Consider the following 115,333-nt stretch of genomic DNA (forward strand, 5'->3'; position numbering starts at 1 on the left):
TTTACCCCTTAAGAAAAAGCAGCAATGTTTTTATGGAGCACCAGAAACAAGCTCAATAAAAAGAAGGGTGGTTGTGTGTTGAGGTTGATGTACACAAGGTTTCTTTTTTGATAGGTTAAAAAGACGTTTCCTAATCGTTCAATACAACATATAGCAATTGTTTGGATTGATTTCCATTAACGAAAAAATGCATAGCAATTTTATACCATTTTAAATTAACCCTCTATAATTTGAAAAGGTGCTACGTACGAACGTATAAAAACCATGTAAGATTTAAAAAGCGCGGGAAATGTATTTATGTATATTCAAACGTGGCATTAATGGACGTAAAGCGATCTATAGAAAAAAAAACATAATGGTAACGTTGGACGTGCCCAACAGGAAGTATGAAAAAGTGCCAAATACCAATCCATTTCAATTCCGTAACAAGTGGGGAGGCAGCTTTATTGTTAACAAAAAGAAAACTAATGTAACGATAAACTTACCTACATATATGCACACGTTCTGCTTTTTACAAAGTATTTTAACTAACTTACTGAAATTGTAAAATTTTTCATTGCTTTATAATATAATCTTTTTTTTTAGAAAAAGGAATACAGAAGATGAGACCGGACATTATTCCAGGGGCCAAATAGTAAACACCATAGGAACAACTCCCTCCTGGCCGCAGCATGCCAGCATCAATTTTCAGGCTTTTCCCTGGAATATATAGGAATTCTTTTTTCAACGGCTTAGCGTACTACATTGGTTTGGTGGAATCAGCTATGGTTGGATAAAGATAACAATTGCACTCCAAATCCCAACCTGCACATGTCTCACACCGCATGTTTGATTTGTTTGTACAATTAATTCCAGGGGATTCTAATCTCTGCAAAAGAAATTCCATTGTTTTTCTTTTATCAATTCTCATGTTAACAATAATCCGTTTATAAAAGTGAAATGGCACATAAGAGAAAGTTGCTCTTTGTTATCCTTTCTCATTCTGGTATGTTTTAAAATACTCTATTTATGTCAAATATGCATCCAAGATGCTTATATTGCTCTGGAATTTAATTGTGCCACATTTTAAACCACAAGAGGTTGAAGTTTCCACACAAATTTCAGGGGGATAACATTGTGCGTTCCAAACTAGGCCGTAGAATTAGATTAGATCACAAGATCCTTTTAGAATCTTTCACCTATTTATCTCATCTTATCCCATCCATCTCCAATGTTAAATGCAAAAGGAGCAAAGATATGGCCATATCACACCGGGTCAATAATAACCACATCATCATCTATTAACAGCATCGACAAGTGTTGGCTAAGTTCCAAGAATACGAGCTGAGCCTGAGCTGACGTAATTTTTCACATCGGAACAGCCGGGCGATACTTAAATCCAGTGATGACACAATCGAGACAAAAGTTGCATCAGAAATTAGAGAAAAATTCTTTGAACAACTCAAGAAAAGTAGGAAACGGTAAAGCATGGAGGTCGCCTCATGCTGGCATTATCTTGCTGCGTCCCCACTAAAAAAGAAGTCCCCTCTCAGTTAACACGATGACCACACTTGTGCTAGTTAGTTGGCACAGGCCAGCCTGCTGCTAAACTTTGCAGGTTATACCAAACAAAATTGGTTGTAAAACAAAATGTCGTCAGATACCCATTTTGGCCGCAAATCAATCCAGATGAACAAAATCTCAGAACAATACTGGATTTTTTTTTAAGAAGGGGTTGGGATAGCCAGAAGGAACTAGCCATCTAATAAAATTAAGAAAGAATGAACCACCCATTTTCAACCATACATTTAATCCAAGTGGGATGTGAGAAGTTCAGGAGTCGAACCTAGGCTGCAACATTAACCACTGAACGCTTTTGTCAACCGAGTTGAAATCACATCTATCACTAGTGGAATTTAACATTTTGTTTTACTAAAAGTGCTACATTAAGCCTCAGGGCTGAGTCATATCTTTTTCAATTTCTAAGTCGAAACATGAACAAAACTATTGTGAAACCATTCATGCTTTTCCAAACTAGCTCCCTCTCGCCTTATCTCGAAGGCAGGGCTAAGCGAGTAGATGGCCACACAAGAAACCATCAGATAAACCAGGAATTCGTTTCATCACCCATGTGACTGCTCATTGTACCCATCTTTGTGGGTGCGATTTAGGTTAGTTCAGCCAAGGCAAGAACTAATTCAGATATACAGAAGAAAGAAAGAGAGAGAGAGAGAGGAGACGGTGACAGACAGGAAAGAGAGAATATTTGGTGCATATATGTAGTATACTCTTGTTGACCTAGCAAAGCATGCTCCTTTCATTTCCTTTCCTTTGCCTTGGCGATTGATAGGATTGTGCTGTATTGTTTTGTTTTCTCTTTTGGAGAGGGGATAAGAAATGGAGGCATCAAACAGGGAGCGGACGAGGCAGTGGTGCCAACTCACCCCGTCACCCCATCCGAACGCATGCGATGCCATGCGATGCGAGCAAAATACCACCAAACTCGCACTTTGCTTTCCTCGCCCCCTGTCTCCTACCCATCGTATAAATTAAACCGTACTGGACTGTCCATTTCTACTGTTTTTTCTTCTCAGCTCGTTTCGTCTCCTTCTCTTTGATGATTTTCTTTTTCACTTTTGCAAATTGTTCGTGATAAGTGTAAAGTGTGGCGAAAATAGTAGGAGTAGGTGCCAACCACAGGTTGCTGCCAACTAAATATCCCCCAGAGTTTTGAGCCTGCAAGACCTGACGAGAACTTTCAGGCTGTGGAAAGCAGGGCTCTCATTTCCTTGCGTATAAGTTGGGAACTCGGAGCTTTCGTTGACAGGGAGACCAATCCGTTTCCTGCTTGTGCCTGAAGCCCGGAAGAGCAGAGCAGAGCTGAGCTTCCCGTGCGGTGTCACTCTCTTCAGAATTAGCAGGAAAAATTGCTGCTCCTGCAACAGCACAGGCAAATTTAATCCAGAACGCATTTATCTCGGAAAGGAAGAAGAGATCTAAGTGTACAAATTTTGACATTTATTTTACCCGTGGTACATGTACAGCGCATGGATTTTTCTTGTGTGCACAGAGCGGTAAGCATCTGGTCAAAACTTGCTGGTTGCTTGCCTTGATTTGCCGCAGTCTGGAAATTAATAACTACCAGGAGTTGAGCTGTTCCAAGAGGCCTAGGTGTTGGTTGGTTGGCCTTGTCAATGTGTGCTCCTACCATGACCACATTCTCCATGGCTCACCCCTGTCTATCTAGTCCAGATTTATGCTCCAGCAGGCACATGACATTATCACTAGGAAATTGTTTGCCTTTTTCTTAGAATAGATATCTTGAATTTACGTTTAAAAGGAAGATATTGGGTACTTACTGATATATCCATATATCGTACATAGGTAGATAAAAGGAATGCACTCTCTTTTTAAAGAGCCCACACTAATTTATTGTATCCTATTACTATATCCGTATATTATACGGATTTTAAAGTAACATCCCTAAGTGACTATAATTTAAAAACAAAAAACTGTACAAAATTGATAATTACACTTATATACAAATGCTAAAAGAATAATTGGGCTTTGTTATAATATAGTTAAAGTTAGTAAAGTGGAACTTACTACCAAACAAACAACTTATGTATGTGTATACAATTTGCAATTGTAAATATGTCAAAAGAATTAAAACATATATCTACATATGGTGGATAGTTATTACATTTTTAGACTATCATCACCTTATCTGCTAAATGGTTTTCAAGCAGATTAATGATCTTCTGTCGTCATTTTCAATGCCTATGATACCTTAATTAAAAAAGTTAGTTGTAAGCCACATAAATGTTTTTCCCAAGTAATCATTAGTTTTACAAACTTTAAAACATATTTAGAGGGTGATTGTTTGGCTTTTCATGGATAAAGTCGCGGCATTGATAAAGTCAAACGGCATATTTGCTAATAAAAAATAATTTGTGAATAAAATTTTTATATACGTATTTTTAACAATCTAAAAATCAAGGCCGTAAAATAAACTTCGATGAGCAAACCCAAAGTCAACTTCAAATTTAATGTTAAAAATTCAAATTTTCACTTATGAGTATAAGTAGAAGAGAAAAGATAGGGGTGCTAATCGTTTGTACATTCATATGGGCTAGCTTACTAGTTATTTTATACAGAGAGGTTGAAAAGAAGACACCACATTTATTCTTAGCTGTGGATATTAGGAATGTAAATAAATAGTCATATATAGGATTATTACATCTATTTGTATTTCTTATATACTTCTCTAATTGAGAATTCTATATATGTACATGGTTATATTAATACATGGACATCCCTCATATTGGATATGACGGGTTCCACAATCCTATTTTACATGGTATCAGACGCTCGGGATCTCCATCGGCCTCCATCATTCGCCCTCTAACCCTAGCACCACCACCTCTCCATGACCACCATGTTCGTGCTCCTCTAAATATTTCTTGACCTCACCTGTGTAGAGTATCCCTCACGTGTGTCCACCTCTAGTCGGTGATCATGCTGTTGACAGCCTCTGCTCAGTCCTCCACTTCGGTGGCCACCTCTAGTTCGATGGCCTCCTCTACCACCAAAGCAATCTTGTCAATCTCTTTGTGATGGTTTCTCTTGAAACCCAGTTGCCAATCACCCTCTAACTGAAGAATTTCAATTTCAACATCCATGTATGCGAAATTTGGTCTCCTTGCCCACTAGATCCCGCATGTGCGCAAACCGATTGCTGCATGTAGCATTGGCTTTTTGGCTCTATCGCCAATAACATCCTTGACCTCACCATGGAACTAGATCATACTGATTTCATATTGTAATGGTGTGGATTGATCGATGTAGCTATATACAACACCCAATTACATATATGGAAATAGAATATAAGAGTTGCATAAAAATTTAAATATCTTTGATCTACTATTGCATATAAAACATTATTATATCTTAGGAAACATAATCCAAGAGTTGTACAGTAAATCCAACTAAAAGTCTAGCTCCATGAAAAATTGTGCGGAAATCACTACTTAAATAACAACTAATAAATTATATGTTGTGCCTACAGTATTATCAGTAAAAACCTAGAAAATAAAACAAATTATAGATAGCATAACTTAATATTTCTTCTGCATTCTTGATCTCATAGTGTTTTCATTGCACCATCAAAACTGACGGAGAACATTGAGATAGGATAAAGGGGTTTGAAAAAACACAATTAACTATGAGAGACAACACCTTGAACCAATTATCGAAATGTTAAGCAATCAATGTAGCATTGATCATCATCTTCAATCTAATAGGGAGCAAATCTGAAAATGTTGTACGAGAAGGCTGAATTGATGACCCAATGGTGCAATTATTCTTGCCAAGTAAAATTTGGATCACCTAAAATCAGAAATTCAATCTAGGGAAGATAAAATAGAATGAACCTGGTGCGTAAACTATACTGGCAACATATCTAATTGGCCTTACACCAAAGAGGTAGAGCTAACATTGTCACCAAAGAAGTGTTATGATATACTTATTTCACAATCACCCAAGGTCCTAGGTTTAAATCTCCATAGGAGCATGGATTTCAGATTGGGTATTTAAGAAGCTAAGTGCTCTACTTGGACTAAGTTTTAAAATTCTCGAAATAAAAAAAAATGACTGCATATATCCGAGTGGATATAGAAGCTGGGTAAAAATAAACTTCTCTAAAAAAACTTATTTCACATGGCTACACAATAGGTTCTCTATGGCCATGGGAAGAACTTAGAAAGAAAACCAAACAAGCTGCCCTTCAAAGATCAAGTCCCACCCTCTCATGTCATTAACGAGGACACTATAGGAGAGTTGGGTCAGCAAGACCGGTCGTGGAATTCTAGGTTGTTTTTGGAGTTGCCTGACATAGAAGAAATATTTTGACCTTTTGGTATATTTTTTAACTAAAATATTTTGGATATATCTTTATAATTTATTACCCATAACTCATTTGTAGGTTGAGAGTAGAGTTTCATGGAATTTAAATTCCTTGCCCTATCCCCACCCCACTCTCAGAAGAAAATAAATTATATGACTCCATGGATATAATAATATTATTTAATTTATTTTAGTGATTAACCATATTAGGAATCACTTTTATGTTCTCTTATGTACACGTCATCTCTTACTATCCCCTGGTCTTGCATTCAAGCTCTGTCACTAATATTTTTTATGCTCTCACCTTATGCACATATGACTCAGGAAAACTCAAGTTGCAACTTAAGCCTCGTCTTTTTGCTTCTATTTATGCTTACGAGCCAAATTTTAAATTTTTAACCTTAAATTTAGAATATATTTTGAGATTTTTTATTAAAGTTTATTTTCTAGTCTTGGCTTTTAGATTGTTAAAAACACGTATATAAAATTTATATTCACAAATTATTTATCATTTATAAATATGTTGTTTGATTTTTTCCCTAAATAAGCCAAACAATCAACCTCTAATTTTCGGATGTTAATTAACACTTTGCCGATTGTCGTGACTGCTGGTAAGTAACAACGATTATTACTATTGGATCCTCGTGGCCATCGGTCAAAGCTCGGTACCTTGACATCGAAGCACTTCTTCTTGTGATTTCCATGATGAGGGTCAAAGGGGTGTGTGTTACCATCAACACGTTCCACCTTACCGTCTGAACTCTCTGATCTATAGGCTCAGGAAAGTGAGGTATGGAAAAAAAAGGAACCGAGCATGCTCAGTGAAAATGAAAACGGATATCCAAAACTTTCACTGAATATATATGATGCCAAGTTTAGGGGACTTTTAATATTTTATCACTCTTCACCACATCCACTTAACCCCTCTCATAGCTACAGTGAGAAGGTAGTGGCAAAAGATTTGGCACTCACTAGGTAAAAGTGACAAATAGTTAAATTTCCCTAAGTTTAGAAGCATCTCTCCAAAAAGAAATTTACACAATTTACAAAAGGAAAAGAGGGGAAGTATAGAGAAAGAAAAACTTTGCTCTCCATGTGGGACCCACGCCAAGTATGCCCCAAGATGAGACGGTGCTGATTCATTAGACAGTAGTAGTAATTAGATACTAGTATTAGATGGATATACTATCTCGGCCAGATTAGGTCTCCATCCCATCACATATCAGTTTGCGTGGTTTTGGCTTTGCTTTGCTTGCTTCCTCCACGGCGAGAGCCACAGCGACGCAACGAGTAAATTGTTATCTTGTCATAGTTAAAACATGTTTTTGCGAAGTTTTAGCTTCGCTGCAATATTATTTTCAAACTACTATAACATATTAAAATACTATTTTCGTTCATTTGATAAAAAATATTTTTTTGTTTTTATTTCCTGATGAGTTTACTAAAATACCTCCAAGAGTATAGGTAATAAGCTAGTTCAAATCATTAATGGTGTGGTGATTAGAGAAATATTTATAAAAACAAAAAATAATAAAGCATATATAATATTAAATAAGGTGGTGAGTTAAGCCATATATTTAGCACAAACTAAAATACATATAAAAAATAAAATAAAATTATATGCACCAATGCACACTCAAGCATAATTCTAAGGGCTCCAATAACATTTAAGTAGTTAACTTAATTAATATTTTAACAAAGCACCTGTAATTATAAAGTTCAAGTTAGGGTTCCTCCATATTTAAATTTGAAAGATGAATCGAGTTTTTTTTAAGTCAACGGCCTGGGAGCTTAAATGTCATTTCACCATAAGAAAATAGTGTCAAATTATTTTTTAAATAAATAAGGCAAATGACATTTAAGCGTGTCACACTAGTTTGATAATAATGTTTAGCGTGCTAAAACAAGAAGTTGTATTATAGTGAAACCATTTTTGAGAGCGGTAGAATAGCCATTTTCTCTTGTACCCCCTCACGTCCCTGTGTTCTCGACTTCTCGTCGCGTCCGCTCCGTGTGACCAACGCAGCTTTGCCTCCCCTTTCTGTTGCTGTTGCCTCTACTCTCGATTTTTTATTTTTAAATATTTTTAATAAATAATTGTATTACTAAATTCTAGATAATATTTTTACCATATGAACCTTTTAGCCATATTTTTACCATATAAACCTTGCAGCTGTGTGGAACAAAAGTTTAGATAGTGAAAACATTTATATATGGGATTTAGTAATAAGTTTATTTATTAAAATTTTAAAAAAATATTATATGTTCTCCCTATCTCGCCTCAGTCCTTTGGATCTAATTAGTCCGGCCAGGCAAGGTGAGGTATATCCCAAGGTGCTCCACATCAACACCACCACCCCCGCATCAAATGCACCCCTCGCTTGTACATCACCTACATGCTTCTATTAGGTGTGCCACCATGTGGGTCTAACGGATGAACGTTCATATGCCTGTTAACCCACACGAATAGATCTGTAAAAAAAGTTTTATATATGCATATATACTTTTTAAAGAAAATTTTATATAAAGTTTCATCTTTATGCTAGAAATTTTATGTATAGAAAATTTATAGATATAAAAAAATTATTATCTAGTAAAAAATATCTTCACGAAAAATATCATCTTAAAAAGATACATCTACAAATATTATAAAGTTCGATATATAAAATTTGTGTGTAAAGTCTGACATAGAAAGTTTATATATGTAAGGTTTGTATATGCTCCCTCCAATCAAAAACATTCATTATTTAGAAAAAGTTTTGGTCAAACTTCTAAAATTCTGACAAGTAATTTTGTGTTAAAATAAATTTATAAAATCTAATAAGTTTATGTATTATGATAGTATTTGTCAATGAAAATCTATGTGTATTATTTGTCTTGTATTTAAACTAAGCATTTAAGAAATTATTAATAGTCAAGATTATATAAGTTTGATCAAATCTTGGTAATATTTTTTACTGGTCGAAATATATAGTGTCCGCTCTGGTTAACAGGCACGCGAATGTTCGCTTCGCCCGTTAGCCTTTTCGTGTGCCACCTGCTTGATTGCAGTTCTTTTTTGCGTGTGTTGAGTCATTGTCTCCACGTGATGTTAATTTGAGCCGAAACAAACTAGTAATCCTACATCACAGGGCAGGTTAAAAAACACATACCGATAGTCTTTTAGACGAGACACGTTGATTTAGAGACTATATTCAATAGTTAACGTGCATGATTATTTCGCTGAAATTAATCATAAGTAAACGACTTATTAATGATTAAAATATAATTTATATGTAAAACTTTTATATATTTACCTATTATACAGTGTTCTTACCGATTTAAAGGCAATTGTTGAAAAATAAGCTGGGATGAACCATCAACCCAAATTAACAACAAATTTAAGTTTTAAAATTTAAATTTTAGTTTATAATCATAGGTATAAGTAAAAAGATGTGACGAATGTAACCAAAGATAGCCATTAGTACATAAAAATTATTGTTTATTCTTTTTTCCGTCGTAATCAACCAAATTTTCATTTACAAGGCTAACAGCCTAACAGTCATTGTTTTGCTGGCGTTAATCATGTGAACAATGTTTTTCTTCTATCAGCAAATATTCTTAATTAGCAACACTAGAAGCTCGCCATTAATAGTCATTGTGCATGCCCTAAAGCGTAAAGCAAAAAAAAAGTATGGAGCTTAGCCGTATTTCCATGTGTGCTGTGCGTTCTGTGGTGGTGGTTAGGTCCGGGAGGTCGATCTCGCTCTCACCAGTGAGTCGGATGCCACCACCCGTTATTATTAGCAGCAGGAAGCAGTAGAGAATTACGAGTACCAGTGGACTGGATGAAATGGAAACGAGGCTGCCCCTGAATTAGCTCGAGAATTAAAAAAACGGGAGGGACGTGGATGTGGCCGTCGTGACCAATGGCGACCGACCATGAAAATGAATCATGATGATGAACAGGGCTGAAGGATCGGGAGCACGGTGGGCCCCGCCGCCTCCTCGACCCTCCTGGCAACTGGCAAGTAGAGTAGTAGTAGTGTAGTACTGGTGCTGATCGATGATGCTTTTACTTTCGGTTTGTCCCATGAGCGGCCAGCCCATGACAGTCGGCAACCCGTCCGCAGGTGACGACGGCGACACGAGCGCCTCGACATCTCCTCCCGCCGGCGAGCTAGCGAAATGCAACCTCGTTTTTTGGGATGAAACTTGAAAATGCGAGTCCTAGCGAGATGTATCTTCAGAAAATTCGGTGGCACAAACCGATCGGTTTCAGTTTGGCGAAGTTTGTAGATTTGAACAGAATTGTGGTGTCCTGATAGGTTTAAGCATGCTGACGAGCATACATTGACTCACTAATTCAACTAAACATTTTTTTCTTTTGTTTTTTTTTCAGGGAGGTCTCGTGTGTGTTTGCCGCCGGCGGCGGAGACCGCCGCCGTCGAACTGGCTCTGCTCGGCGCCGTGCTGCGCCGGGGGGCTTAATGCGGCGATGCTTCCAGCCCGTCTTGTGGCTGGGACGGTGCGTGGAAAACGGTGAGGTGTCATCGGCTGAGTCACGCTATACAACAAGTGGGTTGACGTAATGTAGATGCGGATACTTGTATGAAATGGAGCAACTTGCTAGAGCACAAGATTGTTATGGTCCCTCCTATTCCTCCTCTTTTTTAGTTTTTCTTTACCCCCCTTGTAGCCACCAGATACGAGCAACGGGGTCAGAAACCGAAGCACATGCTTTCGACATAAAAACGCGAGTTTTTTACGCTAAATTGTGAGCCTTTACCCTGGAAATGGCTCAAGGTGGGCAGGGTGTAGTATCTTCTGAGCTGGGGGGTTTGGGAAGGGCTCGATCCAGTGATTTACACAGGCTGGGTATCTTCACAATTGGCAATCAGTGGTCCTGTGGTAGAGATCTGATCGATGTCCTCACCTCAAGGGCAACCAGGCCAATTCAACGAAAGAATATCAGGATCTCTCGTATTCCCATGTGCAAACACTTTTGGCTCTTTCACCTGCAGTAAATGCTGAGGTTAGCGACCTGAGGCAGTATTCGGTTACAGTGGGTTTAATGTTTGGCAGAACCAGAAATGGGTTGGAAATGCTGGCGTTTGGCTGCATGTCGATGAGGCTGATAGCTCTCTGTAAAAGAAAGATAGCGTACCAGTGAGAGTGGTGGGATTCGAGGTTGAATTTTCGCTCTGGAGAATCCATCCACGGCAAACAAGCACTTGTAGCCACTGATGTGGCGGTGTTCACTGTTTGGATGTCAAAAAGAAAGAGGAAAGAGGCATTACAGCGTGAAATGAGTATCAGTTGTGCATTTTCTTATATTCATTCATGCATGGCAACAGAAATGATCGGTGATTTGCAATGGTGGCACAAAATGAAGGCAATGCGAAGACTTTTTCCAGCATTAAGTGCGTCCCCATGAACTACCGTGTATGCAGGCCCCACTTATCAGTGGTGCTTACTAGAGTCAGTTTCAAACTTTAAATATCCAAATAGTAACAAAAGTTGAGTGCATAGTTTAGCAAACAAGTAAACTCACTTCAGCAGATATGTGAAATTTCGTTCTTGATATTCCTCGATGGAAATTTCTTCCTCCTTGGAATATCTACTAGTGAAAAAAGGTAAACTTAAACAAGAATGCCTTCAAATTTCGAGATTTAGTCCTGAAAGCTAATAAATGGTGATAACAGATCACAAAGATAAAACAATAGAGTAGCATACCTCCAAGGATATTCACTTTCACAGAACCGAGAAACTCCACTCATTGCGGTGAAGGCATCAATATGAACAGTTTTTTCCTTCATCAAAGAATCTGGTAAAAGAGGAAAGCAAAGATCAACCAATGGTATGCGCCATGCCCATCAATAAAGATACTACAGCCAACATACCCCATAATCGCTAAAACAGTAAGACCACTGAGAGGAGATACTTCTAGCAATTCAATTTGTTATGGTGCTTGCTTATCAGCCAGGCACTTGCACCGAAAACAAATAACCAATTAACCATATGTTCTACTTCTACATACAGTTCTTGTTTACAGAAGAGAAATGTCATACGTATTCCACATAGCTGGTATAGAGCTCACCTGCTTCATGTAGAGCCTTTAGAGCATATCCACCAGGATAATTATTGTAAGATGCCATGAAGGTTACAGAAGAGTATCCTAGACTATATATAATTGTATGTGAGTTTTCAGCAGTAGCATACATTATGCTACTTGACAAATACTAACATATTAATATTTTATAATATCCAAGGTGAAATTATTCTACCTGGCAAGAAAGCCACCAATCATGAGAACATAAAGTAACTTCCACCCAGCTTTCTTTCTGTTATTATATCTGAAAATGACATACAAACATATATTCACCAGTCAAAATGACAGCCAAGAAAGACACAGGAAATGGCATTCAGTATGAAGAGTATGAAATAAAAGGAGCTCCAAGAGAGTGAAAATTTCCTAGCTTGAATTGGTAAATTGATAAAATAGTAGGGGCTAGATAAGACAGCAGATTGGTTGTGCTCACACTCTGCTTGCTGCTAGTGAAGCAGATACATTAAGCATGGGGATTGAAGCAATAATGAAACGGAGCTCCTGAAACATAAAAGCATCATTCATCATGTACAAAAGAAATGGCAAAAATATAAGGATGGAACTAATATCAAGAGATGATGAGATAACCTTATGCGGAAGTTTTGAATAAAGTATAACAAACAAGAAGACTGGAAGTATGTACTTCACTATCCTTCTGTCAAGTGAAGCACCGACCTGTTATTGAAAAGGTTTTATGAGATACATTTCATATTTACAATAAAAATCAACCATTAGAAAAGGTGCATCGTAAAAATGTCATCAGTTGACTAAATCGAATATGGCATAATTTAGAGTTTTAGAAATATAGTCCATGTAGAGGTGCAAGCAAATCAAGTATTACTAGTTAAACATAATCTTTCATGCATAGTAAGTACATGACCAAAAGGCATGGAATAAGTTACATACTTGTTCAAGCAAAAGGTAAATACATGTTTTACCCAAGCACGTAAGTAGCAATATTTTTTGTATAGAAATTTCTTTATCTCACCACAGAAAGAGGATATGCTACAAGCATGGATCGTGGAAGTGCTGAGGTGAAGTACCAATGGATGGGATGTGTCTTAAGTTTATAGTAGTCATGGAGAACAGGATAAAAGCTTCACATAAGTTTCAGGTAATGCTGAGATTCCATCATATAAAAACAAGAAGAGGATAAGACTTTGTTAAAAGTGTATACTATGTTTCATTCTTTAGTGTATTCCTCTGTGGATAATAAGATTAAGAGGATGGTTCGATGGATATGAAAATGTCCTCATGAAGTAATTTAATGAAAGAGAAAGCATATGTATATATTTGGTAGGGGAAAAGAAATGAGTTCTGCTGAAGAGGAAAAAAGGGTGTTTCATTGTGCATTGAAATTTGAAAGTATTAACTCAAATTATTAACAAAAGAAAGAAAGTGCAGTTTGGCACATGCACACAAATGAAAAAAGGATACACCCCACTCTGAACTCCTGTTCAGAACCGAATTAAACCACAAAACCTCAAATTCAGGCCACAGGATTCGCCGCCACATTATAGAGTCAACCAGTACAGTGAAGCCTAAGCAAATTATTCATGGTGAGACAAATGTTTCTGCAGATTTGCATGGGTTTGAGTTAGACTATTGGAGAAAGTTCAAGGAATACAAAGCAACATACCAATGCATATAATGGCAGTGCTTACGCAACATTTGACTGCTTCCAATAGAGAAATAGACCTGCTCTGTCACAGCATAGTTAAATTGTACCTCAGCCCCAAATTTCCCAGATAATCAAATAAAAGAATACATACAAAGTCCAAACACAAACAGCAAATTGGCGTATAACAGTATAAGCGATGTACCAGCTTAGAGATTAGCCACACCCCAATAAAAACAACATTTAGAGATAATTAGCCACATTCCCCTCATGGCCATACCTTAAATAATTTTCTTGTACTTGAAACAAGTTTCACTAATTCACTACAGAGACAAAAATGATAAAGCATGAAACCTCAAGATCTGGATTGAACCTTGAAGAGACTATGATTTTATGACCAAAGTTACTTTATACTTTATATTGAATTCAACAAAGGCAAGAACCAAACTTGCCAAGTAGTAGAGAGTATTGACAATTAGTATTTGTACATAGCCTATGAGATTGAGTTAGTTGTGCATAGTCTACAAATAAGGTGTAACATAAACTTTGGACCCTTCCTAAAAGATCTACACTACAAAAGAGAGCATATACAACTGTCAAGAGAAATTTAAGTTTCGCAAGTGAAACTCACCAGCAAAAGTGCAAGCCCTATTGTACCAAGCAGCAGAATCATGTCACACCTAAAAATAACTGCTGCAACAATCTGCAAGTAAAATGGAGAATTACTTCAGCAACAATGCTAGGGAACCAAATTACAATCTTTACTGGTCTGCAAATAAAAAAAAATTGAGAATCATTTCTAGTAAATCAAGAAGAAACTAAACTAAACAAAGAGGTTAAGAACTTGGAATTAGATCACGGTTTTTATTGAAATTTGCAACGGGAAAATGTCATGTCCAAAACACAGATTCTTTAATGTTATTATTTAGATTTATGTGTGCAATGCTGGAACTCAAATTTGGAAGGCAAGAATATATTCAACTGAATTTGGAATCTAATTCTTGTTTTCTGTGATCTATACAAAAATGTGAAAGCAACAGCATGCAAACAAAATAGATGAAGGTAAAGTGAAGTTTTTTTCCTTCAAAAAAGGCATACCAGAGCCTGTAATGTGCGTAAGTAGTTTCCCTTGAACCAGAAGTAGTATGTCAAGTTAACTGCAAGACAGAAAGCATCAATGAGTTGCATGATCATTACAAAAACCCCACATAAGATTAATGCTACTGCCAATATTTTCATAAAAATGATGAACACTCAGACAGACTTGTGTCTTTTTTACAATATGCTCACCGAAAGCTAAAGCTAATATATTTGGAAGGGGGCGAGTTGAATAGAACAACAAGTGAAACTGGGTAGCAGTTAGCATCACATAGAATGCTTCAGCATGATGACCAAACTTGTTTTTTACCTGCATACCAGAAGTGAGCCAAGCAAAACATTAGATGTCCAAGGACAGAATAACGGACTCATGCTCACAGAACAATTCAATACAAATTATTGGAAAATTGTTACCCGAGATGGGCATGCAACAATTTGGGATAAACATATAGGCCAAAGGCACACCTTGATGATATAAACAGCAGCTAAAAGTTTGTCGGTGAGATGATAGAACAAAATCTATGTTCTATCCAGTTTGCTTAAACTTTTTCTGTGGATTATAAATGGCACAGAGGTACAGTTTGTAAGGTACATCTGTATATGCCCAAATCAAACCAAAAAAAAAGATTCAAACAAGACTAGCATACTGCAGCCGGTATGCTATAGTCAAGAGGACCATGCATATTAGGCCCTTGGCAAATTCATGGACTAAAAACCCACTGCATCATTAAAAATCACCCAAAATTTGACAAGCAAGATTCATTTTTTTTAAAATTTAATGGACGAACACGGTCAATAGAAAGATATGTAGATAAAAGGATTGAGCTCATGCTCATTTTCAGGGGAATCACAACATTTTTAGAAAACTAGTACTTATGAGAAACAATGTATACTTGCAATAAACTCATTTGTCGACATATAGTGAGAAGTGAAAAAGGATACCTGAACTCGGATAAGTCTCAAAGTTATCAGGGTAATACTACCCAACATCATTCGAACTAAAAAGGAAAAAGATAAGAACATCAATATGGCAACAAAAAAATATACAACATGCATTAAAATATTTATAGTTTATTTATAGCACCTGCTAGAAGACCATAAACCTTTGGAATATGAAATAAATGCATTATGAAGACTGCAGGTGATGATATAACAGATACGACCAATGCTCCTGAAGAAAATATGTTGGATGTTAATAATCTGCATCATGCCCAGACTACAAACTCTGAAATCTGAAGGGACAATCAGACTGCATATAGACACTAACAAACATATTTAGTACACTATACACTGCACTTGCCATTTTATTACACTTGAACCAAGCAATGGTTATTTTAAGGAAAACTTGTATCAGAGTGCACCATTAAGGCTTCAAGCCAACAGAATTACCTATAAATGACCGAGGGACAACACCAGGAAATTCTAAATGATCATACTGCAGCAAAGGAGAAAAAAATAAGCATCAAACATGTTATATTGAAGTACATTAGCATAAACTGTTACCTTCTCAATGTGATAGTTGTGGTACAGAATATCATGCATGGCCTAGAGAATACATGAGTAAAGTGTTAGCCGAAAAGCTGGAGCAGCATGAAAGTAGAAGCACAAGCACACACCATGGAATGGGTGAAAGAATATTTACAAATTAAATGGGAAAAGCCAAGAATCTAGTAAAAGAATAGATACCAAGGAAAGGAAAGATAAATGAGCAGTAGAGAATGAAAAAAATTCTCAAAGCAAAATTCATTCAAATTAATTTCCATGAGGTGCCAAAGGGGAGTTAACAAACATAAAGCCTTAGCTTTTAGAGAAGATGAAACTCATAATTATCATGCAAATTTCCTTTTTTCTCACATTGTATATTGCATAGGTGACACTGAAAGTTGAGCAATTTCAGCTTCTCAAGGCTCATGGTATACGAAAGATATTTATATGCAGTATAAACTTCTCCCTCCGCTTCACAATGTAAGACTTTCTAGCGTTGTCTAGATTCATATGGATGCTAATGGATATAGACATATATATAAATTATATATATTCATCAATTGATGAATTTTGACAAGGTTAGAAAATCTTATAATATGAAACAGAGATAGTAGCAAATAAAGAAAGGATGCATCTTGGATCTCTATTGCATAGATACCCGTATTCATCAAAATTCAGCACGGATTCTGCTCATCTGCAGGAAATGTAAATAATTTCGCATAAGCTAGTCATTTTTAATTCATACTATCCTCCAATTCACAAGTGCACACCAACTAGCGACCAATTTCAACCAAACCGAACACTAGCAAATTTTCAGAGAGCGTCCTGAATCCCGTGTCTAGTAACTGAACAACAACAGAGATGGATAGCAAAGAGCCAAAGACACACTATTAAGCAAAAACCCGCAAAAGCCTATTGAATTTGAGCACCGCAGGGACAACTGACCCAGAACACTACGCTAAAGCACACTACACAACGCGATTACAGTGCAATCCAGCCATTCATATGCTCAAGTCAATGGAGAGGGAGACGAAACCGGAACCTGCACGTTGAAGCTCTCCTCCACCTTTGTGTAGGGCACCATGACGGCGTAGAACGCGGCAATCGATCCGAGCAGCAGGTCCCACCCTGCAAGCGAGTAACGCATCAGATCCCCACAAAGCCTTCCACCGAGTGAGCGCAGAACCCTTATGCCCAGAGGCATCGCGAGCCAGAGAAAAGCTCGGGATGGAGCGAGACCACTCACCGTACTCCCTCAGCAGCCTCGCCGCCGGCGAAGGCCGCGGCGGCGCCATCTCGGTGGCCGGCGAGTGGGTTCGCGCGTGTGACGAGCCGACGAGAGAGTCGCTTCGCAACTCCGCGGCCTGGTCGAGCCGGCGACGCGAGCCAGTCCGGTTGGTTGACGCGTCCAGGTAAATGGGCCGGCCTACCTTAGCCTTTTTAGGTGGATCTATAAGTGTAGATGGGCCAGACCATGATGGACTAGGCCGTCATAGTTAGGCCGTAAGGCCCAAATACTCCCTCCGATTTTCTATCTTTAATCTTTGGATTTACGTTTGATTATTCGTATTATTCAAAATTTTTGATTATAAAATGAGTTATGGTTAAGATTTGTTGGTGCTCTTACCTCTATACAAGCGTAAGATGGAGAACTTGAAAGGGGTAAGGGGAGTTTCAATTAATCGTCTTGCACTGCTAAGTACGCATCTCAACTGAAAACACACGAGAGAGGGTGTTCTTAATTACTAGCGGCCTGCCTGAAATGTGTTTCTTCCAGCAGCAGATGGATGCAGTAGTGTCAGTCTGACAGTCACCAGATAGACACAACATGTGAAGAAGGGGGAGTTTTGTCCCCGGGAGCTCATGCTCGCTCGCTTGTTTAAGCGCTGTGGAGGTGCAGTTTCACAATCATTAGCGGCTGCAAGCATGATGAGCGAGTACAAGTGGAAGGGACGACCGGCAGGCAGGCTGCATACCCCCTCTCCTTTCTGATTCGTCAGGCCGGGCGTTCGTACTACAGTACCACTGCAACAGTATATGTATATGGCCGACAGACAGCAAGGTGCATGGCCTCGCTTTCGGTGCCCTTGCATGCATTGCAGCAGCCATTTCCAAGGCTTTTTAAAGCAGGAGCATGATCCATGCCTCTCTGCCCAGACTAGCAGCAGCACTAGTTTTTAGTGTTGATTACTTCGTCAGATATACGAGCTTGTGTCTCCATGAAATAGATGCAACTTGATGAGCTGATTGATTGCTTCGGAAATACTAACATGCAGGTGAGAGTTCTAGCTAGCTTTCCTAACATTTTACATCGATCCCTGCCGCCTTGATAGGACCATCGATCAGCCTCTCCATGCAACATGGCAGCAGGACACAAAGTAACCATCACCCATATGTATGCGTGCGTCAGAAGGAGGTGAAGGCGCAGCTGCCGGTGTGGTCGCCGGCGGCGGAGTTGGCGTCGTCGCTGCAGGGGGTGTGGGTGTGGCGGCCCTCGTAGGTGGTGATCACCATGCGGCAGTCCTCCGACAGCCGCTCCACCCGCTTCTTCACGCGGCAGTTGCTGTGGGTGCACCGGTAGTAGCTCCTGCACACGCACACACCAAACAAAGTGCACAGATTTATCACTATATATCAGCGACTGGTCCATTAAAATAGAGGCATATGCGTGGGTTATTTTTCTTTAGATAATAAAAACTTTATTGACTCTCAGTCAATTATATCAAGGATATATTTGTTCTGAGAGCACTCCCGGTCTCTATACCATAAAAGTAGAAACAACCAAAAAATACATTTATATATAGGAAATCAAGCAAAACAACAGAAAGTTTAAGAATTGGCTATTCGAAGACTCGTATGCGTGGTTCTGTTAATCAATGCATATATATTGAATGCAGTAAGGTGAAAAGAGAACAGCGCAACAACAAAGAAGAGCATTAGCTAATGCTAGCTGATCTGAATGGAACTGGCCGGAGATGCTTGCGCGCACCTCAAACCGATGACCACTCATTTGGTGCTGCCACTCGGCATTAGTTCATCATGCATGTAGTTTAGAAACGATATATTATTAGAAAATGTTTCCGTGCGCACATACACAGATATAGGATAGAAAATACTCAGGGCATGAATAAGGGTGTGTGATGTCACCGACTGAAAGAGAGTGACACGTAGGCCAGATGTTTGATGATGTGGAGACAAGAGAAGGAGGAGAGAACAGAATATTGTCTGTTGATTGTCAAACTTTCTAATATACAGTTTAATATCATATATATGCATTCCATGTATAAACTATCTTAAATAAACTAAATCACTAATCTTCTACAAACAACCTATATATGATATGAGTTGTCTAAATATGAGCTGGATATGGTATGGCAAGAATATATAGCCAACAGACCATCTGAAACATTGTTCATGATAATTCACTTGCATGCATTCTCTCTTTCAGAAAAAGGCTAAGAAACATTGCAATCTGAAAATGTGTGCACCGTTTGTCCCGGTGCATCCATATGCACGCAGGTGGATGTGCATGCGCCTGTCCTATTGCCGCAGATCAAAAATCATGACAGGTTTTACTAGTGCCATATAGATGACGCATGATCAGAACTTAGACCAAGCTGAAAAGAGAATAGGGACGGCTTTACTTTCTTTTTTTCTCTCTTCAAAATTGGCTTTTCTCTGTCAGCTGGTGTCTCTGGTTCGATCAGTAGGTACCCGTGCCAAATCATAGGGTTAAACTCAGGTGTACAGGGACAATAGTTTAGCCTCTACATCACGAGTCCATATTGCAGATTCGATCGATGCTCTAGATTGCAGCAATATGCGTCTCGATCATCCTCTCTGTTTTTTTTTTCTTTTTAACATATGCATCGATCTTGTGCAATTTGGCATGGTGCATTATTGCATGGTATACTGTTTGCAGAAACATTCACGTTGATGCTTATATGGGTATTAAACATGACATAAGCGATTAACTTTGATGAATGATCATATAGTGCTTCAATCATATATAGCTGCGTAGTAATTACTGAACTAGGAGTTTTTTGTGGTACTTAAGGACGTGCCATATTTTATAGTGATAATTTCCGATGTCTTCTCAAAGACATCTCGTTACTTACCTAGTTACCTTCGGACATCAACAAATTAATATGTAGTTAAATTTAGTATATTCTCCCTAAAAACAGTACATTTTCTGGGTCTTACCCATTATAAGGATGCATTCCATCTTCTAGTTCAAATCAAATTAAATGTTTCAAAAATGGACGTTCCACAAGATAGAACTTCGTCTTACCTGGAATTCCTCCCAAAAATGTTGTGTAAGACATACTACAAAGATATGTGGTAAATTAATTAAATCAGCCGTTTTACATGTGAATAGTAAAACATCTATTTGATGTTTTCTTACTCTCCGGTCATATTTGAAATCACTCTAGCAATACTTTGCCTCAATCATCTACCCTCTATTACCATATTAGTGTTTGGAATGAAGGAATTGAGGGGAGGGGGTTCCTGCCCTTGTGGATTTTAGAAATGGTTGGATAGATTCCTATGGGATATTCCCTTTCCTTAATTTTTCAGGAGTGTTCTCAAATGTCATGTTTGGAATTATTTGAAATTTCTCCATTCTAACTCCCACACCCCTCCCCTCTTTCTCTAATAAAAAATATTCCTTCATGTGGTTCCCCCTGCATTTAAAAATTTCTGTTGCATGATTCCTATAGGAACGAACAATTGCACTCAATTCAATTACAGTGTATATCATGCATATTACTCCATTTGTTCCACATTATAAGCCGGTAAGTCAAAAAATTCTTTATATTTGACCACGTTTTAAATAAACATGGCAACATCTGCAACACTAAATCAATTTATTAGATTCACCATTGAATATGTTTTCATAGTAAATTTGTTTTGTACTGGATACTTTTCTATGGTAGTATTTCTTAATCCTTGACAAACGCGCAGCGAGGGCGTGCATGGTTTTCTACTAGCAATGGTGGTTCACACCATTGTATATAACTGTTCGATTTGCAAGCTGAAGAGTGTATATATCTTTGTTAATAACAAAACAAGGACATACGTAAGCTAGGTGTGAACGGATCCTCATAGCATCTCCAAGAGATGTCTAAAACTGATCTCTAAAACTAAAATTTAGGAATTGAGCAGGAAATATATCTCCAACAGGTTTCTAAAAACATTCCTAGTATTTACACATGCCTAAAATTAAATCACTTGTGTCCTAAATTTGAGGCAAGAATACTTAATTGTTCCTAATACAAGTTATTCATTTTTAGATTTCTCTTAGAGGGCATAAATTTTATGTCTAATATTTTTTTAATGAATCCAATACAAACTTTTGGAAAACAAAATATTAGCATTATCTTGGAGATGCTATTAGGGCGAGTTTTTTTGGGCTAAATCGGGCTAAACCGATGTATTCACGCAAACGAGATAAATCATTGTATAATTAGTTACATGTTAATTATTTCAAACTTAAAAAATAAGTTTATTTTTTGTTTTTAAATATTTTTTCTTTATTTTTTGCAATAGCATAATTAATTATATGATAATGGTTTATCTTGTTTTGCATGATCAGCAAATTGATTCAGGCTATTTCAATCCAAAAGTATCCCCTTACTCAATTAAACTACATAAATCTGCATTCCTTTTTTTCTTCTTTTGAAGGGGTGGGGGGGGGGGATTCATTCTCGGTTAATCAAGTTAATAGATTTGGCCCTCGGCTATCTCTTTCATTTGATCGAAAAAAATTATTTCCTCCGTTAAGATTATAAGATTTTCTGGCCTTGCCTGGATTCATATGTGTGCTAATGAATCTAGACACATATACAAAACATATACATTGAGACATGGATAAATCTAAATAAAACCAGAAAGTCTTATAATCTGATTATAAACAGAGGGAATAACAAAGAAGCAATTGTCCAACACAGTTATTCTCCATTAATATTACCTCTTGTGAAGCATGTAATTCAACTAGCTACTCTATCAGCTAGCTACACTTCCATGTCGCTGCAGACCTAGTTAATCCCCTCTCCACCCCAAATAAACTATATGATATGCAATTCAAGTTAGGTAACTTCTATTTTTGTCCCTGCTATATTAATGTGAAGCCTTGCATCGTCTATATTGTAAAGGGTCTTTTAAAAGAAAGGCACAGATCACCAATTAAGATCTATGGTAGGCACAAATTTTCGCACATCGATCCCTGAGTTTTTTCTGAGCTTCACATGTGGTGGGAGCTAGCAGACTTTTGTTAGAGGCTGTAGAGATCGAAGAGCTACTAGGGCTTGCAGATCTCTCAATTTATGTTTTGTGTATGTATATATACCTTGGATGGAGGCTGTTCTTGACAACCTTCTGGCCGTACTTCCTCCACTTGTAGCCGTCGTCCAGCACATCCACGTCGCTCCTGGTCTGGAAGCAGAACCTTGGTTCCCTCATCTTCCTCCTCACCTTCATCTTCCCCTTCTCGGCCGCCGCCGCCGACCCCTTCCACCTGCCCATCACCGCATCACCGTGCTCACCGATCGGTCAATCTAGCTTACCTCGGCAAACCCTAATTAATTAACAGGAGGCTACGAGATTCTAGCTGCTGTGATAGCTAGGGTGGGGTCATCAGACGCACCATGAATTATAGCCATGGCAATTTGTTGCGGTGGCAGCGGTAGCAATCTCGTTGTCCACTTTCGCCGCCGCCGATGTGCCCGCCTGATCGACGAACGGAATCCAAGGTTCTAGTAAGCAAATATATAGCGAACGGCATGGAAAGAACCCAGATTGAGTGAAGGATCAACGAAGCAAATCACCTCGGCGGCGTCCACGGGCGCAAAACCGGCAGCCTTCTCGCCGGCGGCGGCGGCGGCGGAGGATGACTGGCAGAAGGGGATCCCCGGAAGAAGCGGGTACAGGCGGCCATGGTCGGACGAGAACATCACGCCATGGTTCCCGGCGGCTTGCTCGTGGACCAACGGCGGCAGCTGGGGAAGCCTGTGCTGAAGGCTCGGCAATGGAGCGAGGAGGGAAGCAGAAGCGGGCGTGTACGGGCCGAGCGGCGCGTAGAGTGCAGGAAGGCAAGCAGTCTCCAACTGGCTCCCTTCCATGCAGCAGCAGCAGCAGCAACTAACTACAAGCTGCTACTAGAGATCATGTAGAGAGAAGAGAACGATCGAGATGGCAAGAAAGATTTCTTCTTTAGGTTAAAAAGGAAGCTGCGACCATGCAATCCAGAGAGAGAGATGAGGATGGAGGAGGAAGAGAAAGAGTACTGGACAAAGCCCTTTAAAGAGCCTTTTGCTCAAATGGTGGTGCGATGGCTGTGCGTCTCCCTGTAGCTGCTATAGAGGTCGGTCGTACGAGTAGTGCTTGCAGATTCATCAGCACCTGCTCCCTAGCTTGTGTCTCCTTGATGTTGCCTACAAACCAACGCTACTGGTTGTCCATATATGCTTTGTCTTAGGGTTGCACGGTTTGTTTCTGCATGAGATGCTAGCCCGCCCTGACTGACAGCTAGCTAATCCGGTTATCTCCTCGATCTCTCTCTGTCAGGTGCAGTGACTAGCTAGCGCTAACAGTAAGTTCTGTGACGGTTTGAGGTAGGCGTACGTACTAATATGGTTAAACTGTAGCTATCGTGTTTACTACTTATTAAGGTGTAAAACTTCATGAATTCCTGAAGAAACTGAAATTGATCTTTTCTTTTGTCCTGATTAATATGTGTGCAGCAAAAATTAACATTATAGTGTGGTCTTTTTTATACTAGTCTCCAGTCAAACTGAGATTGGGAAGGCCCTACATATGCACCTTCAATGAAAAATCATTTCCATCACAGCTTTAGTTCTGTTTTCAGCAGAGCTTTTCCCCCACTTTGAGCAAAATTTTCAGGAGGAACATATATTACTGCAGGAGCGTTTGTTCCGCGGCCGGGTACATTGCAGTCATTGTACCTTTTGTTCCCTGCAATTGCTCAATAATTGTGGGGCATTCTCCACTAAAAGCCTTGCACACATGCACTGTAGCACATGCGCGCCCGCACTGTTCGTTTTCTTTGAATCATCACCATCCATCATCTCTCCTGTATACATGATCATCAATCCAAATTCCAAAGCTGCCAGAGATGTATATATACTCCTTCATGGAGTAAAGATCATAAAATAGACGATTGATATGCCCGGCCGTGTGCATGCAAATGCATTATTGGAAGAACAAGCCATCATGCCTGGATCAAGCTATCATACCTGACATGATCCAAGCACACCAATCCAAAGAACACCATGCTATCATACCTGGAATCTTGCTAGTAATTAGCTAGCTATTAGATCGACCGAATCAAATTTGTACACACCATGCACATTTCTCTTCCGAGGCTAACTCCGATGCATTTTACTGATGATCTATTTTTAATTCACACTGTTGATCTATTTTTATCAGACGACTATAATTAAATTATACAACCAACAATATTAGATGTAGTAGAAATTTGAAGGGGTAACATCCTTTTTATTGTGATCTTTATTACCAAAAAACAAAATTACAAAATATTGCTAATTAATGGTTGAGGGGTCCCTCTCCAGTGCATTTTACTAGTATTATACTACCAGTAAAATTAATCTCATCTATTGATTTAAAAGGGTACTTTTTTACTTTGTTAATTAATTGATTATTAGTATTTTTGTAATTTTGTTTTTTGACAATAAAGATCACAATAAAAAAAGGCAATACTATCCCTTCAAGTTTCTAATTGAATCCCAGACGTCCGATAAAAATAGATCAACAATATGGATTAAATTCTACTGCCAGTAGAATACAGCGGAGTCAGTCCCATGGCCAAGATTAGTTCTACCGGTAATATTACTACCAGAAAAATATACCGGAGAGTTACCTTCTTCTTCCATTCTTCCATGTAAGAGAGGAAATGGAAGAGCAGTACTACTCTCACCAATCATATATCTGCAGTGGGGACAGTCGCTATAGCTGTGGCAGCCATGCATTTCTGCTCATGCATACGGTGATCGAGATGCGGTCATACGCATGATACACAGATTGAAAACTTGGGAGTTGGGTTTTAATGGCCGAGTGGTGGTGGGGCTAACCGACGGCAGCTAGCTAGCGAGCGATCAGCGACCATGGCCAACCAGATGCACTGCGGCGGCAGCAGCATCTGCAAGCACTCACGCTGGTCATGTTTCCGGATTAAGCCACAGCTCGCTGCTGGCGCGAGAGGGAATTTTTATCATTGCAGCTGCAGCTAAACAGCGAAGGAAAAGCCTCTTCTTCAGGGCCATCCTCTCGCTTATTAGTCTGTGCCACCGTGCAAGTCGTGTGTAATTTTGTATGGCCTACTTATCTGGTACGTTCTAAATAGCTAATATAGGAGTAAATGAATTATTCATGTGTTTATACAAATGATGTACTTATGAATTTAACCCGAAAATTACCTAAATTGCCAGTTAGGATGAACAGTTATGTTATAGATGCCCGCTTAAAGATATTTTATTTTATTTTTGCATCTCAAAAATTAAAATGTGAAAATCAATTTTCGCTGGCAGCAAACGTTATGTCGCATGTCAGCAAAAATTGTTTTGCGCTGGGGGTCGGATGTCGCCGCCGAAGATTGTTGATTTTCGTTGATCTTTATTTATTTTTATTGAAGAGTTCATATCTATTTCTACTACACATCATTTAACGATAGTAGAAAAACAACGAGGAATAATGGTAAAAAAATAAGACTGAGAGGTAAAATCATACATCTCCCTGTTGCGAAAGTATGTGTCATCAATTATGTGCTAGCTAGAAAGTGGTATGATCTAATGAATGGATAAAAATCAATCTTAAACACCAACAATAGCTGAGTCAATAAAGTACTGATATACCCTTTATAAACCAACGGTCCAAATATACTAGTACTATAATGCTACCATTAGATAGCACTATTGTATTTCTCGACCATAAAATCCTAAAGCCGGTTCTCTACTAAAGTTTTAACGTCGTCGCTTCCGTTGATTGTGAGTTACCCCCTCATCCTAACCCTAAACCTAAAGATGACTCTCCAACAATTACAGTATCATCTTTTCGCTTTTTTTATGTTTATAAGTCAAAATTTTAGTCTTAAATTTAAAGTAGATTTTAGGTTTTTTAACGTAATTTCTTTTTAGTCTTGGCTTTCAAATCACTAAGAATATGTATATAAAAGTTTCACTCACAGATTATTATTTATTTACAAATATAGTGTTTGGTTTTTTTCTCTATTCATAATTTATCCAAAAAAAGCCAAACAATCGCTCTATTAGATTGAAATATCAGTCACTCACAGATTATTATTTATTTACAAATATAATGTTTGGTTTTTTCTCTATTCATAATTTATCAAAAAAAAAGCCAAACAATCGCTCTATTAGATTAAAATATCAGTCACATGAAGTACCAAGTATTTTTTTTCTCTATTCATAATTTATCCAATTATCCGGCCAGGAGTCAGGACACATTGTTCTCCCGGATCGATGCATACGCTGCTTTTCATTTTTGCAGGGCTGTTGCGTGTGTTTGGATCAGTGTTTTGTGAATGAACTGGAGATCAAAGTGCAGCGTGCTGCGTGCCAATGCAATCAGACATGAGATATAGATCGACGGACAGGAAGGCAGGAAGCATGTGAAGAGCAGTGCTGCTGTACAGTCCTGTTGCCAACCTCTTGTATCCCTACAAAGGGAGAGGCAGACGAGTCTACTACTACAGCAACAGCGGCAAGAAAAGAATAGAAACCTAAAGGAGTGTAGTACAAGGACACAAGGGAAGTATAGCAGTCCAAGAAAGAAAGGCATGGACGAAGAGTGGTAGTAGTAGCAATGCAATACTATACGAGACAGGAGCAATCAGAAAGGGTGGTAGGCGGTAGGAGGGGAAGCAGCTAGGTGAGCTAGCTTGCTTGTGTTCTTGCGTGCAACTGTTATCTCTGATCCTTGGCCTCACCTTTTCATCCCTGCCCAGTTGATGCTTTCAGAATCATACAAGTCATCGATCTTCGGCATTATTTAGTCCTCAAAATTTTTTCTAAAAACATCATATCGAATTTTTAATACATAAATAAAACATTAAATATAAATGAACTAAAAAACTAATTATACAGTTATGGAAGAAATCTTGAGACGAATCTTTCAAGCCTAATTAGTCTATGATTAGCCATAAGAGCTACAGTAATCAACATGTGCTAATGACGAATTAATTAGACTCAAAAGATTCGTCTCGTGGTTTCTAGGCTAGCCATGAAATTCGTTTTTTCATCCGTGTCTGAAAACCCCTTCGAACATCCAATCAAACATTTGATGTGACACTTCTCCTATAAATTTTCTCAATCTAAACACCCTTTCGTCTCTTGATGGCAAAAAAATGACCATCATTGCTCAGATAGACGGCACCACTGTCCGTTTGCTCCGGAGAGGGGCACCGCAGAAAGCCAGAGAGAGAGAGGATGGCTAATTGTCGTTCATGAAAAATCGTTAGGCTCATCGCGTACTTTCCCTCCGTGTTGTTCGTGTGGAATTGTCGCACAGATGAATAGATAAGCGATTTCGTGATAATCATTAAAATTATCACAAACTCCAATACAATTATTACTTTAAAAATAAAGTCCTCGTGAAACAGACAGACTTAGCAAAAATAAAATTATTTTGAAACAGACAAATGTAATTCATTTCACAGGATCCATGAAGCTTTGGCTCCATCATTGATTTGAACATCTTCCTATCTGGAATCAATCTATGGAATGAACGAACTTGTTACTGGTAGCACAGTAGGAGTACAATTTTGATATACATGATTGGGATTTTGCTTTTCCATGTGGTCGATATGGATCGATGATATGATGAACCTGATCGATCGATAACACTATATCTCTGCTCGGAATCATGAACCGTCCGAATGCCTCCAAATGGCCTTTCCAGCCTCCACCCCCCACTGCCTCTTCACACTCGACCGGCCTAGAGATCAGACTATCATGACGCGCCCCGTCTTCCCTCGCCCTCATGATGGTGATTTTGGCCTTTTAGCTCCATATCTTTTTTCGTGCCACCTGTAGTTTTTTTTTGCATCCCACGAAACGCTCGATGTGCATATAGCTACCAACACGGAAGGCACATCAGATTCTGACCAGGCCAGCTTTCTGTAGTGATAATCTAAACCAAACTATGGAGTCGTTTTTTTAAAAAAAAGTCAAATGGTATACTATAAATAAAAAATAATTTATAAAAAGTTTTATATACGTGTTATTAATGATCTAAAAGTTAGGATTGACTAATAAACTACGATAAAAAAATTTTAAAATCAACTTCAAATTTAACGTTAAAAATTAGAATGACTTATAAACATGAGCAAGCAGAAACGAAAAGATGTTGACTAAGTTTCTCCCGTGTGTTCCTTTTCAATCACATCATCACGTGGGATTACTACGCGCGAAATTAACTTGGGCAGTTTAGGCATTTTCACCCTCATCTTTTCCCCTTGCTTATATAAGCCAAAATTTAATTTTTATTTTAAATTTAAAGTAGATTTTAAGATTCTTTTTCATATAACATTATTTATCATATTTGGCTTTTAATCGCTAAAAATAAGTATATAATCTTATTCATATTTTTTTTATAAATACGCAGTTTGGCCAAACCACGATGAACAACCAGAATCGACGGGCGAGAATGGAGGTGCTGCCACTGCTGCGCGACGCTTGGCATTTTTCCCACGATCGCGCGCGCGGAGGGGGCAGCCAGCGCCCGGCCGGGCGGCCCGGGAACGCGAACGCAACACAACGCGTCGTGATCGCGATCGCGGTAGCGCGGGGCGGGAAGGGGGGACAGGCAGAGACTAGCACGTACGGCGTTGTTCTGCCGGGCTGCCGCCTGCCTCCTCGTCCGCGCGCGCGCGACGCACGCACGGCCGCCGGACCCCGGCCACGGCAGATCGAGTCGGCACACGCGCCCGGCCGCATCTCGCGTACTAGCTAGCTAGCGCGGTTGGATCTGTGAAATCATCGCGTCGTGGCGCCGGCCGTGCGGGGTTCCGTCCCCGGTAACCTAGAATGGCCTGGCCGTGGATTGACCTAGCACTAATACGTGAGATTAGTTTACAATAAAACTTAACTAATGTGTAATTAAACTATATCAGGTTAAAGATTAATCGTGGATCGGGCTGAGCGGCATCCATCTCAAAGAGTGCGGCTTCCAACTGCACTGCACTGTAGGCCGGCTACTGAAGTGGAACGTTTTGTAGCAGACGGCGGTGTATATAGCTCTTGGGTCTATGGACGTGTGCATCCAAGAAACGCATGCACGTGATGCAGGCGAAGTACAGAAAGAAGTAGGCAGAGCATCGCTGGTCGGCACTCCGATGAATAGGGGACAAAACCCGACTCTTTGCGAGTTGGCGTCGAAGGACTACGAATAATTAACTATTTGTCACTCTTATATATAACGCTTAATTAATATAAAGATATAAATTTATTATTATAGTAGTTGTAAAATGTTAAGGGCTTATTCAGTTCAAAGGATTTCTAAAAGAATTTTGCAGGAATTAAAACCTTAGGATTTTTTTTCTGCAAATATCATTCATTTCACGGAAATAGACCCTAGCCAATTCCTTAGGATTATATTGTGCTGAGTTAATTTCAAAGAATTCTTAGCATGAGGTGAGACCTCATGGAAAATTTCCTTTGGATTGGAGTTGCCATGACACTCCAATCCTTTACTTTTCCTATTCCTATGATTTTGCAATCTTATGAAACAAATAATCCCTAAATGTCCCCTCCATATCAAAATAAGTTTATCTTTTAGTTTTTATCAATATTTGACTATTCGTCTTATTTAAATTTTGTTATGATTAATTTTTATAAATAACACTTTACGTGGGACTAATATTTTTAAGTTTTTTAAATAATTTTTTAGATAAGACGGATAGTCAAAGTGGACACTGAAAAAAATGAAATTTGTTAGGACAGAGGTAATAAAAAATCTAATCAATTAAAATTTAAAAGTTGGTAAATAATTTATAAATAATTTATTCTAGAACCGAGATATTAGAGTAGATTGGATTATTCCATTCAGTGTCACAGGAATAGTACTTCGTAGGTAAGGTAGGTAGAATATATATGTAGATCGTAATCCTGACTATCAATGTCTGGTAGGAGTACTCAAGAACCGCGAGGCAAAAGGAGGTGTCGACCGTCAAAGAGAGGCCCAAGGTATAGGTGACGGAAGAGATCCAGCGCCTAAGATTACTCATCATGATATGCCTCTCAAATCAGAGTGATGTCAGCTATACTTTCTAGGACTACATGGGAAAGAAGCTAGAACTGCTATAGTACTTCTAGCGGGTATAAGCATATTTTATGGACATAAAGAACAAGGGTAATACCAGGCTATAAGTCAGCTAAATATCAATATGGATGAGATAGGGGAGAAGAGAGAGTGGAGGTGGGCTGTAATCTTATAGCTAGCTTGGGCACAAGAACCAAGTAACTCTATAAGAGACATGTGGGTCCTGCATTAATGATAAAAAATTGACTATTATATGAGTAGGCTAAAAAAAGACTATAAAGAAACTTATAGCCAGCTTGTTGACTCTTGCTCGGAGAGAGAAGAGAGAAGAGGAGTGTGTTATAAATTTGTAGTCAATTATAGCACGGACTTTAAGACACAATGTATATATAATATGTGAAACATGATAGTATATGTTTTATAGCTAGCTATTATATGAATTGACTATTAAATTGACTATATATGAATTGCATCTATTAGTTAGGTTATATTATTGAACTTGTTCTAAGGGGAGAGTGCTGATATCTAATCTGATCTTGGCCTGTCAATTGCGCCTGAGATGACCCATTTTTGATGGCCCGATGTGATCCCAAGATCCCATCCGATCTGCAGCCCTGGATTTACTGAAGCCATCTGCTGATGTAGTGTTTTATCCGTTCCTGGTCGCTTTGTCGCTTCCCTACTGGCGCAGAGGAAGGAACACAGGAAAGTGATAAGCGCTGAGGCGAGCAAGCAAGGATCAGGTTAGAACAGACTGGTCACTGATGCTATGGACTGGATTGAGCAAGTTTCAACCGAGAAGACTCACAATTTCGCTTGCGTTGATGAAAAGAGATGGCAACCGGTTTCTGTTTTTTGGGTTAATGAAGTTCAGCAGCATGCTCTGCTGGATTCCAAAAGTGCTAACATCTGCAATCTGCATTACGAAGGATCAGGTGTCAACTGCATTTCCAAATCCGACTAACTGATGCCCGCGCAGATAGAGTTGGACACGTATTGTAAGAAAGTATTACAAATGATCAGAGAAAGATTGCGATTAACTGAGAAGAGAATATAGGTCAAAAAATCAATAATAAATAATTGTGATTGGTTGGGATAAGTGGATAGGTGGAGAAATAGCTGGTATATCTTTCAACAAGTGTGAAGGGATAGAAATAACGAAAGAGCCTAGGAAGCATTTGATACTCAGATTAGTTTACATGACCTTCCCTCGTATAGAAATCTAAGGACTTGTCGCTCTGCATTGTGAAAATTCACTCACGGAAAATAGAGACCCTACACGCACGCTAGTTAAACCATTGGTTGATCAGATACCCTGTTACCTTGCCTTTCATAAATAAGCAGACCACAGTAAACAAGGTCTGTCACAGTTTCAACGTGAAAACACACACTATTGGTACACATGTTACAATTCCATGATCATTTAGTCCCCACGAATCCCCACGAATCGAGTTCACTGTACTTGGCTTGCAGGTGACTGAGATTTACTACCTGTGGCGATGTTAAGTGAGAATTCAGTTGCTAGCGGTCAAGAAACCTGTACGATGGCATGTCCTCAATTCGTTGGATATCTTCAAGTACTAACTCCCTCTCGAGTTGTCGTCGTGTAGATTTGATAACTGACTGCAGAACGAGTTCATAACCTAGTCAGTATGGAAGGCACCTGGTAGTAGTAACAAATAATTTTACCAGGAGATTTCAAACTGAAGGGAATACATTGAAATCCATATAATTGGCATGCATTTCAAGCCATTTGTGATCCATTAGCTTAAAGGTTATGCAGTAGAGAATGTCAAAAGCTCGATCATTTTCTGAAGAAAAAAACACAATGGTTAGAATAGACGTCAGCATCTATAATCTATAGATACCTCTTAACTTGCAAGAGTACGAAAGCCAATTTACTAATGATTACACCTATAATTTGATCAGGTAATAAGGGTATACTAGATTGCAATGTAACGAAGTAAACTGATTTTGTTTGCCAGGAATTAGACTAGTCCTATACTAAATTGCCAGTTCCTAGCGGATTAAACTCTAAGTGTGCAGATTTGGCCCACTCAATTAAGCATGTATCGGCTAAAAGGGTAATGCTTTTTAAAAGAACCAACTCTTATTAGTTACAGGCAACGTGGATGCGAAATTGATGCAGATCGATGTACTAGAAAAATACTGCATTCTATTAGGCCCATATATAGTTCTGTATGTATCAATCCTGTACAGATGTAACAGTAATATGCATTCTACCTAAAAGTAGATTTAAGAACACCGCTCCAATCAACGACCTTGGTTTAGCTGCAGAGGTAATAAAGACCAGTTAATGTGGTATGAATCACCAAAGTTGCAATGACAAATCCTCTTTCACATTTCAGAAAACATTACTTATGAAACAGATCAACTAACCTGCTTGAAGATCAAGCATCTGAATGAGCATGAATGTAATGTTTACACCAGCTACAGCAAATGGATATTCCCACAATGCTCTATCACCAATCCGCTTACAAAGGAGCTCCTGGAAGGATTTCTGCAAAAAGGAAAAGGTCATATTGAGCTGAATTAGGTCCTATCTATAAATATGAGACTTATATTGGAGTGTTAAGTCCATTGAATATTTATGGATTCACTGTCAAAGGATTATTAGCTTTTCATTCGATGAAGAAAAGATAATGAGTCAAGGAAACAGGTCTCAATGTAGCAGCCTCATTGCCTTAATGGCTTACAATGATTAAAAAATAATTTATGGTAAAATTTATATATATATCCTCAGAGGTTTAAAAGCAAATGCTGAAAAATAAACTACCACAATCAACAAATTAGGTTATAAAATTCTTTCCAGCTCTAGCACAAGAAAAACATTGAAGACGGTATCAAACATAAATGTGAACCAGCGCTCCAACTGGGGGATTTGTACTCACTGTATAGTTCGTAGCAAAGTATAGTAAATTCTCCAAAGATATAAAACCACCACCCCTGCAATTAAACTGCAACATGAGATTACACATACAATCATCTGAAATTTAACTAATTAATTGATTACTAAGGCCATACGTGATAATCTAGGGGGAATACCTGAAATCTGTAGATGGATCTTTCCCTTGCCATCCCATCTCCTTCCACTGGTCTGATACTAGTCCTAAAAGTTCGGTGCCAGGAAAGGAAACATGCCAAAGGGACTTTAATGCTTCCTAGTGAGCAAAAAGGTTTGATGAAGAGCAATTAGCCTCACTAACCAGTGAAAATTTTGACAAGTGAGGAAGTGGAGAATGAAATTATATCATCTATTTTCTTAAGGGGGCATTGTATGATCAGTGGCCTAATTTACTCACACACAAAAAACAGTAAATAAAACTCTCATGACGTATTTAACAGGATTAAAATGTGTTCATTTTATAGTATGAAAATATGGGTGTCTGAAATAGCACGTTAGAAACCACAATTCCACAAACAAACATTATGGGTGCTGATACCTGATGCTCTCCATTTGAGCTATCATACGGCACCTCTATCCGGTTTTGTAATCTCTGCAGACACTCTTCCTGCAAGGCAGACCAAATTCTGTCATTCGACAAGAAAAAACTTCCATGCGCTACTACAGCATGGCATCACGTTGTCACAACCACCTTTGCTAGCCATCTCCCCCACAGCCAATAAGGTGAGAATTAACCTGGCTCAATTTTATTTTTTCTTATAAATCACAACCCGAGCTTGCAGGGACCGATCATACCAATATACTACCATAAGCCCTGTGCACAAGTTTAATGAGTCACATCAATTCCTCCTGATGCCCTAGTTTTCGTTGATAGTCCATTTGAGTTATCTTTTGCAATTTGCATCCATATTGTTTACTTAACAAATGGTCGAGCTAATCCCTTGTCCCTGTCTTGCATTGACAAGGAAGGAACAGAGTAGTATTTGTTTCATCCTGGAGCGAGAGGACGGTTTCACCTGAGCCGGGCTCAAATCGAAGGAGATGCGCTGGTCGCTCTCCCTCCTCTGCGCGCAGACGCAGGAGAACCCCCTCCCGATCCACGCCGTCGACCCCGTCACAACCTCCGCTGCGCCACACGCGAACAAAGAGAGAGAAGAAGAAAACCTCGTCGCCGTCAGGCTCTGCGCTGAACCAAAACAGCAAGGTGGCAGGCGATCGCGCGGCTACGTACCCGGCGAGGGGTGGTGGGCCTGGTGGCAGGAGGAAGCTCCCGACAGGCGGCGGACGGCGACGAAGGAGCCGGCATTCCGGTCCATGCCGCAGCTGGCGCCCTCTCCGCGGCTCTTCTCCCTCCCCCCTCCCTCCCTCTCTCTCTCTCCTGCTGCCTACGCGCCGCGATCCGCGCGGGCAACCATGGCTGGCTGGGGCGTGGGTTGAGGCCGAGGCTTCCAATACAGGCGCGCCGCGTGCGCGAGATCCCACGGGCGGATCACGAGGAGGAGGAGAGAGAGAGGCTGCGCGCGGCGCCGCGAGGATTTCCTATCTTTCGTTCGGTTAATTTGGTTGGGCAGCCTGGCGCTCCTGGTTGGCTGGTTGCCTGTGGTGGATAATTTTGTGCTATGTTGAGCCGATTTTTTTGGATTTTGGATTTTGGATTTTATTTATTAAATAATTTATAAACTTAATTTTATATTTTAAAAATTAATAGAACTAACCTCCTGCCGCTCTGGAAGAGCGGAATACTGACGTGGCAAACGGCCAACCGGCCAGGAGGGACGGTCAGCAACGGCGGGTAATAAATAAAATTCAAAAAAATCATGTTGAGCCACCCTAACTGTAGTACTGTACCATCGATGTCCAATTCGTTTTCGTTTCCCCTCTTCAACTTTCAAATCCCAAAACATGACCACTTTCAGTTCAGCCGACTCCAAGCACAGGCAGGAAATCACGTCACAACTCGTACCTGAATAACCCCTTACGCTTTCCAATGGAGAAAAGAAAAAGGGTTGGGATCTGGCCAGCTTTTAATCACTGGTTTTCATCATGTGGTCACGGTTTGTCGTCCAATCCATCTGTAGAAAAGTCCCGCTTTCCTTTTCTGCCGCCCTGTCCACATTTGTTCTGGAGCGCCCCCCTCCCCATCGAGATGTAGCCATGTTGACAATCACAGCATGTACTGATCAGAATTATGCGTGCATCTACAGATCAACTGGGCAGTAGTAAACACAAACTGTACGTTGGCAAGAGGCAAGCTGGTGGTGCTGGACATGTTACGAGGCGTGGGAAAACATCGGGGTTAAGCAGGCTGTGCTTGATCTGCTGCCTGCACTTCCTCTGTAGCCACCTACAGTTCTCTCTTTTCCTTCAGTAGCCACCCCAGAGTCGAGTTCTGCTGCTTTATTTGCTGTCCATTTTGACTCGACAACCCAGCCTGTTGCTCCCTTGGTCCGCTGATTGTTGACCTGCTAATAGCTGCCATGTCTTAATTCAGCTAGGTTGATGTCAGGGAGTACCTAGCAAAAAGGAACATGAGTGAGAACTGATAACATATTGATTTTTATGTTGTGGTTATTGATGCCTACCTTGTGTGAAGCTCTCCTCTGGCTCATGACCATTTTGGAGGGGCAGAATACACATGAAACATGGTTGCGTTCCAGGAAATACCATTAAATCAGAAGCTAGAGCCTAGAGGAATCTTTAAATTCTAGTATATTGGTGTATTATAGGAAAAAAAAACACCCTTTCATGGAGCATTTCACATAATGGTAATTTGGGATGGCCTTTATAGGGCCACTTGCCATAAATCAAAGCAAATGATACGATCTTCTCCATGACTGCTAACCAATAAACAGCAACCACACTAGTACACTATGTACTACAGCTAACAATATACATATGGCCCAGTCATCAATCTAGCCTCCCAAGTGGTGAAAATCTACAGCACGTGCAGTGTGGGCTCCCAAAGATTGTAACCAGATTATATACCAAGTAGCATAAATAAATAAATAAACCATTCTAAAGAGTCAGTCCATGGCATAAAATATGGCAATGCACATGGAAACCTGATGCCATTGAGTTCAATTTCTTACTGACAAAATAGAAACATGACATTCCACAGAGGTGATAAAATTTACAAGTGATCTGTGATGCACATATATATATCAGCAATCCTATCTGGCCAGCACAAAAGGTTAATAGCAACAGAGAAATTAGGCAAGGGTTAGTTTAATTATGGTGGACCTGGCTGATTCCACCTGCGCTTGACTTCAGTTTTCCATCGAACCTCTCTGAGCTTTCCATCAGTTCCATAGTCTCTCTCCATCACCATATTAATCCCTTCTTCTGAGTACCAACCAACTCCTATACAGAGTATACCGTCTTTGTCCACATCAACATAGGCAGTGACACCACCGGGTAACCAAAGCATGGTGACATCTTGCATGTCAAGCATCTCCTCCTCCCCAAAGGAAACTGAGCTCTCTGGCAGGTTTCTCTTCTTCACTGTCTCCATGCACAAGTATACAAAGAGGGAACCACCCTCTATTTCTTGCTTTTCCTCACTAAAAATTGGAGTTGCACTAACTTCATATACTTTCCAGGAGCCCGTAAGGTCTGATGGTTTGGTTCGCTTTCTTTGGGATAAAGGTTTAACATCAGCAGGTGTATCACTGCATCAAACAGAAACACACTAAATAAAATATCCTTCATGGGTCATCAAGGTTTTTAGATAACGGTGAGTCATCAAGGTGACATATATTGTATGACAATTTTTTTCACTGGGACAATTGGGTCCTGCCGCCTAGGGGCTTGAACTTGATTAGCGTCCGTGGTGCAAGGGAAGGAAAAAAAATGCATCAGGCTGTTGGACTTTTGAGTGCTGTGATACCGAGATTTATATTTGTTTGAGTGTATTGGATCAAATCTGAGTATCCACTGGTTAAGAATAAGGACCCACCAAATTAAGTGAAAATTAAGTGTTGGATGTTTGCTTTTTTCTTAGAATTTTCTCTAATTTATTAGAGTGCCATGTGGTGGCCTAAGAGCACTCTAGAGGATGCTTAATGGAATTTTAGTATGTAATAGATTGCGCCATCGCGTACTTCAATATAACACTAAAATTCTTCAACATGTTTATTTCTCCTTATTTTTCTAGAAAGAGTATCTTCCACATGTTTATTTCTCCTTGATTGCCTAGAAAGATCCAACTTTATATAAAGGTCCAAAATAGCCAAATGGTCACATCAACTAAAAAAGGTGAAGGATATTAGTTTATTTTGGTTAGTACGATAATTTGCTCCAAAGCAAATGCGTGGATATTTAGCTCCGAAGCAAAATAGGGTGTCTGTTACAAGTTTTATATACCAATCTAGAATTATTAGTAACTCATTATTGTTGAACAGCAGTCAAATATATATGTCGTGGTTCATGAGCAGAAAAACAGATTAATAAATTTGCTGCAAACGAATAAAACATAGCCTTACTCTTCAACATGAATGTGTGCTGGGCTAAGCCATTGTTCCTCATATACAGCAATCCTTACGATCTGTATGTTAGCTCCTCCTTCATTAAACTCAATAGTATGTACAATACGCAATCTCTTGTGACACCCTTTGACCAGACACTAAAACAGAGATGGATAATTATCAATTGGTTACCCCAAACCCACGGAAGCATTATAATATAAAAGAAAAATATATAATGTTTCGGACTCAAGTTATGCATACATGAAAATCTCAGTCACAAGTCATAACGGCTGTGGGACTGCAGGGGCCTCACTTTATATCATACTTTAAAGACCAGCCAGTTAGTTAATAAACTAAGTTGAGATGATTACACTATATAAAAAAGAAGTTGAAGTGCCTAGAACACCATTTTAAGATACACAATTCACTAGAAAAGGTTTACTTTTTTATGGTACTTATCCTAAAGTCATCCATTCGCTGCACATTGGAAACAACCTTAATGGTCAATGAAATAGCATAAATGTGGGTTTTTCTAATCATGAAAAAAGGTGCTACCACTCGCAAGAAAAAATTGAGAAAAAGGTGGTTCTTATCAAGAATATGACATCAGCGTATCTTTTACTGGATCAAGCCTGCAGTATCATCATTGTACCATGATTGATTAGACAAAAGGCCTATTAGCAAACACTAACTGGTAAACTCAGGGGATGCATCTCATCTATAAATCTCTTAAAAGAAATATTTTCTAGTCTAGATCTGTGCATGTTAGCATATACTGAGAAACATATTGTTGTTGCACTAACTCAAAACCTGAGCATATTTGAACAAGGTGATAGGATAACTTAAGCACTAAGCAGAGTAAAACGTACTTGCTCAAATTTATATGTTGGTGAAAGGAAGTATTTAGATTCATCAAATTCACCAATCACTAGATCAACTGGACCTCTAGAGTATGATCCATCCTGAAAACGAAGCAGCAGCAACCAAAAGAATAAGTACTAGGATGTCATAAACAAGAATAAATAGCATTACAATATTCGATTATAAGAGTGACACTGATGGTCCAGTCTTCCAGGGAATAACAATGACCAGAATAATCCACCTGAACAAGAATGGATAACCAAACATCGCAGCATTTTAGAGTTTGTTGTTTTTGAATAAAAGGATTAATGTGCATGTTTTTTTAAGTCCTAAATGTGAGTTTCATAAAAAAAATTATATATTATGTTTTAGAAAACCGTTTTAAAATTATTTTAAATTATTTTAATAATTCTTCATTTGTTTGTACACTCAAATATTTGTCACAAAATCATTCAGCTATTCAGCATAAAAGAATGCAAATGATGGAAATAGTTTATAAGGGATTAATTTGACCTGGATAAAATCTAAGATAAAAGTTTTTTGTATTATATTCGTTAGCTCAGCACAGCCAGCTTATGAGTTATGAGATACATTCCACACTCAGAGGTCGTTTGGATTATTTGGAAGATCCATGCATCAGTGTCAGTTTCTATTGCACAGTAGTTTCAATTCAATAAATAAAGCTCAAATGTAACTTAAGTGTTTGGTTGAAGTCATTAGTAAGAACCTAAGGATAATCATTCAAAGAAAATAAACCTAAGGTTAAGCTGAGCAAACAATTCCAAATCTACAATACTAGCAATTCTGGCAGATGATTCTTTTTCTGTCAGTTCTGGATGTCAAGCCTGCTCTTTGAGTACGGTTACACCATAAAGCATCAAGACTGTTGTCTTTAACACAGTGCTGAATGGTCTATAGTTCTAATCATCTTATGGCATTAACTTCACAACTTAACATTTTGTCCACATAAAATGGCATCAAGTTTTTTTAAAAAAAATGGGTCTAGGAGATACAGTTGCTAATTGCTATGCTAAAGACCAAGTGCTACAAAACATTATTCTATTTTCTCTAGAGCCCATTATGACCACATTAAATATCCAATCTAAGGCACAGTACTTGTGATGGTAGAAAAAGACAGTACGTTTCAAGTTGTGTACTGTATGCTAGTTTTTTTCATTTCTAGAATGCTTTGCATAGAGTCAATTAGCAAAACTATTCAGAGTATTTCAGATGAAAAATAAATAAAATGGGGATAAGACAAAGAATCCAACCTCAAAATATACAATCCCAGGCTCCTGAGCAATAGAATCTTCATCAAGTACATCGCTCCTCTTAAGATCAAAAGATTCATGAGCAGGCAAATCAACAGTTCTCTTGTCACTGTAATTGTATTGATCCCCACTATCATATCCAGCGCTCTGTTTCTCAGCTTCCCCATGAGGATTGAGCAGCACCCAGTTTGTCTTCCTATGGATCACAGATCCAAAATCATTATCAGTGTGCTTCTGAATGTGAGAAAGAGTGTAGCAATCATAAAGGAACTCCTCTTTGTTTCCCACTCCGAGAGGCTCCATCTCTGCTGTGATCGGTGAGAACACGGCTCCAACACCCTTCCAGATGCCACTTAAGCTGCTCGCAAATGTATCCCAAGACGGCTTTATAACAGGTTCCTATGATTGAAAATGACAATATCAGAATAATGCACCAACCTTCATTGGTTTGTACATGGTAAGTACACTGTTTGGTGCTTAGCAACTGAACATGCTTTTCCCTCAGTTTATAATCAACCATTTCCCACTATTTGAATCAAACTCAACCTGTAGTTAGCATCTTCCCCTTCCAAAATAAACGTATGATTTCGTAGCAGTATTATACATCAATGCCAGAGATGAGAGGATCGTCCGGGGCGTAATGTGTACACCACGAATCATCAAATAACAAATACTAGGCACAGGCAAAACAATGATACATCTACGTTCCCATTAACTGGAGTACCTCCATTCCAAAATATAAGCATCTCCGAGATATTTAGCAAAGACTAAGGTTTTGATTTCCACTTATAGTCACTTCAGTTGTTAGTTTTTTAAAAATATTGAATTGATGAAATTCCATTTCCAAGCATCTTGTTGGCAATTCAATCATTGAAATGACTGTAATCATGAAAATCAGTGCATGAATGCTTATATTGTGGTACAAATTTTGAATCTTATATATGCTTATATTTTGTTTACTATGTGATAGTAGATTAGTAGTAGCGCCAAACCTGGGTTTGGAGCACTGTCTCGACCTCCACGAGCATGGCTCCGGAGACCAGAACCCTCGAGCCCGCATCCTTCCCCTTCCTCCTCCCCGGGGGCGGCGGCGGGACGCGGCGCCCTCCAGGGCGCCTGCGCCGGCGGTGCTTCGGGCCCCGGGCCACCCCGGAGGCGGCCCGGTCGTTGTCTACGCTCCAGATGTTCTCCTTCCCCCTGGCCGACGCCTTCCCTCCCCCGGCGGCGCACGAGACACTGGCCCCAGACGCGGAGGATAGGCGGTGGCGGAGGTGTACGGGGACGGCGAGCCTGCCGCCGCAGGCGCCCAGGCACGGCGGCTGCATGCTGCCTGCTCGATCGATCGGGGGCGGTCGGTCCACTCGGCGACGGCGAGAGCGCAGAAGCGTCGAGAACGGAGCGGAGCTGCGGAGCGGAGGCAATGGCTTGGGGATAGTGCCCCGGAGAACGCTGTGAGGAGGCTGGCATGTGGGTCCCACCCTTTGCCGGAGACGGGTGGGGACCGTGTGAAGAAAAGCGCCTTCTCGTTACGAAAACGTACTTTGATGGAAACTGCTTCCTGCGGTGCGGATACGCTCTCTCCGTGAGAGCGCCGCTTCGTGAGCTGCGACTTGTGAACATGCCTACGACGTACTACATACTAATGCGACAGTGGCTGCACTAAAACTGAACTATGAACTCAACCTCAGCGACTCAGCGGGACAACGACGGCGCCATGGCCGAACCAAGGCTCACAGCTGTCGCGCCTTTATTTATCAGTAATCAGTCCAGCTTTCCTTGACACCAATGGCCGAGCAGAGTAGCAGACGACCTCTCGATCGAGTAGCCAGTACATTGCATAGCTCGATCGATCGACGACGACGACGATTAATGGCACGGCGGGTGGTCGACCAACCCTGTCGCGAGCCGCTCCCGGTGTCTTTCGCGGGATCAATGTACGCGCGGTGATTTTTGGTCCAGCAAAAGCGACGTCTATTCGACCCAATTATTAGTAGGAGAGGAACCACTAGCTAACATAACATGCATGCACGATCATGACCTGCACCCCATCATGTCCATTCATTCAGTCTGATTTGATTACCTAGCTACAGGCTACAGCACGCACAAAAGCCACCGACAATGCTGCGGAATCGCTAATTGGGAGCCCCGGTACAGTATTTAACGGGTGCTAACTAACGGCTACTGTTGTCAGCTTGGCTCGCTCCGGGCATAACACTGCCAAATCGCCAAAGCATCGTAAAAGCGTGCAACAACCTCCACGTCACCACATGCAGGTGTGGTACATACGTGTTACTTTACCTTGGGACACCGGCATTTGTGTCGGTCCATGACCATTTGGCAATACTAACAGCAAAGAAAGCAGGCCGCTAATTGTAGCAAGGCGCCAAAAGAACTGTTAAATGAAGCAGCAGCTCTATTAATGGTTCTCCTATTACCACCGGCAGAAACCGATTAGTTTTTGGTTTTTCTATGCACTGTGAAACTGGAGAGATCGGATGCACTACAAATTTACCATCAGCAGTGCGCCACTAATGCCTATATGAGTGGTGATCATCGCCTGAAACGAGTGATGAACTGGTGATCATTGTACATGGACGGTGGTTGGAGTGAAGGCAAGAGAACAAAAGTGAAGGATGCGTTGCTTTCCTTGCAATGTAAGCCCCCCCTAGCCTCCAAATATTGGCATGGCTCTTGCCTCTCGCCATGCCACGTTAAAAGGTAAAGAAAAAGAGGAGGCGAAAAGGAAAATCATGCGCCCAGTTACGGGTACGCTGGTGGTGCACTAATGCAACGCCTAATCATTGTACCAGAGGTTTGAATTCAAGTGAGACCTTAGTGCGGCCAAAGCGGAAGAGGCCTTATTAAGAGGAACCAGGCTGTCCACAGAGACAATTCTGCCGCTCTGGGCCATGGCCTTAGTTTGGGAGTCCCTGTCAGCCGTAATGGCAAGGACGACAGTAGGAGCTAGGTTAAGTATAGTTAATTAGGAAAAAGGAGTTAAAGAAAACTCCTGCGAAAATCATGGGATCAGCAATAGCATATAGAGTATAATATAACCACTACTCGATCAGCTTTAACCCCGCAGTTCATGCCGCTTTAATGTACCCTCTTCCTGCTCCAAAGGCAACGTACCAATCTACCATCAGAGATGTGTACAGGAGAGGCTGGTACTACTGACCGTGCATGTTGCTTTCGGCTTCTGAATGACTGCGTCCATTGAGTGCCCCCTAAATGAACAACCTAGAACTGCCACGGTATGCTGAAAGAAGTAGGTGGAGTAATCGACCCCCTAGCGAGGTTGAACTTGCGTCAAAGCTTGGGCACAGCTCGCTGTCAATCTTCTTCCCCAAGTGCACGCATGCATTTTCAGAGAGCAATCGGGATGGTAGTAGTTTCGCATCCATTTCCCATTGAACCGTACGTACTGCTATACCACTGTAGTTCGTCAAGGAGATCGATGGCGTCGTACGATTCGGCCCGTGAGATCTGAAATGTAGGAGTATTCGCGTGCAGGGAAGAAGAAAGGAATACGTATTAGCATGTGCCGGTTGGCCATCGTACGCTACAAATTAATACACGCGGCGTATGCTGATGAATTACTGTCCTGCGTCATAAACACCAGTAGGTGACCACTGACCACGCTGACTTCACTGAGCTGTGAGTAGCTCATTTCCCGTTCCAAATTGAGCTGCTTAGATTAGATCTTCATTTCACCATCACACTTCAATTTACGCGCGCGCACGATCGCCGCCGCCGCCGAGCTATATATACGTCGCTCGAGCTCTCGGTACCTCCATTGCTTAGGCCACTTGGCACAGAACCACTTCGCGGTTTCGCGCTAGCAAAGCTACGAGTTAAAAACAAAAACAGAGACGCTAATGGAGCTCCTACGACCTCTCGCGCTTTGCTTGCTGCTCGTCTCCTGCGCCGCGCAGTCGCCGGCCTCGTCGCCGTCGGCGTCGAACGCTCCTCCGGTCAGTGCCGGCGCGCCGCAGGCGTCCGCTGCACCGCCTACTACTGCCGCCGCCGCCTCGTCGCCACAGGTCTCGGCCGCTGCCCCGACCACAGCCTCCTCGGCGCCGCAGGTCTCCGCCGCTGCCCCAACCAATGCCGCGTCGGCTCCACGGGTTTCCGCCGCAGCACCGACCAACGCCGCGTCGGCTCCACGGGTTTCCGCCGCAGCGCCGACCAATGCGGCTTCGGCTCCACGGGTTTCCGCCGCAGCGCCGACCAATGCCGCTTCGGCTCCACAGGTTTCCGCCGCAGCACCGACCAATGCGGCCTCGGCGCCACAGGTTTCCGCGGCAGCTCCAACGACCAAGGCCGCCGCGCCACAGCTGGCTGCAGCGTCACCCCCGACCGCCACCTCCTCGCCTCCCGTCTCCGCGCCTCCTACGGCAGTGACAGCTCCCCCTCCAGCTACGCCAGCTCCGGTAACACAGCCTCCCGTCGCCGCACCAGTGGCCTCCCCGCCCCTTGCCACTCCACCAGCGGCCCTTCCTCCGGCCACCGCGCCACCGACATCAGCACCTGCTCCACTGCTCGCTGCCCCGGTCCCGGCGCCTGTCGCCACGCCGACCATCGCTCCCGCGCCAGCGCCAGTATCGCCTTCACCAGCTCCGATCGTCGCCCCGACCCCGTCGCCCATCATGGCACCCGAGCTGTCGCCCCTGATGGCACCGGAGCTGTCGCCTCTCAGCTCACTCTCGCCGGGGCCCTCGCTCGCGCCGGCTTTGGCGACGGAGGACGAGTCAGCGGCGACGCGCGCGCCCGCCGGCATTGCCGCGTTGGCGGCATTGGCGGCGGCCGGGCTCGTAGCCTTGTTTTAAGTACAGCTGAGTCACACCACCATTACTTTCGCGTTTTTTTTTCTGTTAACCTGTTACTTGATCGTGTTTTCCCGTTGCCTTTTCTGTTTGCGTGTCTGCATGTATGATTCTTGGTGTACGATAAATTGGTTATTTATTTCTTTTTATTTATGGATCGGATATATATTCTACAGTTGCTCCGTAGACAGAAACCTTTGTGTGGATCTACCGTGCATTACGCCACTCACCAAAGCCTTGAGTTTTGCAAGCAACACACAGCAGAAACAGAAACGGTACGTCTGATGTATACGCGTGATTACGAGCCGAAGCATACTCGGTAACAGAGCTAACAATGTAACAAGAGATGTCGTTTGCATGATATAATCATGGTAGTATTAATCAAGAGTCGGACAGGGCGCATGCATATAGCTATAGGTTACGGGGCATATACAGCATGGTCCGGGGGGCAAAAGTTGCACGGATTAATCCGTGACAGATGGTAGCTCGTTGGGGAACAGAAGAACATGCGTGCAATTGTCACGCACCACGGTTGGTGGTGTACGTACGTGTGTGGCCGGCCCGAGACGCCCACAGTCGTATAGTACAAACCAAGAACAGAGCAGCAGAGACGGACAATTGGACACGCACACGTTTGGATTGGACCGACGCGATCGTTTCGGTACGCTTTTGGTAAAATACTACCACAAAGGCATGGATGGCACAGGCAGTGAAGGCAGCGAAGCGACGCACCGCGGTGTCGGTGCCGGACCGCGACTGCGATGGTCAAATTCTGCTATTTCTGTCGGGCTTCAGTGCAGACCAGCCTGAAATTTACCGGCCCGTCCCGGCCCAAACAAGAATGCATGTAGTGCGTGCAGGTGCCAGAAAAATGACGTCGACATGGTCCAAAAACATCACAAACTCGCCGTTCGCAGTCGCAATTTCAAACGCATGAATAAAATCTATGCAAGTTGTATAAAACTGACACACCTATGCTCTTCGTTTCTTCATCTTCAACCAATCACCAGTTCACCACACAAACAGTGCTGCGGCTACGCACAGCCACGTCGCCGCCGCGGGCCCCACCATTAGCCGGTGGGACCCGCCGAAGTCGAGCGTCGGGACGCCCGCTTCGCCGCCGGCGCCGGGCGCGAGGGCGCCCGCGCCCCCCGGCGCGGCGCCGCCACCCGGGGCTCCCGCCGACGTGGGAGTCTCGACGACGGGCACGTGCAGCCTCATGCCCCCGAGGCAGTGCAGCTCGTTGCCGCAGACGAAGTAGCGGTCGCCGGGCGCCGTCAGGGGCACCGTCGTGTTGCCGTCGCTGCTGGTGAGCACCGCGTTGGCCGTGCTGCAGTTCCTGTACCCCGCCGCGTCGACCTCGCTCACGGTGTGGTACTTCGAGTACTGGAACACTGCCATCGTACGTACGTTCGCACAACACAAGCGATCAGCTGGAGAGCAACACAATTTAGCCAGGGGCTTATTTATATATAGCTCTCGTGGTACATACCTAGGGTGTCGCCGACGTAGAACGACTTGCCGTCGAGCCAGGACGGGAAGTCGGCGCTGATGTCCCAGCCGGCGCTGTTGCCGACGCTGTACATCGCCGCTTCGGCTCGCCTCGCCGCGCCGTGCACGAGCAGCAGGACGCAGCAGAGCGCAAGGGACGAGCAAGACCGATCCATGGCCGACGACCGCGGGATGGTAATCGATGCGCAGCGCGTGGCTCTCTTTGCTTAGGAATCTAACGCGTCAATGCCTGCCTGCGAAATTAAAAGGCCCTCTCGATATGTAGGAAGTTCTTGTTGAGGATGGATCACCTAACTGTTAATACTTAATACTCTAAGCGAACCGGGAGGCGTTACAACCAAGCTGCAAGCCACGCAGCACGCGGACGTCGAGGCGAGTCAGCTCGGCTGACAGAGACACGGTGAAGGTGATCAGCTGATTTGAATAGTGGTGGCCTTCCGGGGGTTCGTCCGGCCGGTGAGGTTTGGTGCAAAAGGTATTTGGCGGTTTAGCGGTTTTTCCTTCCCCTGCCTCAGATTCTTCTTGTTCGTGTGGTGATGTCATGGGGTAGGCAATCTATCTCCTCCATGCATTTTATGTATTTCTGTCTGGTTGTACTAATTGACAGCTCTTCCAGTCAAATCGGGAAATGAGCAGAGTTTGATCCAGTAAGACGGTACGGGACTCGGAGGCTCAACGCTCAGGATAGTAACACTTTAAAAATATAAGGCGTATTTTATTTGTTTAGGTATAATTTTGATCAATAATTAATTTGCTAATATATTTATCGGGCACAAAAGCATCATTATAAAAAAAAAGTCGTTCGACTGCCGTGGGGTTTGGATACTCAATATTTGGACAGCTTTTTTTGTAAGGGATCTATAAGTATAAAATTTATCCTGTATTAAGGCCAAAATTTCAAAAATTTAGGCTGAAATGCAACCCTCCTTCCAGAGAAACGGCCGCTGCAACTTCAGTGTCACACGGGCTTGGCAGTTGGCAGTTGGGCCTATCGTCACACGTACGGCCCATACCGTTGTCTGTCCCTGGCGTACAGGACTGCACCCCAGCTCATCCTGGCTCGGAAGTTGGCACAATCGACACGTAGGAAATGCCATCTTCCAACTATTCTGGCGTTCCTTGTGTTCTGTAAATGTGGAAAATTAAGGAGAGCTTAGTATTAATGTTTTCGGAATTGCTATGTATCATTCGAATGAAATTTGGAGATAAAATCTTACAGATTTTGAACCATTAGATCCATGTCAAGATTCGTGCACCGAATTCTCTCCTCCGGCAGACTCCCCTTCTTCTCCGGCGCCGGCGACACCCCCAACTCCGGCAGGGAGCATACGAGTTAGGGTTTGGGGTTGGGAGAGGGGGAAGAGGGGGGGTTTCTTGGGGCTTAGAGGGATGGTCGTGGGCGGCGGAGGACCGGCGGTGGGCGGTGGACTCCGGCGGACGGCGAGGCGGCGGTGGCGCCACCAAAGCCGTAGGGATGGAGGATGGCGATGGGCCGGCGTCCGCGGGGCAAAGCAAGCACGAGATTAGGAGGTGGCGGCCGGTGGAGACGGGGAAGGGGCATCTCACTGTCAATAGCTTGAGAAGAAAGAGAGGTGGGGAAGGGGGAGCAGGGAGGAGGGGGGCTCGTCGGGAGGGGGGAGGGGGGGAGGGGAGGGGGCCTCACCGGCGCCGTTGATCCCTTCCGGCCAGCCGGCGAGGCGGGCGGCAACGCGGTAGGGCGGTGGCGGCGGCGTGGTGGGAGGGTGGATCATGCGTGGTGGTGGCGACAGGGGTGGGGGTGGGGTAAAGTTAGGGTTTAGGGTTTGCACGAATCTTAAAGCATATTCAATGGTCTAAAATTTGAATGATAGGAGGTGGGATTTTTTGTCACATGATATATAGACAGCTCCTAATGTTTTTAATCTTTTGTAAGCTATACAACGTTCTCACCTCGTTAATTTGTTGATCTTTCGTGGGGTGAAAATTCGGATCATGTTCTCAAAAATTTTCGGGTGAAGGAACTCCAACTGGTATAGCATTATGGTCCTGTGGGCTGCGGCTGACTTTTATGGACTTATAGTTGGTCTTAAATATGGCTTAAGGTTTAGGTTTCTAATAATGCCATATTTTTTTATAAACATGATGCCACATTTTTTTTATTAACATGATGCAATATATCAACTACTCCTTCCTTTCTTTCATTTTGCAAGGGAACAACGACTACCCTGTACCTTGGACCGGGTTTTAATAATGGATCTTGCAAACAAAGAAAACTCTACGTACAACAATGATGATTGACTCTCTAAAAACCATTTCAAGATGAGCATATCACCATCCTCCACCACCAAACATTGCATCAGGGTACTTGTTGAGGAGAATGTTTGAAAAGATTTTATTGCCTGATCCAAGAAACAACAAGACGCAAGGATGCCATAAGCGGACACTTCACAAACACTGAACACGGGCGAATGTGGCTCATAATAAAAGAACTAAAAATGGCATGCAGCTCAGACACACACAAGGAAATGGGAATTTGTAAATAGCACTGCCTCTTTCCGAGCGGCCATCAGCCTATCAGGGAGAAACGTTCACGGCGGCGAATAACAGCAGCCACGTCGTCGCAGGAGGTCGGGCTCAGCTGCCAGTACGTGGCACCGCTTGTGTGGTCGACGAGGTCCTGCTCTTCGTCGTCCCGGCCGCGTCGGACGGTGCCTACTCGCCGTCGCCGGGGCTAGACGGCTTCGCCGAGGCGACCGTCACGGTGAGCTTCATGCCGGAGGCGCAGTGGCCGGAGCTGCCGCAGATGAAGTAGCGGGTGCCCGGGCTGGTGAGCGCGACGGCGGCGGTCCCGTCCCGGTACGAACGCAGCGGGTTGCTCGGCGAGCAGGAGCCGTGGTCCGCCGCGCTCACCTCCGCCACCGAGTGCCGGTCGCTGTTGTACTGGAACACTGGCGGCCCCCCGGCACGCACGCACGCACGAACGAGTTAGCGCAGGGAAAAACCAGGCCACTGACACTGGGACCCACTCGTCTGTGTAAACTCTGGAGCCTCTTCACTTACAGAGCCTATCGCCGACGGTGAACGCCTTGCCTCTGGCCCAGGCAGTGTAGTCCACTCCGGTCGTCCACCCCGACGAGTCGCCGACAGTGTAGTCTCTCGCGGACGCCGGCGCGGCGGCGGCGAGGAGGAGGAGAACGGCCACGAGCACGCCGCCGGGGAGAAGGCCAGCCATAACGAGACGCACGTTTCTTCTGCATGGCCAGGCGAGCGGCACCGCCAAGATTATGGTCGACCCGGTCATTATATAGGGCAATTTGACAATTAGCGTGCCAAAGTTTACACTTTACACTGATTCGAGCGTTTCGCACTTGACACGCAGCAGAGCAGAGAGGCATGTCCGCATGTCTGAAAATTGTGTCTTGTACGCTCGGGCGTCTATGCGCGAGTTCGAGCTGAAACGGTCTGCACAGTGGATTTAACCAGCCGTCGTGCATATCTAGCCAGGTTAAAAACAAGCTCCGGAGCAAAATTTGCACGGATTAATCCGTGACAGATGGTAGCTCGTTGTCGCTGAACACGGTTGGTGTTGTACGTGTGTGGCCTGGTGGGGGAGACGCCATAATCGTACGAACCACGAACCGAGCAGCGGAGACGTACGGTCGGACACACGTATGCACTGGATTCGCATGACCGTTTCGGTACACCAAAAGGCAGGCAGTGAGGCAGGGAACGGAGAACGACGCCCGCGTTGTCGGTGCCGGACTGCGGCTGCCGAGGATCAAAATTCTGCTGTTTTTTACCGGGCTTCAAGTTCAGAACAGAGACTAGCCTGAAAACGCAGGACTGGCTGCTGAAAATGCTCTAAGGGCCGTGGTCATGCAGCTCATATCTACACTTTTGAAAGATGTAGATTTGTACATCTCAGTTACTTTTAAAAATATAGATTCGTATGTCTTTAAACTCCGGAAGGAGTATATTCTCTGACGGTTTGACCACTGATGTGGCTCCTCGTTACGCTGGCAACGGTGGCACACACCATTGTGGTGATTGGAAAAGATAATATATATGTAAATAAAAAATGAGTCCAGTGGTTACAAAGACGACTTTAGTAGCATTTAACGTACCCGTCTAACAGCGAGACGCCAATTTTTTCAGGATATGCCAACCAGCCATGCGTTCTTAGGGAAGAGTGTGTTGTGCGTGCGTTGTGAACGTCTGCGTTGTGCTGTGTTCTTACAAAATAATTTATAATAAAACTTTATATAAGTATTCTTAGCAATCTTAAAAGACATGACTGTAAAACAAAATTTGGTAAAAAAATCCAAAATCAACTCTAAATTCAAGGCTAAAAATTTAAAATTTTGCTTATAAGTTTAAACAAAAGCGAAAATATGGAGGTGAAGGAGTACACCATACTCCAACTATTATGGCATTCCCTCATATCATACTTTCAAATTTATTTTAGGCGAACAAATTTGTTGCTAGACCGTCTGATAGAGCCAATCTCATCGTTTTGGCAACAATTTATATGAATAAGTCAATATTTAAATTATAAATTATAAATTTAGTTGAATTTTGTTTTTTATTAATTAATTCTACAATATACGTTTTTACAAGAACACATGAAAATCTGAGTTTTTTACCGTACTTAAAAAAATATTTTGAGGTGATACATTTAGTATCTTCACGTACAAATATATCTTAAATGACAAAATTTTGTTCATAAACTTTTGGAACCTCAAGATACTTCTCAAGAATGATAAAAAGCCCAAAAGTTTTACCAATAAATATTTTTTAATTATTAATATTTTATTGTGCTTATACTTATCATAAACGAAGGCTGCATCACTTATATTCCCTCCATTTTATAATGTAAGACTTTACAGTCCTGCCTAGATTCGTATGAATGTTAATAAATCTAGACATATATATAAATTATATATATTTATCGGTTGATAAATTTAGATAAAGCTAGAAAATCTTATAATATGAAACGAAGGCAGTAATTTGTCTTAACAAATAGTCACCGTTTAGGTTTCTAATGATTTTTACGTCATTACGTGGCACGTACTACGAACTACCTTGCGCCTTGGACTAAGTTTAAATAACGAGTTTAAGGCGGATCATCCTTTTATTTTCTAAAGAAAAAAGACAAACAAAATATTCATAAATAAAAAGTAATTTATAAATAAAATTTATATATATGAGTTATTAGCGATCTAAAAGTTAATACTAGAAAATAAACTAAAAAATAAACTAAGATATAAAAAATCTTTAAAGTCAACTCCGAACTTTTAAGATTAAAAATTTAAATTTTAGTTTATAAATATAAACAAAAGCAAAAAAATGAAAAGAAGTAGTGTCAAACATACGTAGTTATTGGTAGAACGATGATAACTGATCCTCCAAAAAATAATTAAATACAGCAATTCATGATGAGCATACTGCCATAACCAAACAATACACCACAGTACATTTTTTTTCAAAATACTTTATTGTCTGCAAGAAACAAGATACTCCAGTAGCTCAAGAATGCGTTACCATAGCGGTAAAGCGGACACTAAAACCAAGTTTATTTGAGCAACACAGCGAAGATAGCTCATAATACAAAACTAAAAATGATGTGCAGCTCCGAGCCTCAGACAAGCACAAGGAACGGAAGTTTATAAACAGCACTGCCTCTTTCCCCAGCGGCCATCAGCCTATCAGAGCAAAGCTCGCAGCGGCGAAGAACAGCAGCCACGCGGCGGTGCGGACCCGGCTGCCGGTGGCACTGCTTGTGGTCGAGGAGGTCCTGGCCGTCGTCGTCCCTGCGGCCGCCGGCTCCACGTCCGACGGCGCCTCCTCTCCGGGTTTCACCGGCCTCGCGCCGCTGCTGCTGCTGCTGCTGCTGCCGCCGCCGGAGAGGGACTCGACCGTCACGGTGAGCTTCATGCCGGAGGCGCAGTGGCCGGTGGCGCCGCAGATGAAGTAGCGGGCGCCCGGCTTGGTGAGCGTGATGGTGGTGATCCCGTCGTCGCTCTTGTACGACCGCAGCGGGTTGCTCGCCGAGCACAAGCTTAGGTCCGCCGCGCTCACCTCCACCACCGAGTGCGCGCGGCCGTTGTACTGGAACACTGCCGGCCGGCACGCACACGTACGACCCCACAAATCAGCACATAAGAAAATTAAGCCACTGACACAGGGACCCACTCGTATATGTATCATGCCATCCTCAATATAAGTTTTATGGACACGATTACCTAGAGCAATATATCATCTAAAAAGTTTAAAACTACGATAAAACACTCATCTTTTAATGCATAGTTTCATTTATTATTGTTTTATAGGTTATATGTAAGATACATGTTGTCTAGGTAATAGTGAAAGGTTTCATCTCTCTACATTAATACTTTGTCACATCATCAACAATATCTACATGAAACCCTATTTATTGTCCATGAAACTTACATTGAGATTGGCCACAATAATGCAGTGATCTCTTCATCCCATGAAAACTCTGACTAGCATGAAATGTAACACGTTACAGACTTACATTACTATATCTTTGTTCAGATTTGTTGCACTATTATATACGTGTACTCTTACAAAAATAACTAGCATCATGGCCCGCGCAGATTGCGCGGCTAGCTTCGTTATGAAATTTCTTATAATATCAAATATAGTTTCATATTATATTATAAAATATAAATATTAAAGTGACAATATAGTTTTAAACTCGGACTTAACTTAGATCAAACTTTTACATTCACGTTTTTCCCCTCGTCCAATCCAGATTAAAAAATCCAATCCTTCCAAAAAAATCGACATTCTTTTTTATCCAAAAATCATGTTTTTTCTCTTTTTGATCCAGATTATAAAAAATGCAATCCTTCCAAAAAAAATACACATTCTTTTTATTCAAAAAATCATGTTCTTTTTATCCAAAAAATCATGTTTTTTCTCCTAAAAAAACTCCTTGTCCAATCCAGATTCTAAAAAAATCCACATTCTTTTTTATATCCAAAAATCACGTTATTTTTTATCCAAAAATCAAGTTCTTTTTATTCTAAAAATCATGTTCTTTTTAATAGAAAAATCATGTTTTCCCCCTTGTCCGATCCAGGTCAAAAAAATCCAATCCTTCCAAAAAAAAAATCCACGCTCTTTTTTTATCCAAAAAATCACTTTTTTTCTCCTAAAAAACATTTTTATCTCCTTGTCCGATCCATATTAAAAAAATCCAATCCTTCCAAAAAAATCCATATTCTATTTTTATCCAAAAAATAATGTTCTTTTTTCTACCTAAAAAATCACGTATGTTTCCTCCTTGTCCGATCCATATTAAAAAGATCCAATCTTTCCCAAAAAATTCCACGTTCTATTTTATCAAAAAAATTACGTTCTTTTTTCTCCTAAAAAAACTCCTTCTTTTTTTCTTTTTCTACGATTTATCTACAACTTATCTACAACATTATAATCTGGACCCATCATGATCTAACAGTGTATATTTTTTCTTTTTCTCTAATTAACGTGGTAATTTCTAGCTTGTGAGAGCGAACGTGGAGCCTTCTTTTTCTATTATTTTATATATATAATAGATAGATAGATTGGTAGTGGTGGTGAATCTACCACCTAGCTACCCGTTATTAGCTTCATTTTATTTTTTAAGAAGAAAAATAACTTAGATCTATATATAAACTATTTTTATTAACTCATTTTAATAATATACTAATAATATTTTCTAATAAAATTTCGTTACAGTACACTACCAATATGCTAGTAGTATTTGAAGAGAACGTGAACTTACACAGCGTGTCGCCGATGCTGAACTTTTTGCCTTTGGCCCAGGCAGTGTAGTCCACCCCGGGGACCCACCCCGACGAGTCGCCGACCGTGTAGTCTTTCGCGGACGCCGGCGCCGCGGCGGCGACGACGAGGAGAACGGCCGCGAGCACGCCGGGGAGAGGGCCAGCCATTTGACGAGACGCACGTTTCTGCGTCGCCGGATCGACCAATGACCGGCGCGCCGGCGGCCAGATCACGGCTCGAATGGTCGAGACTGCAGGCGGCTGGCGCCTGAGAGCTCGGTCAATTTATATAGGGCAATTCACCAATTAGCGTGTCGATTAGCTCTCCTACTCATCTTGACTTTGGGGTATACTGAGCTGTACACTGTACAATCTTAGTTATGAGCGGTAGCTAGCTAGCTGCGAAAACCGAATAATACTTTTATTCACTTACCTAACTCATCTAATTAGTCACTTTATGTAGCCATCGGATCACCTGCACGATGCGTACGTACGGACTGGTTTAGTGCCTAAACGTTTGCTTTGTCCATGAATAAACAGCGGAGGAAGGGCCAGGATTAGAAAATGGTCAGTAGTGTACTTAACATAGAGGTGCCGTCCGTGAAGTAGAGAGGAGAGTTGGTTGAACAAACCGATCAGACTATTTGTGTGCTTCAGTTTGCTAGGCTTTTCGCGTTTCCGTCGCATGAATCACCGTCGCATCGCACGTTTTGCTTTGCTTCTTAAACCGGTCATATGGACGTACAACGATATGGCTTATCGATCACCCAAGAGGGCATATCACAGGATTCCCATAACTTCACGATTACCCGTAGTTCGACGGGCGACGGCCTGGTTAAGATTGCACCTGGATCAAAGTATCAAACGGCGTGTCTAATCATCTGTCACTTTTGCACGATGAAAGTTTAACACCGAAAAACTGTGTCACCTTTAAATGCGAAGATAAATCGAACCTTTTGCATGTTATACTAGAACGAAAAAGTAAGGCCACTTTTTTTTTCTGAGAAAGATAACCACAACACGTAGTCACGTACGCCAATTCCACTAGTGCATTGCACGGAACATCACCAAACCAAATCTGGATACTGCTACGAAACGTATGATGCGGCACGAACGTCTGTGTAATGCTCACTGGTTCGGAACGGTCGCGCTGATCAAGAGCTCGCCGCCGCCGGCCGGCGTCATCACGACGACGAGGCCCTCGTCGGCGCACGGCGAGACGACGCTGCACGACGCGTGCACGGGCTCGCTCCCGTCCAGCGCGATCTCCCCGAGACCGACCTCGTGCCAGTACGCGGCTCGGAGCGCGTGGCCCCGAGACAGTGCCGCCGCCGCCGCCGCTGCCGTCGTCTCCCCGTCCCCGTCACAAGCGTGGACGGTCATCCCTCCCGAGCCTTCGGCCGCGAGGACCGTGAGCCGCGGCGGCTTCCCTGCGCTGCTACCCAGCTTCTCGAGGGCCCGGTCGACGCAGGCCGCCGCGAGCGCGCGGCGGTCGACCTGCGCGGCGGCGGCGTCGGCCCTGAAGAGCACGGTCATGATGCTGGCGGCGGAGCAGGCGTCGAGGGGAACGGACCTGAGGCGCCTGGTAGCGGCGCCTGGGGTTTGGAGGTAGCGCGTGTACTGTATCACCGGTGGGGCGCCGCCGCCGGCGGCCTTGCTCCGCGCCTGCATCTCCGCGTGCGTGCAAGCCCACGCCTTGAGGAAGTCGACGAGCGACAGCGGGTCGGCGAGCAGCAGGCTGCAGCACGCGCCGATGGCGTAGCCACCGTCCTGGAATCGCGTCAGCTGCAAGGGAAACACGAATCAAATGTGTTAGCTATAACTATTCAAAAAAAATGCGTTAGCTATGCACTTCAATGTTATAATCCAAAATTTAAAATTTTAATATTAAATTTAAAGTTATTTTTTAGTTTCTCGTCGAAGTTTATTTTATAACCCTAGATTTTAGATAATTAAAAATATGTATTTAAAAGAATTATTAATAAATTATTTTTTGCAGATATACCCTTTAATATTTTTCGTAAAAAACACACAATCACCACGTTAATCTTGTGGTCGTTCGTGCCAGTTTTGTCTTTGTTATCTTGGCGTGGTCATAGCTACCAGTCTACCACCATGGCTACCACGTGTCAGAAGGTGCAAGACGTACTTCACCATTGGAAGGCACGTAAAAAAATAACGTACCTGGACGAAGAAGGGGGCGCAGAACTCGGGCTCGTGCACGTCGACGTCGGTCCAGAGCGCGAGCGCGGCCTCCTTGCGCTCCAGGTCCTTGGCCTCCAGGAACGCCGCCATGGGCATGTCCACCGACGCCAGCACCAGCCGCACGCCGTTGTCGTTCAGCCTCACCTCCCACGTCGACGCCCCGCCGTCGACGTCGCTGCGCTGCAGCCGCAGCCGCCCGGTCATCTCCGGGTGGTCGGCCAGCGCCGCGCTGAGGGACTCCTTCACCCACGCCGCGCGCTCCTCCGCCTCCGCCACCACCTGCTGCTCGACGCCCGCGGCGCCGCGGTAGTAGAGCACCGCGCGGAAGCGGCGCTGCAGCGCGGCGGCGGTGAGCGGCGGCGCGGACACGGCGATGGGCAGCGTCCGCCCAGCCCCCGTGACTCGCGTCGGCACGGCGGTCTGCATGGACTCGACGTGGATTAGCTTCGTCGTTGCCATGGCCGCCATCTGGTCACTCGCTAGCGCCCCTCACTGCTAGCTAGGTTAGTAACCTTTTTGCTTGGAGATGAGATGTGTTTGGTCACTGGGGAGCTGCTCAATTTATACTGGGCACTCCCAAGTTGTATCAAATGCAGATGAGAAGCCTCATGCTTGGAAGTAAAATCTTACAAACGACGGAAGAATGTTATTATACTTATACTTATACATTGGAAAATACGCTATACTATACTGGCTAACAAACAGTACGTTGTTTACGGGGTCAATTCATTTTGTTATGTCATATTTTGAACTTGTTTGACTTTAAGGGCGAGCCGTACATCCATCATATGGTGGCGACATCATTCAGTTCCGTTTTGGACAGATGTAGCTTGGATTTGGCGAGCTACCCACGGCAATTTGATGGTTTAGTATTTCGCGGGAGTACTTAAGGTCATGCATATACTATGCGGATGATGACCAACCGGGTGCGTGTGCAAGTTTTGGAGGGAAGCCGCATCCTGGTACTATACTGCACCTGCAGCATGCCAGCATTATAGGGGATCAGATCATCAGAGCCTTCTGTAAAGAGGGATCAGAGGTCTTCTTTAACACGCCATCAGACTTGTTCAGGGGATGCAGACAGTGACTCAAATACACTGTTATTCCTTTCGTTCCGGATTAGTATTAACTATGAAAAGTGGAATTACTATTGCGTCGACGTCTCTTCTATTGGGAAGTTGGCCTCATAATTTAGTTTGCTTACTTGAAAAAAAAAAGAGTGAAGAAGAAAACTTTCCTGCTAGCAAGATTCTTGTGCAGCAGTGGACCGCGGACACACGCCTCGGACGAGCCAGCAACGTTCTCAGAGGGCCGTCCACCGCCTGCATTTGCCGCGAAAAACCCACAACAGATACATGAAACCGCCTTTGTTGAGATGGGCCTCAATCCCGGCCCATCCATAGGGCCTGGAGAAGTTTGTATTATAGTAAGAAAATAAACCGGACCGGATCAGGAGTTAGAACTAGAAAAATCCGAAACCAGTGATTCCATCTGTGAACCAACGGCCATAGCGGGTTGACCTCCAATCCAGTTTTGCACTATAACTGTAACGAGCAAAATGGCTCTTTGGACATTGGATTTTGAATACACTTTCACCCATATCTTTTTTGCTAATGCTTATATTTACGAGCGAAAATTTAAAATTATCAATCTTAAAGTTAGAGTTGATTTTAGGGTTTTTTTCCTAGTTTATTTAAAAGTCTTATGCACAAATAATTTTTCGCTCTTAAATACACCGTTCGCTTATTCGTTGTTTAAGATTAAATATTGGTATCTTTTGCACGTGTTAAATTATTCGTACACTGATAGTTGTTATTTGAGATATATGTTTGATCATTTATCTTATTTAAAAATATATAATTATTATTCTCATTGCTTTAAATTGCAAGGGGGTATAGATTCATGGATCCATGGTTGAAGTATATGTTTTGTATATATGTCTATATTTATTAGAGAAAATATTTTTATCACTTGGTTGGATATCCACTCATTTCTTATATGACATCTAAGTAGTCGTTAATTTTTTAAAAAATAACAAGATGTATTAATAAGAGATATATCACTCCATAAACATGCAAATTCAAATTTGACTTATATAAGTTGTAACAAAAATAACAATTTAACTTGAATGTGCACACACTATTTTTAGTTTAATTTAGTTTTTATTATAACTTGTAGACGTTGAATTTAAACTTGTATGTATATGAAATGATATATCTCATATTAATTCATCTAGTCAAATGTTTTAAGCTATTTATGTGACATTCAAGAAAGAAGTGGATATTCAACCAAGTGATGAAAATCATCTCCTATTTATTAGCATACACATAAATCATGCAAGTCAATACAATTCTATATTGTGAAACAGAGGGAGTAATTATTTTGCTATGTTTTTTTTATCATCAAAGGTATTTTAAGTATGATTTATAAATTTTTATATTTATATGAACTTTTTAAATAAGATAAATAATGAAACGTAGATTAAAAGTTAAGAGTGTCAAATAAAAAAAACTGGAGAGAGTAAATATGAAGAAATCAGATTGTATACGGATGCAAGCTCAATCAAACAGGGGCTTCTAATGTGCGAACATTTCGTTTCCAATGTCCATGTACATGTAGCATTTGTGGCCTTCGTATAAATAACCCATTTCAATTCTCATATATATGGTCGTGGTATCAGTTTTTCAAGATGATATGCATTGGCCTAAATAATTGATACGAGACCACGAAGTAGAGTAAAAGATAGTTTTCTGCTGAAAGTCCTGGAGAAACATCCGGCATCGCGAACACGTGATTAGAAAGTATAAGGGAAGAGAGAGTGCCAAAATTATTACAGACCGACGCTCTCTTCACTGCAGGAAGTTTCTGAAACTCAAGACATGCTGCTGCTACTACTTGTCAGATATGTGCGTCCAGCTTCGTGAGACAAAGGCCATCCTACAACTGTACTACTTAATACCTTGTTTGATCCGTTGGTGTGCTGCATATCGATAGAATAACCTGTTAGACTAATTAGCTAAACTGCTAACTTGAGGCATATGCAAGAAACTTATGGTAGTAAACCAAATAATATTAGTAAACTACTAACTTGTGGCATATGCATGAAACTTATGCAAAATATTAGCTAAAGTAACGTATTTATCGTTTAGAACAAAATTTAGTTAAACTTCTAAAATTCTGATCATCAATAATTTTTTAAATGCTTGGTTTAAATACACACAAAATCTCCTCGAAAACTACTATCATAATATTATAAACTTATTATAACACAAAATTACTTATCGAAATTCTAGAAATTTATCCAAATATTATTCTAAACAATAAATATTTTGACTGGATGCAGTACTAACATTTTTCTGAAAACTGCTGAAGTACTAAAGCATGCATGAAACTTATGGTAGAGTCAACAACAAATACAGTAAATGCTTATAAAGATAAAGATAGGCCTGAACAGAGTTGAGATTCATCAATCTCACACCAAACATGCATGTAAGCTCGTGGATTGGTTTTGTGCCGGTCGAAAACATGAGCATGTAGAAAAAAAAAGTCGAATCTTCCTTTGGCCTATTGTTCAATGCACAATATAAAGGGCAATTATTGTAACCAAACAATATTTGGCAGAGATCAGAAGTAAAGATACGTTTTATTCTACCTTTGACCTATTGTTGAATGCGTCTAGGATGAAAATGATCACATCAACAAGTTTATGTTGTACAACTGAATCACTGCACAAAATACAGGGCAGATGTAACATGTAGAATGATCGAATAATGGATTACAGGGACATAAGTTAAATAATTTGTATGTTCACATGCTACTAGACATCATACCCTGTGTCTTGCGCAGATTAAAACTGTGCAAGGACAAAATGGTTATTATATGTTGCACAATAAACCCATAATCATTTCAATCTGAGGACAACCTATTTAATCCCTATGAGTCAATCTATACTCGTACTCCACATAACAGGAGCAAAGCAAAGTTGGAACGCAATGTACCGTAGTGAGCACTGATCAAACAACGCAAATTACACAATAAACCACAATTACCTTAATCCGAGGAGTATATATTAAGTATTCTCTACTAGAATTTTATGGTCCTTCAGAAAACATACCTGGTGTGCCAATTTTTTTTGGATTTTTTAAAGATACCATTAAATGATTGTGAGTTATCCATTGCTTTGGATCCAACGGATCTGATTTTATTATACTACACCGCTATTATGTATGGCACGAATTCTATAATAATAAAATTGAAATCAAAATATTAACTCTACGATAAAATTGTGTGTAATATATTATTTTAAAATAGATAAGTTGATAAATATATCTTACCAAAGTTTAGAATAAAATATTTAACATACTTATAGAAATATATATAGTTAGATATATATTTTTTAGTATAACATAGGAAATTGATGTGCCAAAGTTTTACACCAAAAAATTTACCTCTGGCACCTTCTTATCAAAATACTCATTCTCTGGAAGTCGATACTCATATTCCACGGAAAAAGAACAAATCAAAGCTTTATTGCTGGAATTTTTTTAACATCCTTTAAAAAAAATAAGTACCACATATTTTTTAGTATAAAAAGTATGTAACTTGACGTACCAAATATTTATAGCAAAATTCTTGGTACCTAGAGGTACTTTTTAAGGGTGATTAAAAAACCCTTGCACTAAATTTTTTTTACTTCAAAGATATTTTTCAAATACGGTAAAAAAAACCCTTATTGCTAGAATGCAATCTAGCCTAGCGTCCATCGATCAAATGACACAAACTGCAATGACATTCTTAGAATACGGGCAGAAACAATTGCAAAGGTGTGCTACTCGACCTCCCATAGCAGAAACAAAATCAAACACAGCTTTGATCGAGGATAGAATACGAGCAGAATCACAACCTGATGTTACTAATCCTCGTCCTCCCAATCGCCAAATGCAGCGGTCTCACTGCAACAACACCAGGAGAGCAGATCAAATATCCACAGACCACAGCTAGCAGCTAGAACTACCATTTGATCACCTATGGAGAAAATCGAAAGACGAACAAATCGAGTTGAGATCGCGCACCATTGAAGCAGGTACTCCGGGTCGCTGCTCCCGACGAGGCGGAGGGTGCGCTTCGCTTCGTTTTTCCTGCGCGGAAAAACCGCAAACACCGGCGATCGCACAGCGACGGGTCAGAATAGGCTTCAAATTCCACGAAGCGAGCCTCACCCAAGTCCAACAGGAGCAAGCGGGCGAAACAATACCTGCGGCGCTCACGGGGGCCGATGAGTGGGCGGCGATCGAAGGGCGACTTGAAGCGGTAGGAGCGGACGTTCCAATCGTAGAACTCGTAGAACTCCATCGCCTCGTCCATCTTCCTCGGCCAGCGCTTGACATTGTTCACGGCGACGCTGGCTCCCCCTCGCGCCACGGACTTGGGGATCACCCACGGCTTGAAGCCTCGCCCGCACTCCAGAAATCCGGAGCCCCCAAATCGATCTGCACGGACACCGATCGAGACTTTAGAAGCCAAAAAATTCCGCCGAAAACAAACCAACCAAACCGAAGACACATACATACATACATACATCTCTGTGGGTTCTTCATCACCGCGTGGGGAGGAGGAGCCGGCTTGCTAGGAAACCCTAGCTTCTCGCCGCGGAGAGCTCGAGATGAGCTGGTGCGCGACGCGAGCGGCGGTGGCCGGAGACGAAGGCGAGGAAATGGGTTGCGAGGTGGTGAAGTGCTTTTATAGGATGGGAAGCACTGGTCACGGGAGCTGTACGGAGCATCGCGGCAAGAGCCCCCGCCCCACGTCTTGGTGAGTTGGTGGGGCTTCGAATTCTTTCTTTCCGGCCACCACAGCCAAAACCTACTATACTCAATGAACTATACGTGAATGACATGTGGGTCGAACAGAATCGGGTCCCACGTGTTCACTGCAGTGTTTTGTAATGGATAGGTAACACTGGAGTAAGCGGAGGACCTGGCGCGAACTGCATGTTGTGGGCCTATCCCTATAGAGCAGAGCTGTATTTTATTATTATTATTATTATTATTATTATTATTATTATTATTATTATTAAAATATTTTAAAATATATTTTCATTTCAAGAAATTATGAACTAACCTCCCCGTGTCCAATCGATAGGCGCCATGTATAAAACATCATCTGATTTGGCAGGATAGATGACTGGCTAATGACAAGTGGTGCGTGGTAAACGACCTTTAAGGGTAGGGGCTTTTTTTGCAGGCGGCTCCCTTAAAGCTCTCTGAGGCCGTTTTATCGGTAGTAAGGGGTTGTATGAAAAAAAAAGTACGGTGATTTTACAAGCACCCCTTTAAAGCTCTCTAATATGGAGAAAATTGCTATTCTACCATTCTCAAAAAGTTATTTCGTTATAATGCCATTTTTAGTTTTGGCTTCACTAAAATGCTATTCTCAAACCAGGGCAACACGTTTAAATTTCATTTACCTCATTTTTTAAAAAAATAATAATTCTACACTGTTTTCTTAAGATGAAGCGACATTTGTGCTCCTAGCCCATTGACTTAAAAGAAGTTGATTCATCTCGAAAATTTAAATATGGAGGAAATCTTAACCTAAACTTTATAATTGCAGGTACTTTGTTAAAATGTTAATTAAGTTAACTACTTAAATATTATTGGAGCCCTTAGAATTATGCTTGGATGTTGTATTTGTGCATATAATTTTATTTTATTTTTATATGTATTTAGTTTGTAATAAATATATGGTTTGACTCACCGCCTTATTTAATATTACATGCTTCATTATTTTTTTAAAAAATATTTCTCTAATTTCTCACACTATTTGATTTGTTGAACTGGCTTATTAGCTATTTGGGGGTAATTTGGTAAATCACCAGTAAAATAAGAAGTAAAAATATTTTTCTTTTGCATCAAATTGATGAAAATAGTATTTCAACGTGTTGCACTAGTTTGACAATAGATTGTAGTGAAACCAAAATTAGAAGTATTATTCTAGCGAAACCTCATCTTGATGATGGCAAAATAGCAATGTTCTCCCATAGCATTTTATCAGCAGCAAGGGCTTGTTTGTAAGAAATACAGTGTGGTGATTTTGCAAGCGCCTTCCACTGCTGATAAACGCTCTTACATAGGGCGGCAAGGGGCCGCATGAAAATTCTGCCCACCTCTAATGTTCGTCTCCCTCACACCATTTATCATATGTCTATCGCGTCGAATAAAATGACACGTTATACACCGTGCCCACTGGTGGGCATGTATACACTGTGCCCACTGGTAGGGCATGAGGAGGTTAGTTTTATATTTTTTAAAAATAAAAATTACGTTTCTGTAAATATATTTTAAAATAAAATTAATAATAGAACAATTCGAGCAGAGCTCACGTGATAACGCTTTTGAGTTTTGAGAGGTCTCGTTTGGGCCTTCTTGCTCAGCCCGTCAAGGAAAAGGCCCAAATATATCTTTCTAGAACTGCACTAGCCCAACCTGCGCGCCTCGCCTCGTCCCCCTCGTCCGCAATTCGTCGGGCAACACGCGCGCCGCCGCCGCTTGCTCCTTCCACTAGACTAGAGGACACCTTCCCTGCGCCGCTGCCGCCGCCGCCGCCTCCCGCGGCGCCGAAGAGATAAGATGCAGAAGGTGCGGCTCAAGTGGGTGAAGAATCGGGGCCTGGACCACATCATCGCCCGCACCACCTCCATCCGCGCGTCCTGCCTGCTTCTCGACCACCTCGCGCGCCTCCCATCGTCGTCGCCCGTGCCGGCGCGCTCCCTCGCGCGCCTCCAGAAGCCGCTCGGACTCACCGTGCCCGTCCTCCGCTTCCTCCGCCGCCACCCCACCCTTTTCGCCGAGACCCCACACCCGCGCTTCCCGACCCTCCCGTCGTTCTCCCTCACTCCGGCGTCGCACCTCCTCGTCGGCCGCGCCGCTCGCGCCTCCGCGGTCGACTCCCACCTCCGCCTCGCGCGCCTCCTCCTCCTCACCCGCTCCAAGTCGCTGCCGCTCGCCTCCGTCCTCCCCCTGCGCTTCGACCTCGGCCTTCCTTACAACTTCGCTGCCGCCTTCCCGGTTGCCCACCCCGACCTCTTCGCCGTCTCCAACAACCACATCTCCCTGTCCACCACATCCCACCTCCCTGAGGACATTCTCATCTCCTCCCTCCAGCTCCGCCACGCCGAGGCCATCGAACGGACAACCTACCGCGCGTTGTCTCGGCCGCCGTCGTCGTCAAGCGCCCCCCTCGCCTTCCCAATGCGGTTCCCGCGCGGGTATGGTGGGATGAAGAAGGTCAAGGCCTGGATGGAGGAGTTCCACCGGCTCCCGTACATCTCTCCGTACGACGACGCCTCGGGGATCGACCCCGAGAGCGACATCTACGAGAAGAGGAACATTGGCTTGCTGCACGAGCTGCTTGGGTTGATGGTGCACAAGATGGTGAGGAGGAACGCGATTCGGCTGCTCCGGGAGGAGTTGGGCCTGCCACACAAGTTCACGAGGCTGTTCACGCGTTACCCTGGAATTTTCTATCTGTCGCTGAAGTGCAAGACGACGACGGTGGTCCTCCGGGAAGGGTACGAGAGGGGTAAGCTGGTGGAGCAGCACCCTCTCGCGGCAGTGAGAGACAAGGTGTTCTATGTGATGCGTACAGGTGTGCTGTACCGGGGAAAAGGCTTGTCAAAGCTTGTTCTGGATGAGGAGGGTGATGTGGAGGGTGTATTAATGGATGGAGATGAAGAGTTTCATGGGGAAGGGATGGATGAAGAAGCTGATGTTGAGTGCTTTGGAATGGAGATTGTGGATAATGGACACAGTACTGATGATGAGGATGATGAACGAGATATGGATGATTGAAACAGCACGATGTTTCTGGCTTGCTGAATTTTATTGTTCTGAAACGTTAGGCACCACTGGATTCCAGCAATAGGATTCAAGTTATTGTCTCCAAGGGAGAAGTTTCAACTCATGAATATCCCATGAGAGTTTAAATCAGTGCTCAGGAAGGAGAGGTTTCAGAAGGCGGTCACTGTGAGTAGCTAGCTCCATCAAAATTTTGATGCATTGTATATTTAGTTGCTTGAGATGCAGAAAGCTATTCACGATTTTTAATCTCTGGTTGGAGGTGCAAACACATACTTATAGCTCTCTCTGAATAGTATGAGAGTTATCATAAGTTTGAGAAGTTGGCTGATAATTTGGTCATTTTTAAGGGTTTATGTATGTAGTTATTCAATTTTATAAGTTAAAGTTGGCTTATCTTTTCTGGTTGTTATGTTATGTTACTAGTGATTGCATTTGCTCCAGGAGCTTATAGCACAGAGGATGTTTTAACAGTTTTCAGGGGAAATAGGCCCATGTTTTCTTTAAATACTGCTTTGTATTTTGAAGCTGTATTAGTACTTGAGTCATCATGGTTGACAACTTGATTGATATTGTGGTGAATTAGCAATAATTGGGAAGACAATTTGGTAGTTAGGTGTAGGATATTGTAAAACCTGTCATATAGAAAAGGCTCAAATTGCACTATCCCTATTTTGACAATCAAGTGAGGCATGCACTTCTCCAAGGTAGCTGTTGCAACTAGGAGTTATTCTAACCTAGTTAGCAAAAAATGAATGCCAGTGTGTTACATGGATTCTGAAGTCAGGTTTAATTTTGTCATATGACTTTCCAGTCTACTGACCAGATGTAAATTGATCCTTTCTAGAAATAAAGTAATCTGCAATGCATGACTGTTTGAAATTTGGATTGGGCCTTGAAATGGAGTATAAATATCTCTAAATTCGCTATGGCTCAGTTCTGGTGATGAAGAATTTTCCTCCTCTTAACTGTTGTACAAGCAATCACTACAGGCCTCTCAGTAGTGTCAAGATGGCATCGAACGCTGGCTCATCGCAGCACCAATAACTTTTCTTCACAGGCCTTTAAAATCGTTCCATTTAATTATGATAATGCCGATCTGGAAACCTTAATAATCTTCTCACCAACCTTCTGAAGACAATGAGACTGACTTTTCCACAATGATTCTGATTCTTGCTCTTCCACTTGGTTTCTGAATATTCTTGCAGTTTTGGTGCTTTCTAGCTTAGAATGGCCCCAATGATATTTTTTAAGTAAGTTCTTCCTTGACTATAAATTTAGAGATAAATATTTGGTCTGCCTTTTCTCCAAAACAAGACCTGAAGAAGTCAGATCCTGCCCTCAATTCCTAGGGACATGAGTTTTACAACTGGTACCTCCAAGAGTAGCTGAATAGGAAATCATGTGAATATGCTCGTGCGCAGAGCGCAGTTCTGCTTGAACTCTTACTCTGAGTTGGACATGTTTTCTGCTGTAATAGGTTAACCCATTAAGAAGATTGCTCTCTCTCTCTCTCTCTCTCAACCTTGTATTGGTTGCTTCCCTTACATTTTCCCTTATGGATAGTCATTTTGGCAGCTAAGCGGAGTGCACTAATGCAGTGTGGCACTTCAAACTGGAGCACACAACTCATTATGTATTTAACTATTTAATTGTTTCAACTCCACATCTTACAAACTTTCTCGTCACGCTGCTAATCATAATGTATGTTTCTCCTCTGAGCATTACATCAATTATATTCAACCACATGAAGAGATCAGGTGTTGACCTGTTTCCACTACAACCCAATCAGGTCAGTTTCTACATGTTGTTCGACAAGGCTCACCTAATTGGATTATCATTTTCAAGATGTACAGTAGACCTGCACATCATCTAAGTAATTAAACAATAAGTTTGAATGAATCTGGTATTACTGCTCTTGTGGTGATCTATATAAATTTGTTGTTTGCATCATATGGTGGGACGATTTCTTATGCTGTTTTCTTGTGATTTCTCATTCAGGTCTGTTCACCTTTGCCCAATGACACTAAAATTCTTGCATGTGGTTATATTATTTTGAACACTATCATAGAGTAAGTAGAGTACACCATCTTTAAATTTTTGCTTCATTTCTATGAATGATAGTGCATTACCCGATGATATTAGAACAGTACTCTGAGGGCAAACCAATGGCTGTTGGTCTTAACCCATTTATTTCCCTTTTCCTTTCATTTGGAATTAGAGCTTGAGTATAGTGCTCTCAACTAGTAGTATTGTACTACCAGTATTATTGTTGGTAGAAGAATATTGACCATTGATCTGGAGTTCTATTACCAGTAGAAAAAATATTCTACCACCAATATTTGATATGGTAGTATAAATAGATATTATCCCTTGGATAGGAAAAAACAAACAGTCTAGACTAGCTCTACTACCAGTAGAGAGCATTGTAAAACACCTACTTGAATTATTATTTCCTGAGGCCATCCATGAGAATATATTTTCTCTTATTTCTTCTCTTTCAACTATTTTGACTTGATCTTTGGTACAATACTATCCAACATGCCACGGTCATGTATTATTCTTGATGGCTGTAGAGTTGCAGTACTCAACACCCTAATCTATTAGGAACTTAACCATGCTATAATATTTGACACTAACATAACATCACTTAGAAAACAAGAAAGCTTATGTGTGAAGCAACACATATAGCAAAACCCTATTGCAGTGAAATGGTGTGCGTGTGGTCTTCTACCTTAAATTTGAAGTCTGTGTCTTGCTCTGGGTAGGCTGGCGGGGTACCCTTTTATCCAGTTCAAAACAGAGTGTGGTTATGTGAAGCAGCAGGCGGATTCAGAGCCAGCAATTCCTGCCTGACGTGCATAGCAACCATTATGAATTGAGGTAAAAGAATAAACTGGCAAAGCTTCTTTTGACTCGTGATGGTTATCGTGAAGGAAAACGCCCACAAGTCCACAACCTCACAATTCTGAGTCTTTTTAGCCTGAAGCAGCTTGACATCATGGGTGTGATAAGATGCATGACCCTGGAGCCATCAGCATATGACTTTTCAACTTTCCCAGTTACCAGTGCCCAGATGGATGGAGGGCCAGGGATTAGGGAACACAAAAAGAAGCAAGCTAATTTGTTGCCTGAGGTAGACATATACTTATTGCCAATTGCCAAGACTTTTGTCAAAATGAATTGGCCCATGGGGCCACCTGTTATTGCTTGAGTAGGAGTAATGCCAATGCCTCATGCTAGTGGTTTAACTAATGGGCATAGGTTCTATTTAAAAATCTAAAGCTAATCATTATATCAAGCACCTATTTATATTTGGTGATGATCCATGCTTAACTTTTGAGCTGTTCCTTTTCTGCTGTGCACAGCGTGCACCATTTCCTGGAGGAGAGAACATTAGAAGTTTGGAACATTAATGCAAAGAAATATGCTATGGTATTAAGAACAATGGAACCCTATGCTGCTGTTCCTACACTAATTAATAAAACCAAGCTTTATAGTGCAACAATTGTTCACTACAAATTTGACTATTTTAAGTCTACTGGTGTGGACTATAGATAGCTGTAGATGTCTTACTGATGATACTGCCATTTTGCACAGCATCTGCTGTGCCTCAGGATCACATGCAACCGATGAGGCATTATTGACACCATGAATCTGATCATGAAACTGGAGGTACAGATATGCAAGCGGTGCTTGGAAGCTGCTACCGGAAATCTGGCTGCAGAATCGGGCAGTGTGGAAGCATGGGAATCCTATGACACCTGCTGATTGCATGCACATATGATAGATCATTGTCCAGGTCCGTGATTTGTTTCAGGTCATTTTGGACTTTTCTCCCATATATTTTTCTGCTTGTTCTGTTTTTGACACGTCCCCTTTGGCTATGTCCGATCACTTTCAGGTCAATTCAATTACATATATTTTATCCAATGGAATATACTACCAGTATTATTCTTTTCTGTCAGTAGGATTCAATAGGAAGACACATACTCTCTCCTGTCGTAAACTCGTAATGCACCTGTGGCTTTATTTCTTTGCTCATCCAGCTGGAATGAATGGAGTGTTTGGTCTCCCGCTGTTTTCGCAGGTCCACTACAACCAAAAGCTTGCGTGCGAATTTCACTGCAATTTCTTTTATTTCTTAACACAGGCACACAGCTTACTTTGACATGAACATCAGTGCTACTGGGAGCCTGGAGTAACGGATTAATCGAGAAGCAACAAGTGTTTTAACCTGATTAACTATCAGGTCAGTTTTCCACTCCTCAGAAGAAGTTTAGGAGGTGGCGAGTGTTCGGCTTGTTCAGACAAAAAAAACATATTTACAATAAAAAATAATTTTAAAATAAAATTTTTATATACGTATTCTTAGTTATCTATAAGTTAAGCCTAAAAAATAAATTATAGCTAAAAATCCCAAAATTAATTTTAAACATAAGGTTAAAAATGTAAAATTTAACTTAACCGTTTATAAGCTAAAACACGGGGTTACCGTTAGTTTGTCCATGAAACTGTGGCTGTATTACCCAGTCACCTCACTGTCCCGTCGCAATTATCTGCTTGTTCCCAAGTATCCTGCGAAAGGTAAACCGTGCATCGAGCCAGCGACACAAGATGATGGATAAAAAAGCAGTGACACTTCGGAAACATTTTTCTCGGTCGATAGACAGAACTATAGTCTATAGTCTAAAAGGAAAGACAACAGGTCACATGTACGATGGCATGAGGGAAGGGGAGAGAGCAAAGAAAAGCTATAGAGGAGGACAGCCTAATGTAGGGTGAGTTGACGAGTTGTCTTCTTGTCCTGACAACGACCGCCACATTGTGCATCACGGACAATCAGCGCACCTTATCATATCTAAATCCACCTATGTTTGCAGTTGATCTTTTGATTAGTTTGCTAATGGTTTCTTCCGCCACCTGCCTCTGCCTAAAAGCCCATGATTTTAGTGTAATAATTCATTGTACTGTATGCACACTTGGTACAGTATATCCAAAAGAGAACAGGATTAGTAGGAGTATCCATTAACTTTAGTTCTGGGGATTGTGACTTTTCTCCTTGTTTGGTTTCTGTTAACTTCTCTGTGCGACTGTGCGAGATAAAGTGGTACTATTGATTTTATTGTCAGCTTACAATATATTTTAGAGAAAAGTTCTGATTAAAATTAAACTAGCCATATAGCATTTTGTATATAAACGATAGGGATGTCAGGAAACTCAGTTAATTAGTGATAGCGTACTTCATTTTCTTCGAGCTCAAAAAATAAAGGAGGGAATTAAAGTTGATTTAGGCGTCATTAATGTTACAATTCACTCTGCTTTCTGTTTGTCCGCACTCCTCCCTAGGGATAGTGACAGGGTGGGCCTGTTGTAGTCGAAAAGAGCTGCAACATGGTCCCACGCTTTGGGTCCGAGCGTGTCGGAAACGCCCGGCCTATTTCCTGTTCTTCTTTATTGAAAGAAAAACATTGTTAGAAGGAAAAATAAAACAGTAATTAACTTTCTGTTTATCACAAATCTGAATATTTTAAATAGCAGTGCCCTTCACCTCCAGACCTTTTTTCAGTAATAGAATGATATTCCTTTTCCATATCTATTCATATAATTGTTATACATATATAGAAAAAGTATAATTGACTAATTAGCATCAAAATCTCTCCAAACTTATCAATAGTCCATAATTGGTAACGAGACGATGTTATAGAAGGGACAAAAAGAATTAGTAAAATTGCATATATAATCCTGTGTCGATAGTGTTACGCAACTTATATATTATATGCCTGTTTTGTTTGGGGAGTTTCTAGATTATGAGAAACAACTATTTGATAATTATTTGATAATTAGTTTCTGAGAATTTGAAAAAGCTCTGAAACCTAGCTTCTAGCTTTTTAGTTTATTTTCAAAATCTGTAACTATAGATTCTCGGGAGTCATGGACCGTTTAGGATAGTTTCTGACAGAAGCTATTTTAGAAAAAGCTGTAACCAAAAGAAACTCTCCAAATAAACCCTACACTTTAAATATGGAATCTTGTTGGCACCGCCGAAAGTGCTAAAAATAGCACCTTTGCGCTAAGATATGAATAAAATATCCCATGTGGAAAGAACTATCAGTAAAATAATGCAACGGTAAGGGTGAATAGAGTTTTAAAAGCCTCTCAGACCTTTGTTTGATTCAACTTACATTATTATAATTTGACTTATTACAATAAGCTAAACAAATAAATGGGTTATTGTAACTGATTATTATAATCTAGAGTTTAGATTACTATAATCTGATAAGCTCATCCGCTCATCCAAATGTGCTTATTTTAGATTATTAGGGGGTGTCTTTAGATCCAATACCCTTAGATACTTTAAAATAATAGTCCATTTTTATCATTTCTTCCTACTTTAGCTTATAATAATATAACTTATGGTAACCTGACTCAATAATCTAGATTACAATAATCCTTGGCCAAAACAAACAGGGCCTTAGGTCATCTTTTCTTTTCTAATAATTATGTTTGTAAGATAAAATTTGAATTTTCAACTTTAAATTTATGATTGATTTTGTGGTTTTTTTATAGTAGTTTATTTTTTAGTTAGATCATTAAGAACACATATATAAAAGTTTTATTCGCAAATCATTTATTGTTTGAGAGTATACCGTTAGGAAAGAGGCAAACAATTATGGTCTCTGAAGAAAAAGGCATGAACTCTTTTGGCTTATATGCTGGGAATTCTATAGGATTTTCACCTCTGGTAGTGTCCGATCGGAGCAACTAGCTTTCAATGCATTCTATCCTGAATTGCTTCAAATTCTAAATCAGGGGGAGGGGGATTGTAATTTTTAGTAAGATACCGTACAAGTTTAATTCGTGTCAGAACGTAGAGGGCTTATTACGTTGATACCACTACATTCTTTCTTGAGAGTGCAAGCTTGGGTGTTGGATCAGCAGCAGGAAGAAGAATAAGAACGGACCAAAGGGGAGCAAAGCGGCGTGATTAGGGAAAGTAAATTGGAGATTAGTAGCCGGAATCATTTGTCAGGACTGCAGCCCACGCGGGGTACCCCTTTCCGTTTCCCAATTTATATTTCCGAAAAACAAAAAAAAGAGGCAAAATTATCACATGGCCCACACCCGCACAGCTACCATCCCCCGCCTTTCGCTTTTGCTTTCTTTCCCTTCTCCACTCGCCCACACCACACCACTCCCCCTCATCGCAGAGAGGAGAGAGGAGGAGGAGGTGAGAGAGAGAGAGAGAGAGAGGGAGAGAGAGTGCGTATGAGTGCGGAGTTACTCGGGGAGTAGTACCAGCAGTGGCAACACTGGTTGGCGGTGGCGACTGGCGAGGCGAGAGGCGAGAGTGGTGGGCGGGGGGAAGAAGCAAGAACAGCACGGAGCAATCCCGAGTCTCTCCATAGGGATCTCCCCCTTCCCCGCATTCGAGGTGATTCTTTGGTTCCACTTCTTACTAACTTCTTCTTCTTTTTTTTAAGTTGAGTTTTCTTGAGTTCTGGTTCTCTTGTTCTTGGGGAATTGCTGGTTTCTTCTCTTTCTCCGCTCGCTGCCCTGCTCGTGCGCGACAGCTCGAGGAGGATTCTAAATGTGGGTCGGCGCATGCTCGGGGGTGTTTCTATGGGGGGGTTTCCCCTCGGCTTGGGAAAATCTTGAGATTTGAGGAACTTCTGGCGTAATTTGGTGGTGCTATTGTTTTCTTTAGAGAAAGCAACGTCTAATTTTGGTGGATTGGACGGCACTTTCGTGTTTCTGCAGGGTGGAGTTTGTCCTACTTCAGAGGGGAGTCTCCTCGCCTGGCGCCCAATAATTAGCCTGGCAGCAGGTTGGATTCTTGGAAACCCATTGGATTGATAGAGAGATTTTGGTTTCTCTTCAGCCCCTTAACCAGTGTTCGTTTCAGGTGGGAGCGCTCTCCGTGCTGGAATCTGCTTCTCGGGTTTCCAAGACTCGTGTTGGTAGGGCAGTTCTGTGGGAGATTATTGCCTTATTTGGTTGAATTGGGAAGAGTGGGTCAATTATTAGTGACTGTGCACTTGTTATGCTAGAACTGAATGGAGATAGTACATAAGATTGCAGAGCCCAAAGAACCTTTGATGGTCACTGCTAGGAAGGCGCAGAACTTGGAGGCGCCAATTCCGATAAAGGCATCATGGAAAGGGAAGAGCTCCCAGCAGCAGCAGCAGCAGGATGAGAAGGATTTTCCAGCTGATGGCGAGGAGAGTTTCCTGAGCCTGGATTCATCGGACGAAGGTGGCCGGAGCTCTTTCTCAGGGGCCAGTCACCCCCTGGAACCAATTGATATGGATCTCATGAAGACGGTCTATGTCGCCATCGATGAGGAGAAGTCCGAGCCACCGGTGTGTCTAGTGCGAGGGTTATCGGCGAAAGGGCCGTTCATGGATGACCTTTCGATCCGTGTTACAGGCATGAAGGCCAATGCAGTGGCAGGTGCAGTCGGTGCCGATGGTTTGGCTGAAGAGATGAAAGTGTCTGGTGCTGCAGTGGCATCACTGGCCACGGCACGGTCATCGCAAGCAACAGAAGCTGTGTCCTTGCCTCCAGATTCAGAGGAGAAGGACTGTGTCTGGGATGCCTCGCTTCCTCCCAGTGGCAATGTGAGCCCTCACAGTAGCATTGACAGCATGGGTGTAGTCACGGCAATGAGCACTATAAACAGCTGCACCAGCACATATAAAAGTGTACCAATATCTAGTGAACCAGTGCTTGCCACGGAGAGGAACTGTGGGAGTGTGAAGGGTAGCATTCGAGGCGACTCTCTAGAAAGTGCAAAAACTAGCATGAGTCGAGCAAGCGATAGCAGTGGTGTTAGTGATGACAGCAGCTGGAGCAATATCACCGGAGGTGCTAGCAAGCCTCACAAGGGTAATGATCCTAGATGGAAGGCAATACATGCTGTACGAACTCGAGATGGTGTGCTTGGGATGAGCCATTTCAGACTTCTCAAGCGTCTAGGCTGTGGTGACATTGGCAGTGTTTACCTTTCCGAGTTAAGTGGAACCAGATGCTACTTTGCAATGAAAGTAATGGACAAGGCATCCTTGGCAAGTAGAAAGAAATTGAACAGGGCACAAACCGAGAGGGAGATTCTACAGCTTCTGGATCATCCGTTCCTTCCAACCCTGTATACACATTTTGAGACCGACAGATTCTCGTGTTTGGTCATGGAATTCTGTCCTGGTGGTGATTTGCACACACTGCGACAGAGACAGCCAGGAAAACATTTCTCTGAGTATGCTGCAAGGTGATCATTTGAACCATGACTTTGTTCTTCAGCAAAATATAACTTGTTTGGAGTAGAAGATGTACCTTTTCTCCTTAGCACTATGCCACTATGTTTCCTGCTGACTAGAGACTAATAATATTTACATTCTAGAGTTTTGTTAATCTAATGTAGTATTCAATTTACTCTTATTGTATCATGGCTTAGCTTTACCATTGTTCTGCTGCTCTCTACTTTGTAGAGAAGCTCCTATAAACCTTTTGGAATCTAAAGCATTAGCTAGCACTCCTCAAGTTGAAAATGTGAGTTCCCTCAATGAAAAGCAACCATGGGCATCTAATAAGTTTTACAGAATGGAGCTTCATGGAGAAGTTATTAGCAATTTTCAAAAAAAAAAAAATCAAAATGGACTGTGTCATCTGTGAGATGACATGTAGAAATGTAGTGAACAAATATGGTGAAATAGTGGTAAAGAAATACTCTGGGTTCTGTCCGTTAATATTGCTTGTATTCCATTTATTGACATTTATATAACAATCCGTCTCATGGGTGGACAACATAGCATGTGTAAAATAATACTTGGTCATGCTCTGTTCCTGTTTTTCTCCAGTTTTTAACTCTACAATTGCTAGCTTGCGATTTTAACTTGAACAGCTTATCCCTGACCATTGCTAGCACTAACATTTATGTGCTCTGATTCCGATCAGGTTTTATGCTGCAGAAGTGCTTCTCGCTCTTGAGTATCTGCACATGTTGGGAGTTGTTTACAGGGATTTGAAGCCAGAGAATGTTCTTGTGCGTGATGATGGTCACATAATGCTTTCAGATTTTGACCTCTCCCTGAGATGTGCAGTCTCACCTACACTCATCAGAGCATCAGCTTTTGATTCTGACCCCAGAAGAGCCGGTGGTTCATTCTGTGTACAACCTGCTTGCATGGAACCTACTTCAGCCTGCATTCAACCTGCATGTTTCATGCCCAAGTTGTTTGGTCAGAAGAGCAAGAAAAAAACTAAAAAGACGAGGTCTGAGCTGGGACAGAGTGCCACCACCCTGCCTGAACTAGTCGCTGAACCGACATCAGCTCGATCAATGTCGTTTGTTGGGACTCATGAGTATCTGGCTCCAGAAATCATCAAAGGCGAAGGCCATGGAAGCGCCGTTGACTGGTGGACCTTCGGTATATTCTTGCACGAGCTTCTGTACGGCAAGACGCCATTCAAGGGGTCGGGCAACCGCGCTACCCTGTTCAACGTGGTCGGCCAGCAGCTAAGGTTCCCGGAGTCGCCGTCGACGAGCTACGCGAGCAGAGACCTCATCAAGGGGCTCCTGGTCAAGGAGCCGCAGCACCGGCTTGGCGTGAAGAGGGGGGCCACGGAGATAAAGCAGCACCCGTTCTTCGAGGGCGTGAACTGGGCGCTCATCCGGTGCAGCACGCCTCCCGACGTCCCCAGGCCCGTCGAGGCCGAGCTGCCCGTCAAGTACGGCGTGGCGGAGGCGATCGGGAGCAACAGCAAGAGGATGGTTGGCGCGGACGTGAAGTCCGGTGGGAAATACCTTGACTTCGAGTTCTTTTAGAAGCTGCTGTGCTTTACTGCTGCCTAGTGGCAGAGGCGCTAATTGCTTTGCAAAGCTGCTGGTGCTGGCCGGTTTGGTGCTGTGATTCTTCGATGTGCTTGACCTGGTGGTGTTCTGTCTGTCTCACCACGGCTGCAAAATTGTTGGGTCTGAATTGGCCAGAATTAGATTGATGTGTTTGCATGCTTTGTATCTAACAGTCCGGTTTGAACCATGTGCTAACAACTGTGCTGCAGGAAGGTCCCAAGCGATTGATGCTAGCGTACGAGCTCCGGTGCCTGTCTGTTTGAATAGTCTGAAGACCAAGAGTTCCCTCTGTGCCATTTGTTGTACTGTTATGGAATTATGGATCGACCTTCAGCTATGTTGACAACGCCGAGTTTACGTTTGAAGGTTATCGTACATAATTTCTGAAAGTCGATACGAGCCGTTCCTCGCTATTTCAATTTACTATCGATTTTACGTATAATTTAATCGCTGCTAATGAAATTTCGATAGGCACAAAAGAATTTATCTGCAAATGGATCCACAAACCGCGAAACTTAGTCGCTTTCTTTCCCTCGACCTCCCAGCTCTGTCTCCTTTCTCCCTGGATTTTAGAGGATTTAAACGAGGGATTAGGGGCTGGGGAGTTTTTATAGTGGTTGAGCAATAAAACATTCTTTGGAAGAGTGATAAGAGGATCACCTATAAAAATTACTACCTCCTACCTCCATTTTATACTGTAAGATTTTCTAGTCTTTTCTATATATATATATATATATATATTCATTAGTATTCGTATGAATATGGGCTAGGCTAGAAAGCGTGAAACAGAGAGAGCATGTCCCTTCCTACTCTTCACCATCTGCTAAGTGATCAACCATTGTGTTCTCTACCAGCGTCCCTCTACACAACTACACGTGCTCTAGGAGGACCGCAAGGGGTTACCTGTAAAAAGCTATGGCTGTAGCCAGGGAAAACCAGAAATTTACGAAAGATGAGGCTCAGCAATGAAATATAAATCTTTTAGATAAATTTTAACTAAAATATAGTAATTTTCCAATATATTTTTTAGCCAGGCGTGGGGCTCCAGCCCAAGTTGCCCCACGCCTGATACTGCCCCTGGCCGTAGCTAACGCTAGCCAAACGTCATCTGCCACGTCTTCGTGTCCTTTAAAAGTTGTGCTTAAGAAAGATTTTTAGAGTAGGTTGGATGTATATTTTTTTCAAAAAACAAACTACAAATATATATTTGTATTATTTTAATTTTATATATACACACATAATTTGATCTGCATTGCTTAATTAAGGCCGTGTTGTCTGTAAAAACCGGAGGTGAAGATGTAGAATTTTTACAATTTTGATACAAACGATTTAATTAACTATTATCAATTTAAAAAAACTATTTTAGAGAGACGACACGATGAAACTCATATAAATATTCTTTTAAAAAAACTGTTTAGTACTAAGAAAAAATGCGCTTAAAAACGCAGGCTAACACCCTAACTGCTTCCTGCCATCCCGCGATCCCGCACGAAACAGAAAACGGCAGCACGCCGACTCGCGCCGCCGCCGCCGCTATCACCATCGTCCCTTCCTCCGGCACGTCAGCCGCCATGGGCAAGCGTTGGCTCCCCCTCGAGGCCAACCCCGAGGTCATGAACCAGGTAATCCCTGTCGCACGCCTCCCCTCTCCCCTGGACCTCTCCATCTCGACCGCTCCCCCCTTTCTCGCTCACCGCGCAGAGTGCTACGTTGGCGCAGTTCATGTGGGGATTAGGGGTCCCCGCGGAGGTGGGGTTTTGCGACGTCTACGGTCTCGACGACGAGATGCTTGCAATAGTGCCACAGCCCGTGCTCGCCGTCATCTTGCTTTACCCTCAGGTGATCCCCGATGCCCAGTTGGTCCTGAGATTCGTTTGGATTGCTTCACAGTGACTGAAATTTTTTTGTCCGCATTCTTGTGAGCAGGATCGGAAGAAGGAATCCGTTGCTTCAACCTCCTCCACGGTCGAGAGCAAGGTTTGATGAATTGCAATTAATAATTAATTCATTATAGTGTTCATTATAGTGGGCAGCAAGCCAGCAAGTATGCCCAGAGCCTTTTCCTCATCCAGAAGCACTCGGTTTCACTCTGAAACTGAAGAAATAGGCTGGCTGATGTACTTGTTACAGTTCAGCAAACATTTTGTTTTTAGAAATTATAGAAGAAGAAGTCACCCCTGTTCACCTAATGCTACTCGTTAAGTGCTATACTTCAATTGAATTTTGTGTGGCAGCCAATAAGATTCAACGAGCGAACTTAGTTGCTACTGTCGAACTATCATTTGTTTGTTTATTTCTGCACTTGCAAATAGACATGTTGAAGCTGCTAAATTTTTTTATACATATCGGGCAGCACCTTTTCAGCAATATATTATTCCTTCTGTATAAATAATGTTGGATTGCGTCTATTGATCATTTGGAAAACATATAGATCAACCTTTGTTTTGTATTTACTAGAGTTCTTTGATTTTTTAGAGATGTTGATAGCATGTGAAACATTGTTACCAAGATGGTTACTCAGCTTATAACTTGCTCGTATATGTTGGTTTCCCTTACTAATCTTATAACTCGACGGTGCAGAAGTTCAACAACAATGTATACTTTACAAAGCAGACTATCGGTAATGCCTGTGGAACAGTTGGAATTATTCATGCAATAGGGAATGTTGTATCCAGAATCAAGCTTGGTAATTTTCTGGAGCTTTGAGCTTTATTTTCCTAGTTATATATAATACGTATTCATGCCTCAAATGTTAAAATAGCTCTGCTACTATGCCGTTCTTGAGAAATTATACATACACCACCAAATATGTTTTTATGCAATGTAGCTTCCCATCACATATAGTTACATGTTCTTTTGTTTGATGTTGTGCTAATTGCTAACTATGCAATGTTCACAGATTCAAAGTTATGTTGCTTTTACTGAACCTAATCTTCAACAAAAAGAGAGAAGCTATTTTGACTAGTTTCTACTTTTGCGTCAGTTACTTTGTCTTGTAGAGAGATTGAATTATTACTTTCTTATTTGCAGCTGAGGGATCATATTTTGATAGATTCTACAAACAAACAGCTGATATGGACCCTAGCCAGGTTAATAGTCCATCTACTGAGTCAAGTTCTTTTTATATAATGGTTATATCTTGAGACTAATATGTTGATCACTTGGCATTTTCAGCGTGCTGCGTTTCTTGAGGAGGATGAAGAAATGGAAAAGGCTCATTCTGTTGCTGTTACTGCTGGTGATACAGAGGTCATTTATGCCTACTTGATTAATATACTCACCAGAGAATACAATAATATTCTGTTGATCATTTAGTGTTAACGAGTAAATGCATATACTAGTTCTGTTTGTGAGTAGTTTTAGAGTCACAATTCGCCAGTAACCAGCTGAAAGTGATGAGATCTGTTTTCAAAAATCCAGACAGATCTACTGCATACCCAGATTCCCAAACCCTTCTATAAGCCTGTTGACTAGCTTTACTGTCATCATATGATAGTCACTAAATGATAAAACCTGCAATAGCTGTAAATTATACTTATCATGCGTCTTTTGTAGTTGGTCTTTTAGTTGGGAGGGTTGTTACTACGGAATTGGCCAACCATGATTACTTGAAGTTTTGTGCTGGGAGATCTACTTGTATGCCCTTGGCCCAGATTTAATTCTATCTTGGGGGGTTTTCCCGTTTTCCTCACATCTCTACTTTTGTGCAGGCCAAGGATGGGGTAATCGAACATTACGTATGTTTCTCCTGTGTTGATGGTACTCGCTCTAATGACACAACCTAACTTCAACAAAAGTCTGCAACAATTAGTATATCGATCACTCATTTTCTTTAATTTTCTCATTCAGATGAAATTTTTGAACTTGATGGAGGAAATTCGCAGCCTATCTCCCATGGCCCTTCCTCTCCTGATAGCTTGTTGCAGGTAAGTTGTTCCATTTGTATGTTTCTTTTCATCAGTTATTCTTTTCAGCTGTATGCAAAACAATGTTTATAAATACGCCATCCGGGAAGAATAGAAGATCCTTTTGTGTTACAGAAATACAGTTGATGTTGATAATTTCCGGGGTTTTTTTTCCTTCTTTATGCGCAGGACGCTGCAAAAATCATCAAAGCTAGGATTGCGGCGTACCCCGAGTCACTCAATTTCAATGTTATGGCTCTTTCAAAGCAGTGACGATATATACCCCTTGGTTAGCACTCATCCGAGTTTTAAATTTCCAGTTTGCAGTAGTCTTGTTTGATGAACTCCCAAGTCCTAACGTAGCAGTGGTTTAGTACGTACGTTACGTTTCTATTCGACCATAGAAAAGTTTACGAGATTCACTAGAATTTTCAATGTTGAAATCTACCTGACAATATTTGGCTCGAGCTATATATCTCAAATAATGGTAGCAGATTTTTCTTTTCCCGTATATCATATCACCGTTCCTCCCCTTCCGGAGCTTAAGCCACACCGCCCACGGCGACGCGCCGTAGACTGAAGTGCAGAGGTGGACTGAGCGGTGGGCGCCGCCCGCTTCTGGGACGTGGGCGTGCAGCCGTGTAGCCGTTTGGTCTTGCGGCTGGTGTCGTGGCATGGCACGCCTCCGTGGCCCGCGAGTGCCCGTTAGGATCCAAGTGAGCTTTACCCATATAACCTTGCATATCTCTACTATTATAAAAGTAAATAACCTTGCATGTCTGCGTCGCCTCTGACCCGAGCAGATAGATTATTCTTTATGCGGATAGCCTGTTTGAAATAACTTATATATGCGTTCGCGGATCATCCCACTTGTATCCGTTGGAAGAGCGCCGGAGAGTATCGTTGGATCTTTGTTGCTAGATCAGATTCCAGTTTATTCGTAAAGTCTAATTACAGATGAATCAACTTGACGAAGGTTAATGAGTTCCTTTTGTAGATGACGACGCATGTTTTCCATTTCTAAAGGGCTATAGTACCACATACAATTGTATAAGATATATCTTATATTAATATATGTTTATAAATTTTTAATAACTATTTAGATATCATGCCATAGACAATGGACGTGCCTCGAGGTTAGAATACTTTCCGTAGACTACTACACACATGTCCGGCAATTGACTCGAAAGCACGATCTTTGATCCTCAGTAGTTGTGTTCTCTGCCGGTTGCTGCAAGTAGTCTTCTGCTCTCGCCATGGCCAGAGACTACCTGATCATGTAGAAAGAAAATTGAATGCTAATATCTTCTGCTCTCGCCGTGCGGTCCCAAATGAACAAGTGCATGGCAATATTTTATGGCATAGCCATGCAGTCCAAAATAACTATTGCATCATATTTGTTCATTTATAGCGGGTTTCCCTTGTCCATACTTTGTCGTTTTGGGCTGGAGTTGGAGGATATATGCATCCAAGTATGTAACTTTACTTGTTCATTTAGTTAAATTAGATATTAGAGTTGTCTAAATTATCCGTGGGCTGACATGTGCGCGCTCATCCCTAGTAAAATGCGGGATATTTGATTGGTAGCCAAATTTTTTGCCTCTTTCTGCCATCATAAGTTTAGTAAGGCCTTTAGTTCTTAAATTTTTTTTTTCCAAAAAACATCATATTAAATTTTTGAACACCAAAATAAAGCATTAAACATAGATGAAAAAAAACTAACTTCATGGTTAGGGAAAAAATCGTGAGACAAATCCTCTGAGCCTAATTAGTCCATGATTAACCGTAAATGCTACGGTAACCCACATGTGCTAACGACAGATTAATTCGGTTCAAAAGATTTATCTCGTGATTTCTAGATATATGCTACCGACAGATTAATTCGGTTCAAAAGATTTATTTCGTGGTTTCTAGTCAGCTATGAAATTCGTTTTTTCATTCGTGTCAAAAAATGTCATTCGTGTCGAAAAACATCTTTCGACGTCCGTCCGGTCACACTCTGACGTCCCAACGGAAACGAAAATTTTCTTTTCGCCAACTAACATAAGTAAGTTTGACCAAATTAGTGTTTTCCCCAACAAATCACCCATAAGTAAGTTTGACCAAATTAGTGTTGTATTTGGTTTTGGTCTCATGTAAATCTCAAAATTCATAAACACAGTAAGATGTAAGAAGTAAATTAAACTTCTCCTTTCCTTTGTTTCTCTTGGTTTGGTATTGTTGGACGATGATTTCAATAGTAGTCTTATTTTAATATGTATCTCCCACAAATGTAGACCACCATTTACACTATTATCCGTGATAAAAAAAGGTTCTCCACAAATATACTTTGGTGGGAACGACGGCATTGGACGGACCATCAGGACAGCACGTCCGCTAGTAGTTCTTTGATACACCAATGATACTTGGAACTAGTAGTTTGTCGAAGAAACATTGCATTTTATTCCTCATCACCATAAACATGACATCCACACGAACACACGAGTACTATATAGGTACCAGGCGTCCGACAGGCACGATCTTCGATATTACATACACACAGGAGTACTACGCAACCAAAGCCTAATTATAAGCAAACATGCATGCACGCTCTGCAGATAAAGAGGAGCAGTAGCCGGCGTGGCCAGCCACCAGCGAACAGCGAGCGTGCGCACACACGCCGGCCGTGTACTTGGGTAGTGCTCCGGCGCCTCCGTCCCGTACGTACGTGCGCCCGAGCTAGGTAGCAGAAGCGGCGGCGCGCCGCGGCATGCCGCCGGCGCGCGCCCGCCGTCTCAGCTCTAAGACGCCTGCGCCTGGTCGATGCGGTGCTGCGCTGCCTCCTTGATGTCGCGGGCCTTGGACGCGAGCCTCGCCTTGGCGTGGTCCAGCTGGTCGGCGCCCGGCGGGTGCTTCCCGGTGAGGTACTTGTACATCCACGAGAACACGGAGAGCGCGGCCACGCCGAGCCCTCCCGACGTGATGAACCCGGCGGCCATGAGCGCGAGCGCGATGGCGGCCGGCACCAGCACGGGGCTGAAGATGACCAGCACCGGCGTGGCCACCGTGAGCGCGATGACGGTGCCCGCCAGGATCAGCCCCGACAGCACCAGCATCGACCCGCCGGCCGTCGCCGCGGTCACGGTCTTCAGAGCCGTCATCATGAACGGCTGCTTCTCCTGCCCCTGGCCACGGTCGCCGAGGCCTCCTCCGCCCACGACGCCTCTGTGGTGATCAGCCATGGGTGCCTAGCTAGCTAGCTACGGGGACCGAGCACCTGAAGCTGAAGTGAGCGCAGAGAGAGCTAACCCACGTGCGCGCCACTGCCTACGAGCCAGCGTGGTGAAGTGGACGATGACGGGGAGGAGGGAGATGCGGGGAGGGTTTAATAGCGGAGGCGCCGCGCATGGGGCGGCGTGGAGGCGGGAGCTGGAGCCGCCGCGTGGGGCGCATGCGGGACTCGTGTCGGCCGCCGCGCGACACCTGTGGTGGCGCCGCTGCCCGCGCGCGCGGCCCCGGCCCCCGGCCGCTTCCGCGAGGCGATACGTACGAGGTTACGCGCGCTATTGTTGCCTTCGGCCGCCGCTGCCGCGCGGCCTATATCGGGCCCAAACTCGTATGGGCCACATTGTATAAACCAAGCAGTCGAACAGGCTATAGATGGACTATACACGTATGATGCTCCGGCCCATGGAAGTACGACTCTGTTTCAGTATCGCTCACTCTTGTTGCTGGAAAGAAAAAAGTGTCAGTATCTTTCATCTCGCATGTGTCGTGCTGCTAATATCACCGTTGAAAATTTTGCACTGGCTGATGCTGTCGTGGCTGAAGGACTGAGACCGGGATCATCCAATGGCAAAGCACCTGCTAGAAGACTAGAACGATTCGTTGACGGTCAGAAGTCGCTTTTGCTAAGCTGCATGCTCCCGTAGACGGAATCACGGAATCCTCGTGGAAGCATCGGCTTAGCTAGGAGGCCCCGCTGGGTATGGCCCCAGTTAAAACTAAAGCTTGCTGTCACCTGCACGCTTTAATCGCCTTGACGATCTAGAAGACTTTGCTACAAAAGCACAGGCCTTACGCATGTATATACTCTGCCTTTCTAGAAGGTCACCCCAAATCCCTCTAGCGCCGCTAACCCGTGTGCACGGTCCCGGTCGTCGTCTCGCCGATTCATCCATGGTCGTACAGCGACTTCGTCTTGGGCTCTCTCGTTGTCGATAGCTCACCCGCCATGCATCCGGTTGCCACCCCTTCTCCCATTTCGCACTGAGCTATTGACTGGTGGCTAAATCCAATCAGGTGAGGCCACGCCTAGATTCTTCAACTTAATTGGGGTTCGCACGATAAGCCTTAGATTAACTAAGCACAGTTTCCGTCCATAGACCGTCTTTTCTACGTACCAACGCATTGCCAGTGCAGCACGCTCGCAGCTCTATTATCAGGTAATGAAATATTCGTAGCTGGTGGTGTACTTTGCTGCATGACCTGGAATCAATCATGTAGCGTGCTTGATCGGTCGGCAAATTAAGCTGGAAAAGTGTGCTTTCCCTCGTGGCTCATCAGCTCACTTTCCACCCCCGAAATCACATAACAATTACTCAATACTCATGGAGGATGATCTCACGCTTAGCACATTTGGATGCATACGTCGATGTCCCATGGCCAGCTGTCAAGCAGCTGATCAAACTTAACACGATCTTGCTTGCCAGATACTGGCTGGAAGCAACGCAGGGTGGCCCTCCAGTACCCAGCGTGGAATACTACATGTTACCGATCGATCGACGGCTCGATGCTTATCTCTCTTTCACGCCTTGGATAAGCACGAGTTAAGATTTTTGTTGTGGTTACAGGTTAAAGATTGGTGCCGACTGCAAGTTGCAACATTGATCGCTTTGGTTTTTCTTTTAAAATTTTCTCCCTTGCCATTTCGTCTCCAGCATAATGGCAAAGCAGATGGTGACCTCCTCACCCACTTGCTGCACCGAGCTATCAGCGCTTAACCCCAAAGCGACTTTTCTTCCCACGATTAGAGGGAGAATAATTGGTTAGTTATGTATTTAATCTGCTATTTCACGTGGGAACTCCCCGTGCTGGATTAATGCCTGGGATTTGAAGGTTTTGGTTTCGAGCACAATTTCGATTTGGTCTTGTATTATAACGACTGATTGGTTGACCTATGGTTACGTTTAGCTGCCAGCGTTTTTTTCTCCTCCAAACCTGAGATGGATTACTGATTAGCCCATGGTGCTGTCGTGGATGCAGAAATGTGTCATTTGGAGTCCAGAAATCAAAGAACAAAGGGGATGATTGTTCATCTCTCCTCTTCTCCTCAAGACATTGTTTGTACAGTTTCTTACTGCAACCCTCACAACTCACTCCCTCTCGGGATGATCCACTAGCGACAGTGACGCGAATTATAACCATAGGGACCGGGCTGCACAGGTAACGACACCGTGCATTCTCTGACAAGAACACGCCAGTGGTACAGTATCCTCCCCACTTGGGCGAGTTGCACCGGGCAGTACCACCACCACACTACTATCTAGAGCTCGCCCACACACACACACATACACGCGCGGTTGCACCACCCAATTGCACCCCGAGCTTATCGCGTTGCATCCGGTGGAGCTTTCGCCGGGATGCTGCCGCTCGCGCCGTCGCGCTCACGCTTCCTTCCTTGCCGTCCTGCGCCGTGCAACGCAAATGGCAATGGCTGTACTGGCCATTGTTGGGTTGCTCTCGCTCGTTAGTCCGTTGGGACGTCGAAGGCGGTGATCATTTTTGTGCCGCGCCGGTTTGCTGGCTCCGCCGTGCGCCGGGCCTAGATGACGAGCTGCTCCACCCGTGGAGTGATCGCCACCGGGTCGACCGGCACGCCGGTGGGGTACCATGGCTGAGACGGCCAATTCAGCTGGGAAGACGGGGGCACCAGGGGCATGGCCATGGACGCGGCTGCGGCCTCGCCTCTCTTTCTCCTTTTCGGGGAGCCGGAGGAGGACGAGGAGGTGGTGTAGGAGGAGGATGAGGATGAAGAGGAGAAGGACGACTCCGAGGTCGCCGGCTCCGGCGACGGCCGCTTGTCGCCGGCTGCCGCGGCCGCTGCTGCTGCTGCTGCGGCGGCGGCGGCGGCGGCAATCTCCGAGCCGATGCGGAGCGGGAAGTTGAGGAGCGCGCGGGAGCCGCGCATGCGGTAGGCTGCGCGGTCGTACGCCAGGGCGGCGTCCTCGGCGGTGTCGAACGTGCCGAGCCACACGCGCGCGCCGTTCTTGGCGGGGTCCCGGATCTCCGCCGCGAACTTGCCCCACGGCCGCTGCCTCACCCCCCTGTAGTGCTTCCCCCTGGCCAGCGCAGCGGCCTCCTCCTTCCCGTGCACTTCCGCAACCACCGCCGCCGCCTCCGCCGTCTCAGCCCCGGACACCTCCTCGCCCGGCGTCACCGGCTCCGACCCCGCGAAGCCGAAGCAGCAAGAGCCGTCGTAGGAAGACGCCGGGGAGAGCAGGGGCTCCGGCTTGACCTCCGCGAACACGCCGTCGGGCAGCCACCCGCACGAGAACGCGTCCCGCATCGCGCCGAACACCACCATGTCGTCGGCGTCGTCGTCGCGGAACGGCAGCGAGTCGCTCCACATGTCCGCCACCAGGCTCCCGAAGCTCGCGCTCCTCGCGTGCACCGGCCCGGCCCCACCATTGCTCCTCCCCTCCGCCGGCTCCTCCAGCAGGTGCTGCCGGATGGTGTCGAGCACCGACGCCTGGTGGCTCACCTCCAGCAACATGTTTCGCCCCTCCTCGCTGACCCCTGTCTCAATTCCGGTACTACCAACAAGGCAACAACTGAAGTGTGCTGAGGGGTGGTCGAGTTGAATGGTAAGCCCGGAGGCGGAGAAGGGCGCGCGCTTTTATAGTGGAGACGGGGCTTCGCGTTCGCCCTCGCGCTTCGTTGAACTTTCCTCCCCTCCCGTCCCGCTACCGCTCAGGCAGGCGTCAGGCACCCACGTGGTGGAAATCTCTCTCTCTCTCTCTCTCGTGTAAAAGTTATTAGTACTAACTACAAGAGTGAAATAAAATAAACGGAGAAAGGGCGAGCCAGATAGTTGAGCGTTCTGGGGAGGGAGAGGTTGCACTAACCGTTTGTTTTTTTAGATGGCGGTGGCGTCAGCGATGAGGTCGTCTGCTCAGCGGGCGGGGGCGCAGTGTGGCCCGGCTCGTGCTGGGCTGCCCGCTCCGGTCTGTGGGGGTACGGGAACAGGATCGTGTAGGCCGCAGCGCAGCGCAGCGCTGTTGGTGCGATTAATATCAAGATGGTCTTTGGAGTCCAACTTGTGCTTACTTTGGGGATATCCTCGGAACATTCAGGTCATCAGGTGCATGACTGCGTCTTTCCGGGCGCCATAAGGGCACACACATACTTATCCTCTGTGTGTTGATGGCTAAAGCGCAGTCGCTACCGCAAGTTGCCTAAACCGTCACACCAGCCGTTGAATAACCCCATTGCGTTTTCTGTTAACGATAAGGGTTGTGTTTTTTTGATGAAAATAAACGACTAGATAATTTATAGCTATTTAATAGTATAAATGATAAAATTAACTAATACAAAGTTAAAAGATCTACTTTAGAAATACAAAATAATAAAATTCTACTTTAAAAATCTAGTTTAGAAGGAGCGCACGTAAAACTGATAATAATTTTAAAATGATATATAGAGAAAGAACATGGCCAAACTGGATGTATCTATGTATCGGTACTAGTGTAATTACAGTAACTTGGTGAAGAAATTTGCAGGCAAGGGGGCCGGGAGCACTGACGGGAAAAAAGAACCCAATGGACACGTACCAGACGCATGTGGCCAGCGGGCGTCGAGTTTTGCCATCAAGAGGAAGAAATAACGTAGAAGTCATGCAGTGCATCGCCCCTGGACCGTCCCTCTGCTACTTGCGCTCGCGCACAAGAGGATAAAGACGCCATTCGTTGGGCCCGAGCTTACGAGAAAGCAGCTTGCGTGATTATCATCCATTTTTGGCTTTTGTTTTTGCCAATAAACTAAAATTTAAATTTTAACGTTAAATTTAAAGTTGACTTTGAGTTTTTTTCGTCACAGTTTATTTTTCAGCTTTAGCTTTTAGATTACTATAAAAAAAATTTATCCACAAATTATTCTCCATTTGTAAATATGTTGTTTGTCTATTTCTTGTTACTCAAAAAATCCGTTTAAAAGCGGAAACGGACAACCGGCGACCCGCAGCAGTACAGCCCCCTTGTGTGCTGTAGTTAGCGTTTCAATGGCAAAAATCCTCACTGCGAAATCAGGCGTTTTCCTATCGATCTATCGTCCAGTGGAGGAATATGGGCTCAGTTTTGAGTGTTAAAAGCACATCGATATGATGCCGGATAATAACGGTGTTGTCTTGTAGTGCAATAAGGCATGCTGGACATGAGAATTTATGTTAGGTAGGCGGCATTGCTATCACATTTTAAATCCGAAAACGAAGATGCCGGGTAACAAGGGAGAGAAGTCGATTGAAATGACAAATCGGTATTTGTTTGGGTTATGGTGTTCTACGAAACAACGAAGTTATGCTGTTTTAGAGAAGTAGAGCTTGCCTCTGTACATAGATAGGAGAGAGAACCTTTCCACCATAAGTTTCACATCTCACCTTCTGTTCTGAAAAGGCACAACAAAATGCAATTGCCAATTGGGACGTTCTACACTAATCCATCTCGATTCCAAAATGTGTGAGATGATACTTGTAACACTGGAACTCAAGAATTCAAATTGGAGATGATTTTGCAAACATAGGAGTAGAAACAAATCTAGAAATGAGATACTATCAACTTTATCTTTTCACATCTGCCTATGTTTATAAGCCAAAATTTATATTTTCAATTTTAAATTTGAAGTTAATTTTGTATGGTTTTTTTATCGTGGTTAAATTTTCAGCCTTAACTTTTAGATCGCTAAGAACTCATATATAAAACTTTTATTCATAAATCACTTTTTATCTGCAAATATGTTGTTTGACTTTACCTTAAAAAACAAACAATCACCCATGGTGCCTATTAACTATAAAGGGAAAATAAAGACATGAAAACTTCAAAATTATTGTTGTTTGATTCATACCAGTGTTCTATATAGTGGTTAGCAATTGGTCTGCTTCAACTGCTAATAACATGCTAAATAGCGCTATATTCGCTAAAGTGTATATGAGAGTAAATAGGAAGAAGCTTCTCAAATAGCTATAGCCGGAGATTTAAAACCATGATTCATACAGAATAAACAGATGAATCTATGGGCACGTGACAGATCAAACATAAGGTGGAAACTTATGCTTATTCTCCCCTAACATCTTTCTAGGATTGTTTATTTTATTGGAGTTCTATAGAAAATCCCATGATTCGATCATTTGTTTTAAATGCCTTACGAATTTCCTCTATAGGAGTAAAATCCTACAAGTATCCTATGCTTTTTCTACAAATTAAGAAGGATCTAACAATTTATCGCTAAAATATCGACAGTTGATATGAACGGTTGGAAATCAACACATGGTGTTGCTTAGGTTCAGTGTGCCGTGCACAGATAAAAGATGATTAACTCCCTATTTCTTAAACTTTTTGAGGCAGCGTCACGCCAGTGAAGACCTTGCTTATCTGCACGGGCTTTGCGATGGACTAATAATGACCACGTGATTTTCTTCCGGACCTGACTCTGGGGGATGCACGAGCTTTGAAAAAATACAGAGAGAACGGTTTCGTTAGATCCGATGGCGACTGGCCTCCTGTCTTTAGCTTACTGAGAGGTGTTCGTCGTTTATGAGATGGTCCGTCCTAGACAAAAAAAAAAAGATAATGAGGATTGAGTTTCGGAATTGTGTTTCTACTACTTGTTTATGAACGGGACATGTGACAGATTAATTAATCACTATCAGATAGAATAATGACCCTGCGATGAGCAGCCCAGGTGCTGCAAATAAGCATTAAACACTTGTACTAGGCCTCTAGCTAGGCCTGCTTACTTATCGTTATCGAGACTGATCACAACAGGTATTGTTAATTAACCCCAGGAGTTCAAGTCGCAGCGCGCTACTGACCGCCGATTAGTTAGCTGCAGTCACGTCAGGGCCTAGGACTTCTCGGTGAAACCACGTACCGAGACCTCTCCCTCCTGCCAACCCCTGAAGATGACGATAATGTCATGTTGGAGTTTCACCTGACTAACCCTGTTAACCGGACACTGTAAAAGAAACAAGTTGCTGCACCAGCTGCTCATTTTTGTTCGATTCGCCTATGTATCTACTCCTGCTGCCACCGATTTTGCCATGTGATGCTAGACCGTTGCTATCGTCGTCGGCAATCATCGTTAGCGGCACGAAAAAGGCAAAAAGCTTAGCTGTATGCCTGTATCTGTAAATTCCACGGCCAGTGAACCCACGGGCGCGCGGTCAGGCGCCTTTGTTTACAGCACCTCGTGGTCCTCTCGCTTAAAGCCATACAGGTTAGAGTGAGTACATGCCATATTTACGTTTACATGAAAAAAAAAAAGAGAAAAAAATGGATCACAGATTTATATTCATCTCTATCACAAACTTTAAAACATTGTGTGCGCTCTCGCTTAAGCCACACAGGTTACAGAAACGATCACTTGACATGTTAGCTTAGTACAGTAGCCTAGTACTAGGTCATTAGGAGTTAAGTATACTTTGCTGGTAAAGTAAAGCAAAGTTTGGGGGTGAGCAGCAAGGGAGTGGAGTGTGGACTAGTCAAAGGTCAAGGCGGACTTTGACTGTGGACCGAGGAAATTCGCTCGCTGGAGAAGTGAAGCGGCAGCAGCCGAGCGAGGTCTGTCCCTGCATCTTTGCTCGAGGCCGATTGCTATCGTCTATCCGTTCGGGATGGGTGCCGGTCACGTTCCCGTGGCACAGGACAACAATATCTCTTACGTTGCGTTTGCCTCGCGTGCGGGACACTGCAGCGGTCTGCCCTCCTGCTGCTTCTCGGCTCCTTCCTTGCCCGACGTCCGCGAGCCCAAGAAAATCCATCGCAAGTCTGACGTACTGTCTTTATCGTAATAGCTTTATTTTTCATTTTTATATAATATTTTAACTTTTTATTTTATTTAATTTTTTGCGATTAATATTTTTATTATTATTAGATAATAAAATATAAATATTATTTTATGCGTGACTAATTTTTTAAGTTTTCTGTAAATTTTTTAAATAGGACGAATAGTCCAACATTGGATATGAAAAAACGAAAAACAAAAATATTATGGGACGGAGGTAGAACCGTCTTGGAGCCTCTGATTATTTTTAGAGTGGATCATAAATTTCATAATTCACGTATTAGTGATCCATGCTAAAGTAGATTTATCCTGCTGTCTGTCATGTGGCTTATTTTTGTGACACTTATCTCGCGATAATGTTATCATTTTTTTGAATCATCGCGGTTTTCGTGGTAATCTCATGTTTCTTCGAAGTAACTTTTCTAGCAATGCTCAGGTGGTAAAAACGATCCTGTCCTGCTCTGTAGCGTTGGAGCGCATCGGGCATGAATGATAACGAGACGATCAGACGAAAGTAGCGATCGAGAGCAGCAGGAGATTGATGTCGAGACAACAGTAGGAGGGGAACCCTCATTACTGCAGGTTCGGTGATCGTCAACTTTTGCGGCGGCAGCTGAAACGTAACAGGACCGTGCGACTGTTCTTTGTACGAGAAGACTTGGGTCTTCGGCCAAGTTCAAAGTGCTAATCAAGGCTTTGGAGCGCTTCTAGAAACAAAGGCTTGTGGAAAGCACGCACGTACATTTGCTTCTACATAGGAGTACTATAGTATTCGATCTGCTCTAATAGGTAAATATTTCTAGTATAATGTTTTAGAGATTAAACTTGAAAAAACTAAGAAATTTATTTATAAATGAACAAAAAGATACAGATGAAAGGATAGGTGGAAATAAACTAATTTTTTTGATATGGAAAATAATTAATGAGATAACTATTATTGTAGATAGTATTAGAAATATTTATATCACATACAAGATTTAAGTCCATTAAATATTTTATATTTTGGGAAGCCGAAGTATTAGTAGTACATGCCTGTTCTTTCTTCTCCTAGACTTTGACTGCACGGGGGTTGATTTGATGATGTGATCCTAATCATCGTAAACTTTGCGAAAAAGCACTGCCAGGCGGCATGAAAAGGACCGTTTATTTCTTAAAGGAGCCAGTAAAACATTTCCACGAGTCCGAGACGGAGATCAGCACCACCGTGCGGCAACCGCAAAGAAACGGCGCCAGGAGCTAGGAAGAAAAAGGCTTCAAAAAAGGCTTTCAGATGAATTTCCATGTTGCTTTCCACTTTCCACCCTGCACTAGGCCAGTAACCAACCAATATGTTTTATCCCTAAATAATTTCTCGACTTTACATGTATTTTTAAGCTGCTAAACAATATGTTCTTAAAAATTTTAAAAATTTTGTAGGTAGAAGTTAATCATATCCTACTTTTAAATTAGATTTTAATCTTATTATTTATATTATTAAATAGCTATAAAAAATGGAAAAATCTTTAATCCATCGTCTGAACACAGCCAAAGTCGAAGAACTCTTCTGATAGATATGCCTCCAATCCTCCATGGAGTTTACTTTTGGTTACGGTGTACATGTCCAGCTACATGTAATACAGACAGGACACCGGTTAGATTCTAGACAGGGTTTGAACTTTCAAACCACTATTTAATACTAATCCTACACAAGAGACCACATCCGTGATCCTTTCTTCCCGGTCCTTTTCACACGTAGCCCAATCCCACAAAACACCACAACCGTTTTTGTTGTCCTGACCGCTGACGTGGACATGATTTAATCTGCACAGCGACCTATAGAGAGATCAGTAGCTCAGTTCAGACAACCTATAGCTAGTACAAGTAGCGAGCAATCTGATGCGGACGGCCGGTGCACTGAACTTCATCTGCATGATTGTTAATTCTTTTCACCACAGGAAACGCACACTCTAAGCATGCAGCCACACGATTATAGTAGTGTATTATACCATGTGCAGTCAACTTGTAAGGTTTATTTCTGAGGCTGCAAATGCTACCTGTATCAGACCTTGTTTCCTCTTGCTTTTGACTATAGATTCGGTCCTATAATTGCAAAAGGAAATTGACTCTAGAAGGATATTATGAGAATCAAAATAAATTTTACTAGAAAAATAAAAAATAAAAAATATATAAATTGAACTATTATAAGATAAAGAGATAAGGCACCATGTTCGCTTAAAGGGCAGAAATTACCACCTAATAATAAAGGATGAAAGATTTTGACCACCGGATCAGATTGGGTCCAAATTTTATCGACTGAGATTTAATCGGGCGGTAGAATTTAAGAAACATAACTCGGTTTTGCATATAGACGTACTACACGACATAGGATTGCAAGAGGGCCTACGTTTTTACCAATAACTGTCTGAAGATTTGACATGATGAATACTTCCTGCGTTTTAACTGTTGCAATAACTTTCTGTATAGTAGGTAAAAGACTATTTACTCTAAGAAGTAAAAAAAAAAGGAGAAGATGACATATTCTTTTCTAGATGGTATGCACAGAACAAAACATATACTAGGTCTATAGTACTATTAGTAGATAAATATGTCCTAGAAACTGTCTTTATTATGCTGGAATTGTAGTCATGGGGACAAGACCAGCGGACCATGCACACCATTGGCCGCCTCTCCTCGGCTGCTTCCATGTTGTTTCCAGCAATGGTACTGTATATCCATATCATGACAACGGATAAGTTAAAATATGGACTTGTTTTCCACAATTGTATGAATCAAAGTGGACACAATCAATATAATACGCCCCGTTCTGGTCTTCTAGATGAGAAAGACTACTAATATGTTGAGTGACTGTTTATGAAAAAACCAATATTTATAAACAAAAGATAATTTATAAATTATATATATATATATATATGTTTAGCGATTTAAAAACTAAAGTTAAAATATGAAATAACGAAAAATCTTAAAATCAACTCTAAATTCAGTCTTAAAATCAACTCTATATTCAGGACCGACAATTTAAATTTTAGCTTATAAGTATAAGTAAAAAGTAAAATGATGAGATTGATGGCTAATGACATAACAGGTACAACTTCATGTTGACAAAGCCAAGAACAATATCGCAGGTCGCACGATCATGTCACGTTGTTGCATGCGTAATGCATGCCTCACAAGAGCACGAGAGAACGAAACGTGCGTGCACATGATTCTCTCCATTTCGACGGTATCGTATTCCCTCCTGCTTTACGCAGATGTCAATTTTTGATACTCTCCTTTTTTTTAATTCGATGTCATTGAATTATATATATATATTCGACCATTTGTTTATAAAGCATTTTTTATAATTTATAATTATTTTTATAATTTAATTTATTACTAACATAGTTCTTTAATATTTGCTAAAATATTAATTAAGACACATTAGATCCAAACTTCAATAATATCAAAAAGAAAAAAAAACACGGAGGGAATACGACAAATGTGAACTTTGAATACGATTCGCTCATTTCTGCCACTAGCATTACTAGACTACGGATTTTAGAGAAAAACAAATAAAAAAACGGATACACCAAACAAACACATAACTTGTGGGGGCAAAAGAACCATGCATAATCTGAAAACGTACTTTCGAAAAGCTAAACCAGTTAGTGGCAGCCTGGGTTAAAAACATGTACTGTGTTCACTTTTTATGTGAAAGTGTATATATTATCCGTATGTTTGCAATAGTATTCGATCGGCTTGACGTTATTAATGGTACTATCTACTCACTATGTCCTAAAAAAAACTAATTCTTTGATTTCCGTGTCTAACGTTTGACCGTCCGTCTTATTTAAAAAATTTTTAGAAAAAAATTAGTCATATATAAAGTATTATTTATAATTTATCATCTAATAAAAACAAAAATATCAATAAAAAAAATTTGAATAAGACGAAGAGTCAAAAATTGTAGATAAAAAAAATGAAAAATTGGTTTATTTTGAGACGGAGGGAGTATCTACTATGGCATGTATTGCTGAGTTCTCACCGTGCTTGTGAGGATAAGATTGTCGTGCCAGAAAATAATGTGGTGATTGGTGACATGGACATGGCATCAAGTCGGGCGTCCTTGGTTCACTGCATCCAGACATCAGGAAAAATTTTGATTATTTTGTCTCTCAATGTTTTGGAGAGGAGTTTGAGGTTGCCAAGTCACCATCCTTTTCGCATGCAAAAGGTGAGGATCCTGTGCAGCACACACATGCAGCCATGCAGGCAGTGCAGGGTCTCATCTCGCGCTAGTGCGGACAAAGCGACATCCACCACCAGGAGTGCTTCATGTCAATATCTTGGTTCAATTAACCACATGGTTTATATGAGAGAGAGATGCATGCGAAGTACTTCTGTTTGAAGCACACCACCTAACCTCGTACACGATGATAAATTATGTCTAGGTGCAGCACAAATTCGATCGTACTCTGCAGTACGTGTCCTGGGGTTGGGGTTCAGAGTTCAGACAGAGGGAATTCTCAACCGAGCGAATTTTTGACGGGAGATTATACACACGATTTGTTCTGCGTGATACTCAACCTGTCGGCGTGCGTTTACTGTTGCTAGTCCAGGGACTCCGGGATCGGCGTTAACCTGACTATCTCGCAGATGCCACCATTACATGCTACAGGCTGTGTCGTGTTCACGTTTGACACCTGCATTATAGTGTTAAAGCATATGCCATGAACAATCGATTTGCATGCGTCGCAGTTGCATCACCGAGCGCGAAGAGATAGTTGCACTTTCTGGAAAAGCAAATTAGGCTGCCACTTTGTCTAGGTGCCATGAACCATCGGGTCCGATCGGCAGCTGCAGGGCGGGCCAACCACGTTGTTGCTTTATGCGCCTGCGCCACTTGTATCTGCCAACTGGCAGGCACAATGCCCTGCAACGGCGTGTGTGGCGTTACTGACGTGGCAGAAATTTCTACTGTTTTCTCCTCTCTTTTTTTTTAAAAAAAAGATTTCTGCGAGGAAACCTATTGAATGAAAAGTACAGTGGCCAAGTAGGATCGATTTCTGTGGTTCTTGGCGGCGAGCTAGGTTCGAGAAACGATAATGACCACTGCCGCGTCATCTGCATGCGGGCACCTATTATTTTCAGATAGAACTTCGTCTGGTTTTTGTTAATGTTCGATAACGTTAACTTTATATCCAGATCTTTTGTCTTTTTCAACAAAAATATGTAATTTTTATTTATTTTGTTATAATTTGTTTGAACTTTAAGCGTGCTTTATATTTTCATATATATGCATAAATATTTTAAATAGAATAATTATCAAAAATATGTTAAAAGAACGTTACAAATTGGATCGAGTATATGAGTGTGCTTTTGTGCCAATTTTATGCAGTCATCCAGATGATTTGAAAACGGGTGCACCTATCTCAGAATGGCGAACTTGCTGTGTATTCGAGACCTCGACCTTGACCTCAGCCGCTTATCATGGAAAACTTTATGAAATCATTAGTTCAGGGCTTCGCTTTCCTCCACACGATGGAAAGCCTGAATCCTGATTGCAAAATTTGCAGAGTTGCAGTAACTCAGTAGCGGAGTTACGGAGAAGCCGAACCTGCTGCATTGTTGGGCTAAAAAGTTTGAGCCATTAAGCTTACGGTCCACGAAAGAAATAAGTAATGGGCCGAGCGTGCGAAGACTAATGCATCGGCCGCAGCCCAGTCAGATGCCGAAAAGGCTAATTCGCGAGCGCGCGCGAACACTCTCAATGCCAGCCCACTCCGGTCCACTCTGCGCTATTCCGGCCCACGAAGGCACTCAGCCCACTTCCAAAAGCCATTCAGCCCACTCCAAAAAGAAACATGGCCCATCAATGTGTAAAGTATTTTTTTACTTTATGAGTATAAAGTTTACATGTATAAATTTATATGTATAAACATTTTATATATTTAAGTTTATATATATTACTTTTTATGTATATGTAATTTTAATATGTATATATATATATATATATGTATATAAAGCCTACCTATATAAAGTTTGTATGTATAAAGTTTACATGTATAAATATATATATATATATATATATATTTTACGTATGTAAAGTTTACATATATAAAGTTTTATACGTGTGTATGTATGTATGAAGAGGAGAGAGAGACCGCCGATCCGATCACTGGCTCGCGGCGCCCGCGAGCGGTCGCGAACTAGACCGGCCCTTCAGATTCCACAGCTTAGCGAATCGCGAAAGCCCAGCCGCAGGCGAGGCTAAAACTGCAGTCTACGGGCCGAGCCGCCGTGGTTTCGGCCCGAGATTTCGCCCGCGGTGAAACCGGAAACCGCTCGTCGCGTGCCGGCGTCGGGGTGTTTCCGCTTCCTTTCGCTCTTCGTGTGACTCGGTTGTGAGTTGTGACGCGCGGCCCTCGTGTTCTTCCTAATTCCTATTGATTCAGGCCCTCACAGATTCTCGTTTGAAGTTTCAACGAAACGCAATGCTACAGCGTAAACCGCTACTAGTTGTGCCGTGGTGCCCTGGTGCATCATGTGGCCTTTAGCCGAGACTATTCCGTAGGTCCGTGGTGAGAAACAGGGACGCGGCTGACGGTATCTGAAGTTGGCAGATCGCTGCCGCGCGGCTGGACCTGGCACGACGCGCGTGCTGACGCTCGGCGGGATCTTGGAAGCAACTGGCCGCGAGAAGCTGCTGCTGTTCAAAGCGTTCAACGCAAAACCGTCTGCAATCACTGCAGGTGACGCGAGTTGTCTTCGAGGTTTTCTGAGATCTTTTCTCGGCCGGTCTGAACATGTTTATTGTGAGTTGCAGGTCCAAACCGAAAGATCAACATCTCATGATCAGCTGCTCGATGGACTGAAGCCCAAAAATTAGCAAGCCGTGTAAAAAGCTCTGATGATTCTCTTGTTTGCACTTATAATACTGTGTGCCTAGCTCGAGGTTTTCCCTCTAACTGTCGTTTTCCTGAGGGCGACCTGTTTATTCAACTAGAAAATTATTGTGCCTTGAGGAATTATAGTGTTATTAAGCAGTATGTTCAACTGCAGGAAGCTCTCTGGATTGGTAGATAAGAGTCTCAGTTTCGTTTTTTCATTAAAAAAAGTGAAATGATATATTTAAAAAAATATTTTTTAAAATAATATATATATATTCTCTTAGCGCTTTAAAATTAAATATTGAAAAATAAACTATTATAAAGAAAACCTCATAATCAAATTCAATTTTAAGATTAAAAAATTAAAACGACTTATAAACATAAACGAACAAATGGACTAGCAAAGTTAATAAAACAGATCGGATAATACACATATTAATGTTAAAAGCTACATAACATTGACCAAACAGATCTCATAGATATCGTATTAAACAATAATCCAGCTGGTGTCCGTTGATATTAAGCCGTATTACTCTCGTTCTGTCTCCCAACACCTGAATCAGTCAAGCGCAAAACCTTTCCTGCCGTCCAATCGCCTTGATCAAGTAAAACTGCCCATCGATGATCTGACCCTTGAATTTTATTTGTTATATATTACTCCGTATCTAAAAGTAGCACAGTATTTTGTCTCCAAAATCATTACTACAATCTAAGGAAAATCTGTCTCGCGCTTGTCGGTTTTTCCTCCGGCTGAGCATATGTACTGTTAGGCTGTGTATATCTCCTAACATATGAGCAAAGGCCATGTTTACGAGCAAAGGCAGTGTTCAGGCTAAGTTCAGTTTTTAAAAAATTTTAGAAGAAATGTCACATCGACGCGTACGGTCAAGTATTAAGTGTAATCTAATTAACAATAAATTTCAGATTTCGTCTGAAAACGGCTGAGATGAATCTTTTGAGTCTAATTAATCTATCATTAACACATGCTAATTACTGTAGCACTTATGACTAATCACGTACTAATTAGACTCAAAAGATTCGTCTCATGATTTTAATGTTCATGTATATTTAATACTTTATTTAGCTGTCTAAAGATTCAAATATAATGTTTTTAGCAAAAGTTTTTGAAAACTAAAGGGTCCTTAAAGATCATACCCAGATAGACAGTTAGTTTTATTATGCCATAGTACAATACTTGTTGTAGGTACTACTGGTATGATGCAAAAGTTTTACTCTTATTCTTTCTTTTGTACCGTGAGGTACTGTGTACTACTATCCTCAGACCGCGTTCGGCACCACCGCTAAGTTAACTTATCACTCTCATTTTTCGCACGCACGCTTCCCAATCTTCTAAACGGTGTATAATTTGCAAAAATTTTCTATAGGAAAGTTGTTTTAAAAATCATATTAATCTATTTTATATTTTTAAATAATCAATAATTAATTAATCATGTACTAATCTATTGCTATGTTTTTCGCGTCGGGTAAGTTAACTTACCACCACTCTAACCGAACGCGGCCCCACTCATGCTATTCGCCCCATGACCAAGCTGGTATCTCGAGATACCATGCAATCGTGATCGTTCGATCTATCATCACCAATAATCGAGATTTTAGTAGCAACTTGATCGTGAGGTGGATAGTACGAGTGAGAATTTTAGTACCTCGCATTACAAAAGAAAGGATGAAGTAAAACTCATGCTGTGGGGAGAGAGAAAAAACTTATTTATCTGATACAGTTAGTCGTAGTCGGTCGTAATTTGTTAGGTGTATTTCAAGAACATGTTAATTGTTTAAGGTCATCTTTTTATAACGGTTGTTATAATAGTGTTATTATTATAGTCATTTACATATGTCTTATTCTTCTGTAGAATTGTGTCAGTGATTATAACGAGAGTACTATTACGTGGAACTCACCGCGGTGACCGGTACCAGGCCTGTCACGACGGCACTATGCGTTTGGCCTATAAACTCGTGATTTGTCGCCACAGGCAACGAACCACGGTGATTCATCGGCCCACTTCGCAATCGCCAACATATGCCAGGAAATCCCTGTGGAGTGTGTGGACTAAACGAACAAATCAAACAGATACCACTGCATAAGTTTAATTTCTTTGACTACAGAATATATACTACTGGATTCATTTGGCGCCGCGTTTGGAGAGGCCAGTCGGTGTCCATTCAGAGTTCGTTACACTTAGGTCGAGTGATCACTTTCGCCACCGTATCCTATCGATGGCGCCTGACGGCCTGAGGGGTCTTCCAAGTTGACGTGTCTAACTGGTCTAATCAACACAGTAAAACGAAGAAAATCATTAGCATATGATTAATTAAACATTATCTTTTATAAACTTGAAAATAAATTAATCTAATTTTTTATACAACTTTTATATAAAACTTTTTTAAAAAATACATCATTTAATAGCTTGGTAAGCGTACGCACAGATAAGAAAAGAAAAATATCCTCTTTGGTCGGTTTCGAACGCTGCCTCAGGAGTCGTTCGATCTGCTACTCCGTAACTAATATGGGTTGACTTTGTAATTTCGTGGACAACTTAGTGCTCACTCGAGAGAATATTAGGGATTAACCCGCAAGATTCGAATCTCTGGCACTGGGAACTTTGAAGAAGACCACCCCAGCAGGATGTGACTGTCGGATGTATGGTTTGTGTATACGTTCAAAGCTATCCTGCTATTTTATATACCTGAACTTCGGTGTAGCTTTCGCTACATAGCCACTGGGTGAGCGTCTGAGCGATAATGACGCTGAAATGGTGAATTGTTTTAGCTCGTCGTTTGTTATTAACCACGAACAGAGTCCAGTATGCACAGGATATCTCCTAGACGGACGGCACGGATCACTGTATTTCTACTAGGAATCTAGGATCTGCTAGCTAGGATCGCGACCATGTAGGCATGTAGCCAGCCCAGTGTTTCTCGCTCTTAACTTTTCGACTCTCCTCGTGCTTTTAAGTTAAAATTTAAATTTAGATTTGATTTTAGAATTTTTTATCGTAGTTTATTTTTTAGTTTTAATTTTTAGATCACAAAAACATGTATATTAAACTAACTATTTTGTATTTGTAAATATATTGTTTGACTTTTTTCTTGAAAAAGCCAAAAAAGATAACGGTATATCTTGCAAACTTTCTCCATATTTTACCTTGTCTATTCAGCTCACACCTAGTGAATATAACCACGTTCCTCTCGTGATAGCAAAGTATTGAAAGGGACTTCAGCGCAGGATCATAAAGTAAGCTAGTCACTGAAAGTCTGCTGCAGTAATCTTTTACTAAAAGAGAACATAAATTAATTATTGATAGGACGTACTTAGTAGCAAGCTAACCACCGGTACTCCTATATATAATTTCGCATAATCTTGACCTAATCGTAATATCCTGTGTTGGTAACCATAGCATTATATGTAAAGGAAAATTGCAGCAATTAGTCAAGATGATTTGTGCTGAAACATGCGAGATTAGCTGCTCCATACGTTGCAAAATATAAGTGCCTTTAGATAAGAGCAAGAAGTAGGTGGTATCATATTAATTTTTTAGTGTATAATTTGTTACCTTTAGTTTTAAAGTATCAAAATTTTTAAGTAAAAATTTTGGTACATAGAGTTAGTTTCTCGACGGCAGTACAATTGCCCTAACAGTAGTGCTAAATCATATTTTAAACTTTAACTATTAATGACAAAAACATTTTAAAAATATTGATACGGCAAGAATGATATTGCTAGATTTATTGTTAAATAAACTATCAAATATGCCACTCTTTTATACAGATGACTTTTTATTAAATATTATACGTCGAAGTAGCGTATCGAAGTTTATATTAACGTCATGTTGTAAACAGCTATTTGAAATAGCTGATTAGGCACACGCAAAGTGAGAAACACATATTATTAATTGAGTATTAATTATGGTAATACTTGAAAGAGGATATTGTTTGATTTTTAAAATCAACTTCTATATAAAAAGATTTTTATATTTAGTATGAAAGGTGTTCTAACGGAAAATGAGGATTAGCCAAACCCAAACAGCTGATAAGAATAGGGCATAAGATTTAAAGATATCTATATTTTGAAACGGATGGAATTGCTAATGACAGGGTGACACTGTGAATTCTGTAACCAAATTGGCAACGTCGCAAAGAATCAGCAACTCGGCAACATTACCGATGGTAGCCATCACACTCACGGGTGACTCGTCCAGTGAACGTGTAGATGGTACCCCATTGCGATGCGTATGTATCAACGGTTGTAGGTCGATCCACACAGGTAGTTCGTGTGGTTCTAGTTTAATTAACCAACTGATCAAAGATTTATTTGCTCATAGACGCACGGTGTGATGTGCGAACTTCCCGCTTGGGGAGACGGCGGTGCTCCCTAGCAGGCGGGCACCGGGATTTTCTTCCTGTCGTGATCTGCCGGCTGCCGCTGGCTGATGAGGGCGGCGCTTGCATGCCGCGAGGGATCCGTAGTTCTGCGCGAGAAAAACTGGGATTGCGGCCGCCATGTGGGGCGAGTGGCCGCACACGCCGCCCTCTCGTGGTACGACGAGGGGACCGAGCAGCCGCGCGCGGTCCAAGTCCAACGCCACCAAGACGCGAGCCTTCGCGCGGGCGCAGCCCGGTGCGGGAGCTTTTGGTGCTCCTCGCCCGCAGCCGGGCGCGCGTGCCGCACGGCCGATTCTGCGAAGTTTGGCGTAGCCGCTGGCGACATGGCGCGGCGCGGAGCCGGCCGACCCGCGGGCCGCCGGGCCGTCCGAACCGCACAAGCAAGCGGCAGCGCTGCAAGGCGGACGCGTTGTGGGGGTGGGTTGTCATGGTCAATGGCGGTTTGGGGAAGGGAGGGCAGCGTGTCGTACGTCGACCGCGCTGACCTGATTTTGTGTTATCTCGTACTGTAGTACTTATCCTCCGGTCGGCGCACGCTAGGAAGGCCGTACCGAAGTTCGCAGGTTGTTGTTGTTCAACAAGCGTTGCTTCTGTACGGAGTCGGGTGCATGCGTCGATCCATCGATCGGGCCCGTCCATGGTTTTGCACTCGAGATGGTGTTGTGACGTTAGCTAGTTTTCTATTGGAGACTTGGAGTGAGTTCTCTCCGTAGCGTTCAGATTTGGTTTTCATCTGTTCAAAAACGTCGGAATAGTATACGCAATACTGCTAGAGGTAGCTATAATATACCGCTATAACTACGATTGGATGTATGTCTGCAAGCTTACGAAACATTCATAGCCAGCAAGACTTAATTAAGGGTTTTTTTATCGTCTTAAAAAGTAACTCACGATACCAAGAATTTATATAAATGTGACATTTTCACGTATTTTTTTAAGATGGTAAAAAAACTTCTTTATTAATGGTAGCGGCAATTAATGAGAAGGTGTTTTCCATTGTGTCATTTCCATCTAAACAGAAGAACCTCTAAGAAAATGAAGTAAACATTTATCACAAATTAAATAGGACTACTCCTCGATCCGTTAATTCATCCATAAATTTAGTTTATTTTTAAACTAACCGACACCATCAAAAGGTAGTGTGTGCTGTGCTGCTATGCGAGAGCGCGCGTACAGGCAATGCGGCAACGGCAAGAGACGCGACCGGGCGTACGACCGTATGTAGTACTTTCCATTGCACATGTATTGGCGTAGCGGCGCACGCGCGCCGGAGTAACCCACGGAAATTAAGAAAATTACGGCGAAGATTAGTCTCGCCTATGGTCATAGCTTGGCACTTCACGAGAAAAATTAAAAGTGCAGATAAGGTTGGAATAGTCTTTGCGTGGAAGACTTTTATAGTTGAGAATTTGAGATGGATGCAACTCTACCGATCTAGCTAGGTTAATTTTCCTACCATCTGACCGCTGCAAATTAAAGTAAATATTAGGTATGTTTAAAGACGAGGATTTCTCTTCAGACTTTGCAAGTTGCAACCGGTCGAGCCAGTAGATCGATGGGATTGGATCAAAGTAGTATATGGCGAGGGAATTTCGCGTGATGGACATACGCCCATGCTTAATTATTTGCCTGATGCCGGATTCTGTGTGCGTCACAACTTAAAAACTTAATTGACGCATGTGCATGTGAACTTATATGTGATGTACTCAGGTTGATTTATATTGCTCATTGACAAATCAGCCATTCAGCCTCGCCGCGGAGAGGACTTAAAATCTGAACGCAATTAAAGATAATCACGTGTATAAGTGCAACTACAGGATTTTCAACTAGAACTTGGTTCGTGTTCAATGGGGTCATCTTTTTTATTTTTAAAAGATAAAGGCAAATCACATATTTACAAATGAAAAATAATTTATGAATAAAACTTTTATATATGTGTCCATGACGATTTAAAGCCAAAGTTGAAAAATAAATTACAATGTGAACACATCAAAATCAACTTCAAATTTAAAGTTATAAATTTAAATTTTGGCTTATATGCATAACAAAAAAAATCAAAAGATGGGGTGTAAGTTTAACTAGACAGCGGAAGAAGATTTGAATTTAATTTGATATAACTCTGACTTCAAAATATACAGTGCTGCAACTAATTCGTCGAAATTATCACTTTGCTATCAGTTTAACTAGCAGTACATTTCACAAATGTATCACAAAAGCAAACGATTTTTTTAAGGTCTTGCCAAAGTTGCGGAGGAGTGACAATTTTGATTTACATTTCATGAAAATTTACTAGTCCCTCAGGTTTTATAACATTTGTCACTTTAGATAAGATAGAGGTCAAACGTTTACAACTTTGATTATGCATAGCCTTTTAAATATTCATCTTAGAAACATAGAGAATGTGTGTGTTTGATAAATTGATCATCGACACATTGTCAAGGTTGTGTTCTTATTTTGTAGATGAAAATAGAAAGTTGAAAAATTATCCAATTATTGTGATATGTATTAACGATAAAATTGATCACTATAAAGTTGAACATATACTCTAAAATATAAGATATGAACTCTCTATATATTTTGTTTTATAAAATACACCGTTTAAAACTTCAAAAAATATGTGCATAAATGAGGAACAAAACCAAGAATAATCTATGAAAAAGACACAACCTGAGTTTTACAACTATCTGTATAGTTGCGGACCCGATCCAGTGGTCCCTAGTACCCCTAGCTAGGAATAAGTTTAAAAAAAGGACTTTTTGTTTGCTACTCCCTTTCTTACATTTCATAACGTAAGATGTTTAACTTTTTTACCTGTAATGTTTGACCATTTGTTAAAAATTATGAAAATATCATTTATTTTGCTTATGACTTACTTTATTATCAAAATAACTTTAAGTAAGACTTATTATTTTTTTATATTTATACTAAATTTTTAAATAAGATGAATGATCAAACGTTATAACCGGAAAAGTCAAACATTTTACATTATAAAACGGAGGTAATATATGATTGCAAACCCTCCAAAAGCACTATAACTTGTGGACTGCTAGGTCAGTTTGAGATTCTCGCATTAACATCGAACCCTATCCCCTACCTCGTCTCTCCCCTCTGAATCAATTATGCAACCACGAATAGGCCAGTTTGAATCGTGGTACAGATCGAATGGTGGAGGATTGAACGAATAGGCCAGTTAACGATTTTCATGAAAAAATGTGACCCTTTGTGAAAGCACTAATCCAACCAATAGTCTGTCTCATGTCCAAAATTGTTTAGACAAAAAAAAAATTGATGTACTAGTACATGAATATATATGTGAATACGAAAGTAGAACAGTGAAGTATTTTTATTGTATTATTACAGGATAGATCTGTATGGATATGTACTTAACTCCATACAAAATAAGTATAGCTAAGCACAACATAGAGCTAACTTGGTGATGAATTGATCATCAACACCCATGTTTTACATGGATAATTGGCAAAAGATCATGAAAGACCAAGACCGGGCCCCCAAGGTTTGGTCAAATCAAAACGCCGGAAGACCACAAGCCAGCCCATTCCGGCCGCCTCTTGCGCTCGCACGGTGCATAAATACCAGACGGGCCCCCCGAGCCATTTGTCCTCAGACTCAGACTCTCCATCTACTCACAACGAACACACACACAGCAATCGTGTGCGAGTCGCTCTCTCCGGTAGTACAGTGGCATGGATTTCCCCGGAGACGTCGAGGATTTCGCCCTCGAGTTCATCCGAGAGCACCTGCTCGGCGGCGATGCCTCTGTCCCCGTGCGCGTGCCGGCCAGCCTTGAGGTCCCCGACTACGTCACCTTCCCCGTACCGCCTCCTCCTGCGGCTGGAGTACCGGCGGTGGTGTACCCACCCTCCGTGTTCTTGCCACAGCAGCAGCAGCAGCGGGGCTACGTAGACTTAACGCCACAGGAGGAGTACGTGGATTCTGTCCAGGTCGCTGAGGCCGCGTTCCGCGAGCCCGAGCCGGCGGCCGAGGTGATGATCATGTTCGGAGGCGAGCGCTTCCCTGTGAAGCCGTCGTCGATGACCGTCACCCCGCCCCCGAGCTCGTTCGGCTGGGCGCCGGCCGCGGCCGCGGCCACTGGCGCCGTGGAGGACTTCCGCAAGTACCGCGGCGTGCGGCAGCGGCCGTGGGGGAAGTTCGCGGCGGAGATCCGCGACCCGAAGCGGCGCGGGTCGCGCGTGTGGCTCGGGACGTACGACACGCCCGTGGAGGCCGCGCGCGCCTACGACCGCGCCGCCTTCCGCATGCGCGGGGCCAAGGCCATCCTCAACTTTCCCAACGAGGTCGGCTCCCGCGCCGGCGCCGATATGTGGGCTCCCCCGCCGCCAACGTCGTCGAAGACCGCCGCGACGAGCAAAAGGAAGCGGCAGCCGGAGGACACCGCCGACGTCGTCGAGGTCACCGGAGTGGCAAACAAAGCTGCCAAGACCGAGGCGCCGGCGTCCTACTCATCGTCACTGTCATCCATGTCACGGGACACGACGATCACCTGCACGTCGTCGACGGAGATGTCGACCGAGTCGGAGCCCACGAGTTTTCCGGTGACGCCGTCGAGCGGGAGCTGGGAGCAGTACTGGGACGCGCTGCTCGGTGGCCTGCCGCCGCTGTCGCCTCTGTCACCGCATCCGGCGTTGGGGTTCCGGCAGCTCACCGTTAGCTGAAGAATTGAACGGTGATTAGCTGGGCTCACTAATAATGTATTTTTCGTTGTTAACGACATGTTTTACCTTGGACAGTTTTTTTAGCTTAATAGCAGGGGGTGTATGTATATATAGAGTATAGACAAACACGCCAACAGCTAGAAGGGAAAACATGGAATACAATGCCAAGTCATGGACGGTTTTCTTCAAAAATACCATGCGTGTATGTAGGGTGAGGTAGATCTGTGGAGAAAGTTATCACAAATAAACACCCAGTCGGTGGTATCTCGTGGTATTTCAAGTATCATTAGCTAGCTAGCGGTTGAGATCATCAGATCAATCAATGGTTGTAAAGAATAAGTAAATGGTATATATAACACTGTAAATTAATACTTCCTCTATTTTTCATTTAAAGACATTGACTTTTTTATTTATGTTTGCCTATTCGTTTTATTTAAAAGATATGCATAATTATTAATTATTTTTTTGGTTTAATTTATTACCTAAGATACTTTAAGCATGTCTTATAATTTTGTTTTCTTGTATAAAAATTTTAATAAGATGAACCATCAAAGTACATCTAAAAATTAATGGTGTTAAATAAATAAATACTAGAGGGGTACATTTTATTTTACTCATATACCCTCCATTATATATATAATATAAGATTTGCTCCGGTTCAACAAAAAGTAGCTCAAGGTACATACCAAATCGATTCTCACTATGGGATCTAGCTGAGGAAGATGTACACTGTTATATCCAACGATCAAAAATAATTTGGTACCGCGAGATACTGGTACCTCGATGTAATTTTTATTGGACTGAACCAACGCTTGCCTTTGATACTTCACAAGCAAATGGCAAGCTCGGTTTATTTTCTAGAAATTCGTTTTAAAAAAATCAGTGGTGGACACTTCTCTTTATAAAGAAATCTACATAAAACTTTCTTATAAAATCAAATAAATCCATTTTGAACCATGCAATTAGCACTTACTTAAACATATGCTAATGTTTCACCGAGGTTTCCGTGTTGCAACAAGCTCGTCCTCAACAGCTTGATAACGGGGGACAAGGAGATGGTTTTTATCTACTACTCCCTTCTTCCCTAAATATTTAAAAGTTAATGATTTTTTTTACACGTTTGACTATTCGTCTTATTTAAAAATTTACATAATTATTAATTATTTTTATATTATTTTATTTATTGTTAAATATACTTTTATGTATATATATAGCTTTATGTATTTGGCAAAAAATTAAATAAGACAAATAGTTAAATATGCTTAAAAAAGTTAACGGGTTAAATATTTAGGAACGGAGGGAGTACAAGCTAAGGGGGGAGAAGGTTTTTCAGCCCTGTACATGTCCGATTAATATATCGTGTATGTAAATAATGGGGTGTGCACAATTAAATACAAACGAACATGATCGTCAAACGGCCTTAATTCATTAACCAATGAAACATGGTCACCAGAGTGTAAACGGTATAGTAGAGTACAACACCAGCGAAAGAAACACTAGATTGTTATTTTGTTTGATATACATATGCTCTACTCTGCTACAAATTCTCTTGGACCATACCAAAGTTGGCAGGCCGTTTCAACCAGTGTTGCGTGTGAATTGAAATGGTTATGGTCCATCCAATGGACCAACAAAGGTTTTGATCGAGCTTCAATTGTCGTTCTTTAACGTTTCCTCTCCTTCCCATCCAGATATTAATTGCTTTCTTTTCAGCTACCATCCTTAAAAAAATAACTCAAGCTACCACACTTCTTAGTATAAAAAATATGGTATTTTAAGGTACCAAAAATTTATACTAAAATTTTAGGTACTTTGAGATACTTCTCAAGGATGGTAAAAAAATCATATTTGAATGTTCTCCCTCCATCCTTCAGAGAAATATGAAATATGTCATATATGGATGATCTATTGAAGAACAAAAAGATATAAAGGATGAAACTATTTTAGATGATGATCCAAATAAAGATATGAATGACCAAATTTAGATGAGCTGCTAGGATGCTCTAAGTCATTCATTGCATACTCTATTCTGAAAAAAGTAGATGACGAGTAAAAGCGAGCTCTAGTAAAACATAGATTCCCATATTCTATTGTTAGATGTTATCCATAAAAAAAAAGAGAAACACCGTATTTAGATTTTCTTATTCCATCCGTCAAATCTCAACTGTCGTAGCAGGAGCGAGCTCGCGCCCTTCCTGACTTGTCGCCCTCCATCCACTCCCTCCGCGGTCGCGCCCTCCACCCTCTTTCGTGCCCTCGCAATCCTCCACCCGACCACCTTTCTCCGCGCCCTTGCACGCGCCAATGCCTGCCTCCCGACCTGCCTTTGTGCTCTCGCCTATCTAGTGTCGACTGCATCCCCTCCCATGTGTGTCGCATGCGCCTCCGCCCCCCTCCACGCCCTCGCACGTGCCTTCTCCCGTCTCCGTGTGCCCTCGCTTGCCTCCGTCGCTCACTGAGTTGGGCCGCCGCTCCAGGCGCAGGCCTGCGCCACCGCTCGCTAGCTCCGGCACCGCTTATCCCTGTGCTGGTCGAGGGAGCCGCCTCTCCAGGCATTGGTTGATGGCGTCACACCCTCATGTCGCTGCGAAGAAGAGAGGAAGGGGATTGAGCAGAGATAGAAAGAGGATTGACTAGAGGGAGGGTTGGTTAGTTGGAAGATATATTACTAAAATATTTATGGAGGATATAGCATGAATAATTTTTTGGAGTGCAAACGATATAGAGGGAAAATTTACTTTAGATAGATAAATCCAAATAGCGTATATATGATCAAATATAGATAAGCTACTAGGAATGCTCTAATAATATTAAAGACTGCTCCATAGTACCTATTTCAATCGACAAAATATGTTCCGGGGAAAAGATTATCGCCTTCTCAATTATCTCACCCTGCAAAGGAACTACCTGTGCACTTTTTATTGCTTGAGACAGAGTCATAAGTTCCACAATGTTTAAAGCTAGTTACAAAGAACCACCTTAATTAGCCTTGTGATCTCCTCCTATTTCTGTTGTGGCTGTTCAAACTTAAGCATCATAACCGAATATTATACGTCGTGTTCCATAGCGTCATTCTCAAGTGAGTAAATATTAACGAACAAGGAAATAAAATACATCATTTTCTTAACCACATTATGATGCTGCCCTGGTGCTAAACATTACGTAAGACTTTATAATACTGGTATACTACAAAATAATAAATTTCATTTGGCTATATATATATGAAGAAGACCAAATTATCCTCTAAATTATTGCGAGCGTACAAATTATCCACATAAACTACAAAATCAGACATTTGTCAGTCTCAACTTTTCATACCGGCCGAATAACCCTCTGAGCACTATTTTAGGTGGATTTGATTTGAGCCACCACCATTATATCAATCCAACATGTTTCTCTATCTAGTTATCACATGCCCTCCGACCGAAGGAGCAGGAATTATATGTGAGCATCTGTTTGAATTAGGGAAGAAGAATCCACATCTTGATGCTGCAATTTAGTTTTGTTTAGAGAAGTGAAAACAATAGAATTTTCAGTTCTTGAAACACATGTTCGCATCATTGCAATGAGTTTCACAATTAGTTATTATTTAAGATGACCATAATTATCATCGTGTTACTCCGCCCATTTTTTATATAACGTTGGTTAATTCAATTTTGAACTAACCAACGTCATATATATTTAAACATAGAGGAAGTATATTCTAAGCAATGGACAAAAAGAAAATAACTTAGAGCTATATTGGAACACATTGGTTTAGATGGACACATACAATACAACTTTTATGAACTTCATAGCCGACTTGTATCTAGGTTGTGTTCTTCTTCCCCTATAACTAACCCATATTTTCATTTTTCATACGTATGTTTTTCAAACTGCTAAAGGTGTATTTTTTGTTAAAATTTTCTATAGTAAAGTTGTTTAAAAAATTATATTAATCTAATTTTTATTTTTTATGCTTAAATAATTAATTAATCATGTACTGATCTATTAGCATATTTTTCGTGTCGTATAAGCTATCTTAAAGCAAGGCTAATAATATACCTAGCAAACAGGATCCTTATAGCCTTCTCTTAGCCCACCTATATAATAGTCAGCTATTTATAATTAATAAATTGTCCGCGTGTCTCTCTTACAGAGTTTTTAGTTCTTGTGCTAGAGCTGGTTGTAAGCTTACATGTTGCTTCTTCCCTCTTTCTTTCTATCTCTTCTCCTCAGCATTTAGATGGCTTATAGTCTACTACTACCCCTATTTCATAACGTAAGATGTTTGATTTTTTTTACAACGTTTAAACATTTATTTTATTTAAAAATTTAGTATAAATACAAAAAATGATAAATTATGCTTAAAGTTCTTTTGATAATAAAGTAAGTTACAAGCAAAACAAATAATATTTTTATAATTTTTTAAATGTAACAAATGATAAAATATTATAAGAAAAAAGTCCATCGTTACGAACTGAGGGAGCAGCTATATTTGCTCTTCTACCGAACGCAGAGCATGCGTCGTCAACTCGTCATCAAGCTACTGTGTGCTACGCATGTGAGTGCGCGTGCCTATGCCATGAGCCCACGACGCTACCGGCCGGCCGTACACGGTACACGATCGATGGCATACCATTCCATAGAGATTAAGGTTTTTTTCTCTCCTTAAAAGATATCTGAAGGTGTATAAATTTTTGGTAATACTAAAAAGTGTGGTGTATTAACGTATTTTGAAGGACAATAAAAAGGTTTCGGAGATTATGCTATCGTGTTGTTGTCTGGTAGCGTTCTATTATCGGCACAACTATTGACCGAGAAATATTGATCTTTAACTTAGCTTGTTCTTCTATTTTTAGAGAAAAAAATTGCTTTACTGCTAATATTTAAAATATTTAAAGTGGATTGATTTATTAGATTAAAATTTTAAATAATTTAGATTAGTTATGTGCGGTCGATGTATCCCACGTTCCCACGGTACGTAAGAAATTACCGCTAAGATTAGTCGTGCCTATAGATTTAATTAGCTGCCCACTTCTCGAGAAAAAACGAGAGTTGCTTGATGATCATTGGCCGCTGGAATAGGTTTTTCTGCATGCAGCTCTACTGATCTACTACTGGAGCAGTAGAGTAGCTTAGCTATGTTTATCTATGATCTGACCCTATAAAGTGTTTTGAACGAACCCATCATGCTAAAGACTATATTAATTTGCAAATTGACGTAACCGGTCGAGCGCGATAGACTAGACCGAGTCAACCGAGTCGTGAACCCAGACACAGTCGAGGGAATTTCGAGGGCAACGTTTGATTAAGGATGCGTTGGGTTAGGCTAGATATTATAGAATGAATTTGCTTTATTTTTTGTTTGGTTGAATGGATGGATTAAATCTGTATTTTTGAGAGGGATGAGATGAGATGAGTTGGATCTGTGTTTTGTTTTTCATTTAGTTGACGGGATGAGATGAGATAGAGATTATCCTCTCGTATCCAAAATAAAATATTAAATATTAGGATTACTATATGAATAAACTAAAGTAATTATATGTATGTTTATACCAGTAATGTATTTTAAACAAATTTAGTAAATAAAATGTACACCTACTCTGTACGTCGCGGTCGTCCTGGGATGAATCCATCTCACCGTTTTGTAGACGGGTTAAACCTGGATTTAACTGGATTTAAGAAGAATATTTCTCTTCTAGTCCAACTCATCCCACTCATATACCAAGCAAACAAGACAGAGGGTAGATGGGAACTCATCCATCTCTAAAACCAAACATATTATAAACGTGTCTCATTCTGTGTGCTAGCTTCAGAGCTTGACACTTGTGCAAGTACGAATATGGCGGTACGTATTAATTATAGTTAATTCAGATTGTCATTTGATTTGTTAAACTGAGAACATAAGTTATTTTACTTGTTTAAGTACCGTACTCGGTAGTGGAGGGCTGGAGGCCGACTTTCTAAGATGACTATGGATAATGCAAAGAAAAATACGTGTTTAAACTGCTAGAAAAATTATAAACAATTCATGTCGAAGGCTAAGTACGTTATCGTTTACTATTTAGCGGCGGACCCGGTCCTTACTAGTTAGTAGGCTAGCTTGCTATAGAGAATTAATGAAGTAAAATGGAATCACGCATGTGAGTTTTTATAAGGTCATTCACACGTACTCCTTCCATTTTTTAATTTAATATCATTAATTTTTATGTTTATTTTTACTCGTCTTATTTATACTTTCTATAAATATACAAAATTATAAGTTACGTTTAAAGTATCTTTTAATGACAAAGCAAATCACAATAAAATAATTAATAATTATATAAATTTTAATAAAATAAATAATTAAATTAAGCCCCCTTTTAGTTAAATTATTGAGTGAATTATTATTGTGGCTCATCTATTGAATTATAGGAATGAATGAAATATTTTAAGAAATAAGCCTAATATGCAGCTTTAAAAAATAGTATAAGCAACACATCAGAAGAATTATTTTAAGAGAATGTATTTTTCGAAGCATAAAGCAAATAATATATTATGTATCCAATAAATAATCTGAAAAGAAGAGGGCATTCCTACTATAAATTAACAATAGAAGGTGTGGAAATACTTATATTCTTTTCTTTGGCACATATTGTGCAACTATTTATTTTTTAAAAAAAGAATTATGATTTTTTCCAGATTTATGGAGTGATACTAATGTGGGATTTTCATTGGTTCGTGGAAAGCAATTTGCAATTGGAGGGGAGAAATGATGTAAGTTGTTAATGCTAGATTTGTATTGTTAACCTTATGTTTAACATGCCACCAACCACTAGCGCTTCTCATATGCTATATCTATATAATGTTGTAGTCAGTGTTCCACTTAGGCTGGTTTGATTTGAGGGAGAGTAAGTTAATTTACCAACATGAAAAACGTAATAATAAATTAGTAAATGAATAATTAATTATTAATTATTAAAAAATATAAAATAGATTAATATGATTTTTAAAATAACTTTTCTATAGAAATTTTTTGTAAAAAATACACCGTTTAGTAGTTCGGGAAGCGTGCGTGTGAAAAACGAGGGGAGGGGGAAAGTTAACTTACCGGGGAAAACAAACACGGATTTAGGAAGGTTAGTCATAGCTTATTGTTGGATTTTGTTCGCACGCACTACGCAAGTTTGTGTACTAAAATAAATATTTTACAAGTTTATCTACTGAATTACACAGCATCTCATAAGTTCGCGTGCCGCTAGTGCAATATAATACAAATTAAGACTCTATGACTAATGCAAATCATGTTGGCAAAGCTCCAAATTTCATATTCACACTTGATTTGAAGTTTGTATATTAAATAACATCTAAATGTTATTAATGTAATCGCATATATAAATATACGAATTACGGAGCTAGTAATACCTAGCTCAGTAGCTCTTGCAATTTTCACCTAGTCCGTTTTTTCGTATGTGCCAAAAGAAACAGGGTGGCGATCGAGGGCAGTCGTTTCTCATCTTTCTCGTACCTTAAGGCTATCCCTGTTCGGTTTTTCATAGGGACGGCCGAGAGAACACGCTCGCACTTGTTCAGTTTTTTATGTCCAGGCTTCCAGTTTCCCAGAGGTGCTTACGCCATGTTCTTTACCCGGTTTAACTAGGCTAAATTTTCTCGGTTTTTTACCCGTGCTTCTAACTGCTAAACGGTGTGTATTTTATGAAAATTTTATATAAAAAAGTTGATTTTAAAAACATATCAATCTATTTTTAATTTTTTATAGACAATAATTAATTCATCATATGCTAATCCGTTTGCTATGTTTTATGCGTCGGTTACTTATCCTATATGGAAACATGACCTAGTTGTCAAAAAGCACGGTCTGTGTTCTTCGGCGAGAAGGTCGTGTTCTTCGGCCCGCTCGACTGGCAAAACATATACTTAAAATGTACTAACCCTCGTTTCACAATATAATTTTTTAACATTAACTGTCTAAATATAATATACATGAGTAATATATAGATGAATTTAAATATAATTAAAAGGTCTAACGATATGAAACAGAAGGAAGCGAGTTATGGATGCTCCACAGTCCACACCACGCTTTTGGGATGAAAATCTGCAGAACCGCCGCTATGGACATCCGGGAAGCTACTAATCAGCGAGGGACAGGAGATTAGTACTCTTGAAAATGTTTGGGCTGCACTTGTATACTCTCGAATACAGAAGAGGTTTCGATCGAGACGCTCTGGTCTTCGTCGTCCAGATAACTTTTACAAGGATAACTTTTAATAGGTAACTCAAAATATGATACTTGAGGTGTTTTCTTTGTAACCATAAGTTTTTTTCAAAATTTAATAGGTAACAAAATTTTTAATATATGTTTTTATGTATAGGTAATTTCTCACGGATAGTAAAATTGTTGAGTAACTTCTAATGTTTTCTTT

General features: G+C 41.8%; 15 protein-coding genes and 1 long non-coding RNA gene across 19 annotated transcripts; 5 read left to right on the forward strand and 11 right to left on the reverse strand.

Moving 5' to 3' along the window:
* Positions 1-10,429: 10,429 nt before the first annotated feature.
* LOC102708889 (dol-P-Man:Man(7)GlcNAc(2)-PP-Dol alpha-1,6-mannosyltransferase) lies at positions 10,430-17,530 on the reverse strand. 3 transcript variants are annotated; one of them, XM_006652538.2, is made up of 20 exons: positions 17,419-17,530; positions 17,215-17,300; positions 16,191-16,232; positions 16,077-16,122; positions 15,772-15,858; positions 15,630-15,685; positions 14,880-14,997; positions 14,688-14,746; positions 14,221-14,292; positions 13,611-13,674; positions 13,409-13,512; positions 12,960-13,031; positions 12,560-12,646; positions 12,405-12,472; positions 12,150-12,218; positions 11,963-12,045; positions 11,599-11,689; positions 11,417-11,482; positions 11,030-11,123; positions 10,430-10,880 (listed from the first exon to the last, which is right to left on the reverse strand). In XM_006652538.2, exons 1-20 carry the CDS (start codon positions 17,465-17,467, stop codon positions 10,800-10,802), a joined length of 1,494 nt encoding a protein of 497 aa, XP_006652601.2. In that variant the 5' UTR covers positions 17,468-17,530; the 3' UTR covers positions 10,430-10,799. The 3 variants fall into 3 exon arrangements, with proteins under 3 accessions (XP_006652601.2, XP_015691652.1, XP_040379701.1); XM_015836166.1 differs by having other exon boundaries at positions 11,417-11,485; positions 17,419-17,524; XM_040523767.1 differs by lacking the exons at positions 16,077-16,122; positions 17,419-17,530 and having other exon boundaries at positions 11,417-11,485; positions 17,215-17,254.
* A 763-nt stretch (positions 17,531-18,293) lies between these two features.
* LOC102709169 (probable WRKY transcription factor 12) lies at positions 18,294-23,422 on the reverse strand. The gene is made up of 4 exons (XM_040523661.1): positions 23,000-23,422; positions 22,819-22,901; positions 22,522-22,689; positions 18,294-18,759 (listed from the first exon to the last, which is right to left on the reverse strand). The coding sequence occupies exons 1-4, from the start codon at positions 23,291-23,293 to the stop codon at positions 18,579-18,581; spliced, it is 726 nt and encodes a 241-aa protein (XP_040379595.1). The 5' UTR covers positions 23,294-23,422; the 3' UTR covers positions 18,294-18,578.
* An 8,107-nt stretch (positions 23,423-31,529) lies between these two features.
* On the reverse strand, positions 31,530-41,455 carry LOC102721360. Its single transcript, XM_040523229.1, has 14 exons — positions 41,002-41,455; positions 40,010-40,408; positions 38,747-38,839; positions 37,896-38,035; positions 36,647-37,082; positions 34,646-34,799; positions 34,431-34,540; positions 33,953-34,021; positions 33,555-33,670; positions 33,401-33,455; positions 32,889-33,009; positions 32,733-32,780; positions 32,205-32,299; positions 31,530-32,111 (listed from the first exon to the last, which is right to left on the reverse strand). The coding sequence occupies exons 1-14, from the start codon at positions 41,332-41,334 to the stop codon at positions 32,010-32,012; spliced, it is 2,271 nt and encodes a 756-aa protein (XP_040379163.1). The 5' UTR covers positions 41,335-41,455; the 3' UTR covers positions 31,530-32,009.
* Positions 41,456-43,856: 2,401 nt separating this feature from the next.
* Positions 43,857-44,789, reverse strand: LOC121054202 (uncharacterized transmembrane protein DDB_G0289901-like). The gene has a single exon (XM_040523230.1). It carries the CDS (start codon positions 44,787-44,789, stop codon positions 43,857-43,859), a length of 933 nt encoding a protein of 310 aa, XP_040379164.1.
* Positions 44,790-45,691: 902 nt separating this feature from the next.
* LOC102722211 (blue copper protein-like) lies at positions 45,692-46,502 on the reverse strand. The gene is made up of 2 exons (XM_015836044.2): positions 46,328-46,502; positions 45,692-46,229 (listed from the first exon to the last, which is right to left on the reverse strand). Exons 1-2 carry the CDS (start codon positions 46,500-46,502, stop codon positions 45,847-45,849), a joined length of 558 nt encoding a protein of 185 aa, XP_015691530.2. The 3' UTR covers positions 45,692-45,846.
* Positions 46,503-48,681: 2,179 nt separating this feature from the next.
* LOC102722490 (mavicyanin-like) lies at positions 48,682-49,684 on the reverse strand. The gene is made up of 2 exons (XM_006653574.3): positions 49,387-49,684; positions 48,682-49,274 (listed from the first exon to the last, which is right to left on the reverse strand). Exons 1-2 carry the CDS (start codon positions 49,625-49,627, stop codon positions 49,039-49,041), a joined length of 477 nt encoding a protein of 158 aa, XP_006653637.2. The 5' UTR covers positions 49,628-49,684; the 3' UTR covers positions 48,682-49,038.
* Positions 49,685-51,734: 2,050 nt separating this feature from the next.
* LOC102722766 (mavicyanin-like) lies at positions 51,735-54,360 on the reverse strand. The gene is made up of 2 exons (XM_006653575.3): positions 54,116-54,360; positions 51,735-52,442 (listed from the first exon to the last, which is right to left on the reverse strand). The coding sequence occupies exons 1-2, from the start codon at positions 54,282-54,284 to the stop codon at positions 52,024-52,026; spliced, it is 588 nt and encodes a 195-aa protein (XP_006653638.1). The 5' UTR covers positions 54,285-54,360; the 3' UTR covers positions 51,735-52,023.
* A 660-nt stretch (positions 54,361-55,020) lies between these two features.
* Positions 55,021-56,884, reverse strand: LOC102723050. The gene is made up of 2 exons (XM_040523553.1): positions 56,301-56,884; positions 55,021-55,901 (listed from the first exon to the last, which is right to left on the reverse strand). The coding sequence occupies exons 1-2, from the start codon at positions 56,787-56,789 to the stop codon at positions 55,245-55,247; spliced, it is 1,146 nt and encodes a 381-aa protein (XP_040379487.1). The 5' UTR covers positions 56,790-56,884; the 3' UTR covers positions 55,021-55,244.
* A 2,090-nt stretch (positions 56,885-58,974) lies between these two features.
* Positions 58,975-61,942, reverse strand: LOC107304100. 2 transcript variants are annotated; one of them, XR_001550094.1, is made up of 6 exons: positions 61,888-61,942; positions 61,576-61,810; positions 61,394-61,459; positions 61,225-61,273; positions 59,974-60,046; positions 58,975-59,301 (listed from the first exon to the last, which is right to left on the reverse strand). XR_001550094.1 is itself a non-coding variant. In XM_015836473.1 (5 exons), exons 1-4 carry the CDS (start codon positions 61,916-61,918, stop codon positions 61,234-61,236), a joined length of 372 nt encoding a protein of 123 aa, XP_015691959.1. In that variant the 5' UTR covers positions 61,919-61,942; the 3' UTR covers positions 58,975-59,301; positions 61,225-61,233. The 2 variants fall into 2 exon arrangements, 1 of the variants encoding a protein (XP_015691959.1); XM_015836473.1 differs by lacking the exon at positions 59,974-60,046.
* Positions 61,943-63,840: 1,898 nt separating this feature from the next.
* On the forward strand, positions 63,841-65,925 carry LOC102709456 (protein WHAT'S THIS FACTOR 9, mitochondrial). Its single transcript, XM_015836367.1, has one exon. The coding sequence runs from the start codon at positions 63,950-63,952 to the stop codon at positions 65,168-65,170; it is 1,221 nt and encodes a 406-aa protein (XP_015691853.1). The 5' UTR covers positions 63,841-63,949; the 3' UTR covers positions 65,171-65,925.
* Positions 65,926-67,187: 1,262 nt separating this feature from the next.
* LOC121054128 lies at positions 67,188-68,274 on the forward strand. Its single transcript, XR_005811536.1, has 3 exons — positions 67,188-67,248; positions 67,945-68,059; positions 68,159-68,274. It is a non-coding gene; the product is annotated as an uncharacterized LOC121054128 (long non-coding RNA).
* Positions 68,275-72,372: 4,098 nt separating this feature from the next.
* Positions 72,373-76,403, forward strand: LOC102709733 (serine/threonine-protein kinase D6PKL1-like). The gene is made up of 4 exons (XM_006652539.3): positions 72,373-72,611; positions 72,938-73,004; positions 73,083-74,444; positions 75,131-76,403. The coding sequence occupies exons 3-4, from the start codon at positions 73,234-73,236 to the stop codon at positions 75,999-76,001; spliced, it is 2,082 nt and encodes a 693-aa protein (XP_006652602.1). The 5' UTR covers positions 72,373-72,611; positions 72,938-73,004; positions 73,083-73,233; the 3' UTR covers positions 76,002-76,403.
* A 1,100-nt stretch (positions 76,404-77,503) lies between these two features.
* Positions 77,504-80,426, forward strand: LOC102710014 (ubiquitin carboxyl-terminal hydrolase 3-like). The gene is made up of 9 exons (XM_006652540.2): positions 77,504-77,650; positions 77,748-77,867; positions 77,955-78,005; positions 78,609-78,714; positions 79,059-79,117; positions 79,203-79,277; positions 79,739-79,787; positions 79,878-79,954; positions 80,123-80,426. The coding sequence occupies exons 1-9, from the start codon at positions 77,600-77,602 to the stop codon at positions 80,204-80,206; spliced, it is 672 nt and encodes a 223-aa protein (XP_006652603.1). The 5' UTR covers positions 77,504-77,599; the 3' UTR covers positions 80,207-80,426.
* Positions 80,427-82,622: 2,196 nt separating this feature from the next.
* LOC102699502 (oleosin 16 kDa) lies at positions 82,623-83,382 on the reverse strand. Its single transcript, XM_015836045.2, has one exon. It carries the CDS (start codon positions 83,152-83,154, stop codon positions 82,714-82,716), a length of 441 nt encoding a protein of 146 aa, XP_015691531.2. The 5' UTR covers positions 83,155-83,382; the 3' UTR covers positions 82,623-82,713.
* A 1,820-nt stretch (positions 83,383-85,202) lies between these two features.
* LOC107304029 (ethylene-responsive transcription factor 2-like) lies at positions 85,203-86,973 on the reverse strand. Its single transcript, XM_040523692.1, has one exon. It carries the CDS (start codon positions 86,685-86,687, stop codon positions 85,737-85,739), a length of 951 nt encoding a protein of 316 aa, XP_040379626.1. The 5' UTR covers positions 86,688-86,973; the 3' UTR covers positions 85,203-85,736.
* An 18,965-nt stretch (positions 86,974-105,938) lies between these two features.
* On the forward strand, positions 105,939-107,139 carry LOC102699779 (ethylene-responsive transcription factor ERF105). Its single transcript, XM_006653578.3, has one exon. It carries the CDS (start codon positions 105,939-105,941, stop codon positions 106,926-106,928), a length of 990 nt encoding a protein of 329 aa, XP_006653641.2. The 3' UTR covers positions 106,929-107,139.
* Positions 107,140-115,333: the final 8,194 nt, after the last annotated feature.

This window comes from Oryza brachyantha, chromosome 4 (assembly GCF_000231095.2).
Source record: "Oryza brachyantha chromosome 4, ObraRS2, whole genome shotgun sequence".
In the NCBI taxonomy this organism is placed as follows: Eukaryota; Viridiplantae; Streptophyta; class Magnoliopsida; order Poales; family Poaceae; genus Oryza; species Oryza brachyantha.

Coding starts and splice junctions, on each gene's coding strand:
- LOC102708889 (XM_015836166.1), bottom strand. CDS start 17,467: ATGGCGCCGCCGCGGCCTTCGCCGGCGGCGAGGCTGCTGAGGGAGTAC. Junction 14,998..15,629: donor TGAGACTTATCCGAGTTCAG/GTATCCTTTTTC, acceptor TCTGGTATGCAG/GTAAAAAACAAGTTTGGTCA. Junction 13,675..14,220: donor TAGGGCTTGCACTTTTGCTG/GTGAGTTTCACT, acceptor ATGCTGTGACAG/AGCAGGTCTATTTCTCTATT.
- LOC102709169 (XM_040523661.1), bottom strand. CDS start 23,293: ATGGAAGGGAGCCAGTTGGAGACTGCTTGCCTTCCTGCACTCTACGCG. Junction 22,690..22,818: donor TGCCATGGCTATAATTCATG/GTGCGTCTGATG, acceptor GGTGATGGGCAG/GTGGAAGGGGTCGGCGGCGG. Junction 18,760..22,521: donor AAGAACAGCCTCCATCCAAG/GTATATATACAT, acceptor GTGCGTGTGCAG/GAGCTACTACCGGTGCACCC.
- LOC102721360 (XM_040523229.1), bottom strand. CDS start 41,334: ATGCAGCCGCCGTGCCTGGGCGCCTGCGGCGGCAGGCTCGCCGTCCCC. Junction 37,083..37,895: donor GCACACATTCATGTTGAAGA/GTAAGGCTATGT, acceptor TGTTTGATGCAG/TGATACACCTGCTGATGTTA. Junction 33,671..33,952: donor GCTCAAATGGAGAGCATCAG/GTATCAGCACCC, acceptor TTTGCTCACTAG/GAAGCATTAAAGTCCCTTTG.
- LOC121054202 (XM_040523230.1), bottom strand. CDS start 44,789: ATGCCGGCGGGCGCGCGCGTCGCCGCTGACTCGTCCTCCGTCGCCAAA.
- LOC102722211 (XM_015836044.2), bottom strand. CDS start 46,502: ATGGATCGGTCTTGCTCGTCCCTTGCGCTCTGCTGCGTCCTGCTGCTC. Junction 46,230..46,327: donor CTACGTCGGCGACACCCTAG/GTATGTACCACG, acceptor GTACGATGGCAG/TGTTCCAGTACTCGAAGTAC.
- LOC102722490 (XM_006653574.3), bottom strand. CDS start 49,627: ATGACCGGGTCGACCATAATCTTGGCGGTGCCGCTCGCCTGGCCATGC. Junction 49,275..49,386: donor CACCGTCGGCGATAGGCTCT/GTAAGTGAAGAG, acceptor GGGGGCCGCCAG/TGTTCCAGTACAACAGCGAC.
- LOC102722766 (XM_006653575.3), bottom strand. CDS start 54,284: ATGGCTGGCCCTCTCCCCGGCGTGCTCGCGGCCGTTCTCCTCGTCGTC. Junction 52,443..54,115: donor CAGCATCGGCGACACGCTGT/GTAAGTTCACGT, acceptor GCCGGCCGGCAG/TGTTCCAGTACAACGGCCGC.
- LOC102723050 (XM_040523553.1), bottom strand. CDS start 56,789: ATGGCGGCCATGGCAACGACGAAGCTAATCCACGTCGAGTCCATGCAG. Junction 55,902..56,300: donor GCGCCCCCTTCTTCGTCCAG/GTACGTTATTTT, acceptor TTTCCCTTGCAG/CTGACGCGATTCCAGGACGG.
- LOC107304100 (XM_015836473.1), bottom strand. CDS start 61,918: ATGAAGAACCCACAGAGATGTATGTATGTAT. Junction 61,811..61,887: donor ACAGAGATGTATGTATGTAT/GTATGTGTCTTC, acceptor GTGTCCGTGCAG/ATCGATTTGGGGGCTCCGGA. Junction 61,460..61,575: donor GGCCCCCGTGAGCGCCGCAG/GTATTGTTTCGC, acceptor TTTTCCGCGCAG/GAAAAACGAAGCGAAGCGCA.
- LOC102709456 (XM_015836367.1), top strand. CDS start 63,950: ATGCAGAAGGTGCGGCTCAAGTGGGTGAAGAATCGGGGCCTGGACCAC.
- LOC102709733 (XM_006652539.3), top strand. CDS start 73,234: ATGGAGATAGTACATAAGATTGCAGAGCCCAAAGAACCTTTGATGGTC. Junction 74,445..75,130: donor TTCTCTGAGTATGCTGCAAG/GTGATCATTTGA, acceptor GATTCCGATCAG/GTTTTATGCTGCAGAAGTGC.
- LOC102710014 (XM_006652540.2), top strand. CDS start 77,600: ATGGGCAAGCGTTGGCTCCCCCTCGAGGCCAACCCCGAGGTCATGAAC. Junction 77,651..77,747: donor ACCCCGAGGTCATGAACCAG/GTAATCCCTGTC, acceptor ACGTTGGCGCAG/TTCATGTGGGGATTAGGGGT. Junction 78,715..79,058: donor TGTATCCAGAATCAAGCTTG/GTAATTTTCTGG, acceptor TCTTATTTGCAG/CTGAGGGATCATATTTTGAT.
- LOC102699502 (XM_015836045.2), bottom strand. CDS start 83,154: ATGGCTGATCACCACAGAGGCGTCGTGGGCGGAGGAGGCCTCGGCGAC.
- LOC107304029 (XM_040523692.1), bottom strand. CDS start 86,687: ATGTTGCTGGAGGTGAGCCACCAGGCGTCGGTGCTCGACACCATCCGG.
- LOC102699779 (XM_006653578.3), top strand. CDS start 105,939: ATGGATTTCCCCGGAGACGTCGAGGATTTCGCCCTCGAGTTCATCCGA.